Genomic DNA, 144,179 nt, shown 5'->3' with positions numbered 1-144,179 from the left:
GAAAAAACCTCAAACCCAATTTTTCCATTATTCATTTTACTACACATTTTTTCTAATCCAGTCCATTTTTTTTAAAATTAATAAATAAACTCTTAGATCTGAAATACTAATTGAAAATACTAGCATTTTCAAGAACCACTCGCTATCTGCTTTATTTACCTTTTCTAAAAAAAATTTGAAATGAAATGGCACAGCTTTACCAAAAAAAAGAATAGGAAATAAAAAATTTTTCTCTTCATTTTTATATCGGTATTAAGTTTAAAATCAGCGGCAGTAATCTGAAGCAGCTTACTCTGGGTAATTGCTGTTATGACTGTTCTACACTATCTACACTAAATATTAAAGAGGTGATTGCTGTATCTGCTGTTTTTACAAAACAGATATAAAAAAAGATTATAAAACGAAAGAATTTTTTGAATAAAACAAAACAATTTTTCTTGTTCCTGGAAAAGACAAAGGTTTGGGAATTTCGAAGTTATTAAAATTTCCATTTTGACATATTAACATTTCAACATTAGACAGATTTCAGCTAGGTTTTAAAAGAAACAAACTTTTCAGTATTTTGTGTTTTACACCATATTTCTCAAAAACATAGTTTCGGGACCTATTTTTCAAGTCAGATTTCCTATAAAACTACTAAATTTATTCCTTAATTTGAGTCACAAGAATTACAGTGTTGGGAACTTTTACGTAAGATTTAAGGCTTAATTTTACCGAAAGCGCAGAAATCAGAACGAAATCTTTCGCCAGCTGACATTCGCTAACAAAGCATTTCCAAACCTTTATTTATATCAACCTTCTTCTTTATTTTCATCAGTAGAACATGTCCTGAAGGTTTGTTACATTCTGTTACATTTTTATAACTTACTCCTTTCCTTACAGATGATGGCCTTCTTGCTATTTCAGAATAGTTTCTACTGCCCTGGCTTCCCATAAAATGTTATTCCACTCATCTCTAACTCAGGCCAACTTTGTGAGTTCATTCTCTTTATTTTCGGTACGCTCATTTCTCGGGATAATCCCTCAAACCAGGAGTTTCTTTTGAGGTTCGAGGATTTCCTCTACCAGCTTTCTATCCAGTTTTTTATCATTCACTCGCTCTACATATCCCAGGCGACACATTTCTCTCATCCAATTTCTGTCACTACTTCAGATCTGCTATATTGCTTCCGTAACTCTGTATTGGAATGAAACCTCTGTTTTCCACTTCTATAAATCGCACAATAAATTTCCACTGTTTTTCTGTTTCCAAACAACCAGAATAAAATCATATGTTATGTATATTATTTCATCTGTTCCGTTTGACCACAGGTACCATTATTACTTTTTTATTTTATTTCAGTTCCTTTATCAGATATATAGCATCTTTTGGGCTATTTACTTACAACCCAGATATGTATCCTATCCTAAGTAACTTATCTTGTTCTGATATTTATCTTTTTCCAAAATCTTTTTATTCCTCTTTATAAATTTCCGATTTTTGATTGCTAAATAATCCTTTTCAAATCGAAGCAGTTTTTTGGTTTCATAATGACTTAAAAGGTGAAGAAATTTGACCCCTCGACTAATCCCTAATCTTGAGGGTCGGATGATTTACGATCAGTATTTTCTTTCCGAACTTCTAGGCAGAATCTACTACATTTTATGCTTCTCAGGCATCTTATTACTCCATTATCAACCATATCTGGTGAGAAACCTTCAATACGCCATCTGGGAAGATATCCGATAGGAAAATTTGCAACTTTTGACTTTTTGTGTGGTAACTTCCCAGAGGAAATTTTCTGTCGAGTACATTTTTACTAAGCATTAAGGAAGTTAAAATTTAAAAAATTCAAACTTGGTAGAAGTTATATCATTCCTCTTGCTTTATCATTTTCTATAGAATATATTAGATCAACTTGTTTACTTTCATACCAATAATAAGGTGTAACATTTTTGATACAAGGGAAAACGGAGTAAATTTTCATTTTTTTTTTAATTTTAATTTTAATTCATTAATTATATCCACACCAATTGTTTTAAGAAACATTGTTTTATACATTTTGGAAACCGGTTACATGAGGATATGGAGAATACTTTCGCCCGCTGCAAGTGTTCGTGTATTTATATGTTTGTGTGCGCGCGCACGTTTAAGGTAATAATAACAGTAACAGTATTAATGATAGTGTAGATTATTTGAAATGTTTAGGTGAAAAAAATACAAGATAGAATCGGGCCACCAGATACTCCTTCACATAAGGAACTTGTATTTTTAACGGCTTGTTATTTATGTAAATGTATATATGTCCCACTAGAACAGGAGGTGGCATCACTAACGGTAAACACATTCCCGAGCTTCTAAGGTTACATAATTGAAGAATAAAAAAACAACTCTAAGTTACAGGGAAGTTAACTCGAGCCAAAAAATATTACAAGTCAGAAGACATAACTAAGAAAACCACTACACATCTTTTTACGTACAAATACACACACGTACCTGCATAATAATAAAATGCAATCAAAATCCGCACGCAACATTCGGAAAACCTGGCGTACCTGTTTGTGACCCCTCGTGAAACGACACATAGGTCATTCACACCGAAATATAGGCTGTTTATTTCTTACTAACCGTTTACTTAGGCTCTTATACTGTATGCAAACATTTTGTAGCCTATTTTTTTTGTTGTAACTTATCTAAAAACAGTATGTCTGTTGTACTTGATATTCCGTTATTTCCTAAACTTTAAGGAAATAAAAGCATATTATTTTATGCTTTGATTGTTGCGGGTAGTGTTATTGAATTAGAATTGATGCGTTTTGTATTTTTAATTATGAAATATATAATTTGTTTTTTTGATTTTTTTTTAACTAACTTTTTTTTAAAGGATGTATATATTTTTAATACACCAAATATTTCAAAAGGAAAAATAAAATAATATATAGCTTCAAAATACATCTTTAAGTTTTGCCTAAATAAATGTTTTATAAATCAATTTAAACAGAATGACATTCAAATGAATAATTCAGGATTGTCAATTAAAATTTATTAATGTCCTCATGCTGTATAACTTAAAGCTCTTAATGTTATTTATTAATATTTCATTTTTGGATAACTCAGGAAAATAATAATTTAAAATTAATTTGTTGCATAAATAAAAATAATAAAGCAAATAAACAAATATTATTATTATTAATGTAAATAATCATAATAAGTGAAAGCAATAAATATGTAATAATAATTATATTGCCGATCTCCATGGAGCAGTGGTAGCTTCTCGACCTTTCATCCGCAGATTCCGGGTCGAATCCCAGGTTCCAGGAATTCCGGGTCGAAAAGCCTATCTAGGTATAAAATAATGAAAAATTGTTTTAAAGAATTGCTTCATGAATTTATAATAAACCAACCATCCCCGTCGAGGCAGCCACGATGGGAATGCTTTTCTTTTCTTTCTTTTTCCTGTTTAGCCTCCGGTAACTACCGTTTAGATAATACTTCAGAGGATGAATGAGGATGATATGTATGAGTGTAAATGAAGTGTAGTCTTGTATATTCTCAGTTACAATTAACACACCATTCCTGAGATGTGTGGTTAATTGAAACCCAACCACCAAAGAACACCGGTATCCACGATCTAGTATTAAAATCCATATAAAAGTAACTGCCGTTACTAGGACTTGAACGCTGGAACTCTCGACTTCCAAATCAGCTGATTTGGGAAGACGCGTTCACCACTAGACCAAGCCGGTGGGTCGACGACGGGGATGCTGGTTTATTATAAGCACACGCAGATGTTCTATATTGTTACTTGCGTTTCTCATCGCGGTCAATTTTTTTTTAGTTATTACCAGCAGACCCGGCAATGCTTCACTATTACTAGATGTGAGTGTATATATATATATATATATATATATATATATACACTCAAACTTTATACCAGCAACTTTATACACTCAAACTTTATATACGGGCTGGTCTAGTGGTGACCGCATCTTCCCAAATCAGCTGATTTCGAAGTCGAGAGTTCCAGCGTTCAAGTCCTAGTAACGGCAGTTACTTTTATATGGATTTTAATACTAGGTCGTGGATACCGGTGTTCTTTGGTGGTTGGGTTTCAATTAACCACACATCTCAGGAATGGTGTGTTAATTGTAACTGAGAATATACAAGACTACACTTCATTTACACTCATACACATCATCCTCATTCATCCTTTGAAGTAATACCTGAACGGTAATTCCTGGAGGCTAAACAGGAGAAAGAAAAAAAAAGAAAAAAAAAGAAGATATTATAATAGTAATAATATAATATAATTATCGATCGCAACAAAGGTGTAATGCAAAATTACAACTGCTTTACTTTTTTTTTTTGGATGAAGGATAAATTTTATATTACATGAAAAAATTGTTTAAATTTCGAATTAAAAAAAAGAAAAAAAAAGCAAACAGATCAAAGACAGTGACGTTACCATTTTATTACCAAGAGGTTGGTAATAATTATAATCATTATTATAAAATAAATTAATCATTTTTTACACGTCATACTTATACAGATCTTAATATCTTATCAAATTTTATTAAATAATTTATTTTGGAGCTAAATGAAGTTGTTGGAGTTACTTATTTATTTTAATAACTGTCATAAGAAATTAGGTTAGATTAGATATGCAAATACAACTACATTTGGATTAATTAATTATGATAATCATAACAATAATAATATCCAGTTGTGTTTTGAAACTGTACTTCTCTTTGTGTACTTCGGTATTTTATCTTTGAGACTAACCTTCTTCACCACTTCTTCTTCTTCTTATATTCAGTCATTATTTTCTTTTTCTTTCTTCGTCTTTCTCTTTTAACTGAATAAATAACGGTAAAACGGTTAACTAAACTACATATACCTTATCTTAGGTGTTTTCTAACTCTTTTAATAATAAGGATAGGAATATCTTTAGTTAACATAACAAACAATATAGCTAAAAAAAAAAAAAAAAAAATAGAAAAGAAAGATAACATAACACTAGCGGTAATCCTATGTATAATACCATACACTATTAACATAACGGGTTCATACATCATACTCATCATTTTAGTGGTATGGCGGTTTTTTATCAATTATAAAATATATTATGAATTAAAAATGATGTGTCATTCGACCCATGTGTACGTGCATTTTATTCACTGTTATTGAGTTAGTATATTATTTGAACAGTTTTCTTTAGAAAATAAACCTGTATTTCATTCATTATCTGGCAGGTGGAAATTATATTTACTCTATATTTACTGTTATGTTAGTTGCAATTTTTTTTTTTTTTTTTTTTTTACTTAATTATAGGTAATCATAAAGTATTTGAGGCTAAGTTGTTTTTTACAGTTAGTAATACGTTATTTTAGACTACCCAAAAATGTATATATATATAAAAGGGCTTACGAAGAATATAAGAAGGAACGCCATACACTAAGAAATTGAGGTTTATTTTTAATTTGGTAGTAAAGAATTTGAAGAAGATAAAAACTAAATTATGGTAAAGAAAGGAATTTATAAAACAGGTAACTGAATTCTTGTCAACATTTTATAATTTTATAAAAATTTAGCATACAATAAAAAGAAATTTAGAATATCATTAACTCAATCAAATTGTGATTAATTAAACAAAACTGCTGCTTATTTCACTATTTCTTAACTATAATGCATGTAAGACTACTGCGGTAGAACAGGCAGCAATTTTGCAGTATGCTATGTTCAGTGTAAGAGGTATCCCGGTTCTTTATAATAGTGAAATCTTACTGCTTTTGTGATTGTGTTAGTGCAATAATGTACCGAATCACTCAATTTGTTAGTCATCATCAGTATGTAATAGAGTGAGTAACATAAGGCCGAACCCATAACGTAATCGCTGCAAAATCGGTAGGTTATGTTGGAATGAAATTTTATGAATGATACGGATTACTTAAATAAATAAAAAAATAAAACGTAATTTAAATGTTGCATTTATTTACCTTATTGTAACAAAAGATATTAAAAATGACCACCCTGGGCATCGATACACTTTTGGGCTCGACCGATCAAATTGAGAGTCGTCTGACGCAAAACATTGTTAATCGTGTTGATTTCTTGTTGTTCTTCAGTTCATCAATATTGTGGGGATTAGTTGTATAAATATTCTCCTCTAAATAGCCCCAAAGGAAAAAATCGCAAGTAGACAACTCTGGGGAACATGGAGGCCACCGTCCTCTGCTGACAGATCGTTCATTTGTGAAAGCTGTATGAACGCGGTTCAGTGAAACGTTTCATGTGACACTTTGCTCCGTCTTCTTGGAAGAAGCTGTATATTTTTTCATTATCAGCTAATTGCGCGTACAATTATACGAAAACTTTTAGGTAAACTTGTGTACTAACAGACCGGTCAAAAAATATTGGTCCCGTTATACGATTACCGGAAACGGCACAGCAAACACCAATTTTCTCATCGTGATGTAGACGCTCGAATATTTTTGAGGATTTCTCACCATCCAATATCTGGTGTTGTGCGATTTAACATGCCCGGATAAATGAAACCGTGCCTCGCCTGACATGAAGTATGACATCGTGTCTATCTGTCCACCAATAATGTTTTCGAAAAGACAGTTGCAATAATCAAGGTTTTTCTGCCTCCAGTGGTTGCACAGTTATAACGCGGTATATTTTCAATTTTAATTCGTGAAGAATCTTACGACAAGATGTGTATTTAACACCAGATTGTCAGGATAACTTGCTTAGTGATGTTTTTGGATCGGCAGTAATTCTTCTTTCAATATCGACAATGGCCGGTGGAGTCCTAACCAAAGGTTGCCTATTTCGTTTTGCATTTGATACCGAACATTTTATACGCCAATTTTTAACGAAATCGTGTATGCTACTCTTCGCTGGAATACTGCCATTCGAAAATTTTTCAACGAATATTTAACGTGATTCTTCGAACGATCCGGAACGAATATAGACCTCAACTATAGCTATCCTCTCCTGGATTGAATAAGCCATTTTACACAAACACAACTGCACTCACAATACTGCAAATTAAGTTAGATTAGGTGTGCAAATAAAACTACATTTGGATTTAATTAATCATGATAATCATAATAATAATATCCAGTTGTGTTTTGAAACTGTACTTCTATTTGTATACTTCGGTACACAAAGAGAAGTACAAAACGTTTACTGCAGTGACACGTAACCACCTGACAAACGGCAGCAACAATCAGTAGTAACATATGCATCCACTAGTCGCGTTAGTTACGTGAGAGTGTTTCATATATACTGTTGGGTAGCGGTTTCATTATTAGGTCGAATTTATGTTGCTTTACTATCCACCGTGTTTTGGTCAACAGAAGTTTTAAATATAGCTGCCATGTAATTAATTTGTAAATAACTTGTTCAGTCGGCGCGAAATGAAAACATAAAACATATAATTTGTACGCGTAACTTTTGAGAAAGTTTATTACAACACCACGCGATTTGTTTGTAACAGGACAACTCTTTCAACTGAATAGAGTATATTTGTTTTTTCTGATAGTAATGATGACATGCGATATAAGTCATCCGTATGATTAGTATTTCCTTTATATTTGAATTTCGTCATCTGTATCGGATGATGCACTCAGCTGAATAAAGAAAATAACGAGAGACTAGTTCACGTCCTTCTTTAACTTAATATGCCCTGATTTCATCAATCAATTCTTATGAAAGTCTCTAATATTCTTCAGTTATCTAATACAAGTTTCTTGATTCGAGACCCGTGAATAGCAACACCCCTTGCTTGTACATCGAATTTAGCTATAGTTTGTTTTATCCATAAACTATGGGCGAGAATGGGTTGTAAATTAGAGCCCATCAACAGGATTCGTCTTCGGGAAAGAATGGAAAACCAAAATTACTATTAAAATTGGTTCGACCGAGCTCGATCTATCAACTTTCCTCTCCAGAAACCTAACTCTAATCATCTAAGCCATTACGATGAATAGTGTCCCTAATACGTGAGTTACTTGCGTTATTGAATCTAAATCGATTTATGATGTAACTAATTTATACTTTCAGTTTTTTAGAACGTTGACTACGGCATCACAGTCTCAGGAATAAAAAGAAAAACTTATTTTCATGTCCATTCTCACGTTAATCATTAAAAATGACAATGACCTTAATTGAACCTATACGTTAACTTAAATATTATAGTTAATACCTTTAACTATTTTTTTTTTGACGAAAGCATTGCAGTAAACCAAAACATAATAGTCTGATGATTCTAATTTAATTTAATTTAGCGCTATCCATCTGAGAAAAGACACTTCTCTTTAATTTTAACATAAAAATGAAGTAAAAATAACTTATAATACAACAATAAAAAAATTTTAATAGAATGATGATATATTTAATTTAAAAATAAAAACTTTAAGAAAGTAATTACCGCTATATTAAAATTTCAACGAGTAAAACAGAAGAGAATATTTGTTATCGTTTCCCAAATTTGTTGCAAAATCTTCAATAATATTTTCACACAAACTGTGCACGCATCCGATGCCTTTTCTTCTTCTTTAATTATACAGTATAACCCCGGTATAACGCGGTTAGCAGGTTATAAACCGCGTTATATCCGTATCCGCGGTATATCGAACCGCGTTATAGCGAGGCTGTACTGTATGTTGAATGTTGAGTGCAATTTTTCCAAGCACTTGCATCTACTCTATTATCACTTTCTACAAATAAATTTTTTACACCACTATAATTTAATATTCTTTTATTACTTCCAATGTAGTCTTTGACTTGTACCTATATCAATTTTTTCGAGTTAAAATTGCAATGGCATGGTATGGGGAAAGGCGACACAACACGACACAATTTTTTGATTTTATGATTTCATCTAATGTATGCGATTTTATTTTAGTTTTACTTTTAACATGTCTTCGGTGTACGCAATTTTAATCATTCGCAATTCCCGATATTCAGTTCGAAGCATTTGAAATTTTTACAGCTTTCAGGAAACGGTATTGCGCATTATCATTACTATGACAGATCCTTCAGCAACAATTGGACAATTTTTTTAAACCGCTGCACAAAATTGTCACGTTTCATTCCATCGTAATACTTTTGGGAACATCTGGAATACCCGTAAATCACCTTTCAAAACCCCACTTTCACTTCCAACGTGCATTACTATTAATCGTTTATCTTTATCAACCGAGATTTTCACTCCAGTTGATAAACCTTTCCTAGAAGCGTCTTTCGCGTTCTTTATTTATCTACCAATTCCTTTTCCTGTGTACGTTCTGCATTAACGCAAGTTTCATCTCGATAAAAGATTATCTCATCCTCTTCACGAAATCGCTTAGTTTCTCAGAAATATTCCCTAAACCATGAAATAATACGTTCGCGTTTAATCTATAAAGAATTATTTCTTCTGGGTATGAAACGAAACTTCATTGATTTTAAAACACGATGTAATGTACTCCTACAGAACTTCGGTAGTTCAGATTCGATATTCACGGCATTTAATATTTTGTTCAAGTTAGGAAGCTCGTTATTGAAATAAAACGAATGAACTTTTTTTCTGAAAACGGTTTTAGTAAAATCGTTCAACTTTCGATCGTTTTCACACGCTTTCGAGTCTCTTTAGAGCTATCATGTTTATCATTAACTTTTTGTTTCTTTATTATAATAAAAATTGTTTTTCGCTAACGCCTATTACACTACTTGCTTTCCAAGTAATGTCTCTGGCTACAGTTGCAGGGTTATTTTGATTTAAGGTTATACATACGTTGCTGATTATTTTTTTCGGAGCTACTTAACGATTTTCCCTGTTTATGTTTCACGACAGAATTACTCATTGTTAAAACCCGATTGACGCAAAACACAGGGTAAATAACAGTGAATAAAGCTGTTATAAAAATAAACTATAAAACTACGTCGTATTTTGTACGGTAACGTAAGTATGGAGTAACACTATAACAAAGACTGAAATACTTTCTTTCACTAAAATGAATAATGGTGTGAAGCATTACAAATGTCGTTGTCGTTATTAAACACCAATAAGAAAGACTCAAGAAAATGTTTAATTGCTTATCATCGGCATGCCACACAAGTAATAGCCAGACATGTCGGCGTCAGACAAGTAATAGATTACGGTACATAATTATATGTAGAAAACAATAATTGTACTTGCACGTGGGAGTGAGAGAATGATTTAACTTAACTACTGAAATATAACACATATGTGTTGAATTCATATTTATACCTGCTGTACCGTTATGTGAAATGGCGTATAGGTACTTCGTGACCACCTATCGCTTGTATTAACAGCTAACCTGTGACGTAATAATAAATGCTGTTGAAAATAAATAATGTTAACGTGGGAAAAAATGTTTCAAATTTCCCACAGTAACAATTTATTCTGAGATAATTTATTATATTAAATGAATAAAGTCATATATATATATATAAATTGTCGCGTGTCGCGATCAGGATATTGAGAAATTGACAATTGAAAATGTTTATAAAATTACAATTTATTACTTTAATAGCGTAAATAAATAAAGACAAACCAATAATAAAACAAGTAATAAAATAGTATAGCAATCATAACCACAATAATAATTAGAATGATAACAGACAATTTAAAAACAATTGTCACAATACTAATTAGAATAATGACAATAATGGCAACAGCAAACAATAATACTATTAGATATCAATAATAAACAAATAATCATAAATGCAATAATAATAATAATAACAGAAATTACATACAAAACAGAATTTAAACAAATCGTCAGGATTTATTCACAGGTAGATAAATCATTAAAACCAGAAATCAGTCCCATTGAGAAAAGATATATGACCGCGAGTCGTAACAATTTTAACCACTAGTATTGTATTAACAATAATAGATAAGACAAGTAAAACATTTTTTCATCGCAAATATCTTTGCCGACCACATATAAAATTACCCTAATAGTTTATGAATGAAATTTAGTGCATTATCTCTTTCAACTTATAGTCTTACAGCAGAAACTCACCGACCCTTATCTTGTTTTCGTGTACTGGAGTTACTCGTGGCGTCATCTTAGTTGCATCAAACCTGCACTCGAAATTGCTCCTTCACTGATCTCCTCGCAGAATACTCTCGCTGACTGACACTCTCGCCGACTTTCCTCGCGGAACTGATTTGTAGAACTCGTATTGCAGACTCACATCTGCAGATTCTCATCTCTCAGACTCTCCTCGCGGTGATTTTTAACTGGTCTTCCCCGGAGTATTTATACTCCTTATCTTCCTTACCTGCCGGACCAGATTCTAGTTGAGCATGAGAACGATCGACCGAACTCTTTCATTTCCATTCATTTCTAACCTTTGTCCGGTAACTCTTCTCGCGGAACGACATATGTTGATTGGGTGTTAGCGAGCAGTATTACAAAAGACGATTGTTAACTTTACTAAAAGGATTTCTTTTAACCCCTTCTGGATCCCTCCAATTATTATATTTTCTACTTCTTTTTTCTTAATTGACGTAATCAGTTACTCAGGTCCGCTATACCGGTCTCGTTAAAATATATATATGTGTGTGTGTCTGTGTGTGTGTGTGTGTGTGTGTGTGTGTGTGTGCGTGTGTGTGCGTGTGCGTGTGCGTGTGCGCGCGCGCGCGCGCGCGTGTGTGTGTGTGTGTGTGTGTGTGTGTGTGTGTGTGTGTGTAATAGTCGATTTTTATATTCATTTATCTGATATTGGAAAAATTTGAAACAGTTTTTATATGTGCATTTTTTCGATTAAAATCCGTGCAGTAATTTTGTAGAAAGTGACTTCGATTTAAATAAATACCAATCAACGGTAAAAGATATAGCTGGAGAATTATAATTGAAGTTGAATCCTTCCATATTCCACACAATTCCGTGAATCATCCAGGCTGTTTCTTCAAGAAACATTTCTGGGATGATTTTTTAATTTCTTGAAGAAAAATAATCTTTGCTGTAGCTTATATTTTAACCAGTCAACACAAAATCGTTAATAATTAATATACATTCTAGACAAAAATGTTCCCTTCCGCCGAGGGATTGCGGACGTCATGTGAACGGGCAACCGCTACCTAGAAGGAACCTTGAACTGTACACTGGGTGGGATTTTTTATATTGTTCCGCGATTCTACCGTTTCTAGATCAACATGTCTTTTTTTCTTATCTTTGATCTCTTTTCCCTAAATTTCTGTTGGTATCGATTGCCAACAGAAGAACTCGCTGTTATATATAATACACACAGTCTTCTTTAAAAGCCTTACAGGGTGTAAACAAAAGTTTATTGTATAATTACTATTTATTTTATTTACTTTCATTTACATAACTAGCTGACCCGGCAATGCTTCGCTATTGCTAGATTTGAGTATATATATATGTAGGTTAAACGAACACAAATGAAAGTTTGATAAAACATTAAAAAACTTAACATTACAAAATTTAACTTTTCCATTTTCCCCTCTTCCAATTTTTACCCCTTTCCCTCTTTCCATTTTTCTTGTTTCGCAAAAATATTTATTTTCGTGTAACTATTACATGTTCTGAATATGAGCCAAATCGGACCATAAATACAATGTTTTAAATATCTCGACTTCCGCACCACCTAGCGGGTCCAAACTAATTCAGAAACCTTCGCACAACTCACCAAAGTTTCATTGCAATCGGGTAAATGGTATAGGAACTCATACGGGACAAAAAACAAACAAATATTCATTTTTTACATATATTTATATATATATATATATATAAAAGATTTATACAAAATTTACATTTTGACTGATAAATTAGTTCACCACAGCAGCTTATAAAGAAGTTTGTGCGTGGGAATATGAAAATGGAAATTTGTGGCATATGAAGAATGCCATGCCTGGCCGGCATTTGAATTTGAGATCTCCGGAAATATTATTCCATAATAATAATAATATTTTTTTTTTCTTTTACATAGTATTTATTTGAATTATCGAACAAGATGAAATCTTTCTCATATATTTGTGTTTAAATTTCATGTGTGCGGAATTATCGCCGTACCAGTTTTCACCTAATCCCCTGTTAGATTCTTTCAGTAAATACGACGAACCTTCAAAGCAGTTAAATCTTTGTATCTCCAAAATAAATAAGGTAAAACCAAAGAATGAAATTTGTTAAAAAGAATTATGAATTAAAGTACTCTTAATATGTTAAATAGATACAATAAACTAGAAGTGTAAAATTTTGCTATTTAGAGAATAAAATTACAAAGTGTGAACGAAATAAGATAGAGGTAAAGGTTGGACTAAAAACTTTTATTCTGGTATCTAACATAAAACTAAAAATTTGAATGAAACTTTTTAAAGTATCTAAATAGAGTGAAGCGCTGAAAACCCCCTAAAGGACTTTGAAATTAGGTATTAACAGGAGTATGTTGAAAATTAAGTGGTTTGATAAAATTCGAAATGAAGTGGTCTTAAAACTAATAAGAGAGGAGAGTAATCTTGTAAAGTTAAGAAAGGCCATGTATTATTAAGACATGTATTATTAAGACATTCAGATTTAATTGATTCGGTCATAGAAAGATGTGTAGAAGAAGATAATTCAAAAAATCTTTCTTTATATGACATTACTCTTTTATTATTGTGAACATCGTGAATATTCGTATGCGAATTCTTTGAAAGTTATTTGCAACTTCAAAAAGTGTAAAAATTATATTTTCTACTTCATTTACGGAATAGAATCGATAGTCTTTTATTTAAACGATTAAAGCATTTAGAGTAAAGAATGTAAACTTTAAATATACTTGATTTTAATTTTTTTTTAATCTGTTATTTATTTTTATTTCCTTGTACGAAGTAAAGGAAGTATTGTGATCGCGAGAAATTTCGGTTTTCAGATTCCAACGGAAATATCCATTTTGATTATCCTTTTTTTTAAACTCTTCCAAGATCATCGGCCTTCGCCGTTAGGCAATGCGCGGTCGTAATAAATCCATTTAAGTTCGTACGTGTGTGCGTATGTATTTCGCATAACCCAAAAATGATTAGCCGTAGTTTGTTGAAATTTTGGATTTAGGACTGTCGTAACATCTAGTTGTTCACTTCCCCTTTTGATTACAATCGACTGGACCAAAAGTTTCCAAAAGCCCAAAATCTAAAATATTTGGATTTCGGATTTAACTGCAGTAATAAGCCGTTATTGAGAGCTTTTCAACGATATATCATAAGTGTTACTTATTTTCATTGGTTCCAGAGTTATAGCCCTTTCTTTTCTTTCTTTTTCCTGTTTAGCCTCCGGGAATTACCGTTTAGGTATTACTTCAGAGAATGATATGTATGAGTATAAATGAAGTTTAGTTTTGTACAGTCTCAAGTCAACCATTCCTGAGATGTGTGGTTAATTGAAATCCAACCACCAAAGAAAACCGGTATCCACACGATCTAGTATTCGAATCCGTATAAAAGTTAAATTAATGAAATTTTTGGATCTTACAAGGGGCAGGCACATCGGTTAGAATTCGACTTCATTTCCTTTTTTTAACTTCTTTTTTTTAATTTAAATATATTGATTTATTAATAATTATTAACTTTTTTTTTTATTGTTTAACCTCTGGGACACCGTTAGGTATTGCTTCAGAGAATGAGATGAATGAATTGTAGCGTGTGTGAAAATGCCATGGCTTACCGGTATTCGAACCCGGCACCTCTGAATGAAAGGCAAGACGCTACCACTCGCGCCACAGAGGCCAGCAATAATTATTAACCTGTGATTGTAAAAGTTTTACAATTAATAATAATCCATAATAAGAATAAAAAAAAAAGAGAAGTTATTAGTGAAATAAAATTTTATGTACTTTTAAATAAGTGTATATGTAATTTAATAGGTGTACAAGGAAGTCATGTGGTGTCTTTAAATTACCATCTACAGTAATTACCGATTGAGATTTTATAGCCTGTTTTATTCAAAAGAATTATTCTACTACATTCTGATACTACATTCACTTGTTTACAATTTACTAATAGTTGCATATATGTGTAAAACATGCGTGTATGATTTTTCAGGCGTGACTGACTACAAAGTAATAATAATGAATTTTACTTATAAGTTTTATTCCATGCACTGTTATTCCTTTCTTTAATTAATTTTTTTTTAATATTATATTTACTTTCTCCTATTAAAATCCTTTTTTATTTGTTTTTTACATCTTCAACAAGAATTCCTGTATTGTTCTTTCATGTTTTTCATTACCAGTATGTTCCTTTGTTTTATTTATATCTTTGTGTTTTTTATTTGTATTTTCATTTTATACTTTTTAAAATTTTACTATTATTATGGGTTTTGTTTTCCTTTTTTAGTTTTTATTCACACTTTAACTTTTTTCTTTCAGTTTACTTATTGTATCCATTTTATTGAAACTCGTTTTGGTAAACGACCCATTTAATAAAAAATACATTATGGTATACAATTAAAAGTTTTACAATTTATTTATTCATCTAATTTTTAATTTTGTTTCTTATTCTTCTTCTTTCGTTACAGCCACCTAAGGACCAGATCCCGATTTTATTTCCTTCTCCTTTGTTGTTTCCTTATCTTCTATTACTTTTTTAACTTTTCGCTAAGCGTTTTTTTTCCTTTCCTCAGACCACTTTGTACAGGCTGATTCAAAGAAACGCGAAATTAAAAAAATTAAATAACGTTAATGAAAAATTTTTTTTTGAAAATGAATTTTATTTATGTAATTGTACAAATGTTGCCATTTTAGGATACATACATCTTAGTTTATTTTTTAAAGATGACATCTTCCAGGTGACCTCCTCTTCTACGTAAACACTCACGACGTCTCTTCGTAAAATTGTTCATGGTTTGACGTAACATCTCAACTGGAATTTCCGTAATTGCTTCTCGGATCTGTGCCTTCATTTCTTCCGTTGTAGCAGTTCTACTGTGGAACACTTTGCTTTTAAGGTGACCCCACAAAAAGTAATCGCAAGCTGAGAGATCAGGCGATCTGGGAAGCCATCTAATGTCACCGTTTCGTGAAATGACACGTTGTCCAAACAATCGACGTACAGCTGCCGTCGATATTCGTGCAGTATGTGACGTTGCTCCGTCTTGTTGAAACCAGGCTGTATTAAGAATCGGTGGAAATCTCTTTTGTTGTTCCACAACAAAGGTTTCAAGCACGGCTACGTAACGAGCCGACGTCACTGTAATCGCAAGACCGTTGTCATCCTAAAAAAAATAAGGGCCTATAACACCGTAAGATGACATAGCACACCACACGGTCACTTTCTGGCTGTGCAACGGACGCTGGTGTAGCTGCGTAGGATTTTCTTGTGCCCAGTACCTGAAATTTTTCCTGTTAACAAATCCACTGAGGTGGAAATGCGCTTCGTCTGACATCCGCAGTTCGTGAACAAACTCTTCGTTATCGTTTATCTTCTGAAGCATTACATTACAGAATTGTGCTCGCACAACTGCATCGTTCGGTTTCAGTTCCTGGACGATCTGTAACTTGTACGGATGGAATTGCAAGTCCTTCACTAACATTCTTCGAACTCTTGAACTATGCGATCGTAAAGATGCTGAGAGACGACGGATTGACCGATGTGGACTTCGTGTGACAGCATCTTGTAAAGTTTGAACATTCTGTGGTGTACGGACGGTTCGCTCACGGCCTGGAGGTTTCTTTTTCATTGCCGAACCGGTTTCCTCAAAATTAGATATCCATGTTTTAATTGCATGTGGTGATGGAAAACGGTCGTGCCGTTCCAGATTAAAATGACGGCGAAATTCTCTACGCGATCCCTCCACACTGTCATTGTTTTTGTAAAACGCTTTGATAGCAAATGCACGTTGCGCACCACTCCAAGAATCCATGACAACTAAATGGCAGGTTAGGTTAGAGAGGCTGGCGCCACTTATCAAGTGGTACCAATCGCCCACGGCTACCAACACAACTTTCAAAATTGACCGTTTCTTTTAATCACTCTGTACTAGTTCTCTTATTCTTTATAGCTTGTAATCTTTCTATTTTTCGTACTTTCTACGAAACACATCTTTTTCTGTTATTTCATCCTATTTTATGTTGTTTCTTTGTAAATTGTTTTTTTATTTCTTGGATCTAGCTTGTTGTTAACTTCTATTCTCAAAATCTGTTTCGTTAACCTTCATTCATTTTATATAAGTTCCCAAAGAAAATCGATCTTTTTTCTTCGAATTTTTCCGAGGTGTTTTCTACATCTTTGTATATTTCATCATTTCTTATTTTCCAGCACTTGGTTTTTAGTGGACTCACTATTTTTCTAATAATTCTCCTCTCTAACAATTTTAATTTATCTAATTTATTATTAATTGATAGGCATTGACAAGCATATAAACATTCTGTTTTAATTACAGTGTTATAATGCCTTATTTTGTTTTTTTTTTTTTGTTCATAGATGATCTTAGTCAGATCATACGCTCTTTGCTTCTATAAATCCTCTTCTGTGGCGGATTTTTTTTAATCCATTCTCTTTGATTATTTCTGCTAGATATTTAACTTTTATAACTTTAACTATGCGACCGATATTCTTTATTAAAAATCTTGGTGCACTCTTAATATTAGATATGAATTTAGTTTTTCCTACAGAAGTTCTTAAATCTGTTTTACTAACTATTTCTTCTAAAATATTAATTTGTGTTGCCGCATTCGCTAAAATTTTTGGCAAAATCGTCTGCAAATGCTAAGCAGTTTACTTCATTAAATTTATTCTTTCTCCACAATTTTATCGGAAAAATTTTGCATTCTTTTAGTTTCTCATTCCAAATTCTCACTATTTTTTTCCAATACACAATTAAAAAGAAGCGGTGATAAACCATCGCACTCCCTAACGGCTGTTTTTATTTCAAAGGGTTTAAAATTTTCTTCTGTGATTTAACTTTTGTGAATTTAACTTTTTGTGAATCTAACGTTTTATTTTCCAGGTTTTTAGTGAACCCAGTATTTTCCTAATAATTCTTCTCTCTATGAATTTTAATTTATCTAATTTATAATTAAGTACAATTACAATTATTTATTTAATTTAAAATCCTTTTCACATTGGTTCACATGAGGTTCGGGCCGAAAGAACACAGCCCCAAGTGAGATCTAAGGAGAACTGTCACACCTGCATTTCTTTTTCCATTAATCTGAAGGATTTTTGGCACTCTGGTACCATTCCGGTGGGTGGTAGCTCCTCAAACCGTGCATCTTTGACCTTCTTTGCGCTCGGTCTTTTTGTTTCCGGTCTGCCTCTCGTAGCAAAAAAAAAACTTGCAGGTCGGTCTGCTTTTTTATAATCGACAAATACTATAACTATGTCTTTAGCGTCCAGCATTGAATGCCGTTTTATTGATTTTAGAAGAAATATTTGTTCTGAGCAGGATCTTCTCTTTCTAAATTCACCCTGAAATTCATTTATGTCTGTATCTAAAGTTTCTTTGACTGCAACTCTTTTTATTATCAATTTATTTATTTATTTTTTTGTTTCCTTACCTATTCATGAAACAGATAATTTTATATATCTTGATTGTTTTTTTCGTCTTCTTTTTTTTTTAATAAAGTTTAAACAAAACAAAGTTAACAAAGTATATACAAAGTTTATTGGTTATTTGTTCATTAAATTGTTAGACATTATACGTGCTATTTAAGATAGAATTAAGTTGATGCCAGCAGGTAATTGAAATCATATATTTAACACACTTTTTAATATTAATAAAAGGAAAGAGAAACATGATTCGTATGATATTCCGAAAATCTTAATTTCTTCAAGTTCCATGAATCAACTTGAACTTGTGTTACGTTAGGAACTAAAAAATATAGTGTACACGTTGCCTTCAATCCGCGAAGAGAAAAAAAGTCAACCGGTCGGTTTAGCGAAAGGAAGTTGTAAAAGGGTGTAGGTCATATCAAAATAAACGAGAGAACAGTGGCTCAACTCTTGCACGCAAGTTATGTGGGCGATTGTATGCGTACAAGGAAAACTATTTCAGTTGTTAATTATAAAACTTAAAAAAGAGAACTGTGTGTGAAAGGAATCAGTATCAAGGAACCGTTAATGTTAAAAAAATATTGGTTTTGTCGAGCGTGGCCTACTTATTTTTTCGTCGTCGAAGGGGAAACCTTTTATTAATGAGATGTGGTCTCGGAACTCCACGGTAGTGTGGGACACTACCATCCTTCCTTGCGTAAGGGATTTAATGGGATTTAATTGCGTAGGGAGGGGGTTTTAATGGGTCTTCCTTGCGGAATACCCATTAAAACCCCTCCCTACAATGGAATGTCGGGCCCGTTTTAACGTATTAATACAGCATCCCGTTTGCCTGATGTTACTTACTCCTGCTTTGCTGACCCCAAGTTTTTTTTACTCCACTTCGGGGCCGGACGAACACAGCCCCGCGTGAGATCTAAGAAGAAATATTCATACCTGCGTTTCTTTTGCCATTAATCTGAAGGATTTTTGGTACTTTTTGCTGCCATTCCTGTGGCTGGTAGCTTTTCAAACCGTGCACCTTTGATCTTCTTTGTGCTCGGTCTTTTTGTCTCCGGTCTTGCCTTGAAACAAAATGCCGAGCTGTCGGGACCCTTGAACTTAGTGCAAGTGGCCCGAATCTTTGCACCTGAAGCACTTTGCTTCCTCCTCTCCTCTGGCGACAAGGTAGCTGAATTACCCGATTTGGATCCTGCCCGTGTCGTGGAGCTTACAATCAGCATCTACGGGCAGCGCTACGGTCGCCTTCTGGGAATTGCCGAAGGCTGGTCTGAAGATGTGACCGTCACCAAGGTTCTGTCCCCAACTGTACGCGAAACTCTCTCTTGCACGTTCCAGGACTTGGTCTCGGCATCTTTAACGATACGAAGGAATTCTTTCCTGTGAAGGTTACTGCATAGTTGCCTATTTTCTGCGTGGGAAGCAAATACTAATAATCTGTACTACTCTGACACGGCCTATAAATGAGGACCCCTCTAAACGTCAACGTATCAAATCACTTAAATATGTATAAGGTCAAAATATCATGTTATTTATTCATGATTGTTAATTGAAGATGCTGTTTTTAAGATGATATTAAAACTTGGAGCAGTGGAAAATTATAATCTGTCAGTGGCAGAAGTTTTTAGTATTATTAATTTTCAAATTGCATTTCTCTTCCAGCAGGAAAAGACCTCATCAAATAATGTCTTTATTTTTTCTAATTTATTTATTTATTTTTGCTTTATTTCAAAGTGTTACTTTATTTGCTCGGTTTTCCTTCTTCTACGTACAAGTTTAAAATGAACGGGGACAATCTGTATTCTTTTCTCGTTCTTTCTGAACCAGAGCTTGTCTGTTCATATTTTATTTTCATAACTAATACCTGATTCTAGTTTAGATTATAAATAAGTCTTTGTATATTTAAGTTCAAATTTCTTTAAATTTTAAAAATTGTATTCCACTGTAGATTTTCTAAGGCTTTTGCAAGATTTATAAAAGGCCATGTGGCTGTTTTATTTTCTTAAAATTTGTCTTTCAGAATTAATGTAAGAACCAAAATAACCTCCCTTGCTCACATTGTTTTCCTTGAAACCGAACTTGTCTTTGTCTATTTTATATCTTACCGCAATTTCTATTCGCTTGTTAACTAATCTAGTATTTTTGATGGATGAAAATTAAACTGATGATGTGATAACTCCTGTGTGTTTTTTTTAACAATAAAAATACATAATACATTCTTTTTAAAATCTAAGGGTATTTTTCAAGTCTGCCAGATATTGTATTAATTCAGTTATCATCGATTTTTCTCATAGTTACATTTTATTATAATTAATATATTATAATATTATAATTTTAATATCATAACTAATATAAGTTGTCAGAATGTGTAAGCTGGAAAATATCCTGGCTAGCAATCCGAAAAAAACATAATAGCACGGTATAGAAAGGTATTTCTATGTTAACCAACAGATTTAAATATACGATCCACTACTTTTATAAAAGGTTAGCAGAGAAAATCTTACCCTAGCTTTCCGTGTAAATAAGTGTTAATAAAGTTTGGTGGAACATCAAGATAAAAGAATAAGTTAATTAAAACAGCTGTTCATTCTGTACTGAAAGATCGTTTCGTTTAGTACTGTCTAAGATATAAACATTTTTACACATCTACATAAATAAAAATATAAATTTTCATTTGTTCGAAATCTTAAATCTCTGAAAGTTCTTCACCGATTGCTTTGAAAATTTGACACAATGTTGCATTCGTATACGCGCGTGTTTTTATATACCTAGTATTACATAGATGTCACACCTGTGACATGTAAAAACATGCTTTTTTTAAAAAAAAACAGCGCTATCTATTGGACGTAAAAGCAACACACGCTATACTAAATATTTTATTAATGTTTCTGATATGTCTGTCCGCTATAAACTAAAAAACTACCGGACCGATTTACGCGCGAGGAAAAAGGGAAAATTCGAAAAAGGTAAAAGGGAAGAAGGAGAAAACGGGAAAAACAAATGGAAAGGGAAAAGGAGAAAAAGAAAAGGGAAAGGGAAAGAGAAATTGAGGAAGGAAAGGGAAAGGGAAAGGGAGAGGGAAAAGGGGAAAAGTGAATATGGTAAAATAAAAATGAGGAAGAAGAAAATGGGGAAAGGGAAAAAGGGTAAAAAAGGGAAAAGTTAAATTTTGTGAAGTTCCGTAATGTTAATTTTGTTAATGTTTTATCAAACTTTCAATTGTGTTCATTTAATCTTTATGTATACTCAAATCTAGCAATAGCGAAGCATTGCCGGGTCTGCTAATTAATAATAAAAATTTACAAGTGAAAAATTTTTATCACGCTAGAAAGTTTAATTTGTCTATTCTTGATTTATCTACTAATGATGATATTTTGTCTTACTCACTCACGTGAAAGTTAAAGGAACTATATGTATGAGATAACGATCCTTTGAGAGTTTTATCTATACCTTTCACGATATGAAACTCATGATGTATATACCGAAAGAAAAATAAAACGGAAATTTCAAGTCGGTTAAAAATAGTAATGCAGAAATAGTTTAATAAGATACAAAAACATTCAGGCGTTCCTGTAGTCGCTTCTGACGACAAGAAGGAAATTTCCGGTAGAATGTTCTACAACCTTAAAAAACAAGGGATAAATTTCTGGCTTACTACTATAATGTTGTTTTTGTCTAGCTTGAGCTTTAATTATCAAGTTATATAGAATCTGTAACTTCAAATTACTTGATCTTAGAACCATATTGAAAGTATAAAGGAGAGATTTCTTGTGAAAGTGACTTTCCTTCAATTTTTTTTTTTCTTTTAGAGTAATATTTTTAAAATTAATATTTCATAAGCCGACAAACCTGCTTTGTCATTCAGTATTGTTATTTGTATGTCTTCCCTCAATCAAATAGTTGTCTGTCAGGACAACAGGAAATTTACCGTTTTAAATTTACCGTTTGAACGTAAATTCCAAAAATAATTTATGACACTAGTAATAATAATAATAATAAATAAAATACAATGCACTATTTCATTCTTTACTTTTCTTTTTCTTAATTTCATTAAATGAATTTCACTGTATATTTTAATAAATGGATACGCCCGTTTAAATTTTTGTTTTAAGTAGAAGAATTCAAAGCAATTTAAACGATAAAACTTTTGTATTATTATTTATTAATTACCGTCTTTAGAGCTACGCCCTCTAATGTCTTACCGCAGTAGGATTCAACCTCTTATTTTAATTTTATCGGTACTTTTATCATAATGTTTTTATACTATTCATTTTACCACAGTATACTGTATCTGACCTTATTGCTTTTCTTTTAAACGAATTTTACCGTTTAATAACCATAATTATTTTGTTAACCGATTTTAAATAACGAACAAGTTTTCAATTCGACCTGAATGGATTATTTATTTTTTAGAAGAAGGCCCTCTTTTAACCCCCTCCCCGTTTTACGTTTATCGGATAATTTAAATGGAATATACATTTTTTAAAAATTATATTGCCTAAAATAGCTACTTCTGCATACAGAAAGCGTTGATACACGATTCACAATATCATTGCGCACGATAATATTATTTTGTTTATCTTACTGATCATTTTTTGTGAAGATATAATTTTCAATCCTTTGCTTTTCTTATAAACGGCCTTTTTTCATAGGGCAGAATCCTTTGTAAATCTATCTACGTAAATAAAAATGTAAATGTTTGTTTGTTCAAAATCTTAAATATCCGAAAGTTCTTCACTGATTGCTTTGAAATTTTGACACGAAGTTGACGTGCTTTTATGTACCTACTATTTATATACTTGATATCACACCAGTGACGGGTAAAAACACGCTTTTTTTGAAAAATAACGCTATCTGTTGGACGTAAAAGTAACACACACTACATTAAATATTTTACGATTCCATTTCAATGTTTCCCATACGTGTGTCCGCTATAGACTAAAAAAACTACTGGACCGATTTACGCGCAGGGAAAAAGGGAAATAAGAAAAATTGGAAAAGGTAAAATCTAAAAAGGCAAAAGGAAAGAAAGCAAAAAGGAAACAAGGGGAAAATGGGAAAACGGGGAAAGGAAATGGAAAGAAGAAAGGTTAAAAATGATAAATGGAAAGGGGGAAATGGAAATAATGGAAAGAGAAATGGGAGAGGAAAGGTAAAGGGGAAGGAAATGGAGAAAAGGGGAAAAGAATATGGTAAAAATGAAAATGGGAAAAAGGAAAACGGAAAATGGAGAAAGAAGAATGGAGAAAAGGAAAGGGGTGAAAGGGAAAAGGGTAAAAGCGAAAAAGGGAAAGGTCAAATTTTGTGAAATTCCGTAATGTTCATTTAGTTAATGTTATTTCAAATTTTCAATTGTGTTCATTTAATCTACGTACATACTCAAATCTAGCAAGGACTGCGGAAAAGGGTTGCCCGCGTCAAACTAGCCATAAAAAACAACTGGATGCTGCATCATGACAATGCGTCTTGTCACACTCACTGCACTCATGCAATTAATGAGTTTTTGGCAAAGAAAAACATTCCTGTAGTTCCTTATTCACCTTATTCGAGTCAGGTGAATACGACTTTTTACGGGTTTCCAACTTTAAAAACACACCTCAAAGGACACTATTTTGGAACAGTAGAAAACATTTTAAAAACCTAACGACCATCTGAAGGATATTCCGGTTTCTGAGTTCCAACACTGCTATGAAGAGTGGGAAACCGTTTGAAGCGTTGCGTGGTTTCCCAAGGGAACTATTTCGAAGGTGATAGAGTCGATGTATAATTGAATTGTAAATAAAAAGTTTTTCTGAACCGGTCTCATTACTATATTTACAGACCTCCTATGTTCTACAGTAATTAAAAATATAATTTATAAAATACAACAAAAGTGAAGGAGTGTAGAGCGGAAACCTCTTCGTTAGTTATTCAGTAATATCCTGACCTCGTAAGGGAAGACAGTCTCCATATGACGGTTACGGTCACCGCGCCACCTCCTCTGTACCTAGCCCTTATGGGCTTTACCGGAGATGGGAATTTTCAATACTTTGGTTATAACATGTTCCAGTCTTAATCTCAGCCAGGATCCCACCGATGTGAATGCCATAAGCAACATACACATCGGTATACTACTATCGATGAACTCTAATGAACAAAACACATCTCAAGCCTTAAACAAGACTGAAAAAATAACAAGTGAAGGAACTGGAAGTACCTACCCGGAATAGGTTAATTGAGTTCGACACACAACAGACAAAATATAATAAATAACGTAACATAACACTGATGTAACAAGAACATAAAATAAATCAAAACAGTAAGACAACTAACATAGAAATAAGAATAATTAACAACCAGTAAACCATACATATCAAGAACAAACGAAAAAAAACAGGAAAAACCCAGTCGGATCCCTAAATCCCTTTGGCAATTCTCTCTTTTGCCAAGTAAATAATAAAATTTTCTCCGGTAATTACCTTCAGATAATACTTCAGAGGATGAATGAGGATGATATGTATGAGTGTGAATGAAGTGTAGTCTTGTACATTCTCAGTTCGACCATACCTGAGATGTGTGGTTAATTGAAACCCGACCACCAAAGAACACCGGTATCCACGATCTAGTATTCAAATCCGTGTAAAAATAACTGGCTTTACTAGGACTTGAACGCTGGAACTCTCGACTTCCAAATCAGCTGATTTGGGAAGACGCGTTCATCACTAGACCAACCCGGTAGGTTACTCATTCAGACTTGATCAAGTGCCGACCCGATATTATCCAGCCGATAAATGGTCTTCGTGCGCATCAATTCGTACTTTGAACACTCATAAAAAGCACGGTACGCATCGTCTAATTGTCCGCACTGCGGACACAAGCCCGAGTCCGCCAGCCCAAACTTCTGAAGTCTGTCAGGAAAATTCAGAATATAAGAAGTAGTTGGAAACATTACTTACGATATTGCTCACTTAGAAAGATTATTTTAACATCGCTAAACCTACCATAATTAATTTCGCCGGTCAATAATTCCGCTTTGTAGTTAATTTTAATTTTATTAGTTTCGTTTTAGAACTGTTTTTTTGAAATTCAGTACTTTTTCAGCATAGTCTACTAAACACAAAACAACCACTTTTTTTTTGTCTTCAGTCATTTGACTGGTTTGATGCAGCTCTCCAAGATTCCCTATCCAGTGCTAGTCGTTTCATTTCAGTATACCCTCTACATCCTACATCCCTAACAATTTGTTTTACATATTCCAAACGTGGCCTGCCTACACAATTTTTTCCTTCTACCTGTCCTTCCAATATTAAAGCGACTATTCCAGGATGCCTTAGTATGTGGCCTATAAGTCTGTCTCTTCTTTTAACTATATTTTTCCAAATGCTTGTTTCTTCATCTATTTGCCGCAATACCTCTTCAGTTGTCACTTTATCCACCCATCTGATTTTTAACATTCCCCTATAGCACCACATTTCAAATGATTCTAGTCTTTCCTTCTCAGATACTCCGATCGTCCAATTTTCACTTCCATATAAAGCGACACTCCAAACACATACTTTCAAAAATCTTTTCGTGACATTTAAATTAATTTTTGATGTAAACAAATTATATTTATGACTGAAGGCTCGTTTCGCCTGTGCTATTCGGCATTTTTATCACTACTGCTTCATTCATCTTTAGTAATTCTACTTCCCAAATAACAAAATTCTTCTACCTCCATAATCTTTTCTCCTCCTATTTTCACATTCAGTGGTCCATCTTTGTTATTTCTACTACATTTCATTACTTTTGTTTTGTTCTTGCCTATTTTCATGCGATAGTTCTTGCGTAGGACTTCATCTATGCCGTTCATTGTTTCTTCTAAATCCTTTTTACTCTCGGCTAGAATTACTATATCATCAGCAAATCGTAGCATCTTTATCTTTTCACCTTGTACTGTTACTCCGAATCTAAATTGTTCATTAACATCATTAACTGCTAGTCCATGTAAAGATTAAAAAGTAACGTAGATAGGGAACATCCTTGTCGGACTCCCTTTATAAATATATAACTGCCACTTATATATTTATATTTTTTTAGGTTTATTTTTATTCTCGTGACTTTTGCATCATGTGGCCATGTATGCCTGCAGTAAGCAGTTGCATACAGCATTATTTAAATATGTTATACACGGTAAATCAAGTCATGTAATATAGTTTATTCATCGATCTTTTTTATTCTTATATAATGCACTTTCTTAAATGTTTCAGTTATTGTGAAACCGTAATTTTTTAAGGTTTACTTCTTAGGAAAGCTGACTTACAACGCTTTTGCATTTATTTTAATCGGTATCTTATTTATTGAATATGTAGTGATCAGTATGTACTGATACCTAACGTTGAAAAAAATTTTATTGTGCAAAAAGAAGAAAAAATAATGAAACTTCACTAACAATAAAGAAAATTATGCAAAGTATTAAAGTATAATACTACAGTATTATAATATAGTACAATAATCAAATATTTTATAAATAATTTATACTTTTTTTTTGTTGTAATTATTAAGTTTTCAAACGGAAATTATAATTGACGGTCTGGAATAACAAAATTAAAATAATAATATATTATTATTGGTTAATAGAAGACCTTCTGACTGAATGTTTCAATAATAAAGGTGTCACATAACGGTAAATATTACTGAGTAAATATGCTCTCTTCAGATACATTGACGTTTTTTATATTTTCTGCATAACAAGAGAATCGTTTTTTTTTTGTGTTTTAGGTTGCGGTATTGTTAAATTAGTTGAGGTGAAACAAAAGTTAAAACTAGATACAAAGAAGGGGGTAATAAATTAGCGAGAGAGTGTGAGAAAGTAACCACAATGACACCTATAAAAGAAAAAATAAATTCTTTATACCGTAATAAGAAAATTATTTGTTGTTAGTCATGGAAATCAAGGTTTAAGGGATAAGATTTGTTTGTAGTAAATTTAATTAATAACATTACCGCAAAAAAGATTTTATTTTTTTAAAATTTAGTCAGTGAAGTGATTAAAAGTTTGCTACGCGTCTCGTAAATACCATAGGATTTTATTATGTTATAGGGAAAAGGGAATTTTTATGCCGTTCCTGTTTAATATTATTAATTTCGAAAATTTTTTTATATTACTATAGAATTTTTCGAATTGAAATAATATTTTTTCCCAATATTTATAATTATTTCCAGATACTCACAAAACAGTTAGGGGTTTTAAAAACTTTTCTATATCATTCTCCAAGTAGATATCACAATTGAGCAAATTTTTACTTTATTCTTACCACCAAAAAAAAAAAAATATGTATATATATATATATATATATATATATATATATATATATGAAAGACTTGGAATATTGAACATTTTTCATGTTTTCTAAGTTTTTCAATTTCTATTTTCCTGATATTATGGATGGGTCAAAGGAACGCTAATTGTGATGATCTTATTGTCCTTAGCAATCGGCAGGATATCCGCCGTGTTATCAATTGTAACTTACGAAAAATTTCGCCCAGATTTCAGTAACAAGAGTAAAGTTAAATCTTAGTGAAATTCGTGGAACTTAAATTAAGAGGTAAATTGGATGGTTTCATATGGTTTTTGACTTGAAATCTATCAAAATAGGTCCCAGAACTGTATTTTTTATAAAATTACTGCAAAGCACGGTGCCCCAAAACAAATTTTTTAAAGCTTCACGTATAATAACTTTGTTAAATTGCCGGTAAAAAGATAAAATTTTGCAACAAAATCTATTGACAAATTAGTCTCTCTTTTTCCTGTTTAGCCTCTGGTAACTACCGTTAAGATAATTCTTCAGAGGATGAATGAGGATGATATGTATGAGTGTAAATGAAGTGTAGTCTTGTACATTCTCAGTTCGACCATTCCCGAGGTGTGTGGTTAATTGAAACCCAACCACCAAAGAACACCGGTATCCACGATCTAGTATTAAAATCCGTGTAAAAATAACTGACTTTACTAGGATTTGAACGCTGAAACTCTCGACTTCCAAATCAGCTGATTTGGGAAGATGCGTTAACCACTAGACCAACCCGGTGGGTCTGACAAATTAGTCTACGTTAAGTAAACGTAACATTAACATGAAGAGTTTAGAAAATTTTACTTTTATTAAAAACAAAAGAGACTGAATGCAGCAGAAGAATAATGTAATATAATTTTAAACTAAAATTATAAATTTACGATCAAATGGATCGGGCGAGACGGATCAATTAATCGGTTTCCTAGGTCACCTGTTCTTGTATTCAAGAAATTCCTAACTTCTCGTTTAAAGCGGAAAATCTTCTAAAAGAAGATGGTAAATTACTTTCTAAGAAATTTTAGTACTCATTTCCCATAAGTTGGAAAGTTTTACAATAATAAGTTACTTTATATTTTTAATGGCGTTTAAATAACGTTATTAAACTATCATCTTATTTTATTTTAATCTAGTTTTGTTTTAATAATTGATTTTGTTTATTTCCAATACTGAAATGATTCTTGTTTTGCTTTAAAAGTATTAAAACAGTATTTTTCTGCCACGTTTCGATCTGTTTTGTTTTTAATAAAAGTAAAATTTCTTAAATTTTACTTTAAGAAATTTTACTTTTTTATTTTACTTTTCTATTAACGTATTTAGCTGTCGTTTATTACATAAATCTTCTCAAAATTACATTCTCTACAAATATTTGCAAAATTTTGAAGTTATTGTACGTAAAACCCAAAAAATTGTGTTTGCGACACCAATTTTTTTGTACTTTTTCAATAATTTCCTAAACATTGCTAAAGACAGAATTCTGGAATATGTTTTATTCAATTTTTCGAGTCAAAAATCATATTAAACTATCAAATTTACCTTTTAATTTAAGTTACAAGAATTTTAGTACGGCTTCATTTTATCATTTATCCTTGGAGCAAAAATCAGGGTGAAATTTTTGCTAGCTTAATTCAAAAACGAAACTTTTCCAAATCCGTATTTATAGAAACTTTTTTTTTTATTTTTCCTTTTACAACATGTCGTGACATTCTCCCACTTCTTTTTAAGACACTTTATGAAATAAAGATTTTACCTCTATATTAATCAAAACATTTTTTTTATATATTAAATCTAGTTCAAAAAGATAAGATCTTCAGTACAACTCTTATATATTTTTTATTGGTTTTCTTTATCTAATTTCAATTTTTACTCTATACTACTTGGATCTCGATGATAATTTTATATTTCATAGAAGTTACTTACAATCCATTGAAAGTTTTATTTTTGTTCATAATTTAACTAGAAGAATTTAAAAGCAAACAGTAATCGTATTCTTTATATAAACGATGGTTTTTTTGTCTCAGAATAAAAATTACGAAACGGTTAAAATATTAAAGAAACTATAATTAAATATGTTCACAATCAGTCACACGCATAGAGGCTTTCATCGAAGTATCTGAAAAATTACTAATATTCAGTGTAAGCGTACAATAAAGTTAAGTCAGGGAACAGTACCACTGGTGGTAGCTCAACAAAAACAAAATAATCATAAGAATTCATAAACAAGAGAAATGATGAAACACTGAGAGAAAAAAAAAATTATTAACGAAAGAATAATAATGATGTAGACATGTGAAGAAGAGTTGCTTTTTACTTCCTTGTACGAAGGAATTATTATTGTAATCGCAAAAAATTTCGGTTTCAGATTTCAACGGAATATCCATTTGACCATCCTTGAATACATTTTGACTAAATACGTACACCAACATATGTACGCCAACTATACGTACATACGTCTATACGTATGTATCTCGCATAACTCAAAAACGAATAGCCATGTTGGAATTTTGAATTTAGGAGTGTTGTAACATCAAGTTGTGCAATTCCCCTTTTGATTGCAATCGACCGGGCCAAAAATGTTTATACAGTCAGACCTCTAAATAAAGCGGGGTTTCAATTTTGAAACGTTTGGTTATTGGACTTTTTCTTAACTGCAGTAATAATTCCTAGTTGAGAGATTTTTAACGATATATCATGAGCGGTACGTTTTTTTCATTGGTTCCAGAGTTATACCCAAATAAAACTTTAATTAATGAAATATTTCGATCTTACAAGGCAAAGGCACATCGGTTCGGATCCGACTTCATTTACATATATTTATTTTAAACATTTTTTTTAATGTATTAAATATATTGATTTATTAATAATTATTAACCTCTCATTTTAAACGAAAATTAACAATAAATAATAATTCAATAATAGCAATACAAAAAAAAATGAAAAAAATTAGAAGTTATTAGTGAAATAAAATTTTATGTACTTTTCATTCTAATTAAAAAAATGTTACAATCAGAGGTTAATAATTATGAATAAATAAATATATTTAAATTAAAAAAAAGTTAAAAAATTATAAGTATATGAAGTCGGATTCGAACCGATGTGTGCGTGGTTACGGATCCGTCACGTTCTCACTTACACCACATATCTACTTGTGCGACGTGAAACAAAATTAATATATAAAGTAATATAAAAATGCTATATTAATATATAAAAATAATATTAATATATTAATGCTATAAAATATATATTAATATATAAAAATGCTAAGGAAATTTTTAGGGTCATTTTTCTTGGGTATAATTGAATACTGCATATTATTAATTTGTGAAGTCACGTAAACAGTGTACTAGTCATACACGCAATATGGTTCAAATCATAATCTCAAAGCTCGTGCTTTCCCCTTGTTAGCTACAGTAATATGGATCTTCGATGCCTTATACTGATTTAACTTTTTATAAAAAAAAATCTATAGTTTATTTTCTTTCATAATTAGAAATAATTTGCTTACGAAAAACATTTGTTTTTTAAACGTTAAGCATGATGTTAGTATTAATTTTATTTCCAAAGCCTATCTTGTTTTACCTTTTACACATTCTCAAACACGATTAGCCCTAGAAAATTGAAATTTGTATTTAGAAGTGTTGTAAAATCGGGTGCACCTCTTTTTTTGACTGCAATCGACTGGGCAATCGACATTTACAATAATTGAATGTTATGTTGGTAATACCCACGTATATTATATCTGATTATTTAATATTAATTGAGAATTATAAATTAGAATCGTATTATTTTTGGATTTTCTAAACAAAATCTTCTAAAAATTGTGTATTTAAAAAAAAAATCTTATTTAATTATTTGACAGAACAATAAAATATAATGTTATGTTAGTAGTAACTGTACATTTTTGAATTGCATTCAATTTAAAGTGATTGTTGAAAATTATTTTATTAATTACCATTGACATTTGAATTCCAATAATATTTTATTTTTAAATATTTGCATTTACTTTAGTAGAAAATTTATTTTCATATATAATAAAAATGATTTTTACATTATTAATTTCAAAATACTTAATCTATCCTTCAAATTTATATTTCTATTTAATAAAAATATAAGTATCTTTCAAATGACATCTTTTTCTTTTTTTTTTATGGGGGAAGTGATTCTGGTCGTAGAAAAAGTATAGTACATAACTCGACTTGTAACACACATTACTCAATCGTGAAAATACGCATCTTTTTTCACTTATGCTTAATATGCTTCTTACAACTCTTGTTACGTATATTACTAATCTAGATCAGTATATTTGTATCTTCGTGTGTTTTTGATTAACAAAAGTTTCAGATTTCTGGTATCTCGTACAAATAAAAGTTAATAATAATTAAACTATTCCGTTTAGTAAACTCCTGTATACTGGTTACAAATGTTAATTTTGACCTTACGGTGTATAATATTCAATTTTTATTGTTCGATTATTTGTTGAATAATCAAAAATAAAAAATAAATACAACGTACAGGAAAAACAAAGAACATGGAGAGATATATCTAAAAAAAAACGACAAGAAGATGAATGTGAGGAGAAGAAAATTTTATGAGCAAAGGAAGAATAAAAAGATTAAGAGAAAATGTTAAGACCAAAAATAGGATAAAAATATTAAGAGAGGATGATGAATATAAAGAGAGAAAATTTGAAAACTAAAGAACGTATACACAAATTAAGATCACAAGAATTGTATTAAACCAAAGAGCGATTAAATGATTAGCAACAAAAACCAAATAAACGAAATTATGATCAACTCCGACTTAGGGAGAATATTGTCCGACAATATCAGAAGACTAATGAACTAAAAGATAAGAATTTTTTGCATTTTATTAAAGATCGGGCATGTAGGTCTCAGTATATATGTTGTTCTTGTGAGGGTCTATTTTTCAGTCACTGTAGTTAAATAGATAAAATTAAAGAGACTGTTTCTGAATTTTACAAATTTACAATTATAATTCAAAATTTATTTGTAAAACTTGCAACTCTCACATAAGTAAAGGTAAAATACCTAATTTATCTACTAATAATTGATTTAAATTTGTTAATATACCGAATTGTTTGCAAATTCTTTCTTAACTTGAAGAGCTAATATAAATTGTTGTATCTTATATTAATTTCATGCAAATTAGACCTTTAAAATCTTTTGCACGAAATCCACATCTTGGTTTAAAAGGAAGTGTAGTAAACATACCAGTTGAAATAAATGATGTGTAAAATATACACACACATACATATATATATATATATAAACATACACGAGTATAATGATGATGAAATATGATGTGTGTGGATAGGTAACACTTATTTGCTTCTCCATTTCTCCTGTACAAATACAAAATTTTTTTAAATTTATGCACGTGTTTCAGTCTACTTGATAATAAATGTCATTAAAAAATTTAGTTATCTTCTCCTGTTTCGTTTTTGTTTTCATTTTGTTGATGGTTACATCATAAACATAGTATTAGATAGATATAAGATTTACATTTATTTAAAGAGTAATAAAGGGACTTTTACTCTATCCTATTATTTTAGAAAGATTGTTGAATTAATAATCGTATAAATATTTAACGTTAATAAAAAATATTATTCTAGCGATCGTGTAACCGTCCACTTTATTAAAGAATTGGAGGATCGTATCTCACTTTCGAATCAAATAAGTTTAAATGAAGTGCATCAAGGAATGTGTATATGTTATTTAATAGGCGTACAAGGAAGTATGTGGCGTCCACATCAGATGTTTTTCGTTATCATTGCTTAACAATGGTTTGTTATAGCATATTTATATACATATTATAATCTGATGTTATTTTCATACATTCAGAATATTTTCACGGGAAAATTAGTCGGAAAAAATAATTTTTAGGGTTAAATTTTGTCTTCAGTCATTTGACTAGTTTGATGCAGCTCTCCAAGATTCCCTATCTAGTGCTAGTCGTTTCATTTCGGTATAACCCCTACATCCTACATCCCTAACAATTTGTTTTACATTGCCTGCCTGCACAATGTTTTCCTTCTACCTGTCCCTCCAATATTAAAACGAGTATTCCAGGATGCTTTAATATGTGGCTTATAAGTATGTCTCTTCTTTTAGCTATATATTATCCAAATGCTTCTTTCTTCATCTATTTACCGCAACATCTCTTCATTTGTCACTTTATCCACCCATCTGATTTTTAACATTCCCCTATAGCACCACATTTCAAATGATTCTAGTCTTTCCTTCTCAGATACTCCGATCGTCCAATTTTTGCAAACGTGGCCTGCCTACACAATTTTTTCCTTCTACCTGTCCTTCCAATATTAAAGCGACTATTCCAGGATGCCTTAGTATGTGGCCTATAAGTCTGTCTCTTCTTTTAACTATATTTTTCCAAATGCTTCTTTCTTCATCTATTTGCCGCAATACCTCTTCATTTGTCACTTTATCCACCCATCTGATTTTTAACATTCTCTTACACCACATTTCAAAAGCTTCTAATCTATTCTTCTCAGGTACTCCGATCGTCCAAGTTTCACTTCCATATAAAGCTACGCTCCAGACATACACTTTAAAAAATCTTTTCCTGACATTTAAATTAATTTTTGATGTAAATAAATTATATTTCTGACTGAAGGCTCGTTTCGCCTGTGCTATTCGGCATTTTATATCGCTTCTGCTTCGTCCATCTTTAGTAATTTTTATAGGGTAAAAAAATAAAACATTCCAATATTAAAAAAAAAAAACTTGTAATATTTTAATGTAGTCTAACGATTTTTCGTATACCTTTAATTGTTTTTTTTTTTTTTTTATTAAAAAAAAAATATATATATATATATATATTACCTTTAAATTTCTTTTTATGGATTTTATTTTTTACAAACCGAGCTCTCTTTGTATCTATATCTTTGTTTTAAATCAAAATAAAAATGAAAAAATGTAAAATAAATAAATTATTGAAAAAAATAATAAAATATACTTCAAGAAATGAAATAACTAATACTTATTAATTTTTGTAACTAATTCAGTTTTTTGAAACTTTTTTTTTGTATCAATTAAATTTCCCCTTAACAACAATTTAAAAAAAAGTGTAAATCCTAGTACTTTCGGAGTTGTTACTCCATCTTCAGGGATTTTCAGGGATGATACTTTAAATTCAAATCAATAATCGTATTTAAAATTAAACTGTTACGTTTATAATAGTCGGTCGTCAAGAATAAAATTAATTCGTACGTCAATAAGACAGTAACGTCATGTTTGTAAGATGTTTGCGGCTATTAATACATTTTTACATTTATTAATTATCACTTTTTTTTTTCTAAAAGTTTTTCAATGTGAAATTATATTATTTTAAAATGACTAATATCTGATAAACTGTTGATCTGTAAACGCTGCAGTTGGTCCGGGACTAGAAAAGATTGATTACTAGGTAGTTAAAAGAAAATACTTTTAGAACGTTTTTAGATAAAGCGATTCATAAAGATGAATAAGTTAAAAAAAAACGTTTTCCTTAGTTTTACTTACCTTACATGAAGAAAAATTTTGGGAATGAAATGAAATTCATTAGTTCACAAAAAAGAAAAGAAAGATTGGAAAATAAAGTAGGATCATTCTCAATTTGTGTCACTATTATAAATTAAGTTATTAACATTCAAAATCATCGCCAAACATAACCCCGTTACATAGTACGGTATTACGAAACCATAACTACTTAACCGTTGTATTTTAACCGACAGTTATGTTTATAAACATTACCGGTTATGTTATGTATTAAAACCGTTTTAAAAACGGATTATTTAACTAATTACGGTACCGTTTTGAATAACAATAACAAAACCGTATACTATCAATCACTGACGTTCCATTTAACGTTTTTGTACCTAAAATAACTGTTGATGACTATATGAATCCAATCTACATAATATCAACTTGGAATATTAAATCAATCAACTGTCCATTGTTATTAAATAATTTATTCGAAGATAATATCCAATAATTCCAATCCTAACCGTTCATACGAGTAGCATTACGTGTTATATTAATTAACTTATCGCATAATAATTATTTCTTTCCTAATTTGATTGTACTTGTCAATAATCGATAATTATATATCGAATTGTTATTCGATAAGAATCGATAATCGATCCTTATTTCTATTATATAGAGGTGAAGTTAATTTATAATTCCTAAAATATTTACTACTTACTACATTTCAAGGAGGGGCAGATAAATGTGAAGAATACAGAACAATTAGTTTAACTAGTCATGCATCAAAAATCTTAACTAGAATTCTATACAGAAGAATAGAGAGGAGAGTGGAGGAAGTGTTAGGAGAAGACCAATTTGGTTTCAGGAAAAGTATAGGGACAAGGGAAGCAATTTTAGGCCTCAGATTAATAGTAGAAGGAAGATTAAAGAAAAACAAACCGACATACTTGGCGTTTATAGACCTAGAAAAGGCATTCGATAATGTAGACTGGAATAAAATGTTCAGCATTTTAAAAAAATTAGGGTTCAAATACAGAAATAGAAGAACAATTGCTAACATGTACAGGAACCAAACAGCAACAGTAGCAATTGAAGAACATAAGAAAGAAGCCGTAATAAGAAAGGAGTCCGACAAGGGTGTTCCCTGTCTCCGTTACTTTTTAATCTTTACATGGAAGTAGCAATTAATGATGTTAAAGAACAATTTAGATTCGGAGTAACAGTACAAGGTGAAAACATAAAGATGCTACGATTTGCTGATGATATAGTAATTCTAGCCGAGAGTAAAAAGGATTTAGAAGAAACAATGAACGGCATAGATGAAGTCCTACGCAAGAACTATCGCATGAAAATAAACAAGAACAAAACAAAAGTAATGAAATGTAGTAGAAATAACAAAGATGGACCACTGAATGTGAAAATAGGAGGAGAAAAGATTACGGAGGTAGAAGAATTTTGTGATTTGGGAAGTAGAATTACTAAAGATGGAAGAAGCAGGAGCGATATAAAATGCCGATAGCACAAGCGAAACGAGCCTTCAGTAAGAAATATAATTTGTTTACATCAAAAATTAATTTAAATGTCAGGAAAAGATTTTTGAAAGTGTATGTTTGGAGCGTCGCTTTATATGGAAGTGAAAATTGGACGATCGGAGTATCTGAGAAGAAAAGGTTAGAAGCTTTTGAAATGCGGTGCTATAGGAGAATGTTAAAAATCAGATGGGTGGATAAAGTGACAAATGAAGAGGTATTGCGGCAAATAGATGAAGAAAGAAGCGTTTGGAAAAATATAGTTAAAAGAAGAGACAGACTTATAGGCCACATACTAAGGCATCCTGGAATAGTCGCTTTAATATTGGAAGGACAGGTAGAAGGAAAAAATTGTGTAGGCAGGCCACGTTTGGAATATGTAAAACAAATTGTTAGGGATGTAGGATGTAGAGGGTATACTGAAATGAAAAGACTAGCACTAGATAGGGAATCTTGGAGAGCTGCATCAAACCAGTCAAATGACTGAAGATAAAAAAAAAATTACCGTTTCATGTTATGGGTGATTGTGTAAAATAAATTTAAAAAAAATTATTTAATCGATTTAAATAGTTTTTCAAAAATTTATTTATTAATTTAAGTTACAAATAAAAGGTCAAAGAAGGAGTACTTTCTAAACATTAAAAATATTGAGTGTACCTAATTATTTAAATATTTTGATAAAAATGATTGTATTTTATAAAATCTTTTGTTCAGATGAATTTCCACAAAGCTGCACATTATTTCCACGTGAAGTAAAGCTTATATTTGTGTATTACTTACATACAGTTAGTTGATAAGTATATTTGTTGAACACAATTCTTAAAAAAATAACAATATCTACTCAACTAAACCAGAAAAGTTTTCTTACTACCTAACTAACTAAATATTTCGGATTAAGAGAAAGCCCTCCTCACTTTATACTTATTATACTTACGCTACAATTGTTAATAAATTACTGAATAATTTTTAAAAAAACATTCCACCAATTTAATTAAAATTAAATAAAATATTTCGTAAACAGTACTGTTCTTATAAGTGAAAATTGGTAGAATAAGGAAAATTATTTGACTTGACACGCATAAAAATACAAGGTATAAAAAATCAAGTCAGGGTTGGTTGTTTTCTCTGAAAGTAACGATCTTCCGTTCCAAATTTTGCGATAAATTGAATAAAGGTGCCCCTTACGAGGTTAAATATTGATTATATTTCGATGGGCTTTGCTAACCGATAATCCATATAATATTCAGTAACATTTGTTTAATAATTATGAAATATTAAAGAAATAAATTTGACTTAAATTAACCTAGAATAAAAAAAATTATCAAGATCCGTATTATAAAAATAAAATAAATTAATGAAGAGCAAGAGTTTAGTATAATTAAAAAAAAAGAAAGAAAGAGAAATGAGTAAGTGTATTTAATCCTTGGTGAAGTGTTAAGTTGAGGCAACGGGGAAATTGCATACGCAGTAAGAAATAACAGAGGGAGTTATTTGAGGCAGTCGAGGTCAGTGAACTTGGCAGTAGAATCGCGGTCAAGGACAAATTAAATGTACCTACCTGCTGCTACTTGCATCGTAGCCGACCCGATATATATCCCGCCACTTTACCATTTTAATTGCCGAGAGAGAGGTGAAATATCTTCTTTCTTGTCTTCTGTTATATTCTTTCTTATAAATTTTCTCCCTTCCCTCTAAATCTATCGTTCGTTTTACCGCTAACTCCTTATTCATCTGTTAAATTCTTTTCTAATACTAACACGTTCTAGTATATTCTATTTATCAGTTTTATTTAATGTTGTACAGTAAATTGAAACGGTATATCTTTATCAAATATTGATACAACAGAATTCAATATAATCATCATTACGTGTCACTTATATATATATATATTTTTTTTTAAATTTATATATATATATATATATATATATATATATATATATATATATATATAAAACTTATATATATATATAAGTGACACGTAATATATATATATTATAAATTCTTTGCTCTGCTTGTAACTAATGACCAATATGTGTCCATTAACCTATCTATGATTTATTTCAGTTGAATTATCATGAAATATGTTTCTTTAATTTAATATTGTAACTTATTTTTTCATTAAAATTAAATTTGTGTTCGTTAATAATCCTAATAGATTTTAATTAAACTCGTGAATTCATTTATGCAATTATAGAAATATTGAATTTACGTGTTATTCAAAATATTCTCTTCTATATCACGCAGTTGGATAACAGTTCCTTTCCTTATCAGGGGCATACATCGTATAATAAAAATAGATTATACAATATATTTAAACGGTAAACCGCTGTTAGTTCATCATTTCAAATTTCAGTATCCTTTTTTTCTTTTCCTGTTTAGCCTCCGGTAACTACCGTTCAGATAATACTTCAGAGGATGAATGAGGAGGATGATATGTATGACTGTAAATGAAGTGTAGTCTTGTACATTCTCAGTTCGACCATTTCTGAGATGTGTGGTTAATTGAAACCCAACCACCAAAGAACACCAAATTTCAGTATCCTGTATTCATCTGTCATTTATCAAGTCAAGAGCTATGTTCTTTTTCACAATTTTCTTGTGATATCATTGCAGCTTAGGACTTCCGAGTGATCTTTTACCTTCTAGACAATCCTGCATTAGTTGTAATTTTTTTTTCTTATTACAGATCCAATCATTCTATTTTATGAACTTACGTTAACTATATTATTTGTCTAGCCAAACAGCTGCTGTACTTTCCACTGTTTTATTTTTACCGATTGCTCTAAATATTAAATTAGTGTAGAGGATGATCATATTAATCAAATTTTGTATTTTATAAAACAATCTTTCAAAATATTCTGAAGAGAATAAAATAATTTATCGACTAATTACCTGTATATCTGAACATAAACATATATATGTATAGTGTACATATAAATTGTAACTTTCTATAGACCCAGTAGTTTCTTTTTACCAGTTTCTGACACTAAACAGTATACTTAGTATAATAAAAAAATTCACCATGGAGTTAATTTTTCCCGTCTTCTTCGGTGTTTATTAACAATATTATTAATAATTTTATTAAGTTATCTAAAAATATAACTAGATAATTAAAAATAAACGAAAGCTTGTTTTATTGACCGACGTTTCATTTAAAATAATAATTAAGGTCATTTATAAAGTTTTCTTCGTTAAAAAATTCATTGTATAAGTGTGGATCGGTCTTTATAGGTTCAAAATATTATTTACCGGCCTTCTTGACGCGAGTGGTAGCGTCTCGGCCTTTCATCCGGAGTTCCCGGGTTCGAATACTGGTCACGCATAGTATTTTCACACACGCTACAAATCATTCATCTCATCCTTTGAAGCAATAGCTAACTGTGGACCCGGAGGTTAAACAAAAAAAAAAGGGTTCAAAATATTAACCCACCAGGTTGGTCTAGAGGTGAACGCGTCTTCCAAAATCATCTGATTTGGAAGTCGAGAGTTCCAGCGTTCAAGTCCTAGTAAAAGCAGCTACTTATATACGGATTTGAATACTAGATCTCTATGTTCTTTGGCGGTTGGGTTTCAATTAATCACAGATTTCAGGAATGGTCGAACTGAAATTGTACAAGACTACACTTCATTTACAATCATACATATCATCCTCTGAAGTAATATCTGAACGGTAATTCCTGGAGGCTAAACGGGAAAAAGAAAAAGGTTTAAAATATTAAGTTAAAATTATTCCTTAAATTAATATTAAACCCGTACTACTTCTGTGACACGGTATCTGAATTATCTGTTCTCTTGGCCATCGATACACGGAGGAGTAAATTAATAAACACTGAGTCCTAGCATACTTATACAAAAAATATTATCAAGAAATATTTTTATAAATTCTACAATCAATTATCCTACAGGATGAATTGAATACTTTATTGACTTGTATAATATTTAAAAATAACATTTATAAATACGATATATAATTAATTTTGTAGTTTATTCTTCGGAATCGGTATATCTTGTTTTTAGTTCACGGACTTTTTAGTTCCAAGAATTTTTAAAAATGTAATTAGCTATTAAAACGGGACTGTAGGTGACCCCTTTTAAAACAATGTTGGAATTTCTTATGAATCATTTAATACGTATTATTAAAGCTCATATTTTGTTTTCGTTTGGACATTTCTTTCTATGATTCATTTTTAGAGATTGATCTTTCGTCATTTTAATTCGTTATAAATTTGTCATTACTTAATTTTTTACAAAATAATTTTTATGTATAAACGGGAAAGTAATGACTAAGGCATTACTAATTCTTTCATTTTCCGGTTAGCTAGGAACCTGAAATTTCATATAATTATTATTAAAAAAAAAAAAAATGCTTTGAAAGATTTTTCCTTGGAAATATGAAACATTTGAACTTGTTCCTCTTAGCTAAGAAATTTTTCATCAACATTTATTAAGGCAGTGAAAAGGAATAAAATAATTAATCTATCTCAATCCAGATAAAGTGGATTTAGGATATATTTTCTTCGATTTCACACAAAGTAATACTTCAGGTTCTTATTATCTTCTAAGAAGAATAAAGCAGAATTTAAATTGCGCTAATTCTCCATATATTTTCTGAACTTTTTTTGGTAGTAGTTTGAAATCTAGTACCATCTGTGATAACATTTTATGAAATAGGTCTCGGATTTTCCCGTTGAAGGTGAAGTAAGATTCTATAATTCACTTACATTTTGTGATTCAATTGTGGTAGAAGATATAATAATTCGGTTTTGAAGGTAATTCTAACAATATATGGAAAAAGATCTGAAATAATGTAATAAGCCGGGACTTCCTAGTTACCATCTTATCATCGATAGCATGTTGAATAGAAATTAAAAAAACTGACAACACAGTTGTTTCTGGTGCACGGCTTACACGCGCGCACTCTCACACACACACATTTACACACAATTTAATTAAAAATATTTATCATTTTATTAAAATATCATATTTTTTAGTTTATTTAATTCAATGATTTTAAATAACGCGCGCGCGCATACCGTATTTAATTCGTGCAGGTGTGGCGGTACTGGCGGCTACGGTTGGCACTAACTAAACTTATCTAATTTCACAACTTACATAGAACAGATTTTGCTTGTACGGCCGCCAGACTGGTTTAGCCGCGAGGCTTAACGCACTAGGTACCGAGTCGACCGGGCGATCGAGTTTCTTGACCCAGCCACACGAACATATGAACATTAAACATTAACATCCAGAAGATTTCCATTCTGTTTATTGTTTGGGGGGTTTTTTGGGGTTACTTAGGTGTCAAAAGTCAAAATCCGGTGAAAAACGGATATGCCCAAATTGGACCGATTACAATACTTTCCCTCCTAGAGCTGTAGCGCTATCTAGACAAGAAAGTAAAATTCTCCATATGCATTAAAAAACGGATTTTTGGTTTTTTCTTCTAACCATCGAAGAATAAAGGTTAAAACTAGAACAAGGTTTTATAGTTCCATTTTAAAACACGAAAGCGACTGATACATAAAATACAAGCATCAAATGATGTTACTCTTACATTACTAATCGTATTTCGAATTGGCTACAATAAACTGATGTTTTGGATGTAAAATGTAATTTCTTGTTCGTGAAAGGACAACATTTTTAAAATAAAGATAGAACTTTAAAATTCAGATTTTAACCTAGTGAAATTCGAATATTTAAAAAAAAATTTAATATCTCATTTATACTGATAAAAATTTTAATCCGTTATGTATAAAAAAACTTTTCAATAATAAATAAAAATTTCTTCGTTCTCCTTGTCATTTCATACCAATTTTATTATAGTATTGTTTATTTTTGTTTTTCGGATATTATATAAAAGCATATATTTAATCATAAATATACGAAATTACTACCATGGGAATATAATAAAAATAGTTGAATTCTAAATTGTGAGAAAATGAAGTAGTTATTTCTTAACGTAACTGAACTGAATTATTTTATTACAGTATTAAATAATTCTTAACTTTTATTTTTACGTTTTAATTTAATAAATAATCACAGGGAATTCCAAAATTTTTCGGTTGATTTTAACTTTAATTTTTTTTTTACATATAATTTTACAAATTACAATCGCATTTTATAAACATTTACATAATCTTCAAGTATGATTCTGGTTAAATGAGTTATAATTCTGTTGAGCTCGTATTTCCACGAACAGACGATTCTACAAATTAGTAAATGCTTTCCTAATAAAAACTAAACCTATTTATAGTTGGGTTTTGTAACATTTTATAGGAAAAGAGTAATTTGAATAATATTTGAGCGAATCAAGGTAAGATATTTGTTCAATAAATGTGCTGTTCTCATCCTAAATAAAGATTCTTAGATCGCCCGAAGAATTTTAGATGGAGTATTCATCCATTGCCTGGAAAAGCTTCAGAGAATTCCTTTGTTCGTTTTGTGGTGTCCTTTTAAATTATTGATTTGTTAATACTGAGTGATTTTAAAAAGGACTTCCAAATTTTAAAAGCGTATAAAAATTTAGTTAGATAATTTACAGATACAGCCGAGATCTCATTTCATAGCAAAACACATCAGGGTTTGACTCACGTAGTTCATTAATACCGAATTCTTCTACCAACGCTGTCACCAGTGTTTTTAAAAATGGATACATCTACTGGTGCGGAACGTGCTCGCTTGTGTTTTGGTTTCACGAATTGCAGTCAGTAACTGCTATTCAACATAATTTTCTTAGAGTACGGTAGGGAGCCTCGTAGTAGGCATACAATTTACTCAAACATTCGTTGAGATAGGTTGTTCTGTTAAACATACAAAATCACCAGGACACCCACGCGTCCATGAAACTACTTTGGAACAGCTGATGGATGTTGAAAAATAAACTCGACCTGCGTCGAGTTTATTCCTTCCACAAAAGTCATTTGGCTCGTATTACGCGCCAAATGAAATCCCACCTGAAATCGACTTCAGGTGGGATGTTTGTCGTATTAAAATGGAAGCCATATCGAACAAACTGAATGTTGGATAACAAATTTCATGTGTTTTTCTATGAAATGAGACCTCAACCGAATTTGTAAGTTATCTAAATAAATTTTTATATGTTTTTAAATTTATGAAGTCCTCTTTGAATCACCCGGTATTTCTATTTCAAATTACAAATAAATTGAGTACGTATTAGATTTCACTTTTTTTTAAAAGCGATTTTATGTTGAAATCAGTTTTATTTTTTAAAAAAAACTTATTTAATTGAAAAAACTTTTGTTGTAATACATTCACGGATACATTCACCCAAATATTTCAAAGGACATAAGTTAAATAGAATAAAATATGAAAATTTTTAACTGAGAAAAAAAAGAAAGAGGTCTTCAGTTTGATTTGTATGCATTTTTAACTTATTTTTTATCCTAAGCGTTATTTGATTTATCAAATTCATCGATTTCAATGATTCTTTTGTAAGTAATATTCCTAGTGATTTCATAGTACTAATTCTTTTAAAATGTATTCTATGATAAATATTATTTTTTTAAATTATACAACAATAATAAAAACAAATTAGTTAATAATTAAAATAAAATTCTGTAAAAGATATTTTAGAAAAAGCTTTGGTAAAATGTACTTTAAATAAAACTGTATGTGTTGCGATCTAGTGGTGTATACTTAAATGTAGCTTTAGTTTTCATGAAAGCAAATGCAAAATTTAATTAAGTGCTGACAGTCTATAGGAGAAGTTCATTTTTTCGACCTTAAATTGAGCGTAACTGAGAAACAACAAAAAATTGAAAATTAAATTTTCAGTTGTAATAACAACTTGATCTAGTAATTTTAAAGATTTTCGAGCTACAAAATTTTATACTTAGGTATATATAAGAAAACTCCAATTTAAGTGAGTGGCATTTTCGTACCCCTTATACCACAAGTAGAACTTTTTTTCGAAAAGTCGCTAAAAAAATGCAGCTGGTTAAAAAAAAAGTTAGTTTAGCTAATATTTTTAAAAATCCAAAATGTGATCTGGTATGAAGAAAAGGGGTTAGTGTTCAAAAAATTCATTTTAATTTCATGATACTAACATAACATGACACAAAAAAAAACTCCGAAACCTAACTAAAACACTGAATGCAATATTATTTTCAAAAATCGTTACAGCAGTGTAACAACCTTTCTTTCTTAACCAAAACCGGAAATCCGCCCTTCTGACGCATTTATTGCGACAGAGTTTTTTATTTTTATTTGTCCCATAAAAAAAAAGTTGTGCGGGGTAGACATTTTTAAACAACTTTTATAGAAAGGTTTTGAAATTTCGACTTTCCTTTTAGTAAAACAAGTTTGAATTTTTATCATAATAGCTCTTTTTTTTATAAAAAAAAAAATCTATAAAAGGTTAACCTTATGAAATATGTTTTTTTTTGTTTACTAACTGTTAATTTTTTAAGTTAATTCTGATCGTTTCACAAACAATCTATACTAACTGATATTACTTCAATAATAAAGATTGAAAAAGTAACTGAATTCCATACGACTGAAACATATGAACTTCCTGCTTTCTATCAATTTACTAGTCAATAATATTTATACGTCTCTTCCTTTCCCTTCCACTCCCTTTCTTCTCCTTTGATACTTTATACTGGACCGAGCCGGTCCAGTATAAAGAGCCTTTAACTATCTCTCTCTGTTCCGCCGCTATCTTTTTCCTACTTTCTTCTTGCGTTAGTTTTATACTCTAGATTCTAAAGTATTTGTACTCTTCCATGCTTCACCAAATAACATTAAACATTACCGCTTCCTGGGTCTACCTGTTTATTCCATACCGTGTACTTATCGATTCAGAATTCCCAGTATCTTTCTTCACTCATTCATCCTGTTTACTTGTCCGAACCACCTTAATTTTTTTCACCCGATTATTTGTAACAAGTTTTATTCGTAATTATTCTTACGCGTAATACATTTTACTATTATAATAAAATTTTCCGGAACGTTGAAATATTTTCATAAATTTGTATTTTTAGGTGGTTTACACTAGTATAACTTCAATTAGTTTTAGAATCTGTAAATGTCTGTCTTCCTTTGTTTACTTTGTCTGATGAAGTAGGTAAGGTTAAGAAAAATGAAATAGTTTTATTTTTTATTTCAGAGTTGATGTATCATTTTTAGGTTTTAAATTTATCGTTTTTTAAGTTTCAAAAATTGCAATAAATTTCATAAAAGTTTGTCGGATATTTATTTATTTATTATAGATTATATTTAATTGCAACTAGTTACAATCTTGTTTTTTATTAAAAGAAACAAATTTTATATTTACGATTTGTTGGTGCACACTACATATTCCAGCTAAAATACTTGTAAAGCATCTGAGATGCAATCAATTTTGCTTTCTCTTTGAGTAATGATGTTCACTATATAGTTATTCCCTTTAGTGAACAGAAAAGGTGTGTTTTAATAGGGTTGAATACTATTTGCATTTCATTGTCTCGGTGTTCAACCACATATTTGAAGAAAGTAATTAAAAAAACCTCTTTTACACCTCATTTTTCTAATAAATCTGATATAGGCTGTTATTTATAATAATAATGGTTATGTTAATTTTTTAACCATGTTTGAAATAACTCTTGTCTGATCCCCTACAACTATTAAGGCTGTGGCATTTAATATACGTAATTTATTTATTTTTAATTTCTTATTCGAAAACTACAGGAATTAAATTCATAACAGTTTTCTTAACGTTCATAAAAAATAATTAATTTAAACTAATATAAAAAGATTAATTCATACAGATACAGATTAATTTGAATAATGAATCGAAAGATTAAAACAAAAAGTTAAGTGCCGATCTACTTAGCGGAGTGGTATCGTCTCGGCCTTTTATCCGGAGGTCCCGGGTTCGTATCCCGATCAGGCATGAAATTTTTCATACACAAGAAAAAATTTGTATCTCATATTCCTACGGCGTAAGCTTCGAGATTATGAAAAAGATTATCGAAAATAATAAAATATAGTAAGAATTAATTTCTCAAACATGGTATCGCTGATATGTTAAATGAATAAATTAACAATTAATATAATCCACCTTATCAGCACGTTGGTATGTTCTCTAGATCTTTCGGCTTACTTGGAAGCCATCATCAGGAGTTAAAATTAATGCGTTTGCAGTGGAAAGTTTAAAACATCATAGTTAAAATTTATAAACAGTCATGACTGTACGATCCTACTAGTATACTGAAGGAATAAACAGTGTCATTCACGGGAACCGGATGTGTTTAAAATAATCATAAAAATTGAATATTTACTTTAAAAAAGTTTTATTGGTACTGAAACACTTGTTAACTCAAAGCATTTGTTACTTACTCATGAACGAAAAATTCTGTCCGGCAAGTGATGTTCATTTTGGGCAATACATTGTTGTAGCCTTTCACGGTAACTGGCCTCAATTCTTTGCAGCATGTCTAAATCAATCTGGATGACGTGACGACGAATTGCGATCTTTAGGTCCTCCAATGGACGCAGTTTATTGCCGTACACACGCGATTTCAGAAACCCCCGCAGAAAAAAAATCACAACTACTCAAGTCGGGGGACCGGAGGGGCCAAGGAATGTCACCGAATCTGGAAAAGATCCGTCCCGGAAACAAGTTACGGAGAACAGCCATCGTTGCCCTCGCTGTGTGCGCTGTTGCTCCATCCTGCTGGAATAACACATTTTAAAAATCGATTCCCTGGTTTCGTAGCTCGGGGATGAAAAACGTATTCAACATCGCAATGTAACGATCAGCTGTTACAGTTACGGCAGCGTCATTTTTAAAAAAAAAATATGGTCCAATAACACCGACCTTTCCTATTGCACACCAGACAGTCACCTCTGGGCTATGAAGTGGTCTCTTGTGAAGCCGATGTGGGTTTCTTTCTGCCCAATACCGGCAATTCTGCTTGTTGACGAAGCCATTCAGATGAAAATGGGCTTCGTCACTCATTAACAATAACCAATTTTAATTTTCTTCAAAAACGGTAAGCATTTGTCGACAAAATTGTAATCCCTGCGTGAAATCTTGCTCATTTAACTGCCGCACGACAGCTATCTTGTAAGGATGGAAATGCAGGTTTGTATGCAGAATTCGTCTTACCGTACTTGTGCTCATTTGAAGCGCTGCTGAATGCCTCTGAATAGAGCGGCGTGGGCTTCTGACAATGGCTTCCCTTACTCGTTCGATGTTCTCCGGAGTGCTAGCAGTTCGTCGGGGACCCGGTGGTTTTTTCTTCAATATTGAACCGCTTGTTCGAAAGTTGTTTACCCGGTGCAATATTGTGTTACGAGAAGGGACGCTTGCATTACGATGGATATTAAACTCACGGCGGAAATCTCGCTGAACAGCAGTTACGGATTCGTCATTTCGCACAAAACTGTCATACGCGTACAGGCGTTGGTCTAGCGTCCAAGGCTCCATCTAAACGACTAAAATGTAAATGCTATGAACAAAGGAAACGTCAGACACCAGCCACGTGCCCCTCCTACCACGACCGCCCGAGTACAACCCACTTCAAAAACATCCGATTTCCGTGAATGATCCTGTACATATACTCTAGTGGATTAACATTGGACAGTCATTACTGTTTACAGTAAGTCATTTACTGTTTATATATATATTATTATTATTATACCAATAAATTGTACATTTCTAACAAACACATGTTGAGTCTTTGAAGGATGGAAGAAGACAGACCAAAAATAGGGCATTAGACCAGTTCAATTAATAAGAGTAACAACAAAAATGAAAATTTTTATTTAAAAATTTAAAAGTCCTCCATAGTAGAATTTAAAGTTCCTTCTTTTAATAAAAAAGGAGCAAATGAAAGCTTAACATAAAGTTAAACAAAATTGATAAACATACTTGTAATAAATCACAGTAGACAATGTAACACTCCCAAAAATTATAAAAAAGAATTATTATATTTTCTTAAAGGGTAACTTTTTTTTTACTTTTAAGAAAGATATTTAAGTACACAAAGAAAATATAAAAATATCAAACTAAGGTTGTTAAAATAATTCATTATTTTTTGAGAGGGGTAATTCCTCTCCAATTAACTAAGGAAGAATTCCTCTCTTAAATATTGACGATAATTTTATTACAGATTTAATTGGAGGTTTTGTTGTTATCCCTACCATAGAAATATACATAAAAAAAGGATAAATAAAATTATGGAAATTTTAATCGGAAAAATATTTAGCAGCTGGACGAGAAAATATGGAAATTTCTGGAGATGACATTTAGTTTATCATAAAAATATTACAAGCGGTCATTATTACTTATTACTGTTTCCATTATAATTATTATTTTACTAATCTTATTTTTATTATTGTTTGTTATAGCAAGTTGCGGATGAAAACATGACGGATAGTAGTAAAGTGTTATTTAAGGTGACAGCTGCCACATTACTACAGCTGTTACTATTACCCTTTCTATTAGTTTTATTAAGTTCATCTTCGGCTGAATCTAGCCCAATTCATACAGGTAAGACATAGGTTTATTTTTTTAAATTTTATTAATATATTGTTATATAAAAATTGCATATAACGATGAATCATCATAAAAATTATTGTGGTGAGTACTGCACCGTGCAGGTTTCTTTGATTAGGTTGTATTCTACAACCCACCGGATTGGTCTAGTGGTGAACGCGTCTTCCCAAATCAGCTGATTTGAAAGTCGAGAGTTCCAGCGTTCAAGTCCTAGTAAAGCCAGTTATTTTTACACGGATTTGAATACTAGATCGTGGATACCGGTGTTCTTTGGCGGTTGGGTTTCAATTAACCACACATCTCAGGAATGGTCGAACTGAGAATGTACAAGACTACACTTCATTCACACTCAAACATATCATCCTCATTCATCCTCTGAAGTAATATCTAGACGGTAGTTACCGGAGGCTAAACAGGAAAGAAAGAAAAGGTTGTATTCTACAACCTTCCAAATCAACTGATTTAGAAGTCTAGTGTTCCAGCGTTCAAGTCCTAGTAAAGTCATGTATTTTTACACGGATTTGAATACTAGATCGTGGATACCGGTGTTCTTTGGTGGTTGAGTTTCAATTAACCACACATCTCAGGAATGATCGAACTGAGACTGTACAAGACTACACTCATACATATCATCCTCTGAAGTATTATCTGAACAATAATTACCGGAGGCTAAACAGGAAAAAGAAAGAAGGTTGTATTCTACAATCCACTGGGTTGGTCTAGTGGTGAACGCGTCTTCCCAAATTAGCTGATTTCAAAATCGAGAGTTCCAGCGTTCAAGTCCTGGTAAAGGCAGTTACTTTTATACGGATTTGAATACCAGTTCGTGGATACCGGTGTTCTTTGGTGGCTGGGTTTCAATTAACAACACATCTTAGGAATGGTCGAACTGAGACTGTACAAGACTACACTTCATTTACACTCATACATATCATCCTCATTCATTCTCTGAAGTATTATCTGAATGGTAATTCCCGGAGGCTAAACAAGGAAAAGAAAGAAAGAAAAGGTTGTAATCTATAATCGGCCTGCGGGGGTCCTCAGTTCGAATCCCGGTCAGGAATGGCATTTTCACACGCTACAAAAATTGTCATTTATCTCATCATCCTCTGAGGTAATACCTAATACTGTGGTCACAAAGGTTAAAAAAAAGCTGTTTATTCTACAATCGTCTGGTAGATATTTAGAGTTATGTTAATATAAACTATTCATAGAACTCACGTAGAAGGAGCCAAGTATTTTAAATTCCTGGAAACGTTTAATGTGTAACAAGTGAACGGACAGTTACATTTAGCGACCTATCGACCTAATTGATGTGTATCGATACTATTCCAGTTTATACTTTAAATATATATATATATATATATTGAGAGAGAGAGAGAGAGTGTGTGTGTGATTCAGGAGGAAAGGAGAATAATTTGGAACTTAATTGTAGAGTTTGAAATAAGGAAAAAGGTTCATGCAAACATTGGCTGAAAATGCTTTGATATCCATTTATGGCTATAGAAATTTTGATTAAAATTTAAGTTCATCCTGCCAAATGAGAACATACTGCAATTTTTAAGGCGTGCACGGGTAAACTTATAGTTTCTTGTGTTTTTTGATCTGAAAAATCGAATAAAACCAGTAGTTTTTATATTATCCGACATAAAACAGAAAAATTCAGTGATAAAAAAAAACATTTTTTTTGAGGTTTGAAATACATTACAATAACTATGTTAAATTAAAAAATAATGCGTACATTTTATTATTGAAACTTGTACAGAATTTAATTCTGTGAAAACTCATGTAATAAAGTATATGAAAAAGAAAAAAAGAAACTTTTACCGTTAAAAAAAACTTAACAGAAAAATTTATGAATTTGTAAAAGTTAAAAACTTCTATAATTAATAGGACCATTGACATAGATGCTTGTGACACTTGGTTCCAATCTTATTGGAACAAAGTGTCACAAGGAAAAATTATTTGTAATTTTAATCAGTGAATTTTTTACAGTGCTTGAAATTTCTCATGGGCGAAACGAATTGAAACGTGCTATCAATTTTTATTGTAAATTATTACATAAATTTCATAAGAATGCAATGGGTTCCATGATTCGACTTCCGGAAAATTTCGACATATCATCGCGTTTTACATACTCCAGACCCCAAAATCACCGTCAGCTCAAAAGTTTATATATACATTTATATGTATATATTTCACTTTCTTGTAGACACGATAGCTGCCGTAATTTTGCGCCAATCACTTTCAAATAGATACATAAAATATAACGACCCAAGTTCTCGGTCGACTTCGTTAATGGGCAAAATCGGACGACGGAGGTGGAAATGGAGGGCTTTTTCGAAAAAAGAAAACATCGCTATAACTTTCCTATTAAGTAAAAAATATCGAATTCGTTTAATGTTCCTACTATTCTTTGGATAAGTGCCTAAAACTTATCTAAGTAAAATTTTTTGATATCATAACCATTGGCTCAGAGGATGGAAAAAATGGGGTTTTAAAGACAAAAAAATTATACTTCCCTTAATAGGCACAGTATAGAGTCGGTTTAAAGTGGTCGTTAGTCCTCTAAACATTACCTATAACTTTTTTTCGAAACAATTTTTGATATTACCAACCCTTAAGGCAAGCTATGACAAAAATGTTGCTAGAATTGTAAGTTGAGGCTTGTCGTATGCTAAACAAGTGAAATTTTTTTTCACTTGCAACTATTGTCGTGCCGATGTGCCTTCTTGTAGCATCCAAATATTTGAATAATTAAAATTTTATTTGTCTATAACTCTGAAACCAATGAAGATAAGTATCACTTATGATAAATCGTTGAAAAGCTCTCGATAAGGGATTATTATTACAGTTAAGAAAAAGTCCAAAATCCAAACTTTTGGATTTTGGGTTTTTTTGAACACTTTTGATCCAGTAGCTTGCAATCAAAATGGGAGGTGCATAAGTAGGTTTTACAGCAGCCCTAAATCCAAAATTTCAACATCCTACGGTTATTCGATTTTGAGTTATGCGAGATACATACGTACAGACGTCACGCCGAAACTAGTCAAAATGGATTCAGGGATGGTCAAAATGGATATTTCCGTTGAAGTCTGAAAACCAGAATTTTTCACGAATTTTTCCTTTACTTCGTACAAGGAAGTAAAAATATGAATAAATATCAGAAGTTATTAATGAAATAAAATTTTTGTACTATTTATTTTTTAAAAAATGTGTATATGTAATTTAATAGGTGCAAAAGGAAGTCATGTGGGTTACACATCAGTCTTTTTTTAAGTGACGTTAAAATAATCGTTGTAGAGCCGTAAAACTGTCGCCATTTTATAATACGATTTAATTTCAAACGCTTGTTCATCTTTCTAACGCTCCAACATATTATATACAGCAATAATTTATTGTTAGAGAACATTTTCTATGTTATCGAGGTAATAACGATGTTTATAATCTCTCCTGTTTCAGTAACGCATCCAATTTAATCTTACAACAAAATTTAGAGCAAGGTTTTTCTTAAAGACATCGCCATTATCTAAATATCCTGTTGTCAAATATCAATTAATTGTTATTTCATTACAACGTTAAGATTTAATCTAACTATAACCATATTTAATTATCATAACTTCCACATTTAATTAACCGTATTTAATTTTTCTTATAACTTCCGTTATTTTTAACTTTTCAAAACGTTAAAGATATTAAAATAAATATTAGAATTAATAAAATATGTTAGTTATGTTAAAACTTTGCAAAGGAAAAAGCATATGAAGCGATAGTACTTTAAAGTTTCTTTACGAATGACTAAAATAAATATCAGCCGGTTAGGCAGACATTATGAGCCCACTTTTCAGATCATGAGCGCCCTATTACGCATACTCATGGCTGTCAAATTTTTAATATAGTTTTATAAAAATCTACGCAAAGAATTTTATAACTGTATTATTATTTTAAAGGATTATATTTTTTTACAATAATTACTTGCATATGTACGCTACTTATATTTTTTTTAACGATCGATATTGTTAACTATCAATAATATGCACTAGGTAACAGATATTTAACGTATTTTTATGTTACGATGTGCCGTTAGGCGACCTAGAGGAAAGATGTTTAGGAAATTCCGGTAAACATTAATCATTAATCTTGTATTTACCGCACGAAACATTACCATCATATATTGGCCAATTTTTTTTTATACTGCTGGAATACATCCCTCCCTTTACTTACGTTCTTTCTTTGTGTACTTATTATAGAATCAGTTCTGTGATTCATAAAATTTTTTCTCTCCCATTTAGTAGAAGGAATAATTTGTTTATAGTTTCATTTGTATATACATTTGAAAGGGACAATCTTTAACTACTTTTCTACATAGTTGCCATTTAAATTGAGGAACTTCTAACGATGCACAATCTTTTCAATTCCTACTACTCCTTTTTGACACAAAACTTGTGACAATCAATCAAGCTTTCCCTATACATTTGCATGCAGTAAACTTCGTTAAATGAAGCGAGAGTTTTGTAATCGTAATGCGGCAATTTTCACAAATTTTATCGTTAATTTTCATCGTCAGTTCATCAGTTACAAATCTAGGCTGACCACTGCGGTCCTCATTATGAACATTGGTGCGGTCATTTTTAAACTGAATGCACCAGTATCTCACTCCACCTTCACTCATTATTCCATCTCCGTACACCTCACAAAGTTGCCGATGAATTTAAATTGGTTTGAGTTTTTTTGCCAGTAAAAACCTAATCACCGCCTCACAAGTCATGGGATTTTCTATTGAAGCGCACATTTCAATAATTCACAACGAACAAAGTAGAAAAATCACAGTCCTTACGCTACAACAGCTTGAAGCGTACTGAGTGTAGAGACGTTTTGACTTTAAGATGGCGGCTTTATCCCCGCCCATCCTAACGGTAGGCACAAACGTAAGTTACTTTCTGGACCGCCCTCTGGGAACCATATTTTCAATATAAGCGAAAAGAGTTTTTTCACTGCGAATCGATTTTTAACAGTATTGTATTATTTATTTATTGTTTAAAGATCTGTTTGACGAAAATTACAAAAAGTTTATATTAAACGAATGTTAGAAGAATCTTTTCAATTACCAATAGCATTGTTAACTTAAAATAATCGCAAGACGAATTGCCATTTCAGATGTGGAAAATGTCGTCCAAAGATTGTTAAAATAGAAGAATCATTTCCTACGTTATGAAATCGCAATATAACGAAATAACTGAAATAGATAAATACTAACCGGAACAAGAGTTTTGTTATTTTGCTATCAAGGTTATTTTTATTAAAGTTGATTTTGAGAACGTTTTAGAATTTACAAAAGGTGATACGACTGTGAAAACGATGAAAAAAGTGACGTAATTATCTAAAACATCTGCTTAAAGTCCTTTATTTAGAATTTTCAAAATGTATGAGAAAATTTATTATAAATGTAGAAATCATTCAGGTGAAGACTTGAAAAATGATCACAATTGTTAAATTTAAAAGGAAAAAGGAATTGTTCTGGCAACGCATAAAGAAAGAAAATTTTTACAAAATAAGGTAAAATAAACAACGATTAACAGTTTTTTTTTTTGTTTTTTTTTTTTTTTTTTTTATATAACTATAACATTTCTTCACAATGTTATTCATTGCATTGTGCTTCTCAGTTAGACGTAATCGCTAATTGAGTGGATAAGAATTCAAAGTAATGATAACAATAACGGGTAATATATTTATAATACCCGTAGTTAAAATTTATTTTGTTGGGTTGAAAATTCTTGAAGAACGACCAAATTATTTTGTTTGCTACAAAATCAAATTGTACTTTTGTTTTTGAACCGAAACTTTTGAAGTTTCTTAATAAAATAGTTTTGTGTCATCATTATTATTCCTATGTATATCGTTCCTTTCTGAATTATGAGAATAATATAATATCTTTGGGCTCCTTAAATAAAATATCAAATCGAGTTTTCAAATTTAAAAAATGGAATGAGAAATTGCTATTAATTGGCGCTTATAAATATAAATCATATAGACCCATATTTTGTAAATTGAAACCTTTAACTTATCTACGTTTTGATTTGTACAAATGTGTAACCTTTGCAACAAAAATACTGATTACTTATTCTTAAAAAATAACAATACCCAGCTCTATTTTACCGAACAATACAATTGTTTTCTTGTTTTTTTTTTCAATTGCCATTTTTAATAAACTATCGATTTAATTAAAAGATCTTCACACCGTTTAATTTAAAACATTAAATTATTATCTTTTAAAAAATAATATTACTCTGCCGATGAGTTTTTTAGGAGATTTCCCTAAGAATTTCAGGGAATCACTACTGCGCTTAGAAAGATTTTCTAAGCGGTTGTCGAGGGTGTTGGAGTAACTCTTCTTTACGTTTTGTAATCACCTTGATTTTACAATGTTTATACATAGATATGTACGTATACGATTTTTTGGTCCGCTCTACCGGACGCAAATCAACCGATTTTGATGAAACTTTGTTGGATGATGTAAACCTAGCAGAAATAGAACCTCCATTGATTTCCAAGCAATCAGTTCATAGGAATCGGAATCAGAGGCATAAAACCGTAGGTTTTCATGTTGTAATTTTAAGGGTGACATGTTAGAAAAAATTAAAATTAGATTTTTGCGAGCACCGTCAGGTGCGAGCTGGTTTCGCAATGATTTAAATTCATAATATCATGTTTGAAGCTAAAATAAAATTTTTGCGAACACCGTCAAGTGCGAGCTAATTTTACTACTCTGGTTTCGCAATAATCCAAAATGTGATCTACAATGAAGGAAAGAGATCGGTGTCCAAAAATCAGTTTTCAAGTTTTAATCGTTTTGGGTCTAAAAGGTAAATCTTTTCTTTTTAGTAAGCACGACTCTAAAACTACAAAAATTATTTATAACAGTATCAAAGCGGGTTGTTGGCAAGTAGCAGTGTTAAGAAATTGATGCGGTCACAGCTTAACAACTATTTGAAAAGAAGGAAGAAAAACTCTTTAATTTGACAAGTATAATGTATTTATTGAAACAATAAACGGTACCTCGCAGTAATAACGTGAAATAAAAATTACCGAAAGCAATATTATTTTCAGTAATCAAAAATCATTACTGCAGTACAACATCCTTTCTTTCTTAATTAGAACCGGAAATCCGTCCTTCTGATGCACTTACTGCAACAGAGTTTTTATACAGCATGTTTCAAAATGAATGTAAGGGTTTTAAAGCTATGTTATATTTCTAAGTTTCACGTACATTGATTAATTATACGTGAAATAAAAGAGCAACTCAAACAGTTTTAGATATCCGCAAGCTCATAAACTACTTTCTGTACCTTCCACTTGAAAGCCCTAGTAGCAAAGACGCCCCCACACAACAGATACCGTTCTGTTTTATCACTTTTCAGAGTGTGAATTTATAATTTCAGTTCAACATCCGTTCCGTTGTGATCCCCGATTGACAATAACATTCGTAGATGTTATAAACAACTTGAAACCGAACGCTGTATTTGTAAAGGAAACAGTACAGGATGATCAAGTGTGTCCGAAAACAATATTGACGTGTAAGAGACAGTTTTTTGTGCGTAGTCCTAGGAAATCCGTTAGGAAGACTAGTCGCGAATTAGCGTTCCAGTGACGTCTGTGTGGAGGGTTTTAAGAAAACGCTTACAAATGCGCCTCAGCTGTTACAAGCTTTAAATCCTACAGATTATGGTTTGGGTGCTATCTACGCAAATGAAATGATGTACCGTTACGATAAAGACTTTCTTTTCGTGTCGTATTCGGTTACGAATCAACATTTAATTAGTGGAAAATTAAACACTCAATAACGTGCGTATCTGGGGATCAGAAAACCCTCACTAAATATTGCACTGCAAACGAGATTCCCCAAAATTGAATGTTTTCTGTACCGTATTTCGACGGCAATTTTACGCGCCGTTCATTTTCGTCGAGGCAAAATGTGTCTGGAATGAACTATCATACTAGGGCTCTTTCCTCAACTGCTATACGAGTCGCAGAACTTTATTTGGCAACAAGATCATGCGTCTTCTCACTGGCATAATGTTGTACGTGAACAGTTGAATGAGATTTTCCCGATCGCTGGATCGGTCGCCGGGAACCAGATAATAGCCTTGTTGGCCGTGGCCTCCGCGTTCGCCCGATCTGTCTTTGTAAGATTTTTTTTCTTCGGGGTTTATAAAAGATTACGTGTATGTGACACCGTTGCCAGCTGATCTACCCTGCTTGAGTCACAGGATTGAAGCGTCTGCAGCATCCAAGTAATTGGATGCTGACTTAAAGTGTGATCAGACTTGCTGATTAAAGTGTGGGATGAACTCTCCTATCGGCTGGATGTGTGCCTTGTGATGAATGGTGCGTAATTTTAACACATATAGAAAAACTGTTTGAGTTATTCTTTCATTTCATGTATAATTTTATCATTGTAAGTAAAAATTAACACACGGTATAATTCTGGTTAAAGATATATATATATTTGAAATTATTATTAATATGAACTTTAATCAGTTATAATCAGAATAAAATATTTATTTATTTAATAAATTTTCATACGAGAACTTCTCTGGTTTTAATTTCAGTATAAAAAGTTGTTTTTAAACTTTAACATTTTATTTTTTTCTATTATCTATTATTTATTAATGAACTAAACCGTAATTCATTAAAGAGAGAAATTTTTAATCAAAACCTAACTCAACATTTTATATTTGACTAATACGAGGTGCGACAATAAAGTAATGAGACTGATGTTTCTTTGCAAGATGTGGCAACCCTGCAGCTTGCGTAGGCACGCCATCTTTGACCTTGGTCTATAAGCTACTTCTAGTCCAAGCGGCACATTGATGCAACTGCTCAGTCGTGAGTTGTGCTGTAATAAGTGAAAACGTGTTTGTGTCTCTCATCACAGAAATGAAACCGCAAAATATTGCGCAACGGTATGCCATTTCTTTTTGCGTTAAATCGGGTGAAAACGCGACGACAACATATGGTAAGCTTCAGAAGGCTTTTGGAGAGGAGGTTGTATGTCAAGAGCTCAAGTTTTTCGGTGGCATAAAATTTTTAGTGAAGGCAGAACGAATGTTGAATATGAAGACCGCAATGGACGACCATCAACCTCACGCACAGATCTCAACTTGGCCAGGGTGCGAGAAATCGTACGATCTGATCGAAGATTATCCGTGAAAATGATTGCAGAAGAACTCAACATCGATCGAGAAACGGTTCGTCTAATATTAACTGAAGATCTTGGTACGAGAAAGATTTGTGCAAAAATGGTCCCCAAAAATCTCACACAACAACAGCGAGAAACACGGAAAAATGTGGCAGCCGATTTGTTACAGCAAACGGAAATCAATTCAAATTTGTTGAGCCGTGTTATCACTGGTGATGAAGGTCGGTTTTTTCAATACGATCCAGTGACAAAACGCCAAAGTTCGCAATGGTGCTCAAAGGAATCACCCAGACCAAAAAAAGCTCGCACGTCAAAGTCAAAAGTGAAATGTACGCTTGTGTGCTTCTTCGATTCCGAGGGAATTGTTCATAAAGAGTGGGTGCCTCCTGGACAAACAGTTAACCGATATTTCTACAATGAAATTTTAGAAAGACTTCGTAAACGAGTTCTTCGTGTCCGTGCCAACATTGCTGATAATTGGATTCTGCATCACGATAATGCGCCATCCCATACTGCTCTGTCAGTACAGCAATTTTTAACCTCAAAACAAATTTCAGTACTACCACAGCCACCTTATTCACCAGATATCGCTCCGTGCGAATTTTTTCTATTTCCAAGAGTCAAAATGGAGGTCAAGGGACACCATTTTCAAACAACACAAGATGTCCAAAAAGCTGTGACGAGGGTCTTGGAGGATATTACAGAAGATGTGTTCCAGAAATGTTACCATCAATGGCAGAAACTCTGGAATAAATGTGTGCAATCAGAGGGGAACTACTTTGAAGGAGACAACACTAAACATGACTAAAACGGTAAGCAACTTTTTTTTTCACATCAGTCTCATTACTTTATTGTCACACATCGTATCTTAATTTAAATGTTTATTGTTTTTTAATAACAATAAAATCAATAAATCGGTAAACTTTGTTATTTTTCTGCGTATTCCATTAAGAAAGGAAAGCTCTATAGAAAATTATAAACGACTTGTATGAATGCGTTTTAATTCTTTTTAACAATTCAAACGCTTGTTAATAAGATGGATCAGTTGATTTTTCCTTTGGTTTACAAGTTAATAAGTTTTAATTATTTTATAGTTTAAACTTAGTGATTTTTATTCCGATTGTTAGTCAAATTACTTTTATATATAAAATATTTATAAGATTATTATGTTAATCGACAATCATAATGCTCAATAAACAATGAAGTTGCTCTCTGGTAAATACTTTGGTTATGTTTGAAAAATATTTTGATCATAATTGTTAGTTTTATACTTTTTTTGACATTTTTTCAAAACCTGTTTGATTGTTCTAGTAGTATGAAAAGTAGTATAGTAATAATTAAATGAATCGATTACAGAACATTTAGCAATTTTGTACTATTCAAATCATTTTGCATTCTCCAGACACCAGTTTTTATTAATTGTTTGGACGAGTATAGATTCTGTTTAAAGTTTCCCAACAAAACAGTTTTTTTTCCAGTTTTTTTTTTCTATTTATTTCTATATTAAGCTCCTTTTTAAGTTAAAAAATGTTCGCATAAAGATTATTGAAAATGTTATACTAATTAATTACTTTTATATCAACTTTATTATTATTATTAATTTTAAATATTGAAACATATATTTGTGAAAAACATCTTAGTTAATGAAAAAGTCATTCTCGTCAAAATAGGAATTAGCCAGACAAAACTATTGAAGTTTAAAACAGATTTAAATAACTGATTTTAACCCGGGTGTTTTTATGCGAAGAGATTGATTTAATTTATCCTCTAATCGATACATTTACGCAAAAATTCTTGTTATTTACAATCTACCGACAAAAAAATTAATTTTATATGTTAGTACACACATTTAAATGTGGTAAAATTATTATTATTTTTTTTTTTTTTTTTTTTTTTTTTTTTTTTTTTTTTTTTTTTTTTTTTTTTTTTTAGCTTGAAAACATGTAAAAGATTACAGAACTAGATGCATGTAATAATGTAAACTAGTAAATAGTTAGTTTGGTAAACAGGCCGTAACCCAACCGTTATGTTATTTTATTCCTTACCACTACACATTATTTGTTATGATATGATTATTTTTTTTGTTGTAGCTTCAGTAAATAAAAATTTTGTTGATTTCTTCTTTTTTTTTATTAAATTCAAAAAAAAATACGTTATTGTGTTACAATAACATCGAATATTTTTTCGTTATCAGGAAAAAATATTTAATGATACAGTACCAAAACCTGTTTTATTCTACTTTTCACGTCAAAGACCCATATGAAACTGTCAAATTTACACCTTGATTTAAGTTTCAAAAATTTATGTTATTCTTTGAACAGAAATCTAGGGAAAAGTTTTCGCAAGTTTTAACTCAAAACCGAAGAGTTTCCGAACGCAGTTTTATGTGAATTTTTATCTTTATTTTCAGTCGTACATGTCCTGAAATTCTATATTCTAAAAATTCACATAAACCTGCGTTCGGAAACTCTTCGGTTTTGAGTTACAATTTCCGAAAAATTTTGCCTACATTTCTGTTCAAAGAATAAAATAAATTTTTGAAACTTAAAACAAGATGTAAATTTAACAGTTTAATATTGGTCTCTGACTTGAAAAGTAAAATATATATAAAGGATGTCCCATATAAAATGCAACTCATCCATGAAATTTCAAAAGTCAAGCCCTTACTCGTTACTGAAATGGACTCGTCCAACATCTGAACATCACAGCGACGCAGTAGAACACTACGGATAGTAACTACAATGCAATCATAACGTTCAGTGTATTGCTAGAGACAAGATGGTGTTTTCGCTAGATGAACGTGTTTTCATTGTTGACTCGTACTTCAGTACGAAATCAGCGGTTGCAGTGCAAGATTTGTTTCGCCATAAGTACCCAGATAAACCGGCTCCTAATAAAACATCAGTGTTAAGTTTATTTGCAAAATTTAGAGAGACCGGTTCTGTTAATAACAAGGAACACAAAAGATCTGCGTCAGTGTTGAATACAGATACAGTTGCTGAAATCAAAGACCAATTACTCGCCTCGCCAAATAAATCGATCAGACGTTTCTCTGCTGAAATTAATTTGACTAAATCGACTGTTCATCGGGCGACCAAACGATTACAATTACGACCTTATCGCATTCAAACGGTTCATCGACTTCTTGAGCCCGACAAAGAAAAACGGCTACAATATTGTCAACGGTTCCGTCGATTTCTGCGTGAGGAAATTAATGTTATGGATTCGTTATTTTTCACAGATGAAACACGGTTTCATTCGGATGGCTACATAAACAGCCAAAACAGTAGAATTTGGAGTTCTGAAAATCCCCACGTTTATCACGAAAAACAATTACACCCGCAGAAGGGGGTGTGGTGCGCGATATCGCGGAAGAAAATAATCGGTCCTATTTTTTTCGAGTACACCATTAATGCAGAACGATATCAGGATATTTTATTTCAGTTCATCGCACTCTTGGAAGAGGAAGACAGACACTGCTGGCTACAACATGACGGTGCGACATCGCACTACGCAGGTTCAATTTCTGATTTCGTCGAGGAATTCTTTGGTAATCGTGTTATCGGTCGAGGCTTGTGGCCATCAAGATCTCCAGATTTGATGCGGCGGATTTTTTTCTACGGGGTTACCTCAAAGAAAAAGCCTACAGCAACAAACCACGAACACTTGAACGATTGAAAGTCAATATTGAACAAGCTGTATTAAATATCCAGTCACAAACTTTGAAAAAAGTTGCAAGAAACGCTGTAAAAAGAATTGAAGCTTGTATTCAAGAAGATGTGGCGGCCACTTCCAACATTTACTCTAAATGTAAGGTAATGGATGGTAATAATAAAAATTACATTTACACATGCCTTTTTATTATTTCAATACCTACCAATATATATAAGGTTGGATTGCGTTTTATATGGGACATTCTGTATATATATATATATATATATATATGTAGTATAGTGTAGTTCTATATTGTCAATTGAAAAATCTGAAAAAGAAATATTGTTTCGTATAATAGTGGTTATAAGAAAAAATCAGTTTATGCATTATATCATAATGCGTAATTTTTTATTGTTAGGTGTTATTCCTGAATAACTGACGTTTTAATTACTCTTTATCATTTGCCTGGAAGGATCAAGGGGTAAACCAATGATCATATTGATATCATAAAATGCAAGAGTAATTAATAAAAAGGATAAGTAATTACAATTGATATGAAAACAAAATTAAATCAGTATTAATTAGAATGACAAATTTTTAAAGTTATTAATTATAATATCTTACAATTACACCTAAATTCTCTACACCCTTGTTTAAGATTTATGTAACTGTTAAATGAGGGTGTAGAAATTTAGGTTTGTCTAATTAGAAATATTTTTTTTTATATCATCAGCAGGAAGATAAAGCGATTTTAAAGTGGTAGTTATTTTTTATTTCTTTTTGTACAAGACAACAAGTTGTCAACAGACAAGTTGATTGTAGTAGAAGTAAAACAATTTAAAAGTCTAAAAATAGTTATTAAAAAATATATATTTATTTAACTTTAGAATTACGGGTAAAATAAAATATTAAGTTAATGAATTTCTTTTTTCCTGTTTAGCCTCCGGTAACTACCGTTTAAGATAATACTTCAGAGGATGAATGAGGATGATATGTATGAGTGTAAATGAAATGTAGTCTTGTACATTCTCAGTTCGACCATACCCGAGATGTGCGGTGGTTAATTGAAACCCAACCACCACCAAACAACACCGTATCCACGATCTAGTATTCAAGTCCGTGTAAAAATAGCTGGCTTTACTAGGACTTGAACGCTGGAACTCTCGACTTCCAAATCAGCTGATTTGGGAAGACGCGTTCACCACTAGACCAACCCGATGGGTTAAGTTAATGAATTGCCTAGCAAATTAATAACTGTACACTACATAAGAAAGAAAGAATTAAAGAACTTTCAGCAGTGAAACTTGTACCACCATTTACCTGTAAAGAGAAACAAAATTATAATTGATTTTATAAGTTGACAAAAAGATCACTTTAATAAAATTATCAAAGTTAATGCTAGAAGGGCAAAGAATGCTTACAAAACAAAACTAGTTCTTCATACTAGGAAATTCAGTACAGAGACACTAAAATTAAAAATTTTAAAATAATAAAATGCAATACTAAAGCGCATAAACAAAATGTCCACAGTGATTAAAAATTAAGTTAAATGGAGAAAAGAGATTTCTGTTTGTTATATTGATGTTGTTACAACGAAGTTAGCAGTTGTAATAATGGAGAATAAGTTTCAAAGCAAAAGAGGATGCTATATTTGTCATTTGTTATCGGAATGAAATAATTTTGTTTCAGAATAAATTTAGGAAATGATAATGATCGAATATTAATGGTTAAATTAGTTAAGAAAAAATGTATAACTTAATTACCTATAAATGTAAGGTTGTATGAGATCTGATGTAAGCCACAAGTCACTTCCAAAAATGTTATAATAAATCCTTAGAATAAAAAGCAGATCATGCCAGGCGTAGTAGTAATCCTAGTAAAGCCAGTTATTTTTACACGGATTTGAATACTAGATCGTGGATACCGGTGTTCTTTGGTGGTTGGGTTTCAATTAACCACACATCTCAGGAATAGTCGAACTGAGAATGTACAAGACTACACTTCATTTACACTCATACATATCATCCTCATTCATCCTCTGAAGAATTATCTAAACGGTAGTTACCGGAGGCTAAACAGGAAAAAAGAAAGAGGCGTAGTAGTAAAAATGGGGGATGAAAAGGTTTCTGTTCCTTCTTCACGAAAAGAAATTTATAGGTGCACATTAGTATATTAAACCCACCAAAATTCAGGCAATCACCAAAAGGACAGCCCATATACGAGTAATAAACATTATAAATCTAAGAGGAATGAACTCTCGACTACAGCTTCTGTATATGAAATGGTATACTTACATTACAGTATGAAAGACTAGGAGAGATAATTTAAAAAAAAAAAAAAAGATAAATAAATAAAATAATACATTGATATGATATCTTTCTCAAAAATACACTGTAACTGATTTACTAATATGTAAAGTTAATTCATCACCTGTCAAATGGAAAATTTCTTCTTTTAATTATTAATACAGATTTTTCTAATCCATTCAGAATGCTTTAGGATCATACCTTACAGCTCAAAAAAAAGAAATAAGCTCGTAAAAGTTTTCTGGAAATATTTTATTTTTCAACTATAGTTACTGAAAGATTTTTCCATAGTTCATCAAACTCCAAATTTAATTTTATTTTACACTGAAAACTACTGCTACTTTATTAAAATCAATTAAATCAAAAATAAATTCTTTACAGATTTTATTGCAGTTATATTTTTTAAAAAAATTATTATTTTTAACAATTAATAGGATATATTTAAAAAAAATCTAAACATGGATTTTATAATCTGTTTCATATTTTTTTTTTTTGTCTTCAATCATTTGACTGGTTTGATGCAGCTCTCCAAGATTCCCTATCTAGTGCTAGTCGTTTCATTTCAGTATACCCTCTACATCCTACATCCCTAACAATTTGTTTTACATATTCCAAACGTTACCTGCCTGCACAATTTTTCCCTTCTACCTGTCCCTCCAATATTAAAGCGACTATTCCAGGATGCCTTAGTATGTGGCCTATAAGTCTGTCTCTTCTTTTAACTATATTTTTCCAAATGCTTCTTTCTTCATCTATTTGCCGCAATACCTCTTCATTTATCACTTTATCCACCCGTCTGATTTTTAATATTCTCCTATAGCACCGCATTTCAAAAGCTTCTAATCTTTTCTTCTCAGATACTCCGATCGTCCAAGTTTCACTTCCATATAAAGCGACACTCCAAACATATACTTTTCAAAAATCTTTTCCTGACATTTAAATTAATTTTTGATGTATAACAAATTATATATTGCAAAGTTATATTTTTAAAAAAAATTATTATATTTAACAATTAATAGGATATATTTTAAAAAATCTAAACATGGATTTTATAATCTGTTTCATATAATCTTTATATTTTGTCTAATGTTTGTTTTTGTTTAACTTTAAATTAAAAATCATTGTACTAACAAAACTTTTAAAATTATAGTTTTGTGTACTCTTGTAGTACCAACTATGTGAAATCTTAATTAACTGATAACAGGTCACATCTAAATGAGTCATCCTTTATGTTTGGCTAAACAACGAAGAAAATAAACTAATTCATATCTACTTTCCCTTGTATTCCTGTAATAGAATGGATGTTATTCTTTAAATTGATTATGCCGTATTTAGGAGGTACTCAGATCTCACATCAAGTTGCATAGAGCATTTGAGGTTATCTTTTCTATGAAACATAACCGTAAATTTATAAGCCGGGAAGAGGACTCCACTCCCCTTACCCATGCTGTGTTTGTTATCTACATAGTTGGCAGAATAGTTCTGATAAATAATAATTAAATCCTGTAAAACTCTCTTTCCTCCAATATTTCCCTTGGTTCTTGATGTAGAAGCTCCTGCGTAGATGAACATATCACTTTTGGTTCTCCTTTCTGTTAGCCTAGTATATGCTTTATTTTGGGAAGGAGTCAAGGTAGACAACTGAAAATCAGATATGTTACAAAACATATAGTCTATTATTTTTATGTTGAAAAATGAAATCTTAAATGGTATTAGGTTGTCATCTAAGAGGAAAATTTCACAATTTCACCTCAAGGGAACTACGATCTCAATCTATCAAAAAAAACCTTCCCTGTGATAAGACTCCGAATCTATTATAATATATTCGGAGAATTTGAAATCAATCAATCAGTAGGTTGGTTCTTACGTGATATTGCAAACAAATAGAACCACCACAAACTTTCGCGTTTGTACAGGTGATTTTTTAGTCCTGTTACCCAATTGTTAATGTCTGGTAATTTTTTTCTAAGAAAGGGAAATATTGTTTTGTGACACGAAGTTGGTAGCGCTACTCAACCGGTATAGATACGGCAGTGTGAGTTGATTCTCCTTGAGCTGTGTAAACTTTTGTGCCGTTTCCGGTCGTGTTACGAACAGAATGTCTTTTACCATAGAACGAGTTTTCATTCTTGAACAATATTTTGCTACGAAATAGTACGCGAGTGTAAAAGAATCATTTCAAATTAAATTTGTCGGTGTTCCTCCGCCAGAAAAAATGTCTATTTCTAGGCTAGCAAACCGATTTCGAGAGACAGGTAGTGTTTGCAACAGAAAACGTAGCGGTCGACGACTCGCTTGACAGATTACGTTTTAGAGAATGTGAAAACAAGATTGCTCAATTCTCCGCGGAAAAGTTTACGAAAACTTTCCACGCAAGTCAGTTTGTCATATTCGACTGTTCAGAAAGCCGCTAAAAGATTGAAATTGTATCAGTACCGCGTACGATTAGTCCAAGAGATTCAGCCTCCAGATTTAAACAAGCGATTGCAATATTGCCGTCGGTTTAGGTCTCTCGTAAACGATAGTGTTCTTTAATGATGAAGCTTGGGTTCATCTCGATGGTTATGTGAACATTCAAAATCGTCAAATTTGGACAGTTGAAAATCCTAACGCTTTACAAGACAAATCTTTACATCCTGAAAAAATTGGTGTGTGGTGTGCGATATCTAGTCATCGTATAGTCGGACCCGTATTCTTCAAACAGACAGTAAATGGTGAAGTATACAGAATATTGTGCGCCAATTCGTGTCCCTCCTGGAACCTCAAGAACGGTATTGCTGGTTTCAGCAAGACGGCGCTACATGCCACACGTCTCGAGGATTTTCCGCAAGAGTTCTTTGATGATCGAATAATAAGCAAGGGCTTATGGCCTCCAAGGTCCCCAGATCTCACATCTCCTGACTACTTTTTGTGGGGCTATATTAAGTCCGAGGTCTTCAAAAACAATCCTCACACTATCGATGAACTTAAAGTCAATATTACAGACTTAATCGCGAATATTTCCAATGCAACTCTTAAAAAGGTTTCTGCTAATATGCTGAAAATAGTCCGTGCGTGTATAATTGCAAGGGTTGGGAATTTTGAGCATACTCTTTAACAATTATGTAAGTAATATCTTTTTATTAAATCTCTTTTGTAAGTAACAAATACATATTTTTATTCCACCTAAATTTCCCTTTCTTAAATTACACTTAAAATTGGGTAACAGGACTAAAAAATCACTCTGTATATTAGATATATAGAACGTAATTAATACATCTTTTTGAAAAATAAATGTACATTTTGATCACCCACAAAGAGAAACACTGGCAGAACTTCAGGATAATTTTAGGAAAAATTTATGAAATTTAGGGACATATCTGTAAAAACTATATCTATAAGTGTTCAAACAAGAAATTAAGCTTTAATTTTGTAATATAATAGGTAGTTGTTATCAACAAAATATCAGAGTCAACTTCCACTTAGGAAGATGCTACATATGTTTGTTCAAAAAGATTTCTATGTATTTATAATTTAAACAATAAATTAATTAGATTTACCAAAATTTTTATTTTATGATGGAGAAAACTGTAAAAATAGCCCCAACATTAAATTTTTGAAAGCATGCAGGTGTGTGTTATTTTAATTGATTTTAAATTAATGAGAAAGTTTATAATCTATTTTTAAAAGTAATACAATTACTTTTAGTTTTCTAAAATCTTTGAACAAATTATCTGACAACTGTGAATATTATTATGGATTGAAATTGATTCTGTTATTAAAAAACAAAACACACGCACACACACACACACACACACACACACACACACACACACAGCAAATAATAAAAGTGGGTAATAACAATAATAAACAGGTTTTAAACAATAATTATTTTATCAAACTGAATTAAGTCACTAGACATAAATGTATGAAAGGAAATCACTTTATATGAAAACTGAACACAGCTCTCTAATCAAATAACTAAAGGAAAAAAAAATTCAGAAAAAATAACTAATAATAAAAGTAACAATAGTAGTAAGATTTTAACTAGGTTTAAATACAACATTGGCAACACAATTGCAACTTGCATTATGTGGTTAAAATAAGCAAAATCATTCATTCATTTAAGTAAAATAGGGTGTGTATATATATATATATATATATGTGTGTGTGTGTGTGTGTGTGTGTGTGTGTGTGTGTGTTTGGCAGTCGTATTGTATTGGCTATCGCATCTTTATTGCATTCTTTCTTTCACTCTTTCTCTACAAGTTTATAAACCTACATTCAGCAATTCAGGTTTATGTCTATAACTCATACTTAAAATACATATATGTGCCTTTTATTTTAATATATTTTTCTATTTATCTTCTTTTTTTAAAATAATATATGTACTTTCACCCACATTGAGTTTAACTAAGAGTGAAGACATATCAAGATCAAGTTCACTTGCTGGCCGGTCAATGAGTGATTGATCGGGTGAGATTTTTTAAAACCAGTTTTGTTAGACTACAGTTGCTTTTTCTTTGGCCGTGATCCTGATTGACTAATGCTTGTTAATCAGAACATGGTGGTAGAATATTAATACCACATTGAACACATTTAACCGGTTAATACATCACATCAGTCGTATATTTTTTCTGAAGGGGTTACACCATCTACCCCATAACTCATGACTGAATACAACTCTTTAATTCATTTAGGATTTTGATAGTATCTGAATAAACCAGACTGGTACTCAGATTTCAGAGTCACAGTTAGTTAATTTATCTTCTAGTGATGATCTGAGCGAGCAGTTTATATAGTTACATCAGTTACTTTCACATGAATGGTCAAGAGTTTGAAGCCTAGGCCTCACGTGGAATGACTTTTTTTTCTGGAAAAATAGCAGTTTATTCCAGCATATATTTAAGCTGATCTACACAAAGTCATTAACCAATAACATGCTACTCCTGGGTAGAAAGCCCCTTACCCCCCCCCCCCCCTCTGGAATTACTAGCAGGAAGGAGCAGTCCTAAGTCTGAATTAATTTTTCTTCACGTGAGGTTATCTCATTTTATTATAGTTCTTTTTGAGTACATCATCCGTTTATAAGCATTTGGACTCCTATCCTTTACCTTTTCTTTCTCATGGTTTTAATAATTTGTTTATTAACAAATTATTAAAACATATATGTGTCAACATGTTCATTCAAAAAATTAACATTTATAAATTTTAAATTTGAATTCAAATTAAAATTACAAAATATGCAAACACTAAAATTAAATAAACCTGACAGCCTATACAGTACTTAACATTCTTATAATGTAATATTAAAGCACATAAAAAAAGATAACAAGACATGTGGATAAAACATATTACAAAACTGTATATTATATAAATAATATACATATTTTGCTAGATGCCAGTTGGATCTAAGTGGGTTTGAAGAATCCCATTTAGATATTGCATTCTTGGTATTAATTTTCTTTTGATAGGGATACTTCTGCCTACAGACCACCCAGATCACTGTTTTCTGTCAGGTGATTGGATAATTTGCAATTGAGGTGCTTATAAAATAATGCCATAATCCTTACCAATAATGGATGAGAATAAAATTTTTCCAGGTTTAAAAATAGATGATGAACGTTTTTATAATACTAAATATTTCTATGCCTTTTATTACAAAAATTCTCATGTGTAATTGTATTAAAAGGAAAAAAAAGTAAAACATTTTGTTTCCGTTATTAGAAGATTGGCAGCACAGACTTTTTGTTATCTACAACCACACAGTGTCTATTTGTGTTTAGAGTGGTTCATATACCATGTTATAAAATTACCAGTCTGCTATCTGCCTATACTAAGGAAGAAATATCAGTTGTGATAAAGTAAAAAATAAATAAAATTTTACTTTTTAAAACGTAAGATTGCGATTCATTTTTTAAGATTCTTATAATTATATTTTTTTCTATGCTTTACCATAAAATCCTAAATTCTTTCTTATTAAGATTTGTTATCACCTAACATCCTTTCAATAATAAAACTTCTTTAAACAAAAAAATAATAATACTTTTTTTCAATAAAATTTGTATTTGGAAAATCTCAGTGCCATCAGTTTCACTTAAATCTGAAAAAAATTATATTCTTCTAAATGATCGACAGTAAAATGTAAAAAATAAAAGGAAACTTTATTCTGCTTTCTAATTTTATTTTGAACTCCATTACTTTCCATTCTATTCCATACCTTCCATTCTTAAGATAATGTCAGTGGAATATTATATTAATCATGTATGGTGGTACATTTTGCAACAACTTTCTTAGATATAGAATAGGAAGACAATTGCCTCCGGTGTAATGCACTCCATGAAGGCAGTGCAATACACACTACCCAAAATTAGGGCTTCACTAAGCGTACTCCTGCTAACCAGTGTACCTCCTGCTACCCTGTGTACCAGCACTGAAAGGCCTTCAAAGGATGTACTGAAGGGGAAACACTATAGGAAATTGATGCAAAAATTTATTCAAATCTTCCCAGAAAAAATCCCAAAAAAAGGTTCAGAACACAGTCCTAAATGCCATCCATCTTAAAAAAAAACAACTTAAATATAACCACTAATAAAAACTACAATTAAAATATAACCACTAATAAAAACTCTACAGTTAAACAGAAATACTTCTCAAAATATTGTTAAATGATCTTTTTTTAATAATTCACTGGAATATTTTAACAATGAAATAGAATTATCCCAGAATTCATCTTCAGTGAATATGAACTGGTTTATTATAACATTGTCAATAGTAATATTCTTGGTAATGTGGAGTAGAGTTCATTTTATAGACAGTTTTCTATAAATTCTTCATATACTAGTTAAAAATGTTATTTACCTACATGTAAAATGATTAGAGAAAAAGTAAAGGTAGATAATTTTCTGTACAATAATCATTATGGATTACCAAATTGTAAATATGGATAGCTTTACAAGAAAGTAAAATGGATCATATTTTTCAAATTTAAAAGTTTATATTAAATAAATTTTGTGTTTAATAAATTTTATAGCTTTAACTGACTGGCTGACTATCAGTAATAATAACAATTGATTATTGATATTACAAATATCTACAGATGTCAAAGTTACACACTGTAAGATCTAGAAAGGTACATTTCGAAATTCTCTCTTTCTAGTTTATTCAGCAAGTAACAGAGATGTGATCACACAAAACTTGTTTGCATATATTTAAAGTATGAAATTAAAGATCATTCCTTGCTGTCTAATTAGAATCAAAACAACTACAGCTCATTAAATAAATGAACAGTAATCATTTTTGCAAACACTGCTATGAGAATGATGGTGGATCAATCAGTTTAATCTTATAAAAATTAGAGCCAAAACCAGGATGAGATGAAATTAGTCCATTATTTAAAAGACTATTAAAATTTGCACTTGTGTTTATAATTAATTACCTGTGGTTGTATGAGATGTTGTCTTGGGGTAGCCCCAAGACAACCAATTTATATACCCCTTTTTCAGGAAAAAAAAACTTAAATTTCACGGTAGTTTAAGCTTTTGTTTTATTTAAATAAACTTTAGTTTTTTCTATTAAAATGTAATAATGCTTTGTTTTAAAATTTTTCAGATGTTCGAGAGAGCAAATTGGAAGATGTATGGCGACCATTGCCAAGTTTAAGAAATATAAGGTATAATAACAGTAATAATAATTATAATGATGAAAATAAAAAATCATCTACACCATTAAACCATAAAGAAAACAATAGTTATTACTATGTTACTGGCAATAACAGTCTTATAATTAACAAAACATGTCTTGTAGATGTTATAACTAGTTATTTATATTACATTAATAACAATAATTCATACTTTAATAATGAAAATAATAATGTAATGATTGTAAAACATATTCTAACTTGTAGCAAAGCCAAATTATTTGACAAAATAGATAGTAGGTGCAATTTAACAAAAAATAAAACTGCACGTAGGTTGTGCAATGAAAGATTGCATTTGACTAGTGATAAAAAATCAATTTATACAGTTACCGAAGATATTTCTTGGGATTCTTTTATTTCAATGCTATCCAAAATCTTTTCATTAAATACTCAGAATCAAGTTAAGAATTTTACAAAGACTTTCTCTTTTTCAGATTCATTAATAAATAATAATAATAGTATTTATTTTCATAACAGAAATGGAATTTTATATAGTAAATTTAAAAAAGATAATCCACAGCATAGATCAACAATCAACTGGAAAACAAATAGTACTTTATTTTACCAATTGTTATCAGTTATTCAGAAACAAAAAAATGTAACAACACATATGACATATAAGAATGACAGTAATAATAATTATAGTAGTATTACTAGCATCAGTAGCAACTATTCATTTTCAAGCGATATTAGTAATAAAAATGTATCAACTTTACAATTGTCATTAAGTAGTCCAATAATGATTACCAATTTTGAAAATGCTACATTATATAATAAGGAAATTTATGTAGCTGAACAAAATGTAAAAGATAAAAGAAACAATTTAAAAGAATATCGTAACAATGATGAAGTTGGCATCGGGGATGATGAGAAGTGGTCAAGAATAGATGTTACTCAAAAGAATGATTTATATAATAGCGGTATAAATATAGATGCCAAAAATGATTCTGATGATGATCTGTTAAGTAGTTTTGTATCAAATTCTTTACCTGATTTACGATCCCCTGGATTTGGTCATCATCAAAATAATCATGTAGTTGTTCCAAGTCCAGATGATGAATCACTTGATGATTTAATCTTGCATCATACTGGATCTTCTGGCGTAATTCATCATCAGCATCACCAGAATGATGTCAATGAACCTTCATCTTCATCTTTTTCACGCCCATCTGTAATTCTTATTCATGATGTTCCTGATGAATTTCTACCAAAACCACCACCTAATTATCAAACCACAACACCATCTTATCAACATATAACACCAGAAATAGAATTACTAACAATTCATAATTACGCACCTTCTACCGATACGCCTAGTATATTATATCAACCTCATGATCCGGTCCCAGAACCTGAACCCCAACCAGAGCCAGAATATGTACCAATTATGAATAAACCTAAACCGCAAATTAAACCGATTTATAACTATCCTACATCAAGACCACAAGTTGTTAATCATCAGCATTATAAACCTCCTTTGAATCAATTCCATAAACCTGTTTCTGACCCTTATTCAGAACCTATAAGTTTACATGTACATAATCACAATAAACCGCATAGACCAATCCACGATTCAAACCCTCATATGGAATATGTACCAGTGTATCAACATAAACCTAGTTTTGGATCATCAAAACCTTCAGTTCATTATGATCCTGTACCAGAACCTGAAGCAGAACCTATAAATCAAAATATACATGTGAAACCTACATTTAAACCGATTATACAGTATGATCCTGCACCTGAACCTATACCAGAATCCATAAATCATAATATTCACGGTATGAAACCTTCATCATGGTATAAACCAATTCACCATTATGATTCTGTACCTAAACCTATAAATGATAATATCTATGGTTCTGGTTCAAAACCTGTATATAAACCTGCTCCTGAACCAGTTTCTGTACCAATTTATCAATCACCTTACGATGTACATCGACCAATTTATTCATCAACAACAAAACCAACACCTTTTTATAAACCTGCTCATTATTATAATACAACAAAACCATCTTCACACCCTTCCAGTACGTTTTCACCTACATATACAAAACCACCCTTAAGACCAAATACTCCATTAGGTTCTACATTAATATTTGTTAGTTCAACTCCATCAACACCAGTTGGACCTGCTGCTGATCCACCGTCACCTTCACCATTGAATCCTATAACAGTACCTTCTGGAAAACCTCCTCCTTCTATTTTGCTTCTTCCACCACTAAGCGATTCTTCTTCTCAATCTTCATTGCAGTCACCGCAATCTTCTTCAAATTGTCCAACAGTTATTGTATCTAATAATCAGAACATTCATACATCAGCTGATTTTAAGGATGAATGTTTAAGTAATGTTAACATTGTTATAAATGCTCCTGTTTCTGCAGCAGCTGCTGTTTCTGGAGCTGGAGGTGAAAGTGGTAATAATGTTATGCCAATAGGTGAGATAGATACAAATGATGATGACGAGGATGATGAAGATGAAGATGGTAATGATCAAGAAGATGATCCTCTTAACGATGAAGGAGGAGGAGGAGGTGGTGGTGGTGTTATTCCAGCATCAATAATTGCTGGAGGTGTTGCTGGAGCTGCAGCTGGTGCTGGTGCTGGAGCTGCTGCTGTAGGGGCGGGAGCTGGTGCTGCTGCAGCCGCAGCAAGCGGGGCAGTAATAGGTAGTGGTGGAGCTGGTGCAGGAGGTGGAGGTGGTGGATCTTCAAGACCACCGGTTCAAAACGATTTAATTATCTCAACAACTTCAGCACCTGTTCCAACAAAAAGACCACAAACTAGTACATCACAATCGATGACATTATGGGATTATTTCGGTTCAATAATTAATTCGTTTGTTTTATATCCACTATGGACTGTGGTATTTGCACCTTTCTCTCTACTTCTATCTAGCGGTCTGGGTGTTGCTGCTCTTGTATTTCCATGGGCATTTCCTCGATTTTGGTTTGGAAGACGTCGAAGAAAAAGAAGAAGAAGATCAGTTCCTATTTTGGAATTTCAACCAATAATATCTTCTTTAGACTATTCAGCTGTAAGTTTTGAAAAAAAAATTAAACTTAATTATAATTTTGGTAATGATTACAATAGGTAATTTTTAATATTGATCGTGCTTTATGCTCTGGTAGTTGGCCCGCTAACAAAAAAGATTGTTTAGTGAAATAACCAAGCATTTGGATGAAATACCATTTAGATTACTGCTATTGTAAGAATGGTTTTGAAATAAACTTAAAATAAAATCATTCTACAGAATGCCCTTTGGCATTCTGTAGAAAGTTTATATTTATTAGTGGTAGACGACTATGAAGTCAGTGATACTTAAAGTATAAAAAATTATATTAATTAAATTTTTTTATTTTTTTTGTTAATATAAGTTTATCAATTCGTTCCAGTTGTGTAAGTTCATAATGTGCAACCTTACTAATGTATGCTTATCAAGTTTATCAAAACCCAATTTAATCAAAATTATTGATTAACAATTAAAATCCAAATAACTAATCCATCATAGCATTTTACTTGATATTCTCCGATTGTGTATCATGTTATTGTTAATCATGTTATTCTTTGTATCATGCACATTCCTTTCTGTAAATCAGGGCATTCATTTATCTGTAAAATTGTTCTTGTATTGCATAAGCTTCTCAGTTTTAAGTATATATCATTTCAAGATTTTTTTTTTTTTCATATAAATGTCATGTTTTTATATATAATAAAGTTTATTTTAATTACATAACATGGAATATATATATATATACTTGCCGTGTTATATAATTTATATAAAATGGCATAATATAAAATGAAGAAGCTTTTTTTTAATTAACAGTTTTTGAAATATCAAAAATATAAAACACTCCCAAACTAATTACAAATAATAAAATAATCTAAAACTGGATAACTGGATGAGCATATCAACTACTAAACAGTTAGTTTCAATAGTAAAGGGAGAAGGATTGTATTAATAAAATAATGCTGATCTTCGTGGCAGAGTGGAAATATCTCAGTGTATTTTATCTGGAGGTTCTGCCTTTGAATTCCGGTGAGTTATGTCATTTATCATACGCTACAAAATTTCCATTACATATTCCACAAGCTTCAGGCTTATATGATAACAGATCATAAAAGATTTAAAAAATAGATAAATAAAATTAATAAAAACAACTTTCATAACTGTCAATAATCTATTTTAATAAAAAGGTAACAAATAAAATTATATAAAAGAACTGTCGATAATTTTAAAACAAATTATATTTTTTAGTTATTACAGTTTTGTTTTAATATTTATGTTTTCCTTTAGCAATTTGCCTTCGTCTACTGATGATTATTGTTTAACAGTCAAAATGTGTATCTTGCTTTTTTTTATAATTTTTGTGCAGTTTTTATTTACATTTTTTTATGAATGCTAGTTTAATTTATCTAAATGGCATTAATTGTGATGTTTATTACAGATAGCTCATTACAGTAGGTGAGATATGCAATATCTTACAAGTTAAAATAACTTGAAAACAAGGAAGAATGATCTAAACCAACTGGAATTAACTTATTAACTGTTGATTCATCAGTCATGGCATTTTATCTGTACCTCACACTAGTCAGTTTCATTAGAATTCATTTTTTCTTCAAAAGAAAATTTTAATTTCATTTTTTGGTCAAAATAAGAATAATTGTTTATTTTTTTGTCATTAATTAATGAACTTAGGCATGATTATTTGGTGTAGAATTGAATTAATGATTAGACTGTTATTAATCAGTAACATATTAATAACTTTGCGAGTGTAAAAAAAAGTTAAAAATTTGTTGATATTTGTTACTGTACATAATTACATTTAAATGTGTATGATACCATAATTAAATAATCATAATTTTCAATTATGATATAATTTTAAATTTATATTTATTTAATCTTTATTCGTAAATTGTACGAATAATATTTCTTGTGATTTATTTTCTTTGGGTCAATGTTATCAATTTCCAAGAAGTATGGCAATGTGGATTTAAAAAAATAGTTTTTTAGAACTAAAAGTAAATTATTTTCATCCCCATCATGGCTTTGCCCACACTATATGGTTACTTGCATTTTCCGTTGTGGTAAGAGGATGTTTCACCGATCAAGGCTTGCTTCATTCACCCTTCTCATGAAGCCAGGGGGCAGAGCCCCCTGGACCCCTCTGTGTTCGTAAATCTCATGCTTGTGAGAATAATAATGATAGATAAAAAATAGAGTCTTTTCAATTTATAAAAACTCTCAGTGTATTTTAATATCTACAAGGCAACAATACACAGTACCACAAAACCCACTAATTGGTTTTTAGATCACCTGTCACAGTTTCACTCATGGAAATAAATAATCAGAATTACAATTATAAATTACCCTCACAATGTTACTACCAAACCTCATAAAGATCGATTCAATAGTAGTAGTATAAAATGGCAAAAATATTTTAAAAAACACTTTATTTTTTATTCCTTTAAAATATTAAAATTCAAAAAACCCAAAAATGGGTTTTAGATATTTATCTGAAAATTATTTGCAAGCCCAAATCGAGTGAATATTTCGTATATTCACATAAGAATTACACAAACCAAAAATCAAGTTGATATCTTGTTTTGTAACCAAGAAGTTCAAAAAATAGTAAATTTCATTATTACTCTATTTTATCCCTTTAAACTTGTAATTAAAACATAATCCTTTCTTAGTGTCCACTTACACCATAAGAAGAATATGTATACAAATTTTCACCAATTTATCTTCAGTAGTTTCTGCTGAGCGTTGATTATGGATCACTTACAACATATTCTTTTATGTACATAGATAAGTAACTATTAATGTTTATAAATCTTCTGCAGTTATCTTAAGATAGTAAGATTTATATCTATCTAAAAGGAATCTTCTCCAAACACTGATTGACTATTCTTTAATGTCATCATCAGTTTAAAATTGGTGTGAAAAGTAATCTTCCTGATTAAATATTTGGGTTTAATTTCTGGTATGAAATAATTTTTATTATATTCTTGTATTCTTCCTCCTCATTGAAATACTTGTATGAATGTATCTTACAGAACTGATAAAAATTAATTATGAACGTCATCTATTATATAATCATAGATAATAATTAATAATAATCATTAGATAATATAATTTATCTATTACATAATCCTTACTTTTTTCTTTGTGATTTTAAATTGGTCATTCTCTACAGTGAACTTACCAGCTGTATGTCTGGCATGGCAGGTCAGCCTGTTGGTCAGATCCGTTATCATTTATCCATTTGACACCATGGCCAGACACAATTGTGCCAGACTCAGCATTGGATCTTTTCAACATCAATTTTAAAACCTAACTGCTCCCCTGGAGTCCCCAGTTGATGATTGAAACTGACACACCTAAGCATGCCAGCAGCCCTCATGACTGTGACTATCCACCCTTCCCTATTCTAGAAACCCCTCTGACGCTCCTCGATCTCCTTGGCCCGCAGTACCTCTGAAGCAAATCTGTTAACTCATTTCCAATTTTCTTTGTTTTGCAGCATATAATCAATGATACTTTCTGGTGTTTGATCAGAAATTCTGGCCTCGTTTCGTTCATTCCTCCATCTATTACACCGGAAAACTGTGTGTTACACTGTGTCTTCTTGGTTACAGAACATAGACTCTGATGTTGCACGTCTCTCAATTCTGTTGAGGTAATACTCAACATTACTATATCCAATCAGAATTTGTGACGCATAATAATTGATGTCAACATTCTGAATTAATCTCTTCATCAATATGGCAGTCCCTCTCTTCCTCCACTTTTCTTTCCACTTGTTCATGAGTTTATCTTTAGCCTTCCTTCTCTCCATCCCGTTATAAATATCGGTCCTTTCTTCAACCTGCAGTTCAATCAGCGGTGTTGATGTGACCACACACAATGCCGCATTCAAAGCCGTTTGATAAGCCGAAGCAACCCCCAGCAATGCCTTACGGTGAACCCTGGTTACTCTTTCCATATTTAGTTTAATTTGTATCATAGCACCCCAAACATGAGCTGCATGCAGGATTGATGAGGCAACAGCCCACACTATTACTTTCCTCTTGGATGCTCTGGGGCTCTCTGAGTACTCATTAAAATATTTAGGGCTTTAGCCCTAAATAACTTTTCATCACATGTTCCATGAATCTATTATGTTTATCTAAAAAGATGCCCAAATATTTCAATACATTCACTTCTTGGACTTTTTGTCCGTACAAAATCAAGTTTACGGGGCGTATATTTCTCCGTCCTGTAACTACTAAATATTTGCACTTTTGTGGCAAAAGGGAGAGGCCATCTTCCCTCATCCATTCTCTGACTATCACTAAGGAGTGGTTTTTCCTTTGCTGCACCTCTTCTTTGTCACGATCTCTGACCATGATGACCGCGTCATCGACGTAGACTGTTAATTCTACTCCCTCAGGTTGTTGTAACCTCAGGACTCCATCATAAGCCATCAGCCACAACAAAGATCCCAAAACTGAGCCTTGCAGTACACCTCCAAAGAAACAATATCAAACCTTCTCCTCCTGTGAGTCTGACATGCACCACCTCTCATTAAGTATTCTCTCTTTTGTCTAATCAAATAGCTGCTAATTCCTCTCTCTCTCATCGCCGTAATGATTACGCTCCTTGGGAGTGACCCAAATACATTTTTGACATTCAAAGAAATCAGGAGAGGAATTCCCCAGACCTCTCCCTGTCCCTCCATGTCCCTGCCTTCACTTCTGCCGTCCAATTTTTTACTCTCATTACTGCTTGCACTGCAGACTTTCCCTTCCAAAAACCAAACTGATTGTGGCTAATGGCATCTTTGCTATTAAGTTCTTCAATAATGCGTGCAACTAAAATTTTCTCTACTAATTTCCCCATATTATTAGGTGTAATGGCCAGTACTCAATATTTTCCTCTTGGATTGTGGCTTTTGATAGGAATACCACCCTGGCCTCTTTCCAATACCCTGAGAATTCCCTGTTCTCTACACCATAACTGGCCACCTCGACCATTTCCCAGGGTGCTTTGTTCACCAATCCCTTTAAAACCACAGCTGGTATCCCATCTGGGCCAGGACTACGTTTGTTGTCCCATTGGCTGACCATTGCCTGCACTTCATTGAGTGTAAACCTTCTGCTCTCACAATTATCTATATCCTCATGTTCTTCTTCATTGCTGGGAAAAAGAATCATTGCTAGGTTCAGTACTTGTTCTTTTGATAGAAATTGCAAACGTCTTCCAAAACGGTTTGCGATGATTTTATATGCCTTACCCCATGGGTCATTGTTTAAATTTTCACATAATTTACTCCAGTGCTTTTTCTTAGACTTTATTTCGTTATTCAGCCTTCTTCTGCTGTGCACATAATTATCAACTGCTTCAACATATGCATCTCCTCCTTATCTTCTCAGTCTTTGTTTTTTCCGCCTATTAGCTTGAAGTTGTCTTCTCTGCTCGGCGACATTTGACGTCCACCAGCAGGCTTTATGTTTGCGATCGTTTCTGTTGATCTCCTTTTCCATTTCTGGCTGAATCACATTTTGTAGTGCTTCAGGTCTGAGGTTCTCCATATTAATGATTCTGGCTGCCACCCGATCCACAATTAAATCCACTTGATGGGCCATTGGTCGCAACAGTTGACTTCTTGATAACACTCTAAATGTCAGATTGTCTATTTTGAGGAATGTAGCCCTATGATCACTTGCTATTTCTTCCGAAAGTACACTCCATTTCCACGGATCTTGTGGCCAACTGTTGTCAAGTATGGTCAGGTCTAAGACTGAAGCATACATATGTTGCAACATATGTTGGAGTGCTGTCATTTATACAATGACATCCAAAATGTCAGCCAATATTTGTCCTCGCCAATTTGAATAATCACTTCAAGTGGCTACAGACTTACTATTAAAATCGCCTAATAGTATTATTCTTCTATTGTTAGTATATACAACTCTTTGAAGGGCATCTACAAAGTCTTCAAACTTATTGCGACTACAATTGGGTGAGACATAGGCTCCTATTAACAGTGCTCTACTTCAGTTTTTGACTTGCCATACTTACCAGTTACATCTAAGATCGTGATGTCACCTTCTGTGTCCGCACACCACCCTGATCAGGCCACTACGTATTTGTTGGTCTCTGTTGCAATTAGCATATCTACCCCTTTATCTCTGACAATCTCTCCCACCAGATCATGTGAGAGGGTACTTCAATTAACATTTGCTAGTACTACTTTAAGCATTACCAGATTGTCCGCATATCCAGCCTCCGGTGCAGTGGTGATCTTTCCTACCACAGTTTAAGCACTTTTTTTGGGTCTTGACATGTCGTGATCTTGTGACCTTTGCCAACACAATTATAACATAAATCCGAACGGTCCAGTTCCTTACATTCAAACATCCTATGATCTGTTCCCCAGCAGCTGAAGCATCGTTCTTCCTCCTCTCTTATGTAGGTTCGACAATTCACCCAGACTACTTTGATACATTGTTCTACGATTTTACATACAGCCCTGTAACACATTATAACAGAGATGTTTTGTGTTTCACCAAAGCCTCGTCTAATAGAAGAAATATTATAGTCTTCATTTTCTCCAATCCGATTGGTGATAGCACCTCTTATTTGTTCTTCAGAAGTGTCAACCTCTACATCTCTAATGTAGACTACTGTACATCTACCAGCTCTGGTTTTTAAATGTACTTGCAATTCTGCTGCCTTATGTGTTGGTAAAATCTGTAGCTTTTTGAGCTCTCTGTATTCTCACATGGAGCTTTTCGTTTCTGCCTTTTCTCATATGGATATAACCTCATCCGATGTTACCACAGAAGACCCGGGACGGATAGATCCCAGGGGGTTTCAGGCTGGGATGAAAGGGAAAGGAATTACAGCCAGAAAAGGGTTCCCCCTTATAAGCCGACTGAGGACTTAGAAAAATTTTCTACAGTGGCTCACTACTACGAAAAATTTTAAGACCTTGTTTATGTCTTTCAGATTGACGTCACATACCAGTATTGGCCTGAATTTAATTTAGAATATTTTCACTCATAATGTTTATACGTAGTACCACTGCTTAAATAAAGAGTTAAAAAATTAAAATTAAAGTTATTAAAAGTTAAGTTTAAGTTTCACTTAAATAAAAAGTTTAAAAAATTACTTCTACCTTTGATAAAACTCTCTCAAGAGTACTTCAAAACACTTCTTTGCTCAATCTAGTAACACTGGCGACCATCAGCGTCCAAAAGTTCTTCCCAACTCATTGTAATTGTAAGTTTTAATTAAAACTACAGCTCAAAATTAACTTTTAACAGAAAAACCTTAATAACTTTTACAGTCCGCAACCAAAAATCTTAAAACTTTATGTCCGTGTCCATAAGAATTCCATCAACAATATCCAACGTACATATCCAATAAAATTAACCAAAACACCTTTTTTTGTACGACCGTCCTAGTTGGACCATTTACTAAAGAATTGTAAAATTTCTTTGTATCTTCAGGAACATAATTTATCATATTGATGTCTGCTGCTCTGGCGGCAAGGTTGAGCCGAGGACTGCTTGTAGGCTATATCTTCAGGAAGATGAATAGCACCGGATTGTTCAACTCCAAGACAGAAGTTTCTCTTCTCACTTAAATCCACACTATTTATGGATTTCAATGCAATCAACTGCCCTTTATTTCTGATTTAAATTGAAACTCATGATACTGCGAAATAGCAAAACCTTTCCTACGACCTTCCATATTGTCCAACATCTCAGTCGCAACAACATTCTTTTTATAAAATTTTGGCAATCAAGATTGAAATTCTGTTATGTGGCTTGTTTGTATCTTCTGAACAAAGTATTTACCAGGTTTTTTTGTAGATTGGGTAATCAAGTCCACTGTTTCATTCATGCCATAAAATCGATCATTGTTTTTAATTTTGTGTTTTACAAGAGCAAAATTCCTATTGCAAGCAAGATAGGAGTGCTCTCTAACTGGAAGCCTGTAGACTGTTTTCTGGAACCTTACAGTGTTCGTAAGAGCTAATAAAAATCTGATCCTCACATGGTTTCAGTTCTGACTTAGACAATTATCACTAAAAAAAAGGTATAGCTCTCTAACACCATGTGATAATGTATCATTGATATATTGGTACAGAAAAGAACAAATCTCATTACTCCCCTTTTCTGCTGTTTCCTCATGGTACAAAAAAAAAGTCGGCTGTGTTATTCTTTGAATTATGTACAGAATAAAGATAAATTGATAGTTGCCGAAAATACATTTCCTGCACCGGGATCTCAGGCAAGGATATGTTTTTCATGCAATCAAAACTTAACACTGCAGCATATTCATTACCTTTGCAGTATTCCTTTGTATTTTTTTGAGCTGTATAAAACCGCTTGCTCCGTCTTTTATGTACAGTAAAATCAGCAAGAGCTACTTTTCTGGCAATCGGATTCAGTCGTAGGTTTTTATTTTTTTGTTAAGACGTTCACTGTCAACACTTGTATCCACCTTTGATCTACCAAATCTGAAATTGAAATATAGCTTAAAAACTTTGAAATAAATGGATAATTTATTTCAGTACTTGGATATTTAGCAACAAACGATTTATGGATTTACTTGATGTTTAGAGTAGCACTCAAATAATGAACTTCTTTAGAAGAGCAATGACTCTTTTTGAGAGGAAAAGATGTAATATGGTTCTTCACGTGTTCCAAAACTTCTACAGGAAAAGTTTTACAGTTTTGTTGATGGCCTCTTAAATCTTTAGACGACTTTCCCAACAATAAAAAATTTGGTTATCATCTTACCCATTTTTCAGAAATTACGAGAAGACTGAGAGAAAAGCTTTTCTGCATACTTGCAGTTTTCTATCACGAATCTTGACAAAAAATTTGTAAGAGTTTACATGACCTGCAACTGGTTCATTAGTTTGAGATGGGTCATCAGGATCAGTTTGTTTTCTTGATCTACGCCGTTTTAAGGGAAAGGCATCAATTAAATTTTTAATAAAGATGTCTTGTCCATTTTTATCATTAAAATAATTTTTGAAAGCAAGAATTTCATCAATCTCTTCTTCAGATAAATGAATTAAAACATTTCATTAAGCATCTGAAACAAAGGAAAAGGTTATGTTGCACATTCCCATTTATTAATGTATTAATTTTTCACAAATACTCTAATTAATATCCAAAAGTAAGATCTACTAATTTCTGTTTTTCCTCTGCTTTTTGTGATTGTATTTATATTTTTAGTGTTCCTCTATTATTTCAGTATTGTGCAAAGTGTACGTTTCAAGAATTTCATCTTGATTAAATATTCCTTTCCTCGTGATCTAAATTTAAAGTGAACATGAATTTATTGATACATAATATGATTTGGACATCAATATTTTTGCAAAAAATGTTACTTTTGAAGACTATTCTATTTAAAGTGTAAAAAAATTGCACTGATTATTAATCAATATTACAACTTAATAAAATGATTCCTAAAAAATGCTAAACCCTTGCTGAAATAATAACGGACATGGAACCAGCTAATCTAGAAGGCTAATATCATGATGCTTACATCATTAAGATCTGACTAAGAAGACTTAAGTGTTTTATTAATGGTAACATTAAAAATTTTATTATTTGTTGCTACGGTGTTGGTCTTAGGTTCTATTCCAGGTATAGGTTTACTTTATTTTTCATTTATCATAGCATCTCTGGACAAGACAGTAAAATGCCCTGATCTACCCTGGTAAGTAAATTGTCATTTTTCACCACCCTTATCCTTTCTTTCTCATTATCAGTTGTGTTAGTGCAATTCCAACCTGCTAAGTTCTCCACAATAAGGATGCCAGGATCTGATAAATCAATTCACCCTTGGTATATGGAAGGGAGCTGCCTATGGACAGACATAAGGATTCTATTTCCTGCTTAATGACTACAGAAGTATATCAGCTGTAGGGCTTATTGGGTAAAGCCAGACTTCCTAATCCCCACTGCCAGTATAGCCTCAGCTATAGCATTTATCTTCTTTAGGTTAGAATTTAATACTCACAGAAATCAAATAGAAAAAAAAACAACAAAAATATGAAACAGTTTCTTACTTCATTGATAAGATGATTAACACATGGTTATATATCTACAAATTATAATATATTTGTCTTTAATTGTAAGGAGCATCAACTAAGAGCCCAATCTGTTATTACCATCTGCTGTCATAGTAAACCTATTTCCAAGGCCCAACTTGCCATCACTTTTTCTTATAATTACAAGAATGTTTTATATTTATAGTGTTTTAGTGTGTAAATCATGAACTGTTATTAAATAATTAGTTACATTTTGAGTTATATTTTTATATTGATGTATTTTTGAGTGTTTATATAATTGTGTTACTAAACTAATATTGTATATAAATTTATTTATTTATTTATTTATTTATTGTAAGTTACAGTCTAATGAAAATATTTAAAATTAACAATAAAAACTTGTATAATATACTATAAATTTATTATGTTAACCTTGTTTCTTATAACTAGAACTTTTTTTTTTAATTGTATTCATATTTAAAATTATTATTTCATGTTTTCTTATTTAAAAAGCTTTTAAACAATCAATTACTGTTCATTTTTTTAAAGGTAAGGGTTAAAAACTTTATCTGCATCTGAGCTAGAACGGAACCTTAACCTGTGAGGTTCCTCAAAGACTATTTCTTATTCTCACCATTTTAATTTTCTATTTTATTAATGTTATAGTATTAGTTTTGTTAAAATATAAGAAGATAAGTGAAAAGAATGCAGAATATATAAATTAATACAATTATTTGACAATTTAATTTATATTAAAACTATGATCCAAGGTCTCTGTTCCAATTGATTATTAAGTATTGAGTACTACTCTTATTGAATATTGAGTTACAATTGAGTATTGAGTAGGTCTAGTTTAATAAAGTAATAATCTACTGTACATTTTCAATTAGCCATTCAAATTTTATTTATGTAGATTTTTTAAATTTTATTTTACTCTTTTTATTACACTTTTTTTATATTCATTTATATATTTTATTTATTGTTAATATTCTATTATAAAGAGTATAACATGGAGATTCAAATAAAAAATCATAGAGAAGGGGTAACCATTATTGAGAGTATACCCTTCTTTGTATGTTAAACAGTTAAGTGAAAAATTCTTCCAAATTTTATTCAGTATTCCTACAATGGAGTAATGCATTGCATAAAATACTGCAAAAAAAAAGCTGACAATGTTGCTGGTGAACTTTCCCATCGTATTATGGAAGTACTCAAACCTTCTCAAACTGATAAATCTGAAATTACTAATCTTCTGGCCTTATTTATTTATTTGTGTATAAACACATATATGTGTTTGTACACAAATAGATAAATTATAAAAAAAATTTTATATATATATATATATATATATATATATAATTTTTTTTTAAATTAGTTCCTCCCTCCCTCCTCCTGAAACAGGAGTGGGAGACTTCCTCTTTTTCATTCCTACACTACTCTTTATAATATACAGCATGTCCATTTTAAAATATTGAAGCATTTAAAACCTCAGATTTTTATAATAATTTTTTTTATTTGGGATGAATGAAATTTTTCAAATTTATCCTCCTACAATCTTCATCTGTTAGATAACAAATCTTTCATGATTGTGTATTGATATGTTTTTAATGTTATATAAAAAAAATTGCCCTTACTGAGTGGATATAATCAATAAAATGCATTTTCATAGAAAGATTAATTTAATTTGTTGCTTAACAATCTCTCCTATTCTTTCCTATGGCTGTGACACATATAGAGCATTTAATGTACAAATGGCAACCAACAAAGTTGTTTTCTCTGAGATCTGAGTCTAATATAATTCATTAAAAAGCCAGTGCTTGTAGCAAGTGAAGTGGAAGTATAACTTCCAGAGCTGTTTTTAATAAAAAGGTTACCATTACAAAGTGCAGTATTACATTCAGATCAGTGAAGAAGACATTTCAGTAAACCATTTTATATATCACTTTCCCCTGCAAATCTTGCATGAGAGGATTGTTATTCTTGGAAATGGCTATGTGATTCATAAGTGATTTCTGTCTCAGGTAAGTCAACCTATAACTATTAGGCTATAACACTATAAAAAATATAAGAAGTATGTTTTTCATTATACATATATACTGATATAAAAAAAGTATATATATATTTTTTTTTTATATCAGTGTAAAAAATAAGATTAAAACATTTTTGAACATGATAAACAACTTTTTCAAATTATATTCTTACCATTTGTAACTCCTCAAAAGAGGAACTGTTTACTTAATTTCAAAAGGTTCTCTTAAAGAATGATTTCCACATTATTTGAAAGAGATTTATTTATCATTTTTAATGATTTTATGTGTTATGACATTTCATTAAACTGTTTAATGAACAGAACAAAACGTGTAATAATGAAAACAGAAACTTTTGTTTTTATTCTTAGATAAAATCAGTGGTTTAGGATGAACAGAAGAAGGATAATTATTTACTAATATTAGTTCTGGTTTGAACATTTTCCTTATTTTTTATTTTCTTTTAGAAAACAGGAATGCTAAAAAAAAGAAAATAAGAAAAATTTAAATAAAAAGCAAACTGGAAAAAAGGAATAATTTATGAAATTAATTGATATTCTGTTTTCGAGTGAAAGTGGGACAAAATATAACTGACCTTGCCCAATGTAATGTTGTCTGTTAAAACTAAACATGTTGTTCTCATACATATTAACATTTATAACATACAAATTCTCTACTTTCATTTGACCAACATTTTCAGCAAGTATTAAACGGTAGTAATTTAGTTTTATCTTAACTAATAGCTGATGAAACTATTAGTACTACTACTATTACTAGTTTAAAATACTATTAACAAATGCATCATCAGAAAAAATGATATTCTAAATAGATTGTTTTTTCTTTCAAATAGCGATTGAGAATAGTTTTAAATAAAACTAATGTAATATCTAAACACATTTTAACCTTATTCAATGCAGTTAATTATCTGTTTGAGTTAGCCACATCTGGTGCCATTTATGCTTTTGACTGGTTTGTTTTCTTACTTTAAGAGCAAGACAGTCTTTAATTAGACTTTCCCTTTCTCATGACTTTTCCTTATCTTTTTTCACTACTTTCTTACTTAATATTTTTATATTTTTTCTGTGGATTTTGACTTTAACACCCACAGTATTCATCTTAGATATTGAGGCATGTAAAGTCACTGCATCCGTAGTATTTGAATAGTTCAAGGTGTGCTCTATCTATAAACCTATCTCCCTAGAGACTCCAGTTTCCTCTCTGGTGGCTGTAAAAAAACACAATCCGGGGCTGATGCATATCGAGCAAAATGGGCCTCCTAATTTCTCATAATTAATATACTTTAGTGTTAACATGGAGAAAGATTATAAAATTTCACCCAAAACTATGTGTTTTGATATTTACAGATTGGGGTAACAGAAAAATAGAGTAAAACGTTCAAACCCATTAAAATATTAATTCAAAATAATTATTACATTAAGTGTAATAATTATAATAGTTATAGATAATCTAACACAAATTGTGTACTATTCCTAGGAAAGACAAGCATCCCATGCAAAGCTTACTAGGAAAGTGACAGGGGAAGCAGTTTGCTATACTTCTTCACTGAACTGTGAATATACTGTTCATATCAGTATACCAAGCTCAATAATGCAGATGATATTCTGCAAGTGATACATTTACTCTGTTCACCGTAGGAACTGGCTATAATGAACATCATTACTCTCAGAGAAATCAACTATGACTATTACTGCTTGAACCACACTTGCTTTATGTGTGTCACGACTGGGCCAGTAAAAAAATAAATTTATATACCCTCTTTGAGGAAATAATGCATTATGAATCCTGCCTCCTTTCAGCAGAGGAAGATACTGAATACTATTCAAAATCAGATTGCCTCAAAGCAGACTGTTATCTCAGTTATAGTTTGGAAATTTATTACCTTATTTTTTTTTAATACATGTATCAGTTGAGCTACAGTAGTAACACAGACACTCAAATCTGATTAAAAACATTAATAAAACTTTTTTCTTATGAATACTTGTGTATTGTAAATAATTTTAACGGTGTTTACCACTTAAATAAAAAAAATAAATAAATAATATTATCTAATAGTTAAAATAACTATAGCAGGTATAGGGATAAGATATTGAGATAGTTTACATTGTTTATTCATTGTTAAAAAAACCGATAACTTCATTTAAAAGAATATATTTATTTTAAAATTGTTATAGTTTTTAACAATTTTAAAATAATATCTATTCCTAGAAAAGAGAAACATCCCATGCCAAGCTCACTAGAAGAAGTGACAGATGAAGCAGTTTGGTTTGCTTTTTCACTATATGTATATTGTATACTTTTTCTTTATATTGTTCTGTGAAACAGAACAATATAAAGAAGAGAACAGTAGATCTTCCTTATAATGTATCAAATTAACAAATTGAGCCCTCAATAATAAACATGAATTGTTAAAGCGAAAATTTAAATAACGTACAAAACATATTTATTCATTCAATTGATTGTGAGAGGTTGAGTCACTACCAAAAAAAATCTTACTCTATTAACAATATGTAAGCTCTTTCTCTATTATCACCAAATATCATTAAACATGGCTGTCAAACAAGGGATACTCCTACTGTTTCCTCACATATGTTTTTGCACTTTTATACTATTTATTTTTTTAATTACAGTGTATTCATAAATTTATAACAAAGTTATTTATATAGAAAAGGTATGTACTAGGTCATGGCTTAGTAAGTGAGAGCTTACATTTGCACTACCACCAAATTGAAATGGAGTATTTTATGAAAATTCATTACACATATATGAAACTTCCTGCAAAATTTCATAAAAATCTGAAGGCAAATTTTCCCATGAACATTTCACATATAGATAGAGTATCATGACATTGAATAAATCAAGTATTTGAGTATGACCTATTTGTGTAGTATATAGGACCAAAGTTCATAGAGAAATTAAAAATTATCATTATGATATTAGTATCTACGACAAAAATCTTTAGTAAAAGGTTAAGGCTGTAAATTGAAAAGTATTTTCACTCCTCAATAATAAATAGTTTTTGTGGTAATAGGTTTAAGAGTGAATTTCATCTCATCCCAACAAAAATTATTTTTGTATTATTAAAATGAATACAATTTTTCAGCTCTACCAAATTAAAAATAACCAGACATGGAATATTTATGTAAGTATTTTCAACCATTATTGATGGAGGATATTTTAAATTTGATGTACTCTATTTTACATTCAATGTAAAAGAGTCCTTTTAATTATTTAAAATGGTATTTTAAGTTAAAATAAAAAAAATAAATTAAAATACTTTAGGTTATACTGGAAATGCTTTATTGGTTTAGGAGAGAAACCAGCTGCATCTATAGCTTAGGCGGCTTTAGGTCTTTTAATGAGATAATTACAGTGTTCTTGTACAGGATTAAAATACAAATGCACCACAATAATAGACTATTCGTTTTCCTTTACGCATTAGAATGTAAACCCACAATTACAGATTACTGGTCTGAACAGCGAGCAAAATACCTCAGACTGCAATGGTATTAAACAACTTGTAGACAAAGGACTCGCTTCATAAGCAAAATAGTTCATTTATTGCTACTTAACACTTATATTTATCAAAGAAGCCCTTCCTAAGTGTAGATATCAGACTATCATTACCTTAACAATAAAATAACAACGATAATCATGTTAACACTTACACAAAAACAGTTAAATTTTACATTTTTATTTACAAGGATCATTTTTAAGTAAGAATCATTTTTTAATAAATTCATAACTTATTGTAACTCAAAATAGGTGTCTTTTCAACAAAAAAAGTCTTCAAAACTAGTGTTTAATATAACCTCCATGATATCTAAAAAAAATTTGATATGAGAAATGAGCTTGACAATCTTCTGATTGAAGAACTCTGCCTCTTGTTTCTTGAACTAGTCAGTGACAGTTTGATGGTCTTCATGTGTTGTATAGTGCCAGATCCAATACTTCTCATGAAAATGTTTACAATTGTTCTACAATGTTTTAAGGAACATGAGGATGTGTATTATTGTGGAGCAGATATCCCTTTTTTTGAGCAATGTTTCTGATTAATACACTGCATATTTTCTTTTTGAGATTTTGTAATAGCCTTCTGTGTTGTTGATTTCAAGGCAGCTAATCAATCAAATAAAATCATTTCCAAACCCAATAAAGCATCAGTGATAGTGGATCAGCATTCAGATCTTACGTCATGTGCACTTTTAGATACGGATATTTCCCTTTGTTCAATAATTGAACTATTTCCATACATTTGCTTTATTCATCACACCTCCAAATACTTCAATCAACTGTCAATGAATATCAGCTGGGGAAATGGTAATATGCAATCCCACCAATTGCATCTTGCATTCAGTGAGACTGACATTGAACATGGTTAATGAAATGTTACCGAAAAATAGCTTCTGATTCTCTCAAAGTCATGGAACTACCTGAAAGCGTCACGGACAAGTTAAGAAATGTTCCAAATCAGATTTTATTCCAAAGCATCAACTTGTGTTATTAATAAATGAAAACAATTCTTACTTTAAAAATGGCAATAGGAATATTTTCATTTTCTTTTCACACTGTATACTATTTTAAAGCTTAATTTTTCTTTTTAAGTGAATATAACTACTTTGAAAGATTTACAAGTGTATTTAAAATAAAATCTTCAATTAAAAATGGGTACTTCTACGTAAAATCTTTTTACGAATGATAAAATTACAGTTTGCAACAATTTCTTGTAAACAACTAATTGTTGATATTGTTTTATCTAGAGATGCAAAATTAATGAAAATTATTATAACATAAAAATATATGTCACATAATAGCCAGTGTACAATTTATACCAGTGAATGGCTCTGAGAAATTTGGCTCACTATCAGAAACCACAATATTTCAGTTTCATGATGGACAAAATAACAAAGTAGACTCTTCTTTGTTATTATTTAACAGTAGAATGTCTATTTAGTAGAACTTCTTTCTGTTATTTATAAATTAGAAATATATGTTTAAGTGGTTTTGAAAAAGTATAAATGCTATTTCTTCTTCGTTTCTATCGAGCATTAGGCATCACTGCCTGTTGCATCATCCAAAACCGTAAACTGGTCCTCCCATCACATCCTGGGTCAGCCTACAGTTCTTCCAATGGTCAATAGTCCTTGAACTGCCTGGGAAATCTTCCTACATGCTCAGCATGATTTCTCCACTTTAGCTGGTATCCTTGAACCATTTCATTCAGTGGTTACATATGTAAAGCTTCCTAGATATCAACATTACATTGTCTGTCCAAACAACTGCACCCTGCCACAAAACCTCATTTCTGCACTCTGCAGCCTCTGCCTATGTGCACTCTGACTAGTGCACATAGACAGGTCGAATTTTCCTCCTGAATACATTATGAAATTTCAAAAATGTCTCTCCTCTCTTTACTCCTCAGAGCCAGCATGATAGTGCCATTCATTCTATTGAAATTCTCAATCTTTTGGTGCACATCAACCTCCCCATTGTATAAAATATTGCAACCCAAAATCCTAAAACCTGAGACCTGCTCTAGGATTTGGTTTTCTAGAATTATCTTAGATCTAACAGAGTCTGCTCCTTTGAAGTCATTACTTTGATTTTCTCTACAGAAATGTTTAAATTATATTTACACCCAATTTCATATAAATAGTAAACTGCTCTTTGCAACTTGTCCTCCACATCAGATATGACATCCTAATCATCGGCAAACAGAACAGTAAACATCCTTCCTATCTCTCCACCGTCAGTGCCATAATGATCTAGTCTATTCATCCTTTTTCAATGAACTTCATCTGTATATAAGTTAAAGAGTATAGGAGAAAGGCTGCATCCCTGTCGAAGGCCACCACCTACTTACTATTGATCCTAGACATACATATCTTTCAATCTTTATATACTAATCTTATACACTCAACCAGAAAATAAGGCAAACCTCGTTTTATCAAAAATATTAAATAATTTCTTCCTGCTCATCATGTCAAAAATATTATCAAAATCAATAAACGCAGTATGATTTTCTTTATTACATTCCTTCCTCATGCAGTGAATATGTTCAATACAATTTGCCATTTATGTACCTAACTAGCATTTATTTTGATATATAAATGATGTCGCAAGTTGCATTGAACATATTCACTATATTTTAATGGAATATACATGCTACTATACAGAGTGGCCAGGAAGTAACCATATCCCCTAAAATTAGAACTAAAAATTTGAAATGAGTTATAAATGAAAAATTCGGTAAAATAATGAATTATTTTATTTACTCACTTAATACATACTATTAATTTTAATGGTCCAGTGGGTCTGTGTATTCGCCTAAATGTTGCATGCACAACATTGCGCGAATTTCAATATTGCGTTGAGTTGTGCGTGCATGTTGCACCCACAATTCTATACGCCATGCCCTCTGTGACATGCGACGGAGCATTTCTTGGGTTATGTTACCGAAGGTGTCCCTCACAGCGTCATGCAATTCTTCATTTTTAGTGTAGCGACGTGCTGTATGTGTACCTTGATGATTCCCCATGATGAATTGTCTGGTGTGGTGAGATCAGGACTTAGTGATGGTCATGGTAACGGAGCTAGTGATGCTGGAGTACCGCGGTCAATCCATTTCATTCAGAAATGAGATTTTTCATTCAGAAACGTGCGGATTGATAGAGCAAAATGTGCAGGTTCTTCATCCTGCTGCAAATATATTCGTTCCATGAGAGCCTTCTCTTGAAACCCTGGTATTAACCATGCTAAAACATCTCTAAACAAGTTTGTGCATTCACTGGCCCGTCAGAAAAATAAGGACAAAACAAATGACGAGATATCATTCTAACCTATATCATGATGTGCGGTGGATTTCTTTTCAACTCTTTCGCGTAATAAGGATTTTCTTGCGCCCAAAATAACACATTTCTGGCACGCGAACCGCGATAGATTGCACATCCGTCAGTAAAAAGCACCTTTCCACAGTGCGCTGCAACAAGGAATTTTTACAATAAAGCTCGGCAGGATGTAGCGCGACGTTTATGACTGCATCTGACAGTTCAATTATGAACATCGGACGAAATGGCCTAACTTTTAAGTCCGTTTTCATATGGTCTTGCATTGTCGTCCGCGGTATAAGAAATTTAGCTGACGTTTACGAGTTCATTTCATTGGGGATTGATCAATGGAAACTGCAATAGGATCCCAACCCCGTAGGAGGAAGACACAAGGTGGGTTCCTTGTGACGTTACTGGTCGCCACACCACCCCTTCTGTTCCAAGCCATGAGGGGCTTTAGGTCGTCTTTAGATCCTCTAACTGATTACATTTCACAGTCATCAGCCAGGCCTCGGTCGGGATGCCACCGATGTAAATGCCTCAGCAGACATTTGCATCAGTAAAATACAAATCAAATTTTGCCTTCATGTAAGCCTCAAAAGGACATCTTCACATCCAACGTAACATGATTCCCTCAAACTGACCGAAATCGCGGAAGCGCGAACTCCACGCCTAGTACAGATTTGACAACACCGTTCGTGACTGTGAATGCCTCAGAAAATGAACGAGTTTAAAGTTAAATCAGTGATACACTCATACCAATCAAAATTATGTCTTAAGCAACATAGAAATTCAGACCTATACCCAAATAAGTCGGCCAATTTAGATCATCTAACAAGGGGAACGCAACCTCATTCTGATCCGCGGTCAAACCCCGCACCCCCACCCGGACCCATCATGGTGTTTCGTGTGGCATTACCAAGTCACGATCAGGACCGCCACCGGCGGAGGGAAGCCACGACCCCGGTCGCATGGGTTAACATACCCCGGCGGCGCGGCCACCCCCACAAGCGGGAGCCTCAAATCGAATCACATACAACACCAATATAACCGTGGCAAGATGCCAATGCGCCTACCTCCAACCAATCCAGTGCCTAAACCGGAACCCTAGCCATCCTGGATCCTACCACGATCGAGTACCTCTATTAAATTCCGTCTGCAGACAAACACACCATAAGGGCACGAAGAAAACCAGCCACTATACTCCTCGCGGATCATCCAGTTAATACGGAGATCCAGAAAGAAATATATTCTCTCAAGATCCCTAACAGCTCGTGAACGTTCGACCTCGTATCGCGGACTGACGTAGAGGACAGCGTTAACTTTTTTCCACTCCGCGGCCTATTTTTAACACTGCCTAATTCAAACGCACGTTTTTCCCAAGCCAACATTGTTGCTTTTTAAAGCGTTGCCGAAACATACCACTAATTATCTTCATTGTTTGATTCGTATGTTGTCGTTGACGAATCCATACATTTGTCACTAAATCGAATTTAACGATAAAAATCAAGGGTTACAATTACAAAGTAAAAAGTAAAATATTACAATACGGATTTTCGATTCGTAAAGGTCATTATACTAGTTTTATTAAAAAAGGAAAAATATGGTATGAAGTGAATGATATGACTATCAACAAAAAAAATTGGCCGTGAAATTCAATTTTTTTGTTCTAAGGCAATAGATTTTAATAATAAATCCGTATGATAACAATCAGTAATTCATCAAAAATAAAGAATAATCTAACAAAACGCAGTGATATCCAAAAAAAATTACAATAAAATTGTAAACTGTACGGTAAGAGTCTCGCAGGTATCATTACTTCCGCTCAAAAAATAAAAACTTCTGTAATATAAACAAAACGATACTGATATTAAAAAAGGCAAGAGAATACATTTCCAATATCAAAACCTGCTATTAATTTAGAATTTTGTTTAAAAAAATACATTTGAAAAAATACATTTGTTTTAAAAATACATTTTGTTTAAATACATTTTATTTAAAATATGAAATACACAATAGATATGCAATATTAGATAATAAACAATGTATAAGCGTTCCATATAATAAGCAAAAAAAAAAAAATTATTGTTACAAAACCCTTACCGGCCCGATTTCATTTATATGTAATACATATCACATTTACAGAAATAATACAATTCTTATGATTTTTCGTTGTTTAATAAATGAAATCGGGCAGGTAGGAGCTTTTTAACAAATTTTCCTTTTTTTGTTATTATATGGAGCTCTTAAACATTGTTTATTATCTATTATTGTATATCTATATATTGTTTATTAGATATATTTAAAATGTATTTTTTAAAAGAAAATTCTAAATTAATAACAAATTTTGATAATAGAAATGCAGTGTCAACTTTTTTGATATCAGTATCGTCAGTAAGAAATGATATCTTTTTTTTTTTTTTTTTTTTTGTTTAACCTCCGGGGCCGCAGTTAAGCATTACTGTACGGTTGTCATTACTGTACGGTTCGAATCCCGGTCAGGCAAGGAACCTGACCGGGATTCGAACCCGGGACCTCCGGGTGAAAGGCCGAGACGCTACCACTCGCGCCACGGAGGCCGGCAAGAAATGATATCTGATATCTGCGAGACTCTTACCGTACGGTTTACAATTTCATCGTAATTAAAAAAAAAAAAATTACTATAAAATAAATCACAATTATATGTTCCTATTGAAAATTATTTTGAGCATATTTATCTACACGTTCAACAGGATGCAGACACATCTTTTTTTCTCTTTAATTAGTATTTAAAAATTCATCAACAGAACAATATTGCTTCCGTAAAATAAAACTTTTCAATTATATTTTAAATAAAGCGGTGGGAAGATTTTTCAAACGGTTCGGCAGTTTATTAAAAATAACAACCGTAGCATCATAAAAAGGACCTACCCCGTAAGCCGAAGTGTTTTGTTGAGTTATACGAAAACAGTTTTGTTGTCAGGTTTGGTGAAAATTGTTATTTTTAAAAAATAAGCAACCATTCTTTTTAGCAAAGATTGCACCTTCATAAATATAAACACAAGAATAATTTAACATAATTTTCTAGGTATAGGTTTACACGATTAATACTTATAGGTGCCAGAAAATGATCTGACAGCCCATTTTTGTATCTTAAAAACTCGTTCTACTTTTTGAGGGAGCTCCAAGAGATGACATCATACTTTATACGAGAATATACTTAAGCATAATAAATATTTAATATGCTCAGCTTTCTGTTAAGGCGCTTCAGAGCAAAACAGTACAGCTTGATTTTGTTACAAACGAAGTGCATTTGATCGTTCCACGAGAACTTGTCATCTTATAAAACACCCAGAAATTTCGCATTTCGGGCAACAGAAATACTATCGTTATAATTAACGAGAATTCTCTATCCACGCGATAGCAATGTTAGTCTACCTGAGAAGCATAATGCAACGCAAATAATCTATATGTATATACTTTTTTTCTTTCTTTTTTAAAACAACCCCAACATTCCCGGTCACCGCCGTTAGGCTATGCGCAGGAATGTCGGAGTGTCGTGGCAGTCGACTGCCCCCCTGTCTTGCCTTTTCTTTGGCGTCCCATCGGGGTCCTCTCGGTTTCATCAAGATGCAGTAGCCCTCCCTTCTGGACGACCACTACATCCCTCCACTGAGAGGCTACCCTTCCCGCTGGCTGAGAGGCTACCGCTGGTCGTGGCCTTCCTACACACGGTCGCAGTGATCGTGTATGCCATCCCGCCAGCATGATAATCACAAAAGAAATGAAATACACACTACAATAAAATAAAATTCGGTAAACACAGTAACTTCCCGCTGCTGCGGCAGCTCTCGTCGCAGTCAGCCACCACTATCACGTTGGCTGCGATTGCACTCCTCAACCGGCAGCAAAACACAAAACAACTCAATAAAATATATGTATATACTTGGTCCAGCCAAAATGTACGAGCTTGTGACGTCACGAGCAGATTGCGTATTACTACTCGGCCTGAAAACATTAACTCCGCGTATCAAATCGAAGTATTACTTATCAAATTGTACGCGGTAATAACTATCATAGTTACATTTACTAATTATAAACAATACGTAATTAATTTTTTATAACCTTTAGTTGTACTAAATTATTAATTTTTTATAATAAACAAAAGCTTACTTAAACATTGTTTATTATACAGAGTTATCATAAAAGAATGGTGCGATTTCAGTAATTCATAGGAAGATTGTAGGGAAATTTCTAGATGTTATATTAATATCTCTGAAAGCCTGCAACCCAAAAGTTTGTTTATCAGCAGTTGTAACCACAACGTCAGTTCTTGTATTGTTGTTGCGGTGAGTTTAGTGTTAGTGAGTCACTACGTTCTCGGATAAAGACAAAGCAAAGTGTGTTTTATTGATGGCTGAATTAAAATCCGTAATTTTAGTTCGACGTGCGTTTCGACGTGAATTCGGAAGAGAACCACCACACAAAAATAACATAACACGTTGGTTCAAACGATTCGAAGAAACCGGATCGGTTAAGAAACAGAAATCAACCGGCAGACCAAGAAACGGTTGAACTAATTAGACGATCGGCAATTAGAAGTCCTGGGAAGTCCATCCCCCGTCGAAGCGTCGAATTAGGTATTCCAAAATCAACAGTTTACAAAGTTTTACGTAAAAAACTGAAATTACACGCTTATAAAATCCAGATACTGCACGAATTGAAACCCGATGATGGTGTAAAACGTTACAATTTCGCTGTTGAAATGTCGGACAGAATAAGTGAAAACGAATCGTTTTTAGATAATATAATTTTTACAAACGAAGCTACATTCCATGTGAATGGATGAGTTAATAGACACGATTCACGAATATAGGGCTCTGAAAACCCACACGCAATTATTGAGAAACAACGCGATTCGCCTAAAGTTAATGTTTGGTGTGGTGTGATGAAAAATCGTGTAATAGGACCTTTCTTCTTTGCTGAAAAAACAATTAATGGAGTTGTGTATCTTGACATGTTAACCGATTATCGCTTTCCTCAGCCGGATGAACTCGAAAACATTCATCGACTTCATTTCCAACAAGATGGTGCTCCCCCGCACTTCACTGCATCGATCACGGACGCTTTGAACGAAAAATTTGGAGATCGATGGATAGGCCGGCAAGGACCCGTACCAAAGTACGGGTCCTTGCCTTGTGTCAGGTCTGGACTCCTTGGAGGCTTTGGCCTCCAAGGAGTCCAGACCTGACACCTTGCGATTTTTTCTTGTGGGTGTACATCAAAAGCGTTGTTTACACGCAAAAAATTCGCGACCTAAACCGCTTAAAAAACAGGATTAATGAAGCGATGACAACCATTAACGAAGAAATGTTAACTAATGTTTGGAAAGAAGTTGAGTATCGTTTGGACATTTGTCGAGCGACTAAGGGCGCACATATTGAAATTTATTAATTATTAAAAAAATGTTTGAGACGACAAATTTGAAAAATAAAAAACATAAACTGTAATTCTGTTTTAATTTAAACCATGTTCAAAACCGCACCATTCTTTTATGATAACCCTGTATATTATTGTATATCTATATATTCTCTGTTACATATATTTAAAATGTATTTTTTTTTTAAAGAAAATTCTAAATTAATAACAAATTTTGATAATAGAAATGTAGTGTCTTACCTTTTTGATAACAAAAAAGGTAACTGTTTTGTTAAAAACAGTTTTATTTATATTACAGACATTTTTGTTTTTTGAGTGAAAGAAATGATATCTGTGAGACTCTTACCGTACGGTAAGAGTCTTTTACATCTAATTCAAACTTTAGCAATTTATCATCCTCGCTAAACGAATCACTATCACTGTCACTTTCTCTATCAGAGTCTACACGTTTAATACAAAGTTCTGTCATATCATTTATCAGTGGTTCCAATTTTTCATACTCTTTTTCAATATTTTTTTTTTTTTTACTTTTTCACGTAGGATTTTCAGTCATCTTCATTCGTAGAATTAATTTTCTCGGTTGTTAATTTTTCAACATTTGTGAAAGAAAATGTTGTTATGACTCACTACATGTTTTTACGGCTGCCGTACCAACTCGATCGGATTCAAATCAGGATGGTACGGCGGGAGTCTAAGAACACGATGCCCATGGTTTTTTAAAAAGTTCATCCAAGTGATATTTTTATACTTTAGTTTTATGTAGCTTCACTAATTCATATAGCTGTGATTTCAGCATTTTTTTACTATACGGAATATGGGTTTTCTCTAACCAATCGGTCATATCTTTTATTCAGGAGTTAGAATTTGGTGCTTTATCAATATCTGTATTGTGATAAGGGGCGTTATCAACAACTCTTACTGACATTGGTGGAAGATATGGAATCAGTTTTTCATGCGCCCATTTCATGAAATCGTCTGTGTTCTTGTTGTCATGGCAGTCGCCACTTTTCGAAGTGGCTTTCCAAGTTAGTAATGCGTTCGGAATAAAACCTATTTCTCCTCCACCATGAATTACTATTAACTGGTCACCTTTATTAATCGGCACATGAAGTCCCTCAACAACACCATCAAACCACGACTTTGTCAACAATGGAACTTAAACCGTATGTTTCATCCAAAAAAAAAACAATTGTAGCATTACTTTGTCTGTACTTAGCCGATGCCTGCAAATATTCAATTCTCTTCCACCTGATATCGGATTTCTCAATTAAAAGTTTTATGTTATTTTCGGTTTTACACCATTTGAAACCTAACTCTTTCAAAATAAGAGATAAAGTTGATTCACTGCCTTTAAAGTCAATAGATGACTGAAGTTCTTGCCTTATTTTTTTTTAAAGTAGGTAATTCATTCTTTGAATGAAATTCATTAATTGTTCTTTTAACTGCACCTAAATCAAAACTGTCCAGTTCTCTGACAGGTTTCGAACGTCGTTTATACTTTTTCAACGTGTTGAAAGAACACGATTGGGATGTTGATTGAAGAATCATATCTCTTTTCTCTTCTGAGTTTTTGAACCTGTGTTCTTGAAATCCCACAAGCAGCAACAGTTCTTTCTTCGAATTTTTGAATGCCAATTATATGTTTTTCGTCAGTTAATTTACCTACTTTTAGAGCTTCTTTTTTCATAATATCATAAACATTATTGATAATTTCACGTGGTTGACTCCTAATTTTTTTTTCTTAACTACGAATTTAAATTCTGCCATAACAAATGGCACTAATAACACACGAACAAATATAAAACAAAAAATAATATATTCCAAAACATTTGCGAAAACAATGAGTAATTATAAAATAATATGACCGCACAAAAACGCTATCCGAATACATTCACTAAATACGATATAAACTGGACTAAAGTTTATTTCTTTATACAGACATTGTGTACTAAGAATGACAGATCTAAATAAATCGTGACGAAAGACATCATTTCTAACTGCATGTATACATTTTTGTAGGCTTATACATAATACCAATCAGAGCATTAGTGTCATTGGTTAAGGAATTGTTACTGTTTTCAAGACTGAGTCATTAAACATTTTTATACATACGAGGTGCGACAATAAAGTAATGAGACTGATTTTTCTTTGCAAGATGTGGCAACCCTGCAGCTTGCGTAGGCACACCATCTTTGACCTTGGTCTAAAAGCTACTTCTAGTCCAAGCGGCACATTGATGCAACTGCTCAGTCGTGAGTTGTGCTGTAATAAGTGAACACGTGTTTGTGTCCCTCTTCACAGCTTTTTGGACATCTTGTGTTGTTTGAAAATGGTGTCCCTTGACCGCCATTTTGACTCTTAGAAATAGAAAAAAATCGCACGGAGCGACATCTGGTGAATAAGGTGGCTGTGGTAGTACTCAAATTTGTTTTGAGGTTAAAAATTACTGTACTGACAGAGCAGTATGGCGCATTATCGTGATGCAGAATCCAATTATCAGCAATGTTGGCACGGACACGAAGAACTCGTTTACGAAGTCTTTCTAAAATTTCTTTTAGAAATATCGGTTAACTGTTTGTCCAGGAGGCACCCACTCTTTATGAACAATTCCCTTGGAATCGAAGAAGCACACAAGCATGCATTTTACTTTTGACTTTGACGTGCGAGCTTTTTTTGGTCTGGGTGATCCCTTTGAGCACCATTGCGAACTTTGGCGTTTTGTCTCTGGATCGTATTGAAAAAACCGACCTTCATCACCAGAGATAACAAGGCTCAACAAATCTGGATCGATTTCCGTTTGCTGTAACAGATCGGCTGCCACATTTTTCCGTGTTTCTCGCTGTTGTTGTGTGAGATTTTTGGGGACCATTTTTGCACAAATCTTTCTCGTACCAAGATCTTCAGTTAATATTAGACGAACCGTTTCTCGATCAATGTTGAGTTCTTCTGCAATCATTTTCACGGATAATCTTCGATCAGATCGTACGATTTCACGCACCTTGGTCAAGTTGACATCTGTCCGTGAGGTTGATGGTCGTCCACTGCGGTCTTCATCTTCAATATTTGTTCTGCCTTCACTTCTAATTTTATGTCACCGAAAAACTTGAGCTCTTGACATACAACCTCCTCTCTAAAAGCCTTCTGAAGCTTACCGTAAGTTGTCGTCACTTTTTCACCCGATTTAACGCAAAAAGAAATGGCATACCGTTGCGCAATATTTTGCGGTTTCATTTCTGTGACGAGAGACACAAACACGTGTTCACTTATTATAGCACAACTCACGACCGAGCAGTTGCATCAATGTGCCGCTTGAACTAGAAGTAGCTTATTGACCAAAGTCAAAGATGGTGTGCCTACGCAAGCTGCAGGGTTGCCACATCTTGCAAAGAAAAATCAGTCTCATTACTTTATTGTCGCACCTCGTATAATCAACTCAAGTGGAAAGAATTGAACACACAACATAAATGTATTGTTTGGGCGCCCGTATTGTTTGTAAGTCATAAAATAAAAATAATAATTACGCGCAAAAATAATGTTTTGGAAAACAATAATATAATGAGATGTCAGCATATGACGTCACAAGCTCGTAGATTCGCTGGGGCAACTATAACTGCTGTTTATAAATGCTCTCAATAAAGAAAGGAATAAACAGAATCACGGAAGATAAGACAAGCAAGGACAATGTTAATTCCGTACATAGGAATGAGGAGAGGGTAAAAGAACAAGATGATTGAAAAGGAAAAAGCGAAGCCGCTGCACCGCCACTACTAGTGCTATCTCGTGTACCGACTATCCGTGGTAATGTACTTGTGTGCAAGTGTTCGTTGTTTTCCTTTCTTGCCTACGACCTACATATTTGCCGGCAAAAGTAAACTATGATGATTACAGTTTATTAGTATTATTAATATTATTTCATTTAACCGGCATCTGCCGAAATGTGTATTCATAAATGCTATTTTCGATATAAATTTGTTAACCACCATCTGATTTATTGTCACGATTAGAAGATGAAGAAATCTTCTAATTTCCATTAGAGAAGTTTCGATTTATATCAGCGGGTGAATAATATGTAAATAGAAACACATTTTAGTTTGTTTACCGATATTTTTATTTATTTTATTTAACTTACAATTATATGTACGATTAACTTAATTACTAAAAGATAGTTTAATTATGAAAATGCTCTTGCACTTTTCAAGACAGATCCAAATTAAACGCTTTCGATAATATACTTGATTACATTAAAAAATTCAAGAAATTTGCTTACCTCTCTACAAAAATCAAAAATATGTTTATTATTTCTTAATTTATTCCTTTTGTTAGTTACTCAGCTGAAGAAGGTGCTGCATAATTAGTTCCAAAAAGATCATCTGGTAGTATCATTTTGATCTACTTTGAAGCAAGCCATTAATAATTTTTAAAAGTTTAATACTTTGTTGAGATATGTACATAATGATCTCATTAACATAATCACAGAACACATTTTTTCCAACACCCTTCTTAAGTTTAATCCTAAAAATTGAATTTAGTTTTGAATTATATTTCGACTGCACTAACCCCTTGAAAATAAGTTTCAATCCGCTGATGTTTAAAATTTTCAGATTAATAATAATAAGCTATTGTATTTAAAATGCTTTGATGTGTAGATACTTCTGTGAAGATGTTTTTTTAGAAATGTAATGTATAAAATAATTATTCGCAGAATAAAGTTTAAAAATATGATGTTAAGTTTCCTGCTTATTTTTTACTTATATTTTTTTAAATAAACAGAAAGTTAATAACTACTTATTTAATAAATTTATACGGCCGTACAACATTCTTACAGAAGTACTTTCTGGAATTGAGATGCATTTGCCTGATGAAAAAATCGTCAAAGTTTCAAAAAATAAATTTTTACATTTTCTAAGAAAAGATGCTAACAACATTTTCTCATTTCAAGTTGAAAGTCTAATTTCATTCATTTATACAGCTAAAAAACTATAAAAAGTATTATTTTGATATTTATATACACCAAAAAATATATAAGGTTATTTTCTTCCTTTTTTAAGCTGAAATTAACTTTAAAGAAATGTAATCCGATAGACAACTGCTCTTCGCTAGAAATATCCGCTGTTTTGTCAGCCAAAATTCTGTAAATGCAGGCTCTTTTAATCCTTATGATGATGTGTTTGTTCCTTGATTGTAGTACCACAAAGATCAAATATTTCATTTTGGATGATAGATGATCGGTATGATGCATTTTCAGTTCGTGCTCAAAATGGTCATTTAGCTGTGAACCATCTGCTTCATCCACATTTTTACCTCTGAGAGGTACACCATGCACACTGGAAAAAATGATGTAGGAAACAACTGAGGACAATCCTTTTTGGTTTCTTCTATTAATTTTTGTGAAGCTGGATGTCCACTGGATCTACATGAACTGTTTCAGAGATCCCATTGCAGTTTGATATCCCTGGGACTGTACATGTGCTTTATAATAATCATGCACTTTCTTGTACTTAGTGAAATGTCTGATGGAGAAAAAGAACCCCGACCGCATTTCATCGTTCTGGCTGACTGTGTAAACACCACACAATATTTACAGAAAGCTCCTTTGAGTCGCCTTGAGTAAGTTATGGTGAATGTGCGTTCGACCACTGGTGATTGATTTAAGTTCCTCTTAAGTTATTTAGCATCTACCGAAAAATTGTAGTTCTTCAAAGGTACCCAGACACTTTCCAAGAGATGTTTTTTCTTATCAACTGGCATACTACTTGCCAGGCCGACGAAATTTCTAATATCATCTTCATGAAACCGTCATCTTCAATTTCACTTTCATTGTGTTTCATATCGGTTTGAACAGTAGAAGAAACCTTCGCAGTCGCAGTGTTTGAACCAGATGGTGGTAGGGTGGTTGTACTTGCTTGTCCTCATTCTCATCAACAGTGCTGGTATTTTTTTTAATTTTAAATTCACTGCAAAAATAAATCTAATTAGACCAAATGTTGATGTGTGGATGCGAACATGGCATCTTGCTGCATTTGTTTGACAAGGAAGGTTTACTGATATTTTTATTAAAATTTACTTTTACTTGGTCTACGAATATGACTACTAGTTGAGCTTGATTCAAAGATTTGAATTTTATTATTATAACAATAAAAACTTGTGGAAGAATCATCAATAGAAAGTTTATTAGACATACAGACAGTTTTAAAAACCATATTTTTGGCTTCAGGCACCCCAAAACATATATTTCCATATATCAAAATCATAATCATAAATTTGTCACAAGGTAGTTAAATGTTTTTCTTTCTTTACTGATGAATTCAAGAAAAACTAGAAACGAGTATGAAATAAATTTTGGCAATTGCCAAAAGCAATATTGATAATTAGGCTGTGTTTTGAATAATTTTTAATTGTTTATCAAAATTATTGGTTATTTAGAAGAACTTAACAAAAATTATAAACTTAAATACGAAACTCTGTTTTATGTTGAAAAATCCAAAAGAATCCCTCTCTCTCTCTTTTTCTGTTTAACCTCCGGAACCACTGTAAGGTATTATTTCAGAGAATGATATGAATGTAAATTAAGTATGGTCTTGTACAGTCTCAGGTCGGCCATTCCTGAAATGTGTGGTTAACTGAAGCCCAACCACTAAAGAACACTGGTATGCATGATCTAGTATTTCAATCTGTATAAAAGTAACTTTACTGGGATTTGAACCTTAGAACACCTGACTTAGAAATCAGCTTATTTGTGATGACGAATGGCAAATGAATCCCTCCCTAGTGTCATAACACTTGCAAGCAGAGAAAAATAATCAAAAAATGAAGAATAACAAATTTTAAGTTACATGCTTTTAAAGCAAGAGCCATGCTTGTGTAGATTGAATTGTATTGCATTGAAAGTTAAATAAAAGCATCTAATAAACCTCACAGTAGAGTACTTACCAAAAAATTTTCTAATATCTATTCGTTATAATAAAGTGGATGACAGGTAGCCGGCACGAAAAGCCAAACTTTATAGTCGTTAAAATTTGCATACATTACTTACACACTTTGGTGACAATAATAACTGCATTCACTTAAATAAAAAATGCAAGCGCTCTTATATATTTGGTAAATAGATTCTGGAATACTCCCATCATGTCGTGAAATGAGATGAGAATGACGAGACTATTCCAGAAAACTCTTGTTGAAACAAGATGGCCGTGGCATGTAACAGATAGTACCAGTGTCTATTTTGTAAATAGTTTCTTTCAAAATGTTTAATTAAAAATTTTATAGAAATTTGTTATTTATATATTTTTTCTATCGTGGAAGGAGGAACAACTGCTCCCCCTTGCCCTCCCTTTGGATATGCCCATTACTGTTTGAGTTACTTTAATTATCATCATTCTCAGATTTTTTCTTCAGAACTAAACTTTATGTTGAGCAATAACTTTTTGAATTTATTCTTTTATTAAAACAAAGTTATAACTAACGTTTAAATAAATTTATGTTAGTATAAAGTGTTATAATTAAGTTACTTTTATTAGTAATGTCTCAAAAAAGTTACACAATTTTTACTGCTGCAAATAATTCACAGAATAGCTAAATTTGAATAAAGTATGCAGTTTACAAATAGTTTAAGAATTTAAATTTATTGACTTTGTATGCTGAAATAAACAATTGACTTTGTAAGGCATATTTACATTACATTTTCTATTTATTTAAAAACGATTGTTTCAGGCCAGTATATCAGCCAGATCCACCACTGTCAAGAGAAAGCAAAAATCAAGAAGTTAAAAATGATACTAGTAATGCTGTTTCTACATCTGATAAATCGCCTGGTAGTTTAGTTATCACTGGATCTGCAAGAGGTGGTCATACTACAGTAACACCTATAGGAGAATCATTAAAAATGGTAACCAAACAACTATTACAATCACCTAGCGCTACAGATATGATAATAACAGATGTTAGAACACCACCAAAAATAAAATCGCAAATTAAATCTCAAATGAATGAAGAATTTGTATCATTAGGCAAGGGTGAAGCAATTCCTATTACGTTAGATGAACATGATGCTTATGAAATGGTATCAAATACGCAACATACTATTACAAAAAATCCATCGGCCACTACTCCAACTACTACTAATGGAATATCAACGTGGATTCTTTTAAGTAATTCTGATAGTACAACTCAGTCTGCTTCACAAAAAAAAACACAGAAACCAACTGCACCATCACCACAACAGGGTACAAATTCAAATAATAATAACTCTGGAAATAAAAAGAAACTTCAAAAACCAAATACAGAAAGCAATAGCGGTAATTTAGCCCCAACAGTTGTACAGACAACCAAAAGTAGTATAGATGTCACATCAAAACCTGAAAAAAAACCATCTGTTTCATCAAATAAACCGAATACAAATATTACAAAAAATATTTCATCAAATAACCATAACAAAGATGATATTAAAACACCAATAACTATTAATTTACAAGACAGTAAATTTAAAAATCGACAACCTATTATTATGGGACGAGTACCAACAACATCAACAACAGTTACAAAAAATAAAACTGTAGATGTTTGGATTGGTAGCAATAAGAAAGTCAGTACAATTACTCCACCACAACCGACATCAGAAATTAAAATTGAAACTAATACAATAGCAGCTATTGTTCCTACACGAAGACGCCCAAGTCCACAAACAACAGTAATGACTACAACTATATCTCCACCGGTATCATATGCATCTTCAACATTACCAACACCAATTTTCACAAAAAAATCACCAGTTTTACATGCTGTTGTACCAACAACATCAGTAATTATTGAAACAGAATCAGCTGATCCAGATGATGCTGATGAAGCAACAACTGAAGATTTAGTCCAAACAACAAAACGTCCAAGACGGCCATCTCATAAGAAAAAGAAGAAACCTAGCAGCAGCAGCAATAAAAATCGACGGCGCCATCCTGCAACATCATCAAATAACCCACAAGATAATTCTGTACTTGAAAGTAAAATAACAGAAGAAATAAATTCAACTAAAACGGCTGTTTCTTCACCAAGTATTTCTTCTTCACAAGGATCAAGACCTTTATCTACAAGAATTTATAATTATTTAGCAAGAGAAGTTATGCCTAGTGTCGGTGTAGGTGTTGTTGGATTATTATTAACTGCTGGACTAGCTGGTTTATTTTTATATCCATTTGGTGGTGGTGTTGCTGCTAGAAGAACTTCATATGAAAATACTAAGAATTCCATACCATCACCAGATGGACACATGTATTATTATAATGAATATTCATCAAAAAGTGATCTTGATAATGGACAAGCGGAGGAAAGCGTATTTGGGCAAGTTTTATCTGGTATGTCACAAGCAGAAGCGCAATATGAATCAAGACCCAGTTCATACTCAACTAACAGTAATAGTAATAACAAAAATAACCATCATGATAATAGTAATAATAACAATAACAATAATATTAATGATAATCTTACTAATAATAATAAATATCGATATGATGGTACATCAGGACATTCAACATCAAATACAGCAAGCATTGTTTATCCGTCCAGTAAAGATTCACAGAAATTTTCACAACCAATTTTAAATTCAAATGATCAGATTTCAAATCCAAGCGGACTCCAAGACAGTGCAACTGGTTATTCTACTTTAACTGATTTATCATCTAGTGGAGGAAGTCATAATGATAGGAATTATCCTTCTTTGACAACTGATACTATAATGACTGATTCACAATACTCTAATTCTCAATATTCTCCTGTAGTCGCTAGTTCTAGCGGTTCTGGATATTCTTCTAGTTCGTCAAATAAGAACAGTGGAACTGGTTTATATGGTAATGTTGGTTCATCAAACGGTAGTCCACAATATTCAAGTTTAATTGGTAGTTCATCAATGAATTCACAAAACTCAAATGGTGCATCGTACTCAAGTTTGGTCGGTGCATCTTCTGCATCTAATCCTCAAAATATTAATGGCAATTCACAATATTCAAGTATGATTGGTTCTGGTTCAAGTACATCAAACAATCCAAACCCTAATATGAATCCATCATATTCAGGTATAATTAGTAGTCCTTCTGTTTCAATTTCAGGATCAAATGGAAGCCCGCAGTATCAGAATTTAATTGGTAGCGATTCTGTAACATCTGGACAAAGTTCTACCGGGATAACTGGTACACAATATTCTAGTATGATTGGAAGTTCATCGATGAATACACAGTACTCAAGTCCTATGCAAATAGAAAATTCTGGTAATAATCATTACTCCAAAAGTAGTTTATCTTCAAGCAACACAAATATTCATCAGTTTTCACCGACACAATTAAATGAACATAATTCTGGTTCTCAGTATTCAACATTAACTGGTATTTCAGTCGATAATAATGATAATAGTAAATATCCAGTTTTGAAATCACCATCGCATCATCAAAATAAATACCAATCTTCTGGAGAATATGCCTCGTACAATAATCCATCAGAAGTTGGAACACAAGGTGTAATCAATTATAATTCTGGTGGAAGTCCATCAATGGTTGAAAATCATCGAACAAGTGAACAAGATATGGCATCACCATTATCTCCATCTTCATCATCACACCCATCACCGTTATCTTCATCTTCAGGATCATCAAATAACTGGAAAGAAATGGATTATGCAATTGTAAATAAAGATATGATTAAAGAAGAAGATAAATCTGATAAAAGTCAACCGCAGTTTGCAGCATTACATTCATCACAATATATGTCATCTTTACCCTCAAGGACTGATCAGTCATCATTTCCAAATAATGTTGACATGATTTCAATAACTGGTGGATCAAATTACAATGGAGCTTCACTATCATCTTCTGCATCTTTGACTCAATCATCATCATCGTCATCTTCAACAACTGGTAATGAAAGGCATCGCCCTTTAACTTCCATTGAACATGGTCCAAGATACTATAAAATAACAAAAAGACGAAAGAGGCAAGTAGCAAGTATTCCTCCCACTCCAACTTCATCTTCATCATCTTCTTCAAGTTCTTCTTCATATAATGAAATAGATGGAGAATTACCTAAAGAAGATCCTGCTGAAATTCTTTCAAGTTCTACTAAATATCCAGTAACTATACCTGAAATTTTACTTAAATTATCAACTGAAAATATATCATTATCTGATTCTTCAGAAACAACGACAGAAGTTATAACAACTACTTTAAGTGATACAACAGTATTTGAAACAAATGAAAATTCGACGAATGTTAATAATAATGATAATAACAATAATACAGAAACTCATGAAAATATTGAAGAATCATTAAAAGATAACGAACCAGTTTCTACACAAAGACCACCCAATGATGAATTTACATTTTTAGGCTTTGTTAGAAGACTAGCCCAATTTAAATTAAAATTAGGTCTAAGTTTTCTTAGAAGTACTTCACAAGCTGTGTCAAAATATCTTCAATCGGTTCAACAACGAATGGAGAAAGTTGTAAGAAGATTAGAAAAACGAACACGTTCAAATGATAGACAAACAAATATTAAAGAAAATAATAAAACAAATAGGTTTAAAAGAGATGTTACTAAATATTATGAAAGAAAACAAAAACATAAGAAATTGTATAAAAAGAAATCAACATAAGAAAAATTTTATTAGAATATTAGATAGAAGATAATGTAATTTTTTTTTTTCAATGGTATTTTTTTTATGTAAAAGCTTACTTATAGTTCTTGTAAGTATTTAAAAATAATGAAGCGATTTGTAAAGTATTATCAAGAATGTAGTATTAGATTTTGCTTTATTTAATTTATTTATAAAAATATTTATTATGCTCAATTATGTAAATGTTTTTATATATATTTTTTCTTTATAATTTCTTTAATTTATATTATTTTTTTGTAATTTATTTAGTTTGTAGTGTATTAGTTCTGTTAGTTTTCTTTTGTTTTTTATTAATAATAGGCCTTGAAAATACAAACATAATCCTAGATTTTAATGAAACTCCACAATATCAATTTATAAAAATAATTTTTCATAAAAAGAAAAAAATTAACAATTTTATAAATTGCTCCTGGACTCACAGATTTTTTAAAAGTAACTTATTATCTTGTGTAATAATTTCAGTGTCTCAACTATAATATATAATTTTATTCCGGAATGAAATAGTAATCTATTAAGTTTTAGATAAATATGTATTTCTCACTGTGAGTGGAGTTAGTTTACAATGCACAACTTTATAACAGAATGGGATACATTAATTTGTTTTGCATTATCTGTTCCAGTCATCATTACGGATCTGACCCATGCAAAGTATATGAAGCATCAATCAGTATTGCTTTCTCTGAAAATAATGATGTTCATTGTAGTGTTGAATGTCATCTACATTTTGGTGGCTTAGCGAGTTAATGCAGTAATGTATGTATTAATCTCAGTTAACAAAGGAATAATTTATTTCATTTAAAGAACTTGTAGGTTCAGAATAATATGAAAATTTTTTTTTAATTTTTACCTCAAATTATTTTTATACATTCCTTCCTTAAACTGATAATGTGCTATATTAAGTTACATATATTTATTTAAAAAACAATAAAACAAATTTCCTATGTTCTTGTTTAACTTTTTCAATAGAAGAGGTATGACATGAATGCCTATGCTATGGCATGAGTGCCTGAAAAACTGTTCAAGAACTCACTTTCCTATCATTCTGTAATTGCATAAAAGTCAAGTTAGTGGCAGAGTTGTCTTAAAGCTGACTTATGTAAATCCAAGCCTCCTATTCCTACTCTTAATCAACCAATCAATCAAACAAATCAGTCACGTGAATGCGAATTTCCAACAGGATTTTTTATTTTTGAAAGTAACTTTCTTAACAAGTAGCTTTGATCATATTGCTAACTAGATAATTTTGACATCTAAAAACTATTTTAGAATTATTTATATAATTAGATCGACTGATTACTATTAGTGAATATATTCATAAAATTACGTACAAAAGTTAATTATCTGACAGTTATATGAATTGAATAATTTAATTTTACTGTTTGTTTCTTGCCTGAACTATTTAGGTGTATGCTATTACTTTTATTATTAGTTACATTTATTATATCTTGTCACCACTGCTAATAAGTATTGGAAACATTAACAACAAAAATAGCTTTATGGATATAATTAAACAGTCATTTGTTTATCATAAATTCATATACATACAACCTATTACTCAATGCAACTGTATAGTATGTTTATTTATTTATTTGTAAATAGTCCACTAATAAGTATTTATTTATTTATTACTATTATTTAGTTCTACTTGTGAATATTTCTCTACGATTAATTTATTGTTATATGTACAATTTTTTATTAAAAAATTATAATATTTTATTTTTGCGTCAGTTTATTGTTTTTAATCCTTGACCTGGTACACTTTCAATTCTTCTCTATTTTTTGATAATTGATCTTTGCAAACCGTCAATGTTTATTAAATATATAAGATTAAGTACCAACATTTTTGTCAAATCCCAGAAAATTCAACCAATTTCTTCTAAAACAAAGAAATGCGAGTTCCTAATGCATATTCTGTTTCTTCATTGTTAGTCAACTGTTCTACCAACATTGTCAGAATATGTTAGTTATCAGGTTTCAAATATTTAGCAACTTTATATCATTAATATTCTTATAATTTAAGTTAAAATTATATTTCAATTCACTTAGTGTGAATTGTAATGAGCGTAATGATTACGCTCTGCTGTAATCATTGTGTCTATCAAAAGTTAACAACACAAGTTCTTAAAAACATTTTTGAGTTTTACAGACTGGGCAGAACAAAGAAAAATTTTGTTATTTTTCAAAAGGCTTATAGTGTGGTACTCCTGTGCATCAATTTAAAAATTTTTCATAATAAAATTAAAATTCTGAAAAAAGATATTTCTGAAGAAAGACTATGAAGACAGCGAGAGTGGAACTGATGTAAGAGCATATGTTATGGATATTCCTCTACCAAACACTGATACTACTAATTCATATCTTCAGCTCCCCCTGGAGTCTTATGGAGTCTTAATGGAGTCTTATTCTTTAAGACTTTGGGGGTTGGCGTCCCCACGGGCCTAGCCTCTGCAGCTTTTCTTCCCACTATACAATGAGCTGCAGAACACTTCACATAATACACATATACTACACCAAGAACACTACATAAATTACAACATACACAATTACACAACAACAACCTACACTGTTATTTCTTACATCTACACTCGGTGGTGATGCGACATCTTACGAAATGCAACCGTAACCCAAGGTGGGAACAAATCAAGCTGATGGGTGAATGGCTCTACGTAGTGAGTCTCGGACGATGTCCTCTAGGCACCAGGGCGAACCCAGTTGTATTTAGCTCTAGCTCCAGAACGCATGCGCTCTGCTGGAGTGGTCCATTTTTCCATACGAGCCGGGGTGTAATTTTTTGTCGAGACCTCTTAGATATAGGTATCTCTGAAATAGTTGATGAGCTTTGCCACCAAGATGTTGTTGAAGTGAAACGTATAATGAAACGGCAGAATGGAATGGAAGAACCGACACCGTCTCTTATACTAACATTCAATCTCCCTGTTCCACCAGAGAAGATTAAAGTGGGTTACCTCTCAGTTCGGGTACGACCGTTCATACCATACCCACGGCGATATTTCAGATGCCAAGATTTTGGTCACACTACAACATCATGCACGAAAACTGAGATCTGTGCTCAATGTGCTAAAGAAGGTCACAATGTAGTAATAGTGTAGTAGTAGTAGTAGTAGTAGTAGTAGTAGCAGTAGTAGTAGTAATTTTACTACACACATATCAAGTAATGTGATTAAATTTCTCTTTAAAACAATAATTTATATTGAGCACTTTGTTCATTACGGTGGTAATTATGTTTACTGAATATATGGCTTGCAGTAGTCAACACAAAATTTGTATTTAACATGTTACACAACTTTTCTCACTGAATTTTGGGTGCTGATTTCACATATGCTATTAAAATTGTATTATTAAGTAAAGGTTTTATGGAAATCATAAATTTGTAAAATTTTTTTATAATAAACTCATTTTAATCAACTATTTATTTGTTACAATTAAAAATCAGTAAGGTTAATCAATTAAGGTTTCTGTATTTTTACTTTTAAACAATATGCATATATGCTTAATAAAGAAAAAATAAATAAATATATATACTGTATCATGAGAAGTAGACGTGTACAAACATGTGTGTGTGCTGACATCATACAGGTATCTGTTGTTGCCTACTACAGAGCTTAAAATCTTACACAGTCTAGCTTCACTTGCCTATTCTGTGTGTTGTTTTTCAAAGAGTTATTAGTGTTTTGTTATATTTTCATCAGAAATAGAAAGTTATTTTCAGAAATACAAAGTTCATCCTCAGCTCTAAAGCTGGTAACACACAGAGAGGAGTTTACTTGTACCACCATCTAATCTGACATTGCTAGAAGATCAGTCTGAAAATGAAGCAGATGATGTAGAGCATATTAAACAATTCCTTCCTGTATATGATGAGAGATCTCCTCATTTAATTCAACAACATAAACTTATTGATTTAGTTTGTGATTTAAAGTTATCAATGCAGCAAACTGAACTTCTGGGGTCTAGACTGCAACAGTGGAATCTTTTAGCAGAAAAAAACAAAAGTTACTATGTTTATAGCACAAAATTAAATTCTTCCAACTTAATTTACTATGAAAAATTTTATTTTGTACAAATTGAATGTAACTTGTTTTTTTATAAATTATTAGCAGCATATAATTATTTGTACTATGCAAGATATAAGTTGTAATTTGAACAAAAATAATCTTATAATAATGTAAATTTTTAATAAAAATATAATTGACTCTTATCACAATCTTTATAGGTAATTTTATTTATTACATTTTGGCTAGAATTAGTTTAATTAACATCAGTTAGTAGTACGTATCCTACAGGCATCCATACTACAAGTAGTGAATTTAATTCTTCAGGAACTAAAAAAAAAAGGATTTGCAATCTTTTGAAAGATAAAACTTACTACTTGATTACAAATTGTTAAGCAGCATCTGGCTCATTAATGTTTCAATTTAATTGTTCTAATGTAATCAAAACTTCAAAATTTAATTTTATATTGGAATTTATTGTTTACACATGGTTTTGGATTTTCATTCAATACTTAAACTTGGCAAAACAAATGTTCTCATCCTTTTAGTCTACTTAATCAATCCTTAACTGTGATAACAAAAATTCATTAAAAAACTATATATACAAATGGTTCTGAGTACATAAACATGCACTTAAAGAAATAAGCGCATAGCACCAATTGACTTGTATTCTAGGTTACAGGATGGTAAACTAGGGAATTTGGACACTGCACCCTTGTGAGAAACTATATAAGAAAGTATTAATGAGTAGATACTTTACAAAAATTAAAATATGTTTATATACAACAAGCATTTCAAGTCAGGCTTACAGGAGTGAACCAAAAATATGATTGCTAATATTTGGGCACATATCAGGTACAATGGGCAAAAACTAGCCAATTCAAAATATGAGAATGAAAAAGCAAGCATTGAATATAAATATGTCAACTCCACTTATGGAGCAGGAACTGAATTTCGGAGATTACATAATAGTTTCCAGTTTTAGGGTTAACATCATAAAAAACTGTACTCCTAATAAAACTTAAGATTATGATGAAAACCATTCCCTATTGAAATGGATCATTGGATAATGTAGTGATCGATTCACCAGTAAAAATTATAAATTCAGGCCAACCAAAAGAGGTATGAGAAAGAAAGAAATAACTAAATAGGTTAAAATATGAGAGGTGGCGGAAATGTAATCCACAGTCGGTCATAACTCTCACAAGAAAAGAAATTGCCAAATAAAACAAATAAGGAAAAAGGTACATTTTAATAACTACAAAAACCTTAATTTATTTTCCCTCATATCACCAATTGCAGCTCCACATTGGTCGATGACTTTTGGATAGTAAGCATAAGCAACGATGCGACATCCACTGAGCAACCTTAGCCGCAGAAGAGAATCAAATTCCACCACTCATAATTAGGGAAGCAGCACACTGCACAGTTTGATAAAATGGTTGCTAAAATGCAACCTTTCATCAAACAGTACACGACATCGATACGCCAATTCGGCCGTTCTAATATTCTAAGTCCTCACAGAGACAATTATAAGGGTGATCACTTTTTCTAATTTTTCTCACTTCCAGTTCGTCCCTGACCAAAACCGACCCGGATCTCCACTGATCCGGTCCTCGGCTATCTCCTGATCCCAAATCCAAAAAAACACCAAAAATTACCCCCACGACCAAAAAATCTTCGCCAGGCCAAAACCTTCCGTTTCTCGGCGTTTCACACCATTTCTGACCTATACCGACACCTGTCCCACAATACCCCATCCAAAAAAACACGTGAAAATTCATAGAAACGAAAGGATTTGGCTTCGCAAAATTTTTTTTGTGGGTGGGAATTTTTGGGGTTTTTGGTTAATTAATTTCTTTGATAATAATTATCAGAATAATAAGAATAATAATTAAAGGCATCAGAAGTAAAAGAACAATAAATATATAATGGTAAAAAAAAAAATTTGCATACTTTCTTCTATAAGTTGGAGTAAAATCACTATTGCAATTTTAACCCTAAGGATCTTTGAGGATAATATACTATCTAATAAGATATTGATGAAAATATAAAACTGTTCAACTGAATCACTAGTTGGAAGAAGGGAACAAATATTATTTATTTCACTTTCAAGGTTAAGTTGAATTTGTATTCTATTTATATAGACACGTGTTTTGGGTGAAAAAAAGGAAACTAGTGCTGGGCTCTGGTATGGCAGTAAAACTCACAACAAATAATTGTTAGTTTGAAGAAAAGAACAAATCCAGGAGTTATTTTGTTCTAACAGATCATATTAGCAGCTCTGACTGCCAACCCAACAAGCAGACCCTCAAATATTTCCTATTTCAAAGTACAAGCAATTTGAAATGACTAGCAAGTAATCTGATTATATAGTTTTGCAAACTACTGGCGGTCTTTTAAAGCATTCATTCTGACTTGTGAAGCCAAAACATGTAATCAGAAACTACCAAATAAACAGGCCTATTAAAGAAGTAAAAATTATTGACCTTATAAAAATAGTTCAATATATTCCAAGTAACAAACAACAATTTTATGATTCTTTGAGTACTTTACCTACAACATTTCATGACGTAGTTAAAGATGAAGATGGCTAAGTTTATTTTGATAAAGACTCAAAAGTGATAGGCCTATTTTAGTTTTAGTAATAGGCTTGTTATTTTTAATTTTATTATGCAATTAATGATAACTCCTTTATCTTAATCTTAGATAAAAAGTGAACTTAGACCTGAACAAAAGTTGTAGGATAATTTTATGTGACAAATTCTAGCTACTACTGTTTTTAAAGTAAAATTATATAAAACTACATTCCAAATCTGTTATTCTTTTGAGCATCTTTTTTTGATAAGTTTTATCATAAAATAATTAAATATACTGCGAGGCTATTAAGTAGTTTTATGGGTACAACAACTCAAAATATTTTGAGTTGAAAGAAGGGAATAACAATTTTATATTTTTAGGTTATTATACTAATTACAGATATAATGTTCAAAATAAACATATATAGTTAGTGCTACAAAAAAAATTACTCAACAGTTCAGAGTGTTTTATGTTATTTTTCAAAAGTAAGGCTCAATGGAGTTATTCCTTTCCTCAAACTACAGGTTCAATTTATTACAAATTAATTCGAAATTAAATGCTATATTTTAATGAATATATTTATATGATTTGTTAAGTCATTTCTGATTACATCTTTTTTTAAGATTTATCAAATGAAACAAAAAACTTAACATAGATGTAAAAACTCCAGAATCTATCAGACAGAGATTTAGTTAATTACCGAGTAGTAAATGGTATGTTTACAATGCTTAATTTTTTATTACTTTCATTCTACATTTGTTCAAATTATGTATGTTGCAGTACCTTTAAGATTTATTTTTTCTGTTAATCATATAAAAATATCAGTCATAGTTTTTTATCATCTGGAAGATGTTTACATTATATTCAGCATTTTTTAATTCAGTTCTATGTTAGTGAATGCTGTGTTCAGTAGCTATGGTTAATAACCAAATCTAGTTACATATGATAATTTTCAGTAAAATTAAGAGTTTTACAAATGAAGTTTGTTGTTTGTAGATGTACATTTTTTTCAGTTGTATTTTGGTTTAGCATTTTCTTGTTTTATTTATTATATTTTACTTTGAAAATTCTTCATTCTAAAATACACACTTTTTAAAATTATAGCGTAATATTAAATAACTTACATTTTACTTTTCTGTCTAGATAGCGCTGTAGCTCTAGAAGGGAAAGTATAGTAATTGGTCCAATTTGGGCATATGTGGTTTTCACAGGATCTTAATGTTTTGACACCTAAGGTACAAAAAAACTAAAAAAATTGGATGGAAATTTTCCAGATGCTAATGTTCGTATGTACATGTGTGTATTCAGTATCGGCCTCTAAATCAATTATATCTCTCGAAATACTGGACTGATTTTAACAAACTTGGTCAGATTACTTCTATATAGATGGGGAATTGATGCCACTACATTTTCAACTTAAAAGGTCAAAGGGGAGGCTGTAGAGCAAGATCATCCTCAGTATCTCAAGATTTTGCCTAATTAAGATCATATATTTCTTAGGCCAATCTGTTAACAATTAAAAAATAACAATATCTCCAAAAAAGGTTTTGTAAAATCGCACACTCACCCAAAGAATTGTTTTAAACTAGTGGCTAAATGGCATACTGCATCAATAGTATCCCCTGTCACCGTTGGAAAACCTTTATTCCAGACATCCTGTTGTCGTTGGCATTTATGATAAAATCGCTGAATTAGAAAAACAAAACAAGGGGGTAGGTTTTTGCTGGTCCCTAGCCACGTTGGAATTCTTGGTAATGAGAGGGCAGATTCTGCTGCGAAAGATGCGTGTATTCAGCCTCCTTTCACCACCCGAGTTACTACCTTTGATTTTATTAATCATATAAAACAATCACTGCAACCAAGGTGGCAAAGTGGCTGGACGGCTGCCGTCGATAGTAAACTTCGACGGATTAAAGACTCAGTGTTGCCGTGGGGCTCCTCTAGCAGGAACTCCCGTCGTGAGGAAGTGGTCCTCTGTCGGTTACGGTTGGGGCATACGAGGATCACACACGAATATATAATGTCAGGAGGAGACCCATCCCTGTGCACACGATGCAACTGCCGCATGACTGTGCACCACATTCTCGTGGACTGCGTATGTTATACGCGTTGCGTCATCAATTTAATATACCCAGCAGCATTCGTGATGTCTTGGGCAATGATGGCAGGGTTTTGGAGCAAAAAACTTATAAGATATATGTTTTTCTGTAAGGAGAGTTTTTTAATAATTTTAACCTTTATTTTCGATTTGATTTTTTAGTTCTATGTGTTTAATTTTACTATCCAGGGTGGGGATTTTTGCACAACCCATCAGAGTTAGGTAAGTTTTTATACTTTCTTTATTCTATTATTTCATCTTTAATATTTTATCAGCTTTGTCTGTGATATTAGTTTTGGGTTTTATTTTGCCTTCTTGGCTTGTTTTAGTAAATTTTTATTATATGATTGATATTACGTTTACACCTTGTATAGCCTATTATTTTGGAGTTATATTACCCTTTAAATAATAACTACCGGGCGATGATAACGCCCAAGCGTTTTTCGCCCACAAACAAAAAAAAACCATAAGGAGCGCTAGTGTCACAGTCAGCCATCTTAGAATTTCCCTTTTTCCCTGTGGCAAATTCTGTTTTCCCTCATTCTCTTGGACCAGGAAATTTTAAATTCCACAAGGTTGTCTACTAAATTATTTTTTACACTTTAAATATTAATTATTTAATTTAACTTAATTAATATTTCAATGGTTTGTAGCACTGACATACAGCTGTTGTAGTCATCTGCTATATTGTGACATCACAGGTAAGCAGTAGAATTGAATAAATGAATAATATTTAAAGTGTAAAAAAGTAACTCTGCCTGGCCAGGTCTTGAACTCGATTGCCCGGTTAACTCTGTATCTAGTGTATTGAGCCTCACGGCAACACCAGTTTGCCGATTGTTCAATTGAAACTGGTTCTATGTAAGTTGTGAAATTACATTAGTTTAGTTAGTGCCAACCGTCTTTGCTAGTAACACCACAACTGTGTGAATTAAATGTGGTCTACTCTTGTGCTTCAGTTAGAGTCATTGAATTAAACTAACAAAAAAATATTATATTTAAATAAAATTACAAATATTTTAAATTAAAATGTGTGTGTAAACCATGCATTAGAAACAACCCTCAATTGTATTACTTTCCTGGAAAGTGGCTTTAGCTGTGTGACGAGAAAGTACTACAACAATGTTGTCAGTTTTTAATTAAATTTTTTTGTAAATTATAAATGATTGTGGATATAGGAAAAGAATATTGATTTTTCAACAGTACTAATAAAGTTAGTTGCTTATTATTTTTTTACTGCTTTTAAGTTTTTGTATATTAAGCTCAAAAAAAATAATCTATGACCATTTTTGTAAAGTTACAAAAAACAATCGGAATAAATATAAGAAAATTTCATTACTAAAAATTTATTAAATTTAATGAAAGTAATTAGATTGGAGTATAAAGAACTTACCTGAATTTAGTGAAAATAATAGTATAAAAAAAATCTCATACTTTGTAAATTTACTGTTAACATAATTTACTATTTAAAAAGGAATAATATTTATACTTACTTTGAATATAAACAATTGTAAGATGATATCAACCATCTTGGAGTTATAATACTAGCAGTACAACTTCCTTTAGTTTTTGTCTGATAAATAATTGCAACTGAACGCCATTGCCCATCAGTAGCTTCTCCTCCAACAAGTCTGCCCATTACAACACCTCCATCAGCAGTACTTTGTGTTCCACAAGCTGCAATTAAATAATCACTTTATAATTAGTGTAAATGAAAGAGTTATTTAAAAAAATAATTATATCTTTTGCAAGATGAAAACATAAACAACCATAAGATTACGCTGATACTCTTCTAGTATGCAAGATAAAAAAATAACAGAATTTTAATTTTTTATCAAAAAGAATATTCTTCTAAGTTATTTCTTGTTTAAACTAGTTCCCCAGAGATGTGACACAGTTATGCCAGCATTCCTTCTGATCTGTAAAAAAATTATTTAAGCAATTCTGTTGTAGCCTAAAGTTCACTTAGTCATTTTTTTATTTCATCTATCTTCTCAAATTGTTTTCTTTCAATGTTCTTTTAATTAGTGGGAAAAAGAAAAAGTCATGGGATACCATGTCTGGAAAATATGGAGAGGTTGCGGCATTAGTATAATGTTAAAGCTAGGAATGCTTTTATTCGTCTTGGTTCTTCAAAAAAAAAAAATAACTGACTGGACCTTCATTTCAATATCATAACCCTACACCCATATTCCTACCTGTTATGACACATATGATTTATTCTGAGTCATCTGTGATGCTAACTAATGATTGTTCTATCATGTTTTTTGTGATGATACGTTTTTTGAAAATTCTATAGTGCTGGAACAAATATTGCTTCTGTTTGTATAATACCCAAAATGTCAATCAGAACTTTTTCTTGAGTAATAAAAGATTCCCACTTCTTTAGCAACTTTTCTAATAATGATATGACAATTATTGATCACAATGTTCACTATTCTGTCAATATTTTCATCAGTTTTTGATGTGTTAGGATATCCAACCCTTTTATCATTTCAATGTGTTCATGGCCTTCTTGAAACCAATTGTAAAACTCATAAACACTTGGTATTGACATAATATTCTTGCCAAAAGCCACCTATAACACCTTAACAACTTAACTGCATTTTATTTAACTTTTAATGTAAAATTTAACGTAAATCCTTTGTTCCATCAATTTCTAACAAAATAAATCACCATTCATAATAAAATACATAATAAAATACTGATTACTCGGCTGCCAGATTACAATTATATGTCTAATATGATTGGAAATATTGATGTATAATTTTACTCAGTTTTTCCATAAATAGAAAAGGACAAGCTCAGTCAAAAAGATATAGTGCATAGTGTTAAAAAATTCTCATTTTTTTATCACATCTTGTACACTGTTATTCTTGTTGTTACTCTTGTGCAAGTAAAGTTCAAGACACGTAGATTACACTTTTTATCTTCAAATCATTTTAATATAGTCTCATGACTTTACAGACGCATCTTTTATTCATACATATTACAAATAACACTTATTATAGAACATTATTGGATGGCTGAAGTAATATTCAAGTCCCAGAATAATTTTTAACTTACTGATTGTGAATTAACAATTCTAATAATACCTGTAACAAAAAAAGGGCAGATTTACAAACAAAACAAAAAAAAAGTTAAATTTCTCCAAAAGTAAACTTTTTAACAAAACGTATTTGGTTTATATACATTATTTTATTGCTATTAAGAAATATTAGATAACTGCTCCAGAGGAATAAAATATAATTTTACTTCCTGTTGGGTATAAACCAGGGATGCCAGATTTTCAAAAAAAGTATATCGGGATTTCAAAACAAAAAACAATTTTTAATATACAATTTAAGTAAATTCTTTATAACTTTCCATAAAATGTTTTTAATTAAAAAATATAACAAAAACCATAAAAAAACAACACATAAATCTTTTTAATATATTTCATTTACCTTAAAAAACTAATTATGAAAAAATTATAAGAGAATGAGAGAAAGAACTTAGAAATTTAAGCATAAATGAAAACATAAGGATGTGCGCTAAAACTAAATTCCTAAACACAAACATTCTGGCCTTTGCAGACGATATTGTAATTTTCACAAGAGATATAGATGAGGCTAAAATCAAAATACAAAAATTAAGTGAATGCACATCAAAATTGGTGTTCAAATTTCTTATGAAAAAACTAACTATTGGTTCCAATGACAAAGAAAAGAACTCAAAACCATTAAAATATCTGACAACGAAGAAATAAGCAGAGTTAAAAAATATAAATATTTGAGGGAAATCATAACACTGAAGGTAACTGAAAAACTGAAATGAAGAATAGAGTATGAAAAATGGGAATTGCCTATCATCTCACAAAGAACATTTACAATAAAAAATTATATATGTCATATAACTCCACATTGAGACACTATAAAACTGTAGTCCTACCAGAAACACTGTATAGGCAGAATGTCTAATTTTTTCAGAACAAGAATTAGCAAAAGTAGAAAAAAGGATTTTAAGGAAAATTTATGTATCAAAATATGAAGATAGAATTTACAAATTGAAAAGTGGAAATAAATTTATAAACATACAGAAAAAATAAGAGACTTAATCCGGAAAAGAAGATTACAGTTTTATGGGTGTTTATGCAGAGTGAATAACCAAATATTGACAAACAAATATTTAATCTCTACATAAACAGAACCACAGAGACCAACTGGTTTAAACAAATAGAAACAGATGTAAAAACATTAAACTTTTCTTAGGATCTGTGTAAATTTGGAAAAGTAATTCAAGAATCTTAGTTTCCAGAGATAAAGAAAAAGAAGGGTATAAACCTGAATAGATGGATGAAAGAAAGGTGCCAACAATAAAGCAAAAGAATGAAAACCTTTTGGGAAAAGAAAAAGAAGTCAGAATTATATAAGCATAATCGTAGTGGATGGAACGAAAATAAAAAAAAAATAAATTTAATTTAAGGTTTTGTTAAACATTAGAATAAAACTGATTCAATTTTGTTAGTGCATTAGTGTAATAAATTATATAATAACATATTTATAGAGAACCGCTTTATAATTAAATTTTATTACCTTTAAACGTGGGTATAAAAGAACAAAGATGTTTCTAAAAATAAGCTTAGTTGTAATTTGTGTAGGTTTATCCAAGGTAGGTTTTTCAGTTGCATTTTAAATCTTTCTTTTATTATACTTAATGATTTTTAATTTAAAAAATGCTTTAATAAATTTAAAAAAAAACAGTATGATAACAAATGTAGTTAGAAATTTTTTTATTAGTTTGCAATTCAATTTTGCATGAAACAGTCAAGAAATGATTCAATTTTTTTAGATGTATGCTATTGATAGTGCCTTATCAATCATAATGTATCTCTTCCAAATATTTTAAATAAAAATTATGGAAGATGAATGCATTTAGAAACACTTTTCTGTAAATTTTAAGAATTTTTTTAATTTCAAGCCATATGAGGGTAATTATTATTTGTACCACTTGTGTTATGTAAGAAATAAAATTATAATTAATCTTAAATTGAAAATAATAATAATAATCATACAGAAAAATAATATTTTAAAGTATACTTGCTGAATTCTTGGCAGGAAAGCTCAATAAGATTACTACACATTGAGTCATTTGTTTTGATAACTGATGATGTTATTTTACCACCAATTTGGGGTTTAGCATCTGATTTTAATACAAAGTAATCGGTTAAATTTTCTGGTACTGCTACTTGTGTTTCAGCACAATTAGATTTTGAAAAACCTAAACCTGCACATACAGAATCACTCCAGTCCTTTGACCATTCATTACTGCATACTGGTAACCAATTGTTTTGTCCAGATCTGAAAATTATAATACCAGTAATGTATTTAAAAATAAAACATTAAAACACAAAATTCAATCAAAAAAAGAAGGATGTGGAAAAAAGGAACTACCACTTCTTCATTACTTATAATAAAAAGGCATTACTTTTATTTGAAAGGCAGACAGTAGACAATTATTTCTAGACTGATTTATTATCAACAATTATTATTGTATTAATTTATGATTTGTAATTAACTTCAAAAAAAGAAATAAAAAAAAATTAAACTTTATGGTTGGATACTGTAGTTTAAGTTGTAAACATTACTGTTGTACATTTTTTAAATTTAATTTTTATTATTTCTACTTTGGAAATAATTTTAATCAAAACCCATACAAAAAATATTACTGAACATAATTTTTTTCTTTATCTGGTTTGCCTCATTAAACTCTGGAGATCCCTGGAGGAAGCAGAAAAAAAGGTGGTTTTCAGTGCAAGACCTATCCAGTTGTTTGTAGTGGTTTGATTTTACTGCAGCGTGTACAATTGTGTTAGTGCAGTAATGAACCAGGTGACTCAGTTTGTTAGCCCTCACAAGTACTTATAATATTTTATCATCTATTGTATTTACTTTCTTATCTTAACAGTGATATAACTTTAAATAAAAGTGCCTTGAAATTAATTCGATCAAAATGTTCATTAAAAAGTTTTAATGAACACATAAAAGCACTCCTTTACGATGTTAGAATCAAATTATATGCCAACTATCTCATATTGGCAAATTGCAAATTCACTAACATTAACAACAACCTACACAGGCAGTACAATCGTAAAAAAGAACTGCAACTCAACAATACATTTGAACATAATGAAATATAAAAATAAAATGTCAGCAAATAACATTGCTTGATGTTACATTAAATAACAACAGCACTATTCATTGAAGATTACTTCAAAAGTCATTGAAAGTAGAAAATTACATATTTTAGTTCAGTTTTAAAATAATGTATTATTTTTTTATGCCTTTATTAAAACATTTAACTTAATTTTTATCGATCAATTTATTTACAATTACCTAATTTGTAAAGTGGTATCAATTTTAACACAATTCCATCAGGGCAATCAAATTCACCATCACAGTCAGCTGATTTTGATACACAACCACTAGTATCACACTTAAATTTATCAAGTGAACAATCTGAAATGCAATCAAAAAAATTAGATTTAATACTTATAATTAGTATGAAATTACCTTGGTTCAAATCTATCCAATATTTTATAAGACAAACATTTCTTAAAATAAAACATTCGTTTTTTAGTTAAAAATTTCTTTAATGAAATATAGATTCTGTTATAATATTTAACTTTTCTTTTAACAATTTTGTGAAAAGCACAATAGCATGAAAACAAGAAATTCTGTAAATTCTCATGTTAATTGATTAAAAATGTATTTATTAAATTCATTTACTCTCTCTTTATTTTGTGATTGGCCTTTCATTGTGTCAGAACAATAAACCTAATTATGTCTATTTTAAATACAGTATAAGTTTGAACGGTACTTAATTATTAATGCCACCGCAGCTACAGCTTTATTTAAAAACAAAGTAGTCAATCGGATTTCGGTGGAAAATGAACAGTCTCTTTATTAATTTTAATAATAGGTTATTTATATTTATTTATTTTATAAATATAATTTAACCAAACTTAACATACGCTCGCTAACCTTGACTAATTAACACCGTAATTTTTTGAGTATTTATTTAATAAATTCAGTAATTATTGCAATTATTTATTATTTTAATAATCAAAACACTCCTGTTAATTAGTCAAGGTTAGCGAGCAAAGCGAGCGTAGGTTAAGTTTGGTTAAATTATATTTATAAAATAAATAAATATAAATAACCATTTATTAAAATTAATAAAGAGACTGTTTTGAATCTATGTTAAACTCTATATCGGCCCATTTTCCATTGAAATCCGATTGACTACTTTGTTTTTAAATAAAGCTGTAGCTGCGGCTGCGTTAATATGTAAGTACCGTTTGAACAACTTAAGAAACTGCCATTTGTCGAGTCATTCTGTGTCTTAGTTTTTGCACATATGCACACCATCCATTACTTTTGGGACAACTCTCATAAACTCAATCAATATGATGGATTTCAATTTGTTTCATAAAAAATAAATACACTGATAACAATTCTCAGCATTCACAATGTATTTTGGTTCTAAATGATTATGCAGAAATCCTCTTGAGAGTGACATAAATTCATCAGGTACCTTTATTTATTATACAAACTCTTAATTACATAGCTTGTATGCAGAAGTCGGCATTAAATGTTCGTATAGTCAGAGTGAATGGTTTAAATTATCAGTATAATATTAGGTACAATTTCTGCCACTTCCTGCTCTCCATTTATAAACTTATTTTCCTTTATAGCTATTACGTGGACTATTTCTATCTTTCTTCTTTCTTTTTTCTGTTTAGCCTCTAGAACCACCGAAAGGTATTACTTCCGAGGATGATATATATTAATGTAAATGAAGTGTAGTCTTGTACAGTCTCAGGTTGACCATTCCTGAGATGTGTGATTAATTGAAACCCAACCACCAAAGAACACCAGTATCCATGATCTAGTATCCACTTTCTATCTTTCTAGTTTTTATGTTCTTCATTTCTTACACTTTTCTTCTTTTTTAAGCAACTATTCCATTGACATTCTTGTTTAACTGATTAACTGAAAAAGTCATTTGAAAAATATACTTAATATACATATTTTATAGTCCAGTTAATATTAAATTATTGAATCTAAATTACATTTTCAGTAGATTTAATTCAAAATTAACATGACCTAATAGTAAACCAGAATACAATATAAGGTTGATAAATCAGTGATGTTATTTTTATAATCAGATATAAAAAAGAAAATAAATATAATTACCACACAGCTTTTCATCTTCACCATTGGAACATTCTGGTACACCATTACACCCCCATGTTAATGGAATACACCAACCTTCTGGACACATGAATTCATTGTTCCCACATGAAGCTAAATATAAAAAAAAAATTAAATATACAATAAAAAATCATTCTAAAGTATGATTAATTAATTGTAAACTATAAAAAGTTATTTTAAGCTATTTTCATTCTGTTCTAAATTTCAGGTATTAAATTTTAGATAATATAAAATATAATAAAATTATCTATTGTAGAACCAGAATAAACTAAAAATTGTTAAAAACTATGATTAGTAACAAGGACAATTATATTCATCAGTATGATTGACAGTCTGCTGTTTATGGCAGTGCAATGGAAAATCCATTGCACTGCCATAAACTTGGTATACATCGACCAGAAGGACATTGGAATTCATAGAATAAACATTGCCAGTTTTCTGGAAAAAATAAAAATGATTAAAATTGGAATATAAGAACAAGTAATTAAAAAATGGTTATATAATTCTGATTATTCTAGCTATTTTACTCTTTTGATTAATGAGCATACTGCCTTAATGCTAACAGGCTTTTATTGTAACACGATTAGGGTTTTAAGACACACAGCCCATCACAGACAAAAAGTGAAAAAATGAGGAAATTCTAGATGAAAATGTTAATTAAGCAGAGCAGTTAAAAAAGTATAAAATTTATAAATTAGTACAAATTAATGATTCATGGGCAGAATATAAGAGTAATGTTTGATCTAAATAGACAACCTGAGAATGATTTGTAGAGTTTATCTTGCTGGTTATATGACTCACTAAAGGTATTGATAATACAGTACATACGGAAAGTTGCTGAGCACTGGAATTATGGAAGTGTAATGATTAAACTTTCTTAATAATTACTTTAATTATTTTTATTTCATTATTTTATAGAAATGGATATTTCAATAACTGGAATTGTTTATAAAAGGTGTTGAAAGTGAACTCCATCAATATCAATACAACACTGCACATGTTTCAGTTTGTTTTCAAACACTTTAACCAGTTGATTTAATAGAATGTCTAGTATATATGCCATTATTGTGGTTTTAAATTTGTCAATTTTCTGTGGTCTGATGCGATATGTTGCTTATTTCGTTGCCTCTGATAGAAAGTAATCTGCGGGAGTCAGATCGTTCATTCATGCAGACCACAAATCCCTCAAAATAATTAGTTCACCAAAAACATTTCTTAAAAAAGTCATTGACCTGCTGTGTGCACTGTGTGGCGCCATCTTGTTGAAACCAACTGTGACTGATTTCCACTTCTGTTAACTTACTAATAAATTTGTTAAAACAGCACAATAATGAACACCATTAACTTGATTTTCAAAAAAGATTGGCTCACAATGTGCATTCTATTCGCACCGACACAGACTCCAATTTTCACTTCATGTAAAGATTGTTCGTGTAATTCATGGTATTTAGTTTTCAACCACATTTGTGTATTTTGTGAATTAATTTATTCTTCCAGATGATATCACATTCATTTGTAAAAAAACGTAATGACGAGGATATCTATGGAATTTTGATCAATAAAATGTTTAAACAATTGACAATAATATTTAATTGTTTGGCACTATCTGTAGTGCCAAAAACTTTCAGTTTTTGAACTGACATTACTTTCTAGGGGAAAAGTTTTAGTTCTTTTCTTACAGCTTTATGTGCAGTAGCAAGTACAATATATAACTGCTGTGCTAACTTGCGCATTGACTTTGATGGACGTTTGGCCATAGGATTCAAAATATCAAGCAGCTTCAGCATTTAGTTTAGGTGGTCTCCACTTTGATCAGCATCTTCAACAGATGATGTTACCCAAAATTTTTCGATAAGAGTTTGAACTGCATTTTGGTGAAGAAGAGCATTATCTGGAAAATTTTCAGATAACTTGTGCTTCACTAAATCAGTATACTTGTCACTTTAACGAAAGACATATTCAAAGAGAAAAATGGGTTCCTCTTCCAAAAGAATCATTACGTTTTTTACAGCTATTGATTCCAATAAACTAAATAACACAAAACGAAACAAAGCTTGTTCAATCACGACTCAACAACTGATGTCTTGGTATATTACTGTGCTATGCCAAATGAACCCACAGGGCAACCAACCTAATGCTAAAAGAACAGAATTCACCACATAATTCTAAAGCATACTGCATAGCAACTTTCTGAACACTTTGTATTAATCACTGACATTGAAGAATATGATAAAACAATATAGTTATTATAAGTTTAAAATTTAATTTTTGATTTCATATAACAGAATAATTTTTAAAAGTTCAGTGTTATTTATAACAGAACTGATGATGAATGTACATCTGAAAACACATTATTTATTGAAAAAATAATCTATCAATAAAGTAAGAATATCAGGTGACAGAAAACAAGATACTTTGGAATTAAGTTTTAAGAGAGGTGGAAATAATACAGCAAGAATTATACAACTTTTCTAGTTTGAGAATAAAATATAATAATGTCGACACCAAAAGCAGAGTGACACAAGCAAGAAGAATCTTTATGAAAAAAAGAGGTTTATTAGTAAATATAGATCTAAGAATTAGAAAGAAACTCTTGAAAATATTTGTGTGAATATAGGTGGTTTTTATTAGAAAAAGATGGATAGCAGGAAGACTGGAAAGGAAAAGAATAAATACCTCTGAAATGTAAAGTTACAGAGGATACTGAAAATTAGATGGTCAATAAAATTCAAAATCAAGAGGTCTTAAAAAGAACAGAAAACAGAATAGTGGCAGAATCTCACAGACATACTTGTGATGTATTAAGATGGGTTATGTATTACAACATCCATATTTTGTTAATCTGATAACAGAAGGATTTGTGGAAAGTAAAAACTGTTGAGGAAGACAAAAATTGCTAAAAATAGATCAGGTACCTGACTATGTGGGATGCAGAAAATATATTTATTTATGCCATAAACAACAAGCTGATACAAAGCTATAGATTCTTGATGTTAGTTGAATTTTTTAATTATGAAAAATTCCAAGCATGGCTGAGACTCAAACCCACAATATTTTTGATGAAAAGCAATGTTACCATTCAGCCACAAAAGTTTGGCATGTAAGGGGTTATAAAATTAGCACAAAACTGAAAGAATGAAGAAACAACATTAAACCAGTCAAATGACTGATGATGCAAAAAAAATATCCATTTATTTTATTAATTATTATATGCACTGATTTAAATAGATTATTTATTTAATATACTGTTCGCAATCAAGCAATTACGTGCAAATATGTATAAAAATAATACCTCTTGTTAACATGAAAATGAATAAACGAAGAAAAAACTATATAAAATAAAAATTTACTGAATGCACTTACCACAATTTACTTCATCATTATTATCATACCAGTCAACAATATTATTACAAACTAAATTTCTTTTGAGACAGTCTCCATTGGAACACTGAAAGCAAAGTACAAGATGAAAATTGACACTACTAAACACAATCTTTTTCATTATGAAATAAAATTAACAACACAAGACATGGATTTTTAATAAGTTTTGAACAGTGTTTATAGCTAGACAAGAATGTTATCTACAGTTTGTAAACTTACTTTATTTACCCCTATTAACAGATAATTTAACTATAAATTTTCTATTCTCAAACAGTAAGAATGTATCGGAATTAATGTGCATATACACATACACACCTACCAAGGGAAATTTATGGTCATCAAAAATCAATATGAATTGCATCTCTTGAGATTGTTACCAGATTTTTTGACATCTGGTATGTGCTATTTAAACTGCGTAATTATTATGCAAAAATATATTGTTATCATTAAGCTGACTTGTTATGAATTATTTATACAAACTTTTAATCAGAAAGATGTAAAAATATTCGTGGAAACGTAATATTTTGTGTTAAATCAACATTTCATAATGCTTACAACTGTAGAATCTGGGGGCAGAAAACAAGAACTATAAATTTCCCATGAGTAGGAAGGATTCTCATAACAACCCAAAGTTAATGTGTTTTATGTTCTTAGCGAAGTTAAGATTATTTTATTTTCATTGAGAAGACTATCAACAGTATTATGCTCATGATACAACAGTATCATGATTTATTTCCACTACCAGTCTACCACAAAATGCAAGCCTTTCTCATTAATTCTTTCGTAGATGCTACCTTTAACTCCAATGAGGACATGTGATACTATATTCCTTGAACGCATGTTCTGACTATAATTTTAATTTTATTATATTTTTTATTCATTTTTAAATTCATTTTTATAGAATATCTTTTAATTTAAATAGAAGATATTTCTCAATAATTGTGTAAACATCATTTTAAGTGTAAATTTCTTCCATAAGACAGCAAGCCAATTTTTCCTAGCTGGAATATTTACTAATCAGTTTATTTTGACATTCACTGAATAAAACTGTATTACCCTTAGAATGATTGAGATATTTCAAGTTATCTACCAATTCAGTAACACTGCACTTTATCTTTTTATAAACTTGCTAAAAAATATCTAACTGCTGCCAACTTATTGATTTTTGGTTTTATGTCACTTAAGTCTTTTTCATCAAAACTCTTACATCTTAGAATAACTCTAAATGATTTTAACCTGTAAATATAATTTTCATCTTTCATGCTATTTATTACCTTCTTTTGTCTTTAATATAACAATTAATATAATTCATAATCTCATGTAAGTAGTTACAATGCAAAAATTTCTAAATTATTTTTGGCTCTAAAAATTAAAATTTTTCACTATACTTTCTGTATCATTGCTTTGATATAAATTTAGATGAGTGAGTAATACATTCCCTTCTTGTTCATATTCGCTGTTAGATGTAAACATTCTGTAAATTCATCCTTCCACTCTAATAATAAACAGCTTTTAGTCAGACTGAGTATCATAAGTACAGTATTACACTTCTACAGTACATAGTACAGTAGTGAATGTGTGGCTAGCCACGTATAAAAAAATTTTTAATCTTTTTAATTATTATTACTACATATTTCTAAATGTTTACAATTTTAAGTTTTAAATTTTTTATGTGTGATTTTTAAAAAAGAATATGTTTTACCAACTGATGATTAGGGAAACACTCAAAAGTGCTTTGTTTACTAACAAGCATAAGGTAAGAAGAAGCATTATTGAATTCTGTAGCATTGGTGGTAAACTTTTATACTTTTGTCTTTGACATAATAAGTATCATCTAAATCGGTTCGGCCGTTGAGCTGTTATGGTGGAACAAACATACATATACACTCATATGTACATATACCTTAATGTATATATGTATACCTATATGTATATATAGGTACCTTATACCTATATGTATATATAGGTATACCTTAATGTATATATGTACCTATATGTATATATGTACCTTAAGTACATCACACTCCTTTTTGGGTCGTCATGTAATTACAATAATAAAGATTACACCTAATCAATTTGTAGAAAAAGAAATATAAAATAAAAAACAAAGTACATTATTAAAAACTGTTTACAAGACAAGAATGCATCGGATAATATCCCAAACTAAATTGACTGAATTAAATACATTGTACTTTCTAGTCTTCATTTCAATTCCAAGAAAAATAAAATTGGCAGAAGACACAGCACTAAATCAAATATGGTGAAAGGTAGTATAACTGGTGAATTTTTACTATCCAGTTTACATGAAGTGTTAAAAAAAAGTTGGCACCTGGAATGCAGCTTAAGTTGTGTGACACGAAAGTCATACATCTGTGGGTTGTATCTGATGCACAGTTTGCACACACATGCATGCACGCACCCACACACACACACAACTTTATCATTTTATTTAAATACATTACTTTTTCATTTATTTAATTCAATGATTCTAATTAAAGCATGCGTGCATACAGTATTTAATTTGTTAAGATGTGGCAGTACTAGCGACGACAGTTTGCACTAACCAAACTAATGTAATTTCACAACTTACATAGAAAAAATTTCGCTGGTATGGCTGGCAGACTGGAGTAATACACCAGGTACCAGATCAATAGGGTGATCAAGTTCAAGACCCAGTCAGATTGAATTATTTAATTCTAATGCTCACCTGTGACACCTGTCACAACATAGCAGACAACTTCATCAGCATTTTTTTGAGGTGAGGGTGCAATTTTGTAAAAAGAGTTTTTTTTTTGCAAATATAGGTTTTTTAACAAATGTGCCTAAAGAAAAATATAACCTTAATTAGTTGAAATCTTGAGGTACTGAGAGTAACCTTGCTCTACAGTCTCACCCCCTTGACCTTTTAGTTGAAAATTTAACGGCATCAATGCACCATATATATAAGTAACATGACCTAGTTTGATCAAAATCGTCCCATTAGTTCTGGAAATATCAGGTAATTTAGAAGCCAACACCAAACACATGTATGAGGTCTGTAAATAAAGTAATGAGACTAGTTTTTTTGGCAGCCAAAGTGGAAACACTGTAAAGTTAATATTAAACATATGGTTATATGAACAGCTGATTTATATTAGGTGTTAATATTTTTAGTCTATTGTTGCCATGCAAGATGTAAACAAACTTTTTGTGAAATGAGTTTTTGTTGTGCGTTACAAAAATGAGTGATACTAATTATGAGCAATGTTGTGCAATCAAATTTTGTGTTACTCTGTGAGAATGTTACAGAAACTTTTTCAAAATTGAAAACAGAGTATGAAGATGATGATGATCTGTCACAAGTTCAAGTTTTTAGGTGGTTTAAACAATTTTAAGATGGCTGGGCATCAGTTGCGGACGATCCACGCTCTGGAAGGCCATTAACATAAAAAAAAAATCATCAAAATCAGAGATTTGATACGATACGACTGACGATTAACCGTCAGAATGATTGCAGAACAATTGAATTTGAACTGTACCACAGTCCATCAAATTTTGACAAACGAACTGCAGATGAAAAAAGTCTGAGCAAAATTGGTCCCAAAAAACCTGACTGTTGAACAGAAAAACAACAGGGTGGAAGTGTGCCGCGATCTTCTAGGGCAAATTGAAACTGATCCTGATTTTCTAAAAAATGTTATTACTGGTGATGAATCTTGGATATTTGAGTATGACCCGGAAACAAAATGCCAGAGCAAGGAGTGGCACACTTCAAACTCACCATGTTCCAAAAAAGCAAAAATGAGCAAATCAAAACTATGCTAATTTGTTTCTTCGACAGTAATGGCATTGTCCATAAACAGTTTTTGCCTACAGGACAGACTGTAAATCAATATGTTTACCAAGAAATTCTTGAAAGACTCCAGAAAAGAGTTGCCTACGTGAAATCAGCCATCAAAGACAACTGGATGCTGCATCATGACAATGCATCTTCTCACTCTATACTTTCAATTAATGAGTTTTTGGCAAAGAAAAACATTACTGTAGTTTCTCAACCACCTTATTCATCTGTCTTGAGTCCCTGTGACTTTTCCTGTTCCCGACTTTAAAAAAACACCTCAAAGGACCACCATTTTGGAATAGTAGAAAACACAAAAAAAAAGTAACTGACCATCTGAAGGATATTCCGGTGTCTGAGTTCTGACACTGCTATGAAGGGTGGGAAAATCATTTGAAGTATTGCGTGGCTTAGCTTCGCAAGGGAACTATTTCGAAGATGATAGTGTCCATGTATAATTGGATTGTAAATAAAAAGTTTTTCTGAACCAGTCTCATTACTTTATTTACAGACCTCATACATACAAACATTACATCCGGAAAATTTCCATTCGGTTTTTTTGGGTTTCTTATGTGTCAAAACATCAAAATTCGGTGAAAACTGCATATGCCCAAATTAGAACAATTGCCATACTTTACCTTCTAGAGCTATAGCTCTGCTATAATGCTGTATAGATGGGAAAGTAAAAAGTCTAAGCAGATTTTTTTCAAAATCTTGAATATATACTGCAGTGTCATTATGCCTACATTCCACAGTATTCTGAATAAATTTTTACCTGCCATCAAAATTATAAAGTCATTTTTGGACCACTTTGTGATTTGTATGCATGTTTAATTGATACTGATAAAATAATACTAAGTTAAAAATTTTAGTAACTGGATAAGTTGACAGTTAACATACCAGTTCTTTTTTGAGTATTTCTTTTATTATACTCTACTTAAAAAAAAAAAAAAAAAGTTTAATTACCTTCTATTTTATTGAAACATTATATATATTACATACTTGAAAGTTTCCTGGACAATGTTCTTCTACACAATTTAATTCATCAGATCCATCTGAGCAATCACTAACAGAATCACATTTTAGACATAGGTATACAATAAGATCCATCTCTCGTAGTACCATTTGTACATTGAAACTGACGTATTTACAAAATAATAATATATTAAAATAATATTAAAACACACAGAAATAGCAAGAGTATATAACAAACACTTGCTATGAGCAAGTGTATCTCTCTAATAAAAATCCAAGTGCTACCATCTGACAGAACAAATTGAACTAACAACTGTATAATAAATTTTATTATATGCTATAAACAGTATGTTGGTTACATTGACAATTATTATACTTATTTTTTTACATTTTGATAAAAAAAAATGACAACTTTTTTTAAATTTTATAAAAATAAATAAGTATAAAAATTTATAGAATGCTTCTTGATATGAGTGATATATATATACATTTACATATTATATATAATATCATTTACATACTATATATAATATGTAAATGTATTAATTCTTTTACTTCATTATATTTCTGTCAACATGGCAGCATAAATATATTTAAGTAAAATTACTAATTTTTTTTCTTTAATGAATATCTAAAATATTTAATATTGTTACAAACATGAGGATATGAACGCATTGAGGGTCCAGCGGACTCTGGTTCCTGGCTAGACGGTTGGGCAAGTGAAGTGAGCACTTACCGTCTAGCCAGTGAGCCCTGACCTTCTCTATTCTTGAATTATATTTTGAATAATCACACTAATGATAATCAAATTCAATAAGTTGTAAGAATGCTCACTCTGAATTCAGGATTTACAAATTTTGGTTTCAACTGCTTACTCTAAGATATGTTTTTGTAGTTTTCTAATAATCATAAAGAAGATACTAGAGTTAAGTCCTGGTGTTTTTATCATCTATGCATAAGAATTTCATTTGGTATGGCTTTCCCGGAACAGTTCTGCAGTTTTAGCTTGTCTTCAACTTTGTCCTAGTGTCCCAATAAATTATTTATGGAAAATTTGTTAGCTTTGACTCACTTATCAGTTTGTGTTATTATATCATATTCTGTAATTTCTTACCATCCTCATGGTTGGTAACAAGTGTTATATGGTGAGAAATACTGGAGCACTAAAGATAAAAAAAAAATGGTTGTGTATTTTAAATTCTCTAATGTTGTAATTTTTAAATTCTAGATTTAATTTTAGAGATAGATAGATAATATACAAGCTGGGCAACAATCAGAGGTTTATATAATATATGTAAATGTTCTAGTAGAAGTTCAACAAGTTTGCCATCTACAATCAACTTTATTTAAGTTTTACGTTGAATGTGCCTTAGGCAAAACAAAAAGATTTCAGAGAATCATTGAAGAAAGTAAAGAGAAAAATACCTAGAAATGGATACAATTATAAGGTGAAAAATAGAGGTAATATACATGAAGACAGTCATAGCTTCTTGATTAATATTAGAGAAGCAACATTGAAATAATAATAATAGTTTCTCCTATTTAAGAAATAAAATTATTTCAGACTGAAAAAATTTAACTGACTATAAAGAGATACTGACTATAAATCTATGATACAGTTGAAAATATAAATGAATAGTCAGCATTTTTTTTACTTTTATTACAAGAAGTGTATTGAGTGGTGTTGATGTATATTCTTTGCTTATTTTAGTCTCAATTGAACAGATTAATACATCTGCACATCTTTGTATGTTTGGATGTTTTAAAAATGTTATTTCATTGGATGTTTGTCACATAAACTAACCTAGTTTGTGTACATCTCCAACATTAAGAATGCTGTGTGTAGTTCACTACTTGCTACAAACAGTTTTTTAGTGACTAATAACACTATAGAAGTCAAAAATAAAGCAAATAATATATATATATATACAATTTTTACATATTTTATTCACAGTTTTATACACTTTGGATGCATTTAATTGGCGTAGACATTTTAATTCCATTTAGAGACATTCAATCACAACTCATGAAAACTATACTTAATATTTTTCATAATCTTTAAAATGTTTAATTATCAAAATAATAACACATGCCATTGTTAAAGACAAAATGTTAAAGACAAACATAGTACTCAGACTCAAAATTTTAATGACCTTTAATTTCAAATTACTCTCTAACAACCAAAAATTAACATATTAACTTGACAAAACCATCATAAAACTATGTTTTTAGAAAATACCAAAAATTTATAGATTTTTTCCAGATTTTTATATATAGTAATAAAGTAAAAAAAAAGTCAGAAAGCAGAATGTACAAAAATTGTTATTACTACTAATTCAATCAAAAAATGAATATTATTTATACTATTCGTTTGGCACTGAAAGGGTTGTTTCACTTAGTGTAGATTCATTTAGGAGTCAAATTTTAAGGAACCACTTTGATCTCTAAATGAGAATGCTCTACAATTGAAATTATTTCATTTTTAAACTTACCTGATGCACATTTTTAAAATCCAAATGGTAAACTGCTTATTCTTTCAAATTATGTATTATCAGATGTTGAATTGTTGTTAGTAATTCTGTTATTTCTTCATCTAGCTTTGTTTTTTCAATGGTATTATCGTTTCTATTATACTTCACAGCATCATTTTCTAAATTTTCAGTAATATTTATTTTACTTAAATCAGTTTTATGATCTTCATTTTCATTTATCATTGTAGTCATATCTACATCAGGAAAGTGTTCTGTTGTAAATGCTATACCTCTGCTATTTTCTATGCCCATTATTTCCATTTCATTAAGTTTATTTGATTTTGATTCATCACTTGTGTTTAGTTTTTCTTTTGATTCACTACTAGGAACTGTAGTAGTAATAAAATTATTACTAGTTTTATTTAATTCTTCTATAACATTGAGTATAATGGTTTTCAGAGTAGTAACTTCCTCCTCATTATTATGAAGAACAGGATTTGATTCAGAAAATGACTTATCTTCACTATTATCTGAATGATCATTATTTTTTGATATTTCATCTACACTGATTTTTTTAGCATGAACATTAAAATCGTTTTCATGAATATCTTCATTTTGATTTATTGATTTCTTTTTTCTGTTTTATCTTCATAATCAAAATAATCATTTTTATGTATTAACAGTTTTTCTTCATTTGATAGTTCATCGTTAGTTTGTGATGAAATATTTTTTACTTTTATTTCTTCATCAATTATACTACCTGATTCAGACGGTTGCTAAGATGACAAAAATGGATTTTCTGTTGAAGTCTGATCGTCTTTATTTACAGGTGAATTATTTTCTAAAAAAAAGAATCTGTTTTTTCATCAAAATATTTATCTTTAATACCATCTTTCTTTTTATGTAATAATTTTTCATTATGTTACGTTTTGTTTAAAATATTTCTTATCATTCTTTTTGTATTCATATTTATGATTAAAATCATTGATTAATTTATCATCTGAATTATTAATACTTTCATTATTATGAAATACTTTCATTATTAATACTTTCATCTTTATGATTTATAGGTTCATTATTTTTAAACATTTCTTCTTGATTTTTTTGTGTTGCTTCTGGATTATCAATTAGCATCGCTTCTTCATTTACATTTTCATTAAAATTAGTTGAAGAATTTTCTTTACTACTATCAATCAATGATTTATCAAGGGGATGTAAAGCATTCTTCTTTTCAATTTCTTTTTTCTTCATTCTTCTTTTTTCAAAATCACTTTTCATCATCATTATTTTCTTTTCTTCATCAGATATTACTTTTGAATCATTTATTGTTGATATTATATTACTTTCAGTTATCGGCATATCTAATTTAAGATTATTATTGGGTTTTCTAGCGTCTAAAACAGATTGTTTTAATTTATCAAAAAAGTCACCACTATTTGTTAATGTTCTTTCATCTTCACTCAATAATTCTTTATAATCTGATGCATGAACACCATTATTATCATTATCTATTAACTTTGTTTCATTATTTTCAGCTTTTCTTGCTAATTGAACCATTTTCTTTATTAAATCAAAGTTTTTACCGCTACCTGTCTTAAAATTTATATCATTATTTAGAGTATTATTTCTATTTTCTGTAATTAATTTGTTTTTTACTTCATTTAAATGTGATTCGACATTTGTTTGTTCAAAATTATTTTCTTCTGAAGAAGGGTTATAATGTATTACTGTACCATAATTAGCAGTTATCATTTCATCGCTATTATCTTTATTAATTTTATCATTAAATACTGTAGTAATCTGATCGTAACTTTGTTCTGTTTTAATTGAATTTTCATCATTTATGTTATCAACAGTAGAATTTTCTGAAATATTTTCTCTTAGTGCAGTATTAATACTACTTGCAGTATTTTCTTGTATTTCTGCTGTTTTATCTATTTTATTTTTCAGTTGTAAATGGTTCATCAGTAAGTACTGGATAATTAGAAATATTAAATATTTCTGGTTTGTTAGATGCAGTAGTACTTTCCACAATGATATCTTTTATATTTTTTTCATCTCTTGCTATCAGAAAAAGCGGTGATTCAGTTACAAATGGTTCACTGGAAAAAATTTAATTTCTTTCATTATCAGCAGGAATACCTTTAGTTGTTGATGGCAATGAAGTACTAGGTTCTTTTTTTTATAGTTTTAGATTCTGTAATGTTTTCTAAGTTATCTTCATCTATTATATGAGAATTGGCTTCATTCACATCAGGATTTTTATAATAATCAGTAACATTTGTAGTCCCTGATTCGCTACTAAACTCTGTTAGAATATTAATTAAATTTACAATATTTTGTTCATTATGATGTAGTAGTTTAATTTTTGGAACTTCATCGATTGAAATATTTACAATTGGTGTACCATCACCATTATTAAATGATCTACCATCATTATCACTAAAAACTAGTAGATCCATATCACTTGAATTATGATCTGTATGAATAAAATCATCGGTTTCAATATCACCTGATGTAATGATTTCTGCTGTTGTATTTATTAAAACTGAATGAGAAATTACACCGTAATCAAGTCCTGTTTCTTTATTTTTTTCATTTAAATTAATTAATGTATCATTTATCTTTATATTACCATCATCCGGTAATAAATTAGCAATTTCACTATCTTCATTGATCAGGTGATTCTCGTGAGTTGTAATTTTATCAAATTTCATAGTTGTTGTTTGGTAGTGATCATCATTATTTTTGGTCGATAATTCTTCAGGCATTAAAGGTATTTGTTTAGTAACAGATTCTTTTAACTCTGAAATAATTGATTTTGTCATTTTTGCGGTATCTGTTGTGTCCGATACTGATGTAATAAGTGGTATGTAATCTTTCATTATAGAAGTAGTTGTGGTTTGTTCAGATGATGTTAACTCATCAGGAATAAAACTATTAACAGTCATATTATTAGTACCATGTTTATTCACCTCTTCCATCTTCATATCATCAATCATTTTGTTTAAATCATGTTCAGTTATATTTTCATGAGATTCATAATTATTTATCACAAAAGATGAAGGATCACCTTTGGTGTTTTGTTCTGAAGTATTTTTACTATTATAATTATCTTCTTGTAAAATTTTATTTTCTTCTGTTGTATGAATATCTTTATGATTTTTATTTGAATATGTTTCATTCACTGTTGGAGTTGTATGTTCTTCAATGTACGGTACAGATTCATAATAATCATTAAAATTAGGATCTTCATTATCTTTTACACTAAAATCTTCATAACCTATATCAGAATAATCATGTGAATTATGATTATCATTTTCTGTCCTATTATTTTCATTATCAATATAATGAGTAGATAGTCTAATATCAGGATTTTCATTAAAAATATTATGATTAATACTTTCAGTTGTAGAAGAAGGCGTGGTTGTACTAAGTCCTAGTATCATAGAATCTCTCAATTTTTCTGTAACTGTATCAGAACTAACTTCAGAATCAACAGCAAATGGACCTTCTAAATCAGGTATACTTGTCACAGATATAAGTGGTGGATTTACTTCAGTTTCATTTTCATGCTGTTTAATTCCAGAATCAATCGATGATTCTGCACTTGATTTTGAATCATCATGGTCTGTAGAAGATTTTAAATCAGACTCATCTTCAGATGGTATGGATGGATTCAGTACAGCTTCTGTTAAATTAATTATATTTTTCTCTTCTGAATCATGTGCCCTTGTTTCATTTTTGCTAATATCTACTTCTGTTGATTCCAGTTCTTCATCAATTTTTACAGCAGGCTCTGTAGTTGGTAGAGGTTCAGCTTTTGGTATAACTTCAGGTTCTTCTTCTGACTTCGATACAACTGCAGGTTCTGGTTCTGGTTCAGGCTGTGGTTCAGGTTCAGGTTCAGTCTTTGGCTCAGGCTCAAGTTCAGACTTCGGTTCAGGTTCTGGGGATTGTTTCCTTTCAACTTCTTCAGGATATGATACTGATTCACTTTTAGACACTGAATCGGATCCATCAAATGGTATTGATTCTGTAAACATAATTATATTAAACAACATAATAGAAACTAATTTCACAAATACCCATATTTATTTATCTACTTTGGTTCTGAGTTCAATGAATAAAACTTTAGAAACACTTGGACTGACAATATAACTACTGACTGTAATTAAGCTGATTATCTGTTTTTTACGGTAGATAATCTCACAATTTAAATAGAAGATACAGATCAGTGAGATGAAATTTAACTTAGACTTCATATACACACAAACTAACTCCACAACTTATTTTCTAAGTACACAATACCATATTTATTTATCTACTTTGGTTCTGAGTTCAATGAATAAAACTTTAGAAACACTTGGACTGACAATATAACTACTGACTGTAATTAAGCTGATTATCTGTTTTTTACGGTAGATAATCTCACAATTTAAATAGAAGATACAGATCAGTGAGATGAAATTTAACTTAGACTTCATATACACACAAACTAACTCCACAACTTATTTTCTAAGTACACAATATGTATGTTTGTAAGTTAAAGAAATTACAATACTCTTTAAGTATTTGTAATCTCTTTAAATATTTTATCACAGTTAGAGAAATTATAATATTGTGCTTTCAAACAGTGGTATTCCAGATATTAGTGTTCATGGCACTTAACTTTAATGTGTTTTTTGTATAACTTGGTGAAAAATTTTGGTTTTTTAAATTTCATTAATTAATTAAATTAATAATTTCATTAATTAATTTTTTTATTTCATGTTGATTTTATGGCTTTTGTTTGCTGTGTGCATTTTTGACTTTGTTCTATCTTCAATCAATTGTTTTAGTTTCTTTATGTGACGTTTTCTTGTGTAATGTGTGAGCAATTGAAATTGTATATGAACACAAAATAGAAGAACTGATGAAATCATTTCTATCTTTGGTACAAATTCCCCTTTTCCATCGCTGTTTCAATGTACAACTCTATACCTAATCTACATAGGACCAATTCTAATATTCCTTATTTCATTAATATTACAAAAAATAATGTGAAGGTTACATGGAAGAATTGAGGTATATTGCAGGATTAAATTGTAGCAATAGTATCCTAAACTTAAGAAAAGAAATAAGGTCATTGATATTGTTCTGGAACTACATCAGTCACTCACATCTGCTTTGACGAAATATTTTTAGAACTTTTCACACTCAATGAATCCTGGGATGTAAGTCATGATTCTGGAGCTAAAATTATAATTGAAAAATTAAGGTCAACTGAAATCTTAATTTTCTAAGTTAGTTTACTACAGTATAAATATTACCTATCATAAATTCATGGTTAAAAACACAATTTGTTAATTATGTGATACATTTGTTAGATTAGTGTTTTTAATATTATCATAAAAGAAGTTGCCTTTATTAA

General features: G+C 31.2%; 1 protein-coding gene across 1 annotated transcript; it reads left to right on the top strand.

The window, feature by feature from the left end:
• The first annotated feature begins 49,193 nt into the window (after window positions 1-49,193).
• Window positions 49,194-111,155, top strand: LOC142330931 (uncharacterized). Its single transcript, XM_075376398.1, has 3 exons — window positions 49,194-49,329; window positions 72,085-72,145; window positions 107,237-111,155. Exons 1-3 carry the CDS (start codon window positions 49,206-49,208, stop codon window positions 111,153-111,155), a joined length of 4,104 nt encoding a protein of 1,367 aa, XP_075232513.1. The 5' UTR covers window positions 49,194-49,205.
• Window positions 111,156-144,179: the final 33,024 nt, after the last annotated feature.

Source organism: Lycorma delicatula, chromosome 10 (genome assembly GCF_047948215.1).
Source record: "Lycorma delicatula isolate Av1 chromosome 10, ASM4794821v1, whole genome shotgun sequence".
NCBI classification, from domain to species: Eukaryota; Metazoa; Arthropoda; class Insecta; order Hemiptera; family Fulgoridae; genus Lycorma; species Lycorma delicatula.
The sequence above is the reverse complement of the archived record's forward strand: the minus strand, read 5'-3'. Positions and strand labels throughout refer to the sequence as shown.

Coding starts and splice junctions, on each gene's coding strand:
- LOC142330931 (XM_075376398.1), top strand. CDS start 49,206: ATGACGGATAGTAGTAAAGTGTTATTTAAGGTGACAGCTGCCACATTA. Junction 49,330..72,084: donor ATCTAGCCCAATTCATACAG/GTAAGACATAGG, acceptor AAAATTTTTCAG/ATGTTCGAGAGAGCAAATTG. Junction 72,146..107,236: donor CCAAGTTTAAGAAATATAAG/GTATAATAACAG, acceptor CGATTGTTTCAG/GCCAGTATATCAGCCAGATC.